Source organism: Pelodiscus sinensis, chromosome 2, assembly GCF_049634645.1.
Source record: "Pelodiscus sinensis isolate JC-2024 chromosome 2, ASM4963464v1, whole genome shotgun sequence".
Lineage (NCBI taxonomy): Eukaryota > Metazoa > Chordata > Testudines > Trionychidae > Pelodiscus > Pelodiscus sinensis.
This window is the reverse complement of record NC_134712.1, coordinates 196,545,376-196,687,253: the sequence shown is the minus strand read 5'-3', so window position 1 is coordinate 196,687,253 and position 141,878 is coordinate 196,545,376. Positions and strand designations below refer to the sequence as shown.

The 141,878-nt window shown below is 41.6% G+C and overlaps 10 protein-coding genes and 4 long non-coding RNA genes across 21 annotated transcripts; 4 read left to right on the top strand and 10 right to left on the bottom strand.

The window, feature by feature from the left end:
* Window positions 1-42,492: 42,492 nt before the first annotated feature.
* On the bottom strand, window positions 42,493-45,107 carry HOXA1 (homeobox A1). Its single transcript, XM_006138386.4, has 2 exons — window positions 44,438-45,107; window positions 42,493-44,032 (listed from the first exon to the last, which is right to left on the bottom strand). The coding sequence occupies exons 1-2, from the start codon at window positions 45,057-45,059 to the stop codon at window positions 43,677-43,679; spliced, it is 978 nt and encodes a 325-aa protein (XP_006138448.2). The 5' UTR covers window positions 45,060-45,107; the 3' UTR covers window positions 42,493-43,676.
* Window positions 45,108-45,496: 389 nt separating this feature from the next.
* Window positions 45,497-49,340, top strand: LOC102458346 (uncharacterized). The gene is made up of 2 exons (XR_333061.2): window positions 45,497-48,480; window positions 48,875-49,340. It is a non-coding gene; the product is annotated as an uncharacterized LOC102458346 (long non-coding RNA).
* Window positions 49,341-49,443: 103 nt separating this feature from the next.
* HOXA2 (homeobox A2) lies at window positions 49,444-51,416 on the bottom strand. The gene is made up of 2 exons (XM_075922169.1): window positions 51,035-51,416; window positions 49,444-50,507 (listed from the first exon to the last, which is right to left on the bottom strand). The coding sequence occupies exons 1-2, from the start codon at window positions 51,414-51,416 to the stop codon at window positions 49,768-49,770; spliced, it is 1,122 nt and encodes a 373-aa protein (XP_075778284.1). The 3' UTR covers window positions 49,444-49,767.
* A 766-nt stretch (window positions 51,417-52,182) lies between these two features.
* On the bottom strand, window positions 52,183-99,623 carry HOXA3 (homeobox A3). 7 transcript variants are annotated; one of them, XM_075922162.1, is made up of 6 exons: window positions 99,486-99,521; window positions 88,250-88,353; window positions 74,701-74,889; window positions 58,999-59,581; window positions 55,624-57,517; window positions 52,183-52,314 (listed from the first exon to the last, which is right to left on the bottom strand). In XM_075922162.1, the coding sequence occupies exons 4-5, from the start codon at window positions 59,462-59,464 to the stop codon at window positions 56,748-56,750; spliced, it is 1,236 nt and encodes a 411-aa protein (XP_075778277.1). In that variant the 5' UTR covers window positions 59,465-59,581; window positions 74,701-74,889; window positions 88,250-88,353; window positions 99,486-99,521; the 3' UTR covers window positions 52,183-52,314; window positions 55,624-56,747. The 7 variants fall into 7 exon arrangements, with proteins under 7 accessions (XP_075778277.1, XP_075778281.1, XP_075778278.1 ...); XM_075922166.1 differs by lacking the exons at window positions 74,701-74,889; window positions 88,250-88,353 and having other exon boundaries at window positions 99,486-99,623; XM_075922163.1 differs by lacking the exons at window positions 74,701-74,889; window positions 88,250-88,353; window positions 99,486-99,521 and adding an exon at window positions 70,468-70,577.
* Window positions 62,555-71,910, top strand: LOC102461528 (uncharacterized). Its single transcript, XR_012901981.1, has 5 exons — window positions 62,555-62,695; window positions 63,999-64,152; window positions 66,876-67,031; window positions 68,745-71,240; window positions 71,630-71,910. It is a non-coding gene; the product is annotated as an uncharacterized LOC102461528 (long non-coding RNA).
* Window positions 76,582-78,507, bottom strand: HOXA4 (homeobox A4). The gene is made up of 2 exons (XM_014581186.2): window positions 77,822-78,507; window positions 76,582-77,443 (listed from the first exon to the last, which is right to left on the bottom strand). The coding sequence occupies exons 1-2, from the start codon at window positions 78,354-78,356 to the stop codon at window positions 77,112-77,114; spliced, it is 867 nt and encodes a 288-aa protein (XP_014436672.2). The 5' UTR covers window positions 78,357-78,507; the 3' UTR covers window positions 76,582-77,111.
* Window positions 78,535-128,494, bottom strand: HOXA7 (homeobox A7). 2 transcript variants are annotated; one of them, XM_075922172.1, is made up of 3 exons: window positions 127,515-128,494; window positions 88,250-88,353; window positions 78,535-88,130 (listed from the first exon to the last, which is right to left on the bottom strand). In XM_075922172.1, exons 1-3 carry the CDS (start codon window positions 127,522-127,524, stop codon window positions 87,972-87,974), a joined length of 273 nt encoding a protein of 90 aa, XP_075778287.1. In that variant the 5' UTR covers window positions 127,525-128,494; the 3' UTR covers window positions 78,535-87,971. The 2 variants fall into 2 exon arrangements, with proteins under 2 accessions (XP_075778287.1, XP_075778286.1); XM_075922171.1 differs by lacking the exons at window positions 78,535-88,130; window positions 88,250-88,353 and adding exons at window positions 100,709-102,423; window positions 103,348-103,932 and having other exon boundaries at window positions 127,515-127,834.
* On the top strand, window positions 88,380-100,693 carry LOC142827313 (uncharacterized). Its single transcript, XR_012901982.1, has 2 exons — window positions 88,380-88,700; window positions 99,492-100,693. It is a non-coding gene; the product is annotated as an uncharacterized LOC142827313 (long non-coding RNA).
* Window positions 89,204-93,476, bottom strand: HOXA5 (homeobox A5). The gene is made up of 2 exons (XM_006138396.3): window positions 91,017-93,476; window positions 89,204-90,232 (listed from the first exon to the last, which is right to left on the bottom strand). The coding sequence occupies exons 1-2, from the start codon at window positions 91,585-91,587 to the stop codon at window positions 89,982-89,984; spliced, it is 822 nt and encodes a 273-aa protein (XP_006138458.2). The 5' UTR covers window positions 91,588-93,476; the 3' UTR covers window positions 89,204-89,981.
* On the bottom strand, window positions 93,488-96,768 carry HOXA6 (homeobox A6). Its single transcript, XM_006138395.4, has 2 exons — window positions 94,879-96,768; window positions 93,488-93,779 (listed from the first exon to the last, which is right to left on the bottom strand). Exons 1-2 carry the CDS (start codon window positions 95,312-95,314, stop codon window positions 93,520-93,522), a joined length of 696 nt encoding a protein of 231 aa, XP_006138457.1. The 5' UTR covers window positions 95,315-96,768; the 3' UTR covers window positions 93,488-93,519.
* Window positions 109,650-112,517, bottom strand: HOXA9 (homeobox A9). Its single transcript, XM_025179086.2, has 2 exons — window positions 111,889-112,517; window positions 109,650-111,083 (listed from the first exon to the last, which is right to left on the bottom strand). The coding sequence occupies exons 1-2, from the start codon at window positions 112,439-112,441 to the stop codon at window positions 110,845-110,847; spliced, it is 792 nt and encodes a 263-aa protein (XP_025034871.2). The 5' UTR covers window positions 112,442-112,517; the 3' UTR covers window positions 109,650-110,844.
* Window positions 118,054-123,487, bottom strand: HOXA10 (homeobox A10). The gene is made up of 2 exons (XM_025179107.2): window positions 120,661-123,487; window positions 118,054-119,495 (listed from the first exon to the last, which is right to left on the bottom strand). The coding sequence occupies exons 1-2, from the start codon at window positions 121,475-121,477 to the stop codon at window positions 119,221-119,223; spliced, it is 1,092 nt and encodes a 363-aa protein (XP_025034892.1). The 5' UTR covers window positions 121,478-123,487; the 3' UTR covers window positions 118,054-119,220.
* A 580-nt stretch (window positions 128,495-129,074) lies between the features above and the next one.
* Window positions 129,075-133,533, bottom strand: HOXA11 (homeobox A11). The gene is made up of 2 exons (XM_006138397.4): window positions 132,407-133,533; window positions 129,075-130,950 (listed from the first exon to the last, which is right to left on the bottom strand). Exons 1-2 carry the CDS (start codon window positions 133,092-133,094, stop codon window positions 130,718-130,720), a joined length of 921 nt encoding a protein of 306 aa, XP_006138459.1. The 5' UTR covers window positions 133,095-133,533; the 3' UTR covers window positions 129,075-130,717.
* Window positions 133,534-133,639: 106 nt separating this feature from the next.
* LOC112543909 (uncharacterized) lies at window positions 133,640-137,074 on the top strand. The gene is made up of 2 exons (XR_003087204.2): window positions 133,640-135,645; window positions 136,189-137,074. It is a non-coding gene; the product is annotated as an uncharacterized LOC112543909 (long non-coding RNA).
* Window positions 137,075-141,878: the final 4,804 nt, after the last annotated feature.

The following is a 141,878-nucleotide window of genomic DNA, read 5'->3' as shown; positions in this document are numbered from 1 at the left end:
TACATATCACTACAGTAGAACCTTTTTCCACCCCAGGGGTCTATTAATTTTGACAGCGTACCTACTTTTTAAAGTGAGGAATCAAAAGAAGCTAAGATCATTTGAGACCCAATGGCTACCTAAGGAGAATGGAGCTATGGATGGGCCCTGATGGAATTCTACTTTCTGGGATTTCGCACCCAAATATCTCCTGTCTATGGCTGTCAAGAAAGAAATGGGGGAAAGAAGGTGAAAAAATGAGTTCACCACAAATGGCTTATTTCCTTAAATCTCAAAGCTCAGTGGAGTGGGGAGAGGATTAGAAGTGCCCTCTGTCAAATGTATTTTGGAAAACGGAAGCAATCCGCAAACATGTGATGCCCTCTCTTCCCTCCTATTATTCATACTGGAGTGGTGCCTACTGGCCTACTCTCACTGTGCACCATAAAATATAACAAAAGAGAGAGCCTCTACCCCAAAGAGTTTGTGACCCAGCTATAAAATGAGAAAGAGCCGGTGAGCACAACAGAGAAAGAGGATATGGTGCACAAAAATCACAGCAAGGCAATTATGGTCAGCAGCTAAGCAGAGGTCACAGCCCATCAACCATTGTCACTGTTTATAGATTCTTTTGAAAGACCCACCTTGCGTCAGGCTAGATTTTGTCCTCTTGAAAACTTCCCTTCATATCTGTGTCTGTCCAAGAAAACCATGGTATTGATTAAGCCTTTTCATCTCCGCCATTGCTCCTTTCCTCCCTCATGTTTCTTTTTTCTCTCATTCCTCTTTGTTTCTCTTGTCCCAACTGCCAGTGCTCACAACTCTCTCACTTTCCTGTAACTCTATTTTCTACTCTTTTCTCTCACCTTCATCTTACATTCTGCATGTGTTTCTCTTTCACTGTCTGTGCTTTCCATCTCCTTGACAAACAAGTGTTTGTTGTTGCTAAAGGGAATCTTAAACCATATATTAAAGACAAAAGACACCTGCCTCTTCAAAAAAGCTAGGTTAGCATAGGTATATACCATATGTGTCTGTTTCTTCATTGTCATTCCTTCCCACACTTATCCCCCCTTCTTTTCATTTATTTTTTAACCTCTGCCTGTACTCTGTCCATTTTTATTCTATTGTCTCATTACATATCTCCCCTCCTCTTAGCATCCTTTCTGTTCCCCCTTTAAAAAAGGCAACCTTCAGATTAACATGAACCTAATAACGTTCAAGTCAAAAATTCAAACTCCTGATGTTTGAGTGAGTTCAATGTCTAGGAAAATTAATCTGCCCCTTCCAAGCAGAGATTGGAGCTCTGGTCAGAGGGCATGCTTATGGAAATGTACTAGAATCTCTATAGACTTTGCCCCATTCTCCACAAGGTAGCTCCACAGAAATTTTCCATAGTCGGATGGCTGATCCCCAATATCGGGAGGAAGATCTCTGCAGCTCCAAAGCACTCTCCTAGACCTCTATAACTTTAATGACATTCAAGACTCACTAGGGCTAAATTTATCCCTGGTGTGCCATTATCACAGATGTGTTCAGCCTGCCAGCTCCCATTCCATAGCAATTGCAATGAGCCTGCTCTGAACAGTGCCCCAGAACAATGTACAATCTGTCTGCTCCTGTTGGTACCATGATCAAGACATATACAAAAGGCAGGCTCAGCACAAAATAAATATCAGTGTTTTCTCACACTTTCCCTTGAGGGTAAAAGACGGGAGAGCCTCATCCAATAGGCAACTTGCCAACAGAAATTCTACTTGTTAGCAGAAAGAGCAGAGCATCCATGAAACTGATGTGGCCCATATATAATGACTGTATATGTCACATTCAAGAGTCTGGGCAATATGAAAATCTTGACTGTCAGTGTTTGAACCAAGAGGAAACAAAAAGCATGTGGAAACCCTTCAAATACAGCTTGGCTGCATGGCCCAGTTTTTACCTTCAAGGCAGTCCACTCCTAGGCCCAGAATATCTAACATGCTACCGAGAGCTCTGAGACAAAGACCATGATTGGCAGCTGTGCTTCTGTAGACATACAATGGAACTCCAGAGCAGAGGCATTGCATCCTCGGGGCTGGTCCCAAATTGTGGAATGAACTCCCCCAGATACTAAAGACTATAAAAAACCTTATCCCTTTCTGCTCCAAGTGCAAGGTGTATTTCTTTGACCTTGCCTTCTCTAACAAATACATAGCAACATGTGTCTTTAAACCAGAGGTCCCCAAAATGTTTATGGGTTGTACCCCCACTTATCCTTGTCTGTGCCCCCTAAGAACTGGGGCCAGAATCAGAGCTGTGGGTTGGTGCAGGGAATGCAAATCGGATAAGAAAGCCAAGCCTGGGGTGGGTCTGGAGCTGGGAGGGGGGCAAGGGATGGAGCAGTGGCCAGGGATCAAGCTGGGGGCAGGAGGGGCAGGAATGCCAACACAATTGGGCAGCAGCAGGATCCACTGCTGGCCCCGACCCCATCCCCAGCCTCCGACTTGGGCCACGAAGGGAGCCACAGCCAAGGCTGGGAGTGGAATCACAAGCAGAGCCGCACAGAGACTAGAGATGGGACGAGGTGCAGGGTCAGGGGCCAGAGACATGGCTGTGGGTGGGACCGGAGCAGAACTGGGGGCAGAGAGGGGATGGGTGGCTCTCCTTCCCAGGACCTACCCTGCACCCCTCCTGACATTCTTCCACACTTCCCTAGGGAAGAAGTGTCTCTGGAGCCACGACACTATGTCTAGACTGCAGGCTTCTTTTGGAAGAAGCTTTTCCGGAAGAGATCGTCTGAAAATACTTCTTCAGAAAAAGCGCATCTACACAGCAAAACCGCATTGAAAAAGCGATGTGCTTTTTCAAAAGAGAGTGTCCACACTGAATGGATGCTATCTCGCATTTAAGCTGTGATTACTATGGACGGAGTGGCCACCAGGGCACCTGTGCTTTTTCCTCTTTCCTCTTCTTTCGAAAGAACTCCCTCTTCCCCATCCACACACAACGGCTGTGTCTACATTGGCATCCCTTTCCGGAAAAGGGATGCTAATGAGACACTTCGGAATTGCAAATCCACGGGGGATTTAAATATGCCCTGCGGCATTTGCATTTACATGGCTGCCACTTTTTTCCGGCTCGGGGTTTTTGCCAGAGAAAAGTGCCAGTGTAGACGCGATTCTCCGGAAAATAAGCCCTTTTCCGGAAGATCCCTTATTCCTACTTGAAATTCTGTGCCCCCCAAGAACTGGGGCCAGAATCAGAGCTGTGGGTTGGTGCAGGGAATGCAAATGGGATAAGGAAGCCAAGACTGGGGTGGGACTGGAGCTGGGAGGGGGGCAAGGGATGGAGCAGTGGCCAGTGATCAAGCTGGGGGCAGGAGGGGCAGGAATGCCAACACAATTGGCAGTAGGAATTGAAAGTAGGAATAAGGGATCTTCCGGAAAAGGGTTTATTTTCCGGAGAATCGCGTCTACACTGGCACTTTTCTCTGGCAAAAACCCCGAGCCGGAAAAAAGCGGCAGCCATGTAAATGCAAATGCTGTGGGGGATATTTAAATCCCCCACGGATTTGCAATTCCGAAGTGTCTCATTAGCATCCCTTTTCCGGAAAGGGATGCCAATTTAGACACAGCCACCTTGTTCCAAAAGAGCTCTTTCGGAAAAAGGCTTCTTCCTCGTAGAATGAGGTTTACCAATGTCGGAAAAACCCCTCTGTTCTTTTGATTTTCTTTCGGAAGAACGCAATTGCAGTGTGGACGTTTTCTGGAAAAACTCTATAGTGTAGACATACCCTGAACCTCTGAGGAAGAGATAATATTGTGCCACTCAATGGGAACTCTTATGATACTAAATAACCAATAATTAAGGGCTCCCACAGGAGTTCCAACTTATCTTTTCATCTAGTAATTACAATGTGAGGCCTAGGGAAGGGAGAAAAAAATTGAAAGACAAGAGCTACAGAAGCTACACTTTAAATATTATGCATTTGATCCTGCAAAGGGTGATATACCCAACTCCCATATAGAAAGTGCTGGCAGGATTGAAACCTATATTACGTATCTTTTTATTATGAAGACTCGGTTTAAGTTGCACACAATTGCATAGACTTACACCTGTGTACTGACTAACTACAGCCACAGGAACTTAACATCTAACAATACATTTGTATCATTATTGATTTGACTCTCTGAGAAAGCAGTTGTGAAAAGTAGATTTTATAAATTGTTGTCTGCCAATAAATCTGAGTAGCTTTTTCTCCCTTGTGACTCTGAAAAGTTTATTGATTGTTTTTTAAAACAAAAGAGATTTTTATCATTAGCAAATTAAGCACTAAATGAGATTTTGATCATCCCTTCAAACATTTTTCAAAGTCAGTAGTCCTCCTTGAAGAGAGATTAAAAGGACTAGGACTTTTCAGTTTAGAAAAGAAGAGACTAAGGGGGATATGACAGAGGTTTATAAAATCATGACTGGTAGGGAAAAAGTGAATAAGGGAAAGTTATTTATCTGTTCCCATAATATATGAACTAGGGGTCACCAAATGAAATAAAGAGGTAGCAGGTTTAAAACAAACAAAAGGAAGTTTTTCTTCACACACCGCACAGTCAACCTGTGGAACTCCTTGCCAGAGGATGTTGTGAAGACTAGGACTTTAACAGGGTTCAAAAAAGAGCAAGAGAAATTCATGGAGGTTAGGTCCATCAATGGCTATTAGCCAGGATGTGTAGGAATGGTATCCTTAGCCTCTGTTTGTCTGGAAATGGATGATAGGAGAGGGATCACGTGAAGATTACTTGTTACATTAACTCCCTCTGGGGCATCTGGCATTGGCCACTGTTGGAAGACAGAATACTGGGCTAGATGTACATTTGGTTTGACCCAGTATGGCCAGTCATATGTTCTTATGTTCATTTAATCTCAATAGAAGAAAACAAATTAAGAATGTGTAAACTGCTTAGAAATATGAATGTCTGATTTCTGTGCCAAAACATGACCACTTTCCCTCTCCCTCCAAAGATGCATATCAGTTTAAATGGTTTCAGATTTTTTTCTACAAAACTGGCAGAATTAAGCAGTCGGGGGCGGCCCATATGTATAGGCCAACTCGGCCATCTTCTAGGGCACCGCCTTCAACAGGGCGCCCAATGATGACGTCACACCATTGAGGGCCATGCAGGTGGGGGCGCCGATCGCGCGTTCCGCCTTGGGTGCCAGCTGCCAGCAGCCCGCCTCGGGCCACCCCGGTAAACAGTTTAACCTAAAGTATAACCACTGGGCCTCCAAGATTTTGCTATAGATCCCATTAACATTATAGTTTTGCATGGATCTAGTCTGAAGAGAATTGTAGCATCAGTTACCTGAGCCTTGAGTAAAATGAGCATCTGTGACATATACAGTTCCTGACCATGCTTGTTAGGATATTTGCTCCTTTAAGCACATATTGTACTAATAAATGCCCGTCATTCAATTATCTTAAGAAACTTCAGCACATAATTAGACAATAAAACATGATGAGACATGTTATTGTGTAAAGGTCATCTCATGCCTAGAAGCATCTAATCACATCCTTCAGCTATTAGCTACCATTCATTTTTTGAAACAGAGATATTTGAGATGGTAAAACAAGAATGTGAATTAGTACTTTTAATGGTGTTGATATTTTTCAATTTCAAGAGTCATTGATAGAAAAAGGCTAGAACCCCAGGAAGTACCATTGAACAGATACCCATAGGAAGGGCTGGTAACCCATTCTGGAAATTTACAAAATGGCTTTGGATCTGGTACTACTATTTTGTGAGCTAATGTACTGCTGTCCTAATAGATTCGTCACAAATTCAACTCCCGATCAGAACAGGCATGGCTTCTTTGTGATCCAGAGAACAAACTGCATGCGCTAGAGTCCAAAGCTGGTTTCAATAGCTATTGAATTCATTGACCAGCAGCACAAAGTGGGTGGATTCTTCCAGAAGTTTCTCTTTGTAGCAGGGAGCTCTCTGCTTCTGAAAGGTAGTGATGTAGCAGAGCTGTTTTCTGCATTGCTCAACCCCTGAATAATTCCATAACATCTGTGTCACCTCGGATGTATTAGGAGACAGGAGAGGCAGACAGTGGAGGGCTGAGGGCATAGCAAAATTCAGTTATGACAAGTCACATGTGTAAATCAGAACAGTTCTGTGTTGGCTCTACCTTACTCCAGGACTAGCCAGTGCTACCTTGCTCCTTCTTACCAGCCCTCCACCAGCTGGAGCTCTAATGCAAGGGAGAAATGATCCTCTCTCTTTATAAAAAAAAGATTAAATTTAACCTACTTCACTGGGACATTGTGAAGATTGATTACCTAGGTGATGTTTGTAAAATGCTGAATAAGTATTTTGAGAAAGCAGCAGCTGGCTCTAGGTTCTTCCATTTTTTAAATTTGGCAACCCAGTTTTAAGAGGCAATATAGAGGTACAGAGACAAGAAAGGCTCACATTCTGTCAGTATACACTACTTTTTCATACCATGTGTATGGTCTCATAATATGGTTCATCATTTTGAGAAATTATGACAAGCTGACAATGTAGCTTATTACTAGAGAATGAGTTGCCTATTTTGTCTATTGTAGTACAGTGAAACCTATTTAAATAAAACTCTGATTAAGACATGAAGCTGTTGGCTTCATTCACAGCAGGGAAAGATTAAAATTGCTTGCCACATGCCGGTAAATTACCCATTTCTACTATTTTATTTAAAAAAGGAAGTAGTGTTTCTTTGAACTGGGGACACAATGTGACGTGTGACACATTTTTTGAAAAAGAATAAAAGGTCACTGTGTGTTAATCTGATTTAATTTGAACACATGGGAATTCATTCCTAAATTAACAATGTTAGTAAATGCTGAGGGTGTGAAGTCAATGAAGTTATAACATCAAAAAAGTTTGGCCCTTTAAGTGCAAACTGCATCACAAACTTTGTGATGACCTTTTGCTGTACTCTGTCCGTCCCTCTGTAATTGAATAGATGAACAGTGCCACTTTAAAATGCTGTGGTTTATATCATAGATATGTTCCACAACTAAGACATAGAAGTTAAAAAGTTGAAAGAGGGGGGATAGTACTTAGGACCCAGAATATTATTATTTGTACTTACTGGTGTCTTCCTTTTGATTTACAAGGAACCTGTCAAATAGATCCTGTGTGCAGCTTACACAGGTGCACTAGACACATTTTGCATGGACTAACATTTGATTTAATAGAGATGAATAAATTTTCACTGACTAATTTGACATGTTAAACCCCAGAATATCTATGATTGGATCAATTTCCTCAATTCTACTTGTTCACACTTGTTCATTAAATTTCTTTTCTACTCTCTTTCACAGCTGTGAATATTCCATGTCCAGATGGAATTTTGTTGTGACTAGACAGATACTTTCTGTCTGGACTGGATAAATTTGAAAGTAATTCCCACGCAAATACTGAAGTTTGCTTCTCAGAGACAGTTGTGCCAGCAGATTAGCTTACTTGAGCACCCATGAAAAGTTACTACAGAAGGAGCACAAACATGGCCAAAGCAATTCATTTCACAATGCAAATTAATATTTGTGCAGTTTTATTTGCCCAACTGAACTTGAAAGAAATGTCTCACTTGAGATCTATTATCAGAGCTCCGCTGGAGCTAGTAGAGCTAATCCTCTCTGTCTATCTCTGTGTCCAACTGTAGGGGGCTTTTACAGGATTATTGTATACAATACTGTGTATTCTTTGTACATAAGCTGATTGAGTAGCATTTCCATTAGCCTTTATAGATGCAATATCTGTCTTTAGTGAAATCTTAATGGAATTGATTTTAAAAGTATTCACATCAATATAGAGTAACAAACAGACATTAAATCACATAAAATCAAATAATTCATTGATAATTTAGTCTGCTTTGATCCACCCTTGTGAAACTGATCATGGGTCTTCTTTGCTAGTGAAAGCTAATGCAGCCTGCACTAGCCCACCATGATAAGAGAATTGATCAATATCAGATACCTTAAAGAATGGCCAATTTTAAGGAAGCCACAAGCTCACTAACTGCTCAAGTTCCAACATCCCTTTCTTCTATAGTGTCTCAGGGATGTGAGCAGCATCCAAAATCAGCAACACTTGCATTCTGCCAATATCCTGGATCCTGTAGTCATCAATTCAGATTAGGGCAGGGATAGTAAACTACATTTTGTCAAAGCCCACATTTCTTGGTTAAGATATAGTCTAGGTTCAGACTCCAGATAAAATAATAATAAAAACAATAATGATAATAAATAAATAAATAAAAAGATGTTGGGGTCTATTCAAAAGTGTCTGGTGGTTTGGATTTGGTTCGCAGTCCACCTATTGACTGCCCAGGTCTAGAATATAGAATAGAGACTGCCCTGCTAGTTATGGATGGAAAAAATATTTTTGATCATGTTGGCCGGTCTTTCAGCTACCTTACGTATAGCTGTTGATCACATGATAAGAAACCTAAAAGAGGTAAATGGGGCAGTACTGTGCTGAATCTATTCATTCCCATCACACTGGCCTTATTGGGTCATGATGAGAATCTACTCTCGTGCATAGACTCCTCCTCATTAACATCTCTGTGTGCCTGCTTTGAGTTAATGGCATCTTCACGTCTCTCCATGTCATCAGTACATGGACAACATACAACCACACATCTTTCTCTACCAATGCCACCTGCTCCATCACCAACATGTTCCTCCTCCTAGAAGAGATGAGATGGTAGAGGGGGAGAAAGGGCTCAGTCTTGATCCAAAAGACAGGGGTGATGTTGGTGGATGAAGAAAATACACATAATTTGCTAATACCTGAACCTCACCATCAACTGACAATCTCTGCCCAGAGGAGAACAGGCAATGCAAAGCCTCCAGATACAGCTAGACTCCTGGACACATTAAACTCCACACTCATGACGAATGCCTTTTTAGATTAGATAGATGGAGTCCTCTATGCTTGCTAAGTCTCCTGGACTTTCAGTGGTGCAATACATCTCTACTTTGCTCCTAATGAGGGCTCATGCTTATGTGGCACAAATGCATACTAGATTACATTAATAAGCCATTTCATATCATTGTCATTAGAGATATTAGTCATGAAATCTAATTAAGATGTTGGTTAACCATGACATCTAACACGACAATATTAGTTCAAAGATACTTTGCTGAAGACTGTAATAACACTCCACGTCCTCAAGAGATCACTATGATTGACAGATCTTATAATCTCATTAGTAACTTAGTGAATTCTGAAACAGAAAGCCATAACTCATCAGGTAAGGATAACACACAGATACCTAATACTGTAATAGAGTAGACAGTTACAATGTACAACTGACTTAGCTGACTCTTTGTTTGCCCAGTGTAGTTAGTGTATCTCCATTTTCTAAATAAAGTTCAACTTCAACTTTAGCTGAGCTGACATGTTCATTAATATCAATGATAAATTCTTACATGGGTTCTGCTTTTCGTGAGTACATAGCAATAATGATGTAATAAAGATTAATTACGGTAAGTTATAGTGCCTGAAGTGTGTACTTTCAAGCTGTTAAATGTGTGGATGGAGATCCATTATGACAACAATGGGCATATTACTCTCAATAGGGATTATTGCTATTTGCCAGCATGAAATGTGTGCTCTCATTATTAAGACAAAACCACTGAACAGAATTCTCTTCTGAACACAACTGAAATAAGATCTTTACTGTACACAACAGAAGCCTTGATTCTGTAATACCTATTAATGTGTTTTTCATTACGTATTCCCATCGATAATATTTCATGGCATCAGAGAGTTTAGGGGACTTTAATTTTTTATCATATTATAGAAAAATGTACAATACTTTTATTCTGAAAAAAATCTCCGTGATTAACCCAGAAGAGTAAATATTATGACTCCCAAATAGTATGAATGTATCCATTATCTATTAAAGAGTTTTAGAGCAAATAAACCATAAAAATAGTTCTTAATACATTTAAAATAAGGATAATTTCCAAAATATGGTAACTGTGAACTATAACAACAAAATTAGCTGCAAATCTTTCATTAAATTAAGCTAGAACAGATGCTTCTGTTAAATTCATTTAAATGACATAGATGAACACATTCAGTTCAGTTAACAAAAACCTAATATTTTATCTAGCAAACAAAAGTAAGAGAGATGTATGATCCAGGTAAGTTAGCATAACTATGAAATGTATATGTTTTAGCAAGACAGTAAGATGTCGTAGCATTGTCATTCTGAGATGCTCGTACACATAGTCCTGTGTAGAATGGTCAGGTCAAACAGGGAAATCTGTAAGGTCATTAAGGAGTGGAGCTTTATCAGTGTTTGCTAAATTCTCATCCTATGCTTACTGAACATGCACAGAAGCAATTTCTAAATCCGTTATAAAGCTATATATTTTTCTAAACTGCAGATCTGACCCTGCAAGTCCTCTGTGGATGGCACTCCCAGTTAACTTAGTAGGAGAGCTGTAAAAGGCTTGTAGGATTGACTCTTTAACTTATATTCTAGCTGTCACAGAGGAATTGCAAAAGGTCAAGTTCAGCCTTCTTTCTGCTCATCTATTTTTAAGTTGCAGTCTAAACATGGAAAGGTTAAACTTCTCACTCTTCTGTTGCTCAAAACTGGAGCAAAACAAATTGCCTCACATTTTCAGCAGGAAAAACATCACCTCTGAGCTGTTACCAAACATGGAAGCTTTCAGCACCAAGAGAAGATTTGAGAGCATTTACGAACATTTGAAATTAAGTGACTGCTGCCTCTATCTCCCTCTTTCTCTAGGTATTTTAGCCTTCTGGTTAAGCCACCCTTCTACCCTTTCAGGGCAACAAGATTCCAACAACTGTGGCAGTCAAGACAAAGCCCCTGCCCACCTCACTCTTTGCCCTTTTCACTGGTGGTCTGCATTCAGTTCCTACATGGACATAGTGCAAGGAGAGAAAAGAAAAGACGAAGGGATGTGAAGAGAGCTTCCGCCTTCCCTTGCTTCTGAAATTTTGATTTGGATTCCCCTAATGGGCCTCAAGACCACATTTACCTCTTTGCCCAAAACTGTTTCCTTTGCCTTGTTCAAAGTCCCTTCTACTCTGGGTTCCCAAAACAAATCCGGATGGTGGAACAAGTCAAAAAGGTCTTTTCCGCAATGCCACCAAATACTTCCTCTTTACCCTGTTGTCTTTCAGTGGAGAGCCACAATGATGCTACCCCTTCTACAGCTTTTCTGGTCTGTGGGAAGAAATGATACTTATAGCTCCTGGCCTTCCTCCCATCATGCCTTACTCTCCTGTAGTCCCTATATGCTTGGGAGCCACTGTCGGGCAAAATTTCTCTTGTGATGACCAGCAGTTTTGAAGAAACTGTTTTTGGTTGATTGCTGCGTGGTTACAGATGGAAGCACTTGTCAACAGTGGTATTAACTTGAAAATCTTTTCAGAAATAGCTTGCTGTATTTCCAGTGTGTGTGGGAGAACTTCTTGTTCCATCTTCTGTATTGTCCAAATAGTCGCATTAATTACCAGATATGCTCAAGCTAAGACATCATCTCTTTCTAAGTGTTCCAACACTTTAGCTACCTCCTCTAGAGACTCTATCAAAAGGTTGCAATTTAAAACAAACTCTTCAAAGGTCAATGACTTAGCAAACCCTCAGAAAGTCTCTTGGAATTTGACATCACATGATTGATTTTCAAACACATATATGAAATGCAAGTGAAGAACAGAATAATTTTTCACATAGCCAATGCCACTCCAACAACAAGAAGCTATCCAATGTACTGTCAGAATTTTTCCAATCTGGTTAAGTTGTATACCTAGTTTCAGAGTCACAAGCACTAAGTTCCAATTGATTTTGGGGAGCTTGTGAGTATACGTTCTCCATGAAAATTTTGAAGTGATTTATTTATTCCTCCAGTTTTTTCAATGGTAACCCCAGTGCTAAAATCAACTCTGTGACATAGACAGTGCTACTTGATCATATTAGAGCATTCATTGGTTAAACTAGTTCACTTTTATCCTGACCATGATATTAGCCCCATGACTGCACATATCTACATGGTTCATACTCAAATATTCATTGCAGACATCATGATTCAGTAAATAAACTTTGATTTCTTTAGCAATCATTCCTGCTTCACTTCCTTCTAATTCAATTAAGTTAAAAAAGGGATCCTTGGGACAAATAACTGTATAGCTGTGTCTAGACTGGCATGATTTTGTGAAAATACTTTTAAGTGAAAAGTTTTTCCGTTAAAAGTATTTCCGCAAAAGCGCATCTAGATTGGCATGGATGCTTTTGTGCAAAAAGTGTTTTGCGCAAAAGCATCCGTGGCCAGTCTAGATGCGATTTTGTGCAAGAAAGCCCCGATCGCCATTTTAACCATCGGGGCTTTTTTGCACAAAACAGTTCTTCCCTGTCTACACTGGCCCTCTTGAGCTAGTATTCTTGCACAAGAGGGCTTTTTCCCAATTGGGAGCATGAATGTATTTGCGCAAGAAGCACTGATCTTGTACATTACAAAGTCAGTGCTCTTGTGTAAATTCAAGTGGCCAGTGTAGACAGCTGGCAGGTTTTTGCGCAAAAGCAAAATCTTGCCAGTCTAGACGCACCCTATGGCTGTGTCTACACTGGGCCACTTATTCCGGAAAATCAGCCGTTTTTCCGGAATAAGCTGTGAGCTGTCTACACTGGCCCTTGAATTTCCGGAAAAGCAACGATGCTCTACTGTACAAAATCAGCTGCTATTCCGGAAAAACTATTCTGCTCCCGCTCGGGCATAAGTCCTTATTCCGGAACACTGTTCCGGAAAAGGGCCAGTGTAGACAGCCCAGTAGTCTTTTCCGGAAAAAAGCCCCGATCGCGAAAATGGCGATCGGGGCTCTTTTCCGGAAAAGCGCGTCTACATTGGCCACAGACGCTTTTCCGGAAAAAGGGCTTTTCCGGAAAAGCAGCCTGCCAATGTAGACGCTCCTTTTACGGAAAAACTGAAAACGGAATAGTATTTCGTTTTAAGCATTTCTGGAAATTCATGCCAGTGTAGACACAGCCTATGTGTATAGACAATCAACAGTGGTCCAACTGTTCTGGAATTAGGCACCTAAGCCAGGTCAGCTACTTAGCAAATCCTACCCTAGCAGCCAAAACCATCTCTCCCTCTGTCTTGCTCACACTCAATGTCTCTCTAATGCTCACTCTACAAATCCCTGTCTTTTGCATGGCACTCTGCTGCCCCTCTACCTGTCAGTGGCCTGCATCTGGTCCTCCTTATGCCAGGGCTAGAAGTTAATAAGTGTTAGGTATGCTCAGAGCAAACCTACAGGATCAGAACCCGCTGGCAAGATAGACATTACCCAGTCTAGTTTGAGAATCTCACTTTGGGGCTTCCAGGACTTCAGCTTGAGCTAGGACTATGAGCAGATCATTAGCTCTGGGGCAGCATCAGTTTTAGGTCACATAGTGAAGGCCTCCTAGCAGAAACTTAGATGCGCTGGGGACTCAGGCACCTAAGGAGTTACGTGACAGCTGAGTGGCTCCTTTGAAAAATGTGGTGACCCCTAATTGGTGCTTAGGTATCTGAAGAAACAGAAGGCACCTCCACAACTTTAAGGATTGGAATCTTAGGGTGTGTCTACATTGCAACTAGGAGCAAGACTCGTAGCCTGTGTAGACACACTCATGCTAGCAGGTCTTGAGCTAGCACACTAAAAATAGCAATGGAGCCACTACGGCACAGGTGTCAGCTTGGCCCCCTGAGTCTCACCTACATGGCTAGCCTGAGTCTCTACTGCAGCTGTGACACCCACCCTGCTATTTTAAGCAAACTAACTTATGAACTGCCAGTAGAAATCCGTCATCCTGCACTGGGAGGCTTCCTTCCAGCTGAAGTGCAGACATACTCTAAGTAACCTGCTGAAGATCACACTGGGAACTGAACCCTGGTCTCCCAAGTTAACTGCAGGACCATTCTTCCTCTCTCAGAGCAGTGCCTCTGAATTGCTTTAGCAATTTCTACACACGGAGCTATCAGAATAGCAGCTTTTAAACCAGAGTAAGTGTTTATCCAGACCTAGGGCAAATGAAAGGTGTGTTGCATCCCCTTCTTATCCTAAGCCATAACACTTATCACCACTGAGTACAATTCAGATAGGCTTTCATTTACACAGGCTTTTTTATACTTAAGTTCATTGTTTGCTTTTCAATCATTTTCCTAGATATGGTATCTAGAAAAATAGGTAGGTACACAGGTTTTTCTTAATCTATACATTTGCTTAAAATGTGTATTCTTTGCCTAAAATGTGGAATAGCTCCTTCAGAAACACTGGGGGGGGGGGGGAGAAAGTGCCAAATGAGAGGATGCCATGAAATTGCCAAAGGCTAAAGTAATCTACATGGGGCCCTTACATCCCTCCCTCACACCACCTTGAGATTTGCAGGGGTAAGAAATTGGGTCTCTCTGCTCAGCAGCAGATCCCATGTTCCCACACTCCGTGAACTGCTGTCTCTCTTTTTCCTTGTTGTGCAAGCCAGAAAACTCAGAAAGAGCCACACTGTGGGTTTGCATCCCCTCTGCATAGCCCCAGCATTCTGACCCTCCCTCTAAACTCCTGCATAGTGAAACAGGCACCCGCTTCAGCTACAGAACTCTGTGATCCCAATACAGGGAACTAGATTTGCCCCTTAAACCCAGATCTTCAACAGCACATGTGCACTTTTTATGTGGCCAGTTTAGGCACATGCAACTTCAGATTAGAGTTCATCTTGTCCTTATAAGCTAGGTCTTGAGTAAACACATTTGTATACAAGGGTATGTCTAGACTGCATCCCTCTGTCAGCAAAGGGATGCAGATTAGGCAGGTTGACATTGCAAATGAGGCGGGGATTTAAACATCCCGCACCTAATTTGCATTAAATGGCCACCACGTTTTGCCAACTTAGCACTTTGTCGGCAAAAAGCGGCATTCTAGAAGGGGATCTGTCGAGAAAGAAAGCCTTTTTCGACAGATCCCTTATGCCTCCTGCAAGGAGATTTCCAGGATCTGTCGAAAAAGGCTTTCTTTTTCGACAGATCCCCCTATAGACTGCCACTTTTTGCTGACAAAATGCTGAGTCGGCAAAATGTGGCAGCCATTTTATGCAAATTAAGCACGGGATATTTAAATCCCTGCCTCATTTGCAATGTCGACCTGCCTAATCCGCATCCCTCTGCAGACAGAGGGATGCAGTCTAGACATACCCCAACTGTGCAAAGCTCAGCTTACATACACACTGGTATTTGTGTGCCCTAAATCACAAAACTGCACGTGCACTTTTGAAGACCTGTGTGTGTTGTGACTATGCAAGCATTAAATGGTATTATAAAGGAGACAAAACTGGTGTGATGTCATGGTAGGGGGTCTACTATAGATCACCAAATCAGAAGGAAGCAGTGGATAAAGCATTTATTGAACAAATAACAGAAATATCCAGAACACAAAATCTGGTATTAATGGACAAATTTAGCTGCCCAGACATCTGTTAGAAAAATAATACATCAAAAAGAAATGTCCTAACAAGAAGGAACTGGTTGTGAATCTGAAGGCTGAAGGCAATTTGGATGAAAGTGACCATGAAATGATAGATGTTATGATTCTAAGCAAATGAAGGAATGAGAGCAGCAGAATAAGGACAAATGGTTTTTAAAAAGGACATTAACAGACTTTGATATCTAGTGGGAAAGGTCCCTTGGGAAGAAAATCTAAGAGAAAAAAGAGTTCAGGAGAACCTGCAGTTTTTCAAGGAGACAATATTAAAGGTGTAATAGCTCTCTCCCAATGTGAAGGAAAGATAGAAAGAAGAGTAAGAAGCCAAAATGACTATATCCAGAGCTTTTAATGGCCTGAAAATCAAAAAGAAATCCGTCAAAAAGTGAAAACACGGACAAATTGTTAAAGATGAGAACACGTTGAAGCTCTCTAGTCCAGCACATTCTTGCTGGCAACATCTGTGGCATGATTTTAGTTCACCAGATGTCCACTTATCATGGGTGTGGGCAAGTTTCCTGCAGTCCCATAAAATTTGTTTACAGTCACCAATCCTGGCTCTCAGTGTTCTGTTCTCTTATTTAACTCTATTAATATACCCCTAAATGTCTTCTGAGAGCCCAGTCACCAGTGAACATGTGGGTAATGCTGCTAAGTGTAGGCACATTTTTATGCTTTATCTACTTATTTCCTTGTGCCAATACAGTAAAATTGTGTAACAACACTAACACTTTGTTATGAAGAGAGCTGATTAGCCTTGGTTTATAGGCATAGGTTTATATGGGGTGTATTTGTACAGTCATGCTAAGCGTTGCAAGCATTATTCCATTTAGTCACCTTGATGAAATAAAAATAAAAAGAGAACGACTCTCTAGAATATTGATCTCCTGAGGTTTGGCAAATTCTCTGATTTGGCATTGGTCAGGTGCCAAACTAGTGAGGTTCAACCTGTACAAAAAGAATAGCTAAGCATATAAAGACAAAATCAGCAAGTCTAAGGCATAAAATGAATTACTTCTAGCAAGGGACATGACGGGTACATCTACACAGCAACATTATTTCAAAATAATTAGTGTTATTTCGAAATAACTTAGTCCGCATCTACCCAGCAGGCAGTTATTTTGAAATAATGTCAAAATACTGTCATGCTGGAAGACTTCTTGATCTAACTCCTGTAACCCTCATTGTACGAGGAGTAAGGGAAGTTGGAGGAAAAGTGCTCTATTTTGAAATAAGTGCTGTGTAGACACGCCCAATTTCTAAATAAACTATTTTGAAATAATCTATGCAATTGATGTAGCTCAATGCATTTGCGTAGCTTATCTCAAGTTAAGCCCTCCTGTGTAGATGCACCCAAAGTCAATAAGCAGATATTCTATCAATACATTGGGGTAAGAGATTCAAGAAGAAGCATATTCCTCTATTTAGTGAAGAAGTAAAACAAATAATGGATGATAAAGAAGTCTGAGGTATTTAATGTCTATTTTGCTCCAGTCATCACTAAACTGGTAAACAGTGACCAGATACTTAAAATAATTAATAATAATAGAGGAAAAGGAACAGAAGCCAAACTAGAGAAAAAAGAAGTTAAAGAATATTTAGATAAGTTAGTTGTATTAAAGTCAGTAGGACTATCCTATGATACTTTAAGGAACTAGCTGAAACAATCTCAGAACCATTATCTTTGAGAACTCACATAGGATGGTCAAAATCCCAGAGGACAGGGAAAGAGCAAATATATTACTTATCTTTAAAAAGGAAAATAAACAAGACCTGGGGAATTATAGACAAGTCAGTGAACTTCCATACTTGAAATGATACTTGAAAAAAATTATTGAACAATCAGTTTGTAAGCTCTAGAGAACATAGGATCATAAGGACTAGCCAATATGTATTTGTCATGAACAAACCATGCGATGCCAAAAAACATTCAAATTTCCTTCCTCCCTCTTCACATTCCCTCCCTTGCAGATACAATAAAGCAGATTTTTTTGTTTGAAATAATGAACTATTTTTTTGTATTTGGGTAACGAAAACTGGGGAGGGAATAGGGAAAGAACCTGGGAAGGGGGTGGAGGGAAGTGGAAGGAGAAGGAGAGGCTCAGGAATGGGGCTGGGAGTGGCGTCTGCCTCGGGTAGTCCCACCGCCTTTTGTGGGGGGCTCTCGTGGCCATGGGGGCGAAGGGCTATGAGGAGAAGCCAGAAGAGCAGGAGTGGGAGCGGGAGAGGGGTGGCTGCTCAACCGCTCAATGGCAATGACCATGCAGTCCACAGTGGCTGTGTATGCTGCGCATGTGCTTGCGAGTCTCTTGGGCCAGCTCCCACCAGGTGGTGCGGCGCAGCTCCTCGTCCTCTTCTCACCACTGGCCCTGCTGCTCCAGAGACCACTGGAGGCTATGCAGGCAGGCGACATGTTCCCACTCTAGGGCCTCACAGGCTTGTCTGCGGCGGTGGGTCCCACAGGGTCAGGAGGCTGGCATGGGAGGTTTTGCGGGCACCTCATTCATAGCTGGTCCAGCTGTGAAGAACAGAGAGAAGAGCAATCATCCCAGGAGACAGGGTGCATGAAACCTAGCCCTTATCTCTGAGGCGACACTGAAAGGTATCGGGTCAGACAAAGGCAATGTGCTTGGAGTAAGGCCATCTGCAGCCTACACAGTGGGCCCTTTGCTGCATGGGCACGATATCCTGGGGGAGGGGGGAGCCTCGCTGCCCCTGTGTCCTGGGGACAAGCAGGCATAGGAAGGTGCCGGCCAGGCCAGGAGCCTGCGGGTGGGAGTGGGGCAATGGGGCGGCTTGGCTTTCCTTCATGCCGTGCACACAACCAGTCCAGCAGTGGCTGTATCCCGCAGGGAGAAGCCTTCTATTCCTGCCCTCCAGAGATGAGGAAGGAAAGGTGGTGGGGAAGGTGTGAGTGGGTGGCAAACACTGCTTTCCGAGGAGGGTGCTATTGGGGTCCCCTCCACTTTCTTCCCCTCCCAGCAGTCTCCCGTTGCATGGGCTCGGTGTCCTCCGCCTCACCACACTTGCCTGAGAGAGCGGGCATGCATGCGTGCGTGTGTCCATCGCACTGGGAGTTAGGCAGGCCTCTCCAGAAACCCTGTGAGCAAGAGCACAAGAGTTCTCTGTGGCAGCCTCATTGTGGCTGTCTCCTCCAGACTGGCACTCCCCATGCACAAGCTGCTGCACGATCCCCAGGCCAAGAAGGCTGAGAGAGGAGCATGCAGCCCGTCTCTACTTACTGCCTCCCTCCATTTGTATCTAGGGAAAGTAATGGAGCTCACCTGATGGGCCTTCCCCGGCTTCATCCAATCCCTGGGCCACATCCTGGGAGGGTGGTACCAGCTCCAGGGACTGCCTGAGCTCCTGGCTGGCAGGCATCGTGGTGTCAGTGGCTTGGTCCTGCTCCTCCTCCTCGGCCACAGGCCTGCCCTCCAGGAGGGTAACAATGGGTGCCTCCAGCCCAAAGTCCACAACAAGGGGGAGAAGAAACTGACCCTTCTCCCAGGAAAGTAGGGGCAGGTCTGGGGTGCTGTCCCTGAGTGGGAGCTCCACTCCCTGGCATTAGTATAAGGCCTGCCTGAGGCCCTTTACTTTCATGCACACCTGCTCCTGGATGTGCATGTGTCCCCTCTGACCCAGGCTGTCAGTCTTCTGGCCATACATACTGGCGTTCCTGCATCTGGTGCAGAGATCCTGGAGGTTTTCTTCATCTTCCCAGATCTCAGTGAGATCCAGGATCTCCGCACCATTCCTGGATGGGGCCCAGAATTTGGAATAAGACAACCGTTGTTTTGAAATTATTTTGAAATAATGGGCTTGATGTGTAGACACTCACCTAGTTATTTTGAAATAACGCTGCTGTGTATGTAGACATGTTCTTAGATAAGTTACCCGGAAAGGCAGTACAAAAGCTGCAAAATATTATTTTTATTTCAAAAGATAATGCATCCAATATTTTTGTTCTGACAGAATTTAAAATGTCAGATTTCTATTCCTTCAAAAAGCAGATGTAGCCACACTGTAGCCTACCTAGAGAGGTGTCAGTTTTTATATATAGTATCATGATTCATCTGAACAGATGTTGACAAATTTACTCAAAATATGACCAGTTTTAGGTCTTGATCCACAAGAACAGCTCTCATTGATATCAGTGACAATTTCACTGCATATGAAGAGTAGTATCTGGCACTATAAACTTCTGGTGTGAGATTTTGCCCACTGGAACTATCTTAAATAGTCAAAGCAAAATATAGATGGTTATTGTAATTATATATTGTGATAGCACCTAATATCCATGTACTAGTCATGGACCAAAGCATTTTTAGTAGGCATGGACCAGAGCCCTATTGTGCTAGGTGTTGTACAAACAGTCCTGGCTGCAGGACCTTAATATTAAATTTGAATTTGACCTGTCTAGATAGTTTTTGTCCCATAATATTTACATTTAGCACTTTATGTTTATAACTGCAGTTCATGTTTCTTTTCATACTCCATTCTTGCAGCCCAAAATACATTAATTTGCTGAATGCAATTGATACAATGAATAAACTGATGTAAATGTGCATTACCTGGAAATAACATCTGTGCAATTGTTTATTTATAATCAGATGCACAGGACCTCAGGCATATATGTTTTTCAACTACAACTATGACCAGATTAGGAATTCCAACTATGCCATTTTTCATTCTTTATTTCGCTCTCTTTCTTGTAAAGAGATCATTGCCACCATTCAAAGCTGTACATTAAAAATGCTTGAGTTATATGCATGCCATTATGAATAAACCAATGTGCAGATGCTGTTTCTAATATTGGAATGTGAACACAAGTTCATTTACAGTGCATTGCATATATACATTATAGCTCCACGGATAATAAATTCTCTAGTTAAGGCTAAATTTCAGTGTCCATTTGCAATATCTGCCTTTTTCAATTGCTCGTATTGTTTCAAATACATTCCTGGAATTTTCTACATTTGGGCTAAGCCCCAAAGTGGTTTTTTTAATAAAAATTTGAGCTGAATCTGTCCAGTGGTTTTAGAGATTAGTGAGCATGAAAGAGACACACTTTCCTCATGAAACATTTGCAACACCCTCACTCAGAAATAAATGAAGCTAAACATCCAGTCTTGACTGAGTTCTCTTAGTTCTCCACACTGAATAAGGAAAAGCAGTCCCCATTTAAAGAAAATTTGCCCCATTTAAAGAAAAGTTATGAATTTATTAATGTGAAATAATCTAGCATGAACATTAGAACATTTTTCTTTCTTTCTTTTTTTTTTTTAAGAGACCCACAAAGTTTAGGCAGCTATAACATTTTATACCTGTTCGACCTCTTGAACATCAAGAAATCAGGCAAATTAAGTTTGAGAAATCAACTATGGAATTTCAGGATATTAAAAAGTTGGTGACATCACACATCTGAAGTATCTTTCGCTGACTTTTGCTGTAATAAATGTATACCTTAAATTTATGGTGAAATTGCCATTGACAGATGTGACATGCCTCCCCTCAACTTAAGTCCTAGGGTAGAGCTGCAACAAAGTTTTCATACACACTTGCAGGCTGTAATGGTCTGTGACTTACCGTCGCGGTGCCTCCTGCTGGTCATATTAGGAATTAGTTCAACACTCGACAGGGTGCCCCCTTCAGGCCAGTATCTCACCCATCGTCACTCTGCTTGTCTTGACTGACGTCACTCCAAGGACCTCGGCGTCCTCTTTGGGACACTAGCCTCTGGCAGTGCCCACTATTTTGGTTTCACACCCCTTTCGGGGGGTATCAGCAGTCCTCATGGCCAACCACCATGGCCAACTGCAAACAAGGTCTAGTGTAGGGGTCAATTGTGGAAGAACTCTGTACGTGTGAAGTATAAAGGTGGTGAGGCATGCATTCTCCCCCCTTTCCCATTCCCCGCCCCCTTTTTCCCTACTACTGATGAGACAGAAGGAAGCCTCTAGGAAGATACGCCATTGTAGCAAGAACGAATTGTAGATAAGGGCGGGAACATAATCTTGTTTACCTAAATGTACTGATCATGTAAACAAAATCAAAGCACAAGCAGTACAGCTGAGCCATACTGTAACAAGCAATGAGTAACCCCCAGAAATTTCCAAACTTCCACAAACAAGGCAGAGACATTATATTTAAAGCTGCACCAGAGCACAGCAATTTGGACCTCACTGATGGGCTTTGGGTACCAGCACCTCGGAAGCTGAGACAACCTCCCACTTCATCTGCAGCCGAAATGGGGTTTCCGGTTAGCCGAAGGTATGTAAGAAATGCCGCTTTTCTTATCATGTGTTACCCCAAAAATATTCTCACTGGAGACCACCCAGGGTTACACTAGTATGGGTTTATTTCCACTAGGTAAAGCTAAAGAGGAGAAAGCAGCCACCAAAGGTTTAAGCTAAAGAAGATAGAACTCTCTCTCTCACACACACACACACAGACAAGCAAGCAAGCACACACCCCTCCATTCATTCACTCATTCACACCCATTCATTCCTGCCCTCAGGCAATCACACACTTACACAGACATATAGGTTGCGTGGATCCTGGAGGGTCTGTCTGCTCATCATGGCTGGGGAAGCTGGTCAGGAGAGAGAGAGAGAGACACTGGAGAGGAGCTTCTCAGGAGCAGGGGAAGGAAAAAGAGAGAGTCTCACATGTGCTCCTTCTCTTTATATAGTGTCTGAATGGCTCCTGTGACTCATTCACCTTGTCATCAGGGAGCATGCCCAGACTTCCCTTTATCCAGCAGAGAGCATGCCCATACTGTGATGACTCATTGCCATGTGGTCCATTGTTCCAAGCCTTCTTCAAATACATTCACACTCTCTCTCCATTCACTCAGGGGAAAATGCAGCTTAGGGAAAGTTACAAGCAAGATGGCTGCATGTTACAAAGATTACAAAGTTGCAGTTTACAGTAAATTTGAGAGTTACACAGATTGCAAAGATTGACAAGGATCACAATAAGTTGCAGTTTAAAACCTTAGACTGTACAGTTTGGTGTAGCTTTAGAAAATCCATGTATATAAATCTAGTGAGCTCAGGTGGAGGCTTGTTTATGCAACATCATGTTGTTCTTTTAATTAAGGGACACAGCTGATAGCTGTCAGGAAATAAACTGCTTGGGTTGAACAGATACCTGTGTAGTATTTTTTGTAATTTGAGAACCCAGTGTCGGACCTGAGAATCACTCTTGCCAACAACATCTAGTCCCTCGCATTAGAAGCAAGCGGCAGCCTGTATAGGTCACGCTCTGATGGTGGCTTTATGTGGTACAAAATGGGTGGGGGAAAGGAATCATGCATTCTGACGACTCTGGGTCCTGGCTCAGGGCCCCTCTGGTGGCAGCCTTGTCCTGCTCCCGATCTCTCCTTTCTCCTGTATCTCTCTCTCTCTAAGCCACTTCCCCGTGACCCCTGACACATTCTTAGCCCTTGTATCAAGGCCCTCAGCGTGGGGGGTACCAGGCCAGCGCCTCCCTCTAGATCCGTAATGTCCAACACGCTTGTCACTAGCCTCATAAGATTATTTGGCCCGTTGTGTGTGACCGTTTGGCTTGAACAATGTGGCTAGTTAGCCGGTTGAGTATGACTAATTCGCTATAGCAGTAGCCACTCTAGTGGCAACTGGTCATTCACTACAGCTCTAAATCCCCTTAGCATGCCCAGCACTGCTCTGCCCAACGTACTTCCCCCTCACTAGGAGCTGGTCCTTCACCTTCGTTGGTCAGGACACAACTCCTTGCTGCTCTGTTGAGCAGCTCCTTATAACCAGGGCTGCCCCAGAAAACCACCCCGATTGACTCCCTACGAGCCTCTTTATGATTGTCTGGGACTCTGAGCAGGCTCCCTCCAACTTTCTTTAACCCTTCTGGCCAGAGTGCTGCCCCACTACACATGCCATGGAAGGCTCTCCATGCCAGTCTCAAGGGGTATGTCTACACTACCCCGCTAGTTCGAACTAGCGGGGTAATGTATGCATACCGCACTTGCTAATGAAGCCCGGGATTTGAATTTCCCGGGCTTCATTAGCATAAGCGGGGAGCCGCCATTTTTAAATCCCCGCTGCTTCGAACCCCGTGTAGCGCGGCTACACGGGGCTCGAACTAGGTAGTTCGGACTAGGGTCCTATTCCGAACTACCGGTACTCCTCGTGAAACGAGGTGTACCGGTAGTTCGGAATAGGCACCCTAGTCCGAACTACCTAGTTCGAGCCCCGTGTAGCCGCGCTACACGGGGTTCGAAGCAGCGGGGATTTAAAAATGGCGGCTCCCCGCTTATGCTAATGAAGCCCGGGAAATTCAAATCCCGGGCTTCATTAGCAAGTGCGGTATGCATACATTACCCTCCTAGTTCGAACTAGGAGGGTAGTGTAGACATACCCAAGTAGAGTAGACCAATGTCTAAGTGCCTGATCTTGTTATTGTGATATTCACCATTGATTTCAGCAGGCACAGGATCAAACCTTTAGAGTGCCTGGGGTTTGTACCGATGAGGATGCCATAAAATTTGTGATTACATGGAATGTGAGACCCACAAGCTAACATTGTTCCAGCCAATGAGATGGATGAGTAGCTGTGCAGGGAATGCGATGATATATTGCTGTAGATTGCCTTTGTCATGGGGGCATTAATTTCATTCCCATTGACCATGCTGCTAGAAGCCCAGTTACTCAGACTTTGTGTAGGGGTGTATAGAGATGAGTTTCACCAATGTTACTAGGAACTTATCACTAATGTCTTCATTCAGGCAAAAATTCCTCTGCAGTGATTGGAAATTCAGCCTGAGTGAGAATATACAGCCACAATATATACAGAATATGTAACATGAATGAACTAATATTGCTTTAATCCCATAAATCTTTCCTGTCTGTTGGATAGTCCTGAAGACCAGTGAGAGTATAGTTAGAATGAGTGTTTATGAAAATCTCACCCTTTTACCACATCATATCATTGTGTATTCAGAATCTCTCTCAGGGTGCGCCTACACAGCATCCTTAACTCAAAATAAGATACGCAATTTGCGCTACGCAAATTGCGTATCTTATTTTGAATCTATTTCAAAATAGCTTATTTTAAATTTGATGTGACTACACAGTACCAAATTTCAAAATAACGCACTATTTTGAGCCATTTCTTATCCCTCATGCAACGAGGTTTACCAGGATAAAAAAAATAGCACACCCAGTATTTCGAAAAATGCTTTGAAATAATGGGTGGCTTGTGTAGATGCAGGGTAGCTATTTCAGGATACAATACCTGTACAGTGTAGACATACCCTTAGTCTCTCTGAAGGAGAGACAGTGTTAGTTAAAAAAAAGACAAAAAAAGAAATAGGTAAGATTAAAAAGGTCACCCTGGGATCAAATTTAAGACTGGTGCACGTTTGAAAGTTAGACTACTTACAAAAATGGTAGATACTTTGCACAATACTCATTCAGGTCAAAAATGGTTTTGCATGCACTACAAACTGTCTGTAGCTTAAGGCTTTTGTTTATATTAAATATTAATGTGCTTTGGTTCAAAGAGGAATTAATTCCTATGTCTTGTGGTATTCAGGAGGTCAGACTAGATTATCTCCACTGGCCTTATAATCTATGAAATCTATGAATCTTTCTCTCTGTGTGTGTAATACTGATTGATCTACAAAAAATGAATCTGTAGTTAGAATTCTGAACATCTGAAATTCAGTCCAGGACAACTGTCAAGAAGATACTGGTGATCCATTTTTAGGTATAGTAACATAGTTGCTTTACAAAATGTAGTAAGTTATTCATTATATTGTATAAGTAATTTTAACAGGATCTTGGAAATGACAAGCCAGTGTTCTGTCTTTTAGTCCACTCAACACCTCTTCTCTGTAATTCATTATTTATTGTCTTTAGCTCTGTAGTCTGCAATATTGTGAATTCATTCATCTTAGTGCCTCATGGCAGATGGGGGATGGGCTTTGTTTCTTTGGCTACATGATGCTAGACTGGAGAAAAAATATCTTCTATAAGTGTTTTGATTAATAGAATACCCTTCCGGATTTTTTTTAAGAAAATAAAGTGTATTAAAATCATTTGGATAATGTTGTCCATAAATCCATAGGTGCTGGAACTAGAGATGCTGGGGGTACTGCTACAGCCCTGGCTTGATGTAGATTCCATCATATACAGGTTTTATGGTCTGATTCAATGGCTCTCTGGACGCCTGCCCCCACTACACAAATTGTTCCTGAACCCCTGGATAAATCACAATAGAAAATGTGATATACACACAAAAAAGAGATTTAGGGTTCAGAGTCTGGCAATTTCTTTCAAATTTCACATAAGTCTGCACAACAAAGACGATACAGATAGAGAAAAACCAGGAAAGGAAAATATAAGCCCCATACCCCCTTAACAATGCCCCTGCTTATGTCAGGCTACATTATAGATCAACTTCCAAAGTATTTTTCTAAACCATAAAACTCTCTTGAGCTCTATTTCCTAAAGACAAACCGGTCCGTAAAGATACATCAGTCAAGCAGAAGATTAATTCCTGTTGCATAAAGTTGTTGTTGTTTTTGGCACACCAGTCAATATTTATACGACAGAAAGCAGTTGTAGTATGCAAGTGAGCAATGTGCATAAATCTTTGCAGCCTGCTATAGCAAGATTATGATACTACCCACAGGTAATATGATGGAAGCCGTGCCATAGCAGAGCCTTCCTAATCGTGGTCATCCATTTACCAGCGTGAGCCAAATTAACGAGGTTATACTGAATCACTTCTTGTCACTTCCCTTTTGGATGCAATCAGCCCAAATATCAACAGGTAATATATGAAAAAAGGTCATAAAACTGAGTGGTTCTATAAAGAGTGAGCTGTCCATATGAGGCTGTGAACCAGATTTTTCCTTAGATTAAACAATGTGATACACTGGCCCTGAAGAACAGATTTAAGCCTCCAGAAACTAGGAAAATTGTCTTGGCAAACTAACCCTATTCAATCTGGTTCTCATGAAAAATTCCAGGTAAATTCTAAGGCTCACCCAGCCACAGAGTCTGCTCAGGGAAGGGGGCATTTATGTATGTAATTCTGCAGATTCAGATGATGTTGTTCTTTTCTCCTATTTGCTTTGGCTAGGCTTCTTGGCAACACAAAATGGTGGCCTCTAGAGCATCTGACGGAATGAGATGAGACCACGCTGCCTTACATTCCAGCCAACTTTAATGCTGCTAGACCAGTACATTGGAGTAGGGCCTGACTTCCCCAGAGCTGGAAACTGTTATCCCAAAAATATTCTCACTGGAGACCACCCAGGGTTACACTAGTATGGGTTTATTTCCACTAAGTAGAACGAAAGAGGAGAAAGCAGCCGCCAAAGGTTTAAGCTAAAGAATATAGAGCGCTCGCTCTCTCTCTCACACACACACAGACAAGCAAGCAAGCACACACCCCTCCATTCATTCACTCATTTACACCCATTCATTCCTGCCCTCAGGCACTCACACACTTACACAGACATATGGGTTGCAGAAGGAGCCAAGGCATGTGGATCCTGGAGGGCCTGTCTGCTCATCATGGCTGGGGAAGCTGGTCAGGAGGAGAGACAGTGGAGGGGAGCTTCTCAGGATCAGTGGAAGGAAAAAGAGAGAGTCTCACATGTGCTCCTTCTCTTTATATAGTGTCTGAATGGCTCCTGTGACTCATTCACCTTGTCATCATACTGTGATGACTCATTGCCATGTGGTCCATTGTTCCAAGCCTTCTTCAAACACACTCACACTCACACTCTCTCTCCATTCACTCAGGGGAGAATGCAGCTTAGGGAAAGTTACAAGCAAGGTGGCTGCATGTTACAAGGATTACAAAATTGCAGTTTATAGTAAGTTTGAGAGTTACATAGATTGCAAAGATTGACAAGGATCACAATAAGTTGCAGTTTAAAACCTTATACCGTACAGTTTGGTGTAGCTTTAGAAAATCCATGTATATAAATCTAGTGAGCTCAGGTGGAGGCTTTTTTATGCAACAGAAACAGATGGCCCTGCCCCCAGAAGGACACTTTGGCCTTGTCTTCACTCCATGGAAGATCGACGCTACTGCAATTGATCTTCCAGAGTCTGATTTAGCAACCCTGGTTAAGACTTGCTGAATTGAACTCAAAGAGCACCCCTGCCGGTGTCCAGTACTCCTGCATTTGTTCCCATCAGACTCCTGCTATGGGATTCCATCAAGATCAACTTAAAGTAAGCCAGCATCGGTTACATATTCTATGTAGCTGGATTTGTGTACGGTAAGCTGAGCTGCAGGGTCTAGTGTAGATCAGGCCTATGTTTCCATCTCTATTCCCCCAGTCCCTCTCTCAAATCACAATACCTTGACATGCAACTAATGGTGCAAGGCAAACCCATTACTGTATTATCAGTTATGCTTTCTCTTGATGAAGGTTGGGCCTGGTCTAAAGTCTAAGGCAATTAAGAGTTTTTCTATTGATTTCAATGGGCTTTGGATCAGGCCCGTACAAGCAATCTTAGTGGGCAGTTGGAAACAGTTTTGGTTGATGTGGGTCCTATTGACAACATCAGTCAGCAGCCGTGGCTATTTTTAAGGCCCTCCCATTGCGCTGTGATTAGCCTTTGGGATCAATATTAGCATCATTCCTCTTCTCTTCTTCAAAAAGTCACTGAAAAGGGACAGTACCGGACCCGGTCATGGTTAAGAGGCTGGACTTGGAGTCAGGAAATCTGGGTATTAATCCTGGCTCCGCAACTGGCAGTCTGCATGACAAGCCATGATGCCTCAGTTTCCTCATCAGCAAAATGAGGACAAAGACTGTTACCTCCTTTTGTAAAGTACCTTGAAATCTCTGGATGAAATATTACATATGAGCTAATTATTAATATCTGGGATCTTAGAGCTCACCCCTTCCCCCATTCATAAACCACCTTTTCCCCTTATTAAAATGAGTTATATATACTAATGATGTCAGATGCCATCTGGTAGTGCATTATCCTAAGGGCAGATGCAGTAGGTCTGACATGCAAAGTTACTCCAATTCCACTTCTTCCTGGACAACAATTTCAGAAACAAAAAACCCTAAAAAAGTTTACTTGGCACCAATTCAATGAGTAAAGGTATTCAGTATATGCACGATTGGACCTATAATTCTTATTTCAATAATTATTGCTGGTGTCAAGATATGACCTTCATTCTGACATCCAGACCTATCATGCATGACAAAATTAGGTATGAGGTTTTAGGCAAAGATGTTAAAAATTGCACATTTATTAGATGCAGATAACTGGTCAAGCCCACTTGGCAAATAGGAAACAAAATGAAAATATGTTTCATAAATTTGCACGTTTCATAAATTTATCAGCCTGAATTTGCCTTGCCTTATAAATTCCACCGTTGTTATAATTTGTTTTACGTCTAGATCTGAAAAAACTAACAAATGTGAATTTCTTGAAATGGAGGGAGAAAAGAGGTCTACTTGAAATAAACAAAAAAGTTAAAATTCAATTTTCTTGGCAAGATTTGCTTATATTGTTCATCAAATAAATGTACATTATGTCTTGCGCTGTTACTCAGCTGTGATCTTGTAATGTGTTCTCTGCATCCTGTCAGACATATGATCCTTTGTCCCATAATAGACCCAACTATCTCACAACCAGCTGAGCTCAGGGTCATTCCCAGGTCATACTGGTTAAAGATGGTTGTCAGTTCACTGCCTGGTTCTCAAATACACTTTAAATCACCTTCATCTTACTTATGCTGATGTTTTCCAGTGTTTGGTATAGACATAGCTACAACATCCATATGCAGTTCAGGGAAATGATTTGCAGAACTACTGAGAACTTATCCTCATACACGTTTGTGAAAAGTCCAATGAAGCCAGCATTAGTTTAAAATACATATTGCTATATGATATAGAACAAGAGCTGTTTTAAATACTTTTTTCCATTAAGTAAATAAACCATTATGGTTCTCATCTGTCTTGAAAATATAATAAAAGATTTTAAAAATTTGCAACTATGCTTTCAAAGTGGAAAGGTAATTATTATTCAACCAAAAATACACAGCAAAAAAAGAGTAATTGCATGCTAACTTGGGTAAATGTATTCCCTGGTGTTTTTATTGTGACAAATACCTCCTTTCAGATCTGTGGACCTTTACAACTTCTTAATGTTTGTCACAAGTCTCTATGGTATAGAGGAAAGACAGGCCTTAATTGTAAATTTACACATGCTTTATTGCCGGTGCAATGGCATGAACATATTTAACAGGATTGTCATTCCAGTTAATTACTCTGATTTTGACACGTACCTATCACATATAAAATTGATAGTGTCTCCAGACTAGCTAGGAGCATTACAATATATTGCATCTTTCTGTCTAAGGTTAAGAATATTAGAGAGGTGGAGACTAGCAGGAGAGAAGACTGGCTGCCTACTGAGTGAGCACTGCTTTCTGAACAGTAAAATCTTTAACAAACATCTCCTTCACTCAAAAACAAGGGATTTTCTCCATTTGTACTTTGTGCTCCCCAGCTTCACCCCTACCTCCAAGGCAAAGACAACAACCTTCATTAGGCCAACCAATCAAGAAAATAATCTTGGACTTTTTTTAAATCCTGGCCTAGTTCACTGCATGCACACCACTAGGCACTCAAAGAGATGGTAGTACTTACTGGTAATACTGAGGAAGAGGAGAAGGAGTAAGAAAATCAGGCTGTCCTTTTCCTTTGTGACAAGGTAAGCTACCAGTTTCTATGAATCCCCTGGAACAGAAGTCTGTGGATTCTATGATGAATAATACAAGGGAAATGAATGAGATGTAACAAATTCAAACCCAGTGTAAAATGAAGGTGCACCCTCTATCCTTGCCTGAATGGCTATCACTTCTCAGAACCAATCTCCAGCTGAAAACTATACTATTCTGAAAAGGCAGTAGCAGTACTAGAAAATGAAGTGTACTGTTCCCTCATCTGAAGAAGTGGGTTGTGCCCATGAAAGCTCATGATACTATCTATTTTTTGTTAGTCTTTAATAGGTGCCACAGAACTACTTCTTGTTCCCAGTATGAATATTTTGGGCATTCCAACAGGAAAGTGGAAGGAAGCGTTCACATCTTCCGCCACGTACAATTTTTGTATTGTTTTAAGTTAAAAAAAGTCCTATGCACGTATATCCAAAACAACAACAACAAAATCCTCCATTTTCTATCAACCTTATCAGGTGACCCAAATATCTTTTAAAGAAAAACAATCTTTAGCCACACAGGGTTACAGACAAACCCCATCTACATATGGCAATGTTTCAAGGGATTCAAGCTAGCAATAGGCACAGTAGGGAAACAGCGTTAGGTTACACCTAAAAAGGCTAGTAGGGTGCATCCAAAAAGGAATTATAAACAAGACTTGGAAAAATAAATGGTTGTAAAAGCCTCATTTTCCTGGTTTGAGCTCTTTGCCTTCCTAGCAACTTCAAATTATAGATAAGTTCTAGAGAAGGTATCCTAAACTGATCAAAAGCAATGAATGGTCTTAGCTATGATGATAGACTGGAGAAGTTAAGCTGTTAGAGGCTGGAGAAGAAGAGACTGTTGTTGAAGTGAAGGAGAGTCTAAGGGTATGTCTACATTGCAATTAAGGATCTGCAGCTGACCCATGCCAGCTGAAAGTCAAGAAAGGTAATGTCTCCAAAAGCAGCAGTATTTCAGAGTATCAAAAAGGATTCAGTAACTAATTATGGTTATTCTTATTCATATGCACAGTTAAGTTGATCTTCATATCTGAGGTCTAAAAAGAATTTCCTCAGGTCATATTGCTAGGATCTTTGGGGAGGCTGGGGGAGGTTACCTTCCTTCAGATACTGGACATCCATTAGGATCAAATGGGTGTTTTTCAACACATGGCCAGAGACCAATCTCTCTCCTTTTTCCTTTTTCTGTCTGAGTTCAGATTGTCTCTTTCCCTTACGTAAACTGCATATCAAATTCTGCACTACTTCTCACTGAAATGAACAGTACTTTTGACTGAATAAGGTTGGCAGGATTTCCATCGTCAGTGATTAAAGGAAGGTTTTCTTTGAAAGCTGCGTGGGTACTTTCTATCACAAATTAGAAAGTATGAGGAGCAAGGAGAGAAGGGGAATGTCCTTTTGACCATGATAATAATAACCCTTTTACTTACAAAAAATATTTTACTCCTTGTTATGATAAGTGTATTATAAGGTCTGGATTACTTAATGTGCTTCAAGCCACAGTTTATTTTTATTCATTTTGCTTGTGTCACCAGGTCAAATTTTTGGAGTGTTGATATTTACCTGGAGAATATGTAGAAATAAAAATAGATGTATATTTTAAAGTTTGTAAAGGGAAGAGTTTGAGTTTGTTTGGTCTGTCATTGTTCCTTCAAAGGGGATACTGAAAATGCGAAAAGAAGTATTAAAAACAAGAACGTACATATGACAGTCTCATAATCATAAAATAACTGCTATATACACTGCACATTTAACTCAGAAGTGTCAAACATTTTACCATTTAAGGTGACCTTCAAAAGTGTTTAAATTGTGGGGTATCTTGATAATTGTATTTAGTTCTGTGGAGAGAGAACATATGAATAAACAGCATCCTTATCTCACTGGCATTAAACACCTAACATGAATATACCCAAACACAATAGACAATATGTCTCAGATCTCCCATTCATCTATTGATGATGTTTCAATCTATCTGAGGAAGTGAAGATTTAATGAAATAAGAATCTACAGGCAAAAAGTGGGGGTAGCCTTCACCTATTCAGACTTGCAAAGCCCACAAAGAAGCACTGATTACACCCATAAGCATGTGCAACTATTTGTTTTGTTTCTAGATGGAATGAGCTTTAGGTATCTTGCTCCCATTGAAGTCCCTGGCAGATATCCTCAAGGCAAAAAAAAAAAATATCTAGGGACTGGCTGAAATGTTTGGACATGCTTGTGAATTCACTTAGATTTTTACTGTACAGCCACAAACCAGAATATTGTCAAGAAATCAAAAGAGTGTCTGCTTTTTGGTCTAATCGGTGCAAGTCAGTTTTTCACAGCTTCATTAATGCCATTACTGAAAATTTTCATTTCAAATATTGTTCAAAGCTTTTCATTGTATCATTCATCAGATTAAATCTGCTTTGGTGCAACCAAAACATTCTATTATGCACTGAGTCAGAGATCATTTTGTCTTTCACTTAGGACTTATCTTTTCATAGAACAGCAGGGGACTATAGAGTCCATCCTTAAAATCAATATAACTATAAATTATATGGAAACGGAAACATTGGCCTGAAACAGCAGATTTATTAGCAAAGTAGGTAGCTTCACACTGCTAGAGTATATTAGTTTTATAAAGTAAGAGAGAAAGAGACAGAAAGAGAGATCAATTATAGCGTGGGTTCACTGTTGCTTTTAATGCTGCATTTATAGTAATGACTTCTCACCCATTATTTTAAATTCCTGTAAAATGTCGCACTGAAAAATAGAGTCACTGTGGACCCCAGGCTTATAGTTCTTTCTCAGACAAAACTCCTGCTTACTGCACTGGTTAGGTGCTACAGGATGGAGTCCTATTATAGACTATATTTGTAGCCTGGCTAAGACTGGTTATTATGAGGCCTACTCCTATTCCTGTTGCAGTGAAAGGGCTCATAAGATGACTGCATGTACAACTCTTCCTAAAGGCAAGATTTACATAGTCACTTCAGGTAATTCAGACCTCGTCTGAGCAAAATTATCCTTTCTGATTTGAGGTGTGGTATTTCTATTGCATATTCTGCATATAGTTTGCAGGTAGCGCTCCCAACTGACATCTTATAATGATGGTGCAATAGATATGACCATGTCTCTACTACCCCTTATGTTGCAAAAACTTGTCACTCCTGGGTGTAAAGAAACACATCCTCCCTCAAGCAAAATAACTATTACGAGAATACATGCTGCCATGTACAGTGCTATGTTGGGGGCAGACGCTCTCCTGCTGGTGTAGCTACCACCACTCCCGAGCTTGTTTTATTATGTCAACAGAAGAGCTCTCTCCAGTCAGTGTAATGTGGCTATGTGACCAATATTACAGTTTCACAGCTATAGCGGTGCAGCAGCACTCTGTAAGCTTGTAAGTGTAGATATGACCCACAAGACTCCCACTCATTTAACTGACTTTGATTCTTATCTGCTTCGTTTTAACTACCCAATCTTCAGATGCTCGCTGATTCCCAGTTCTGCCTTCCTGTTTTTCCCTTTGATATTTCCATACCCTCTGCTCCTTGTTTCCCTCTCCCTCTTACCCTCTCCCCCCATAACTCCGGTCATCTGAAGAAGTGGGCTGTGCCCATGAAAGATCATGATGCCATCTACATGTTTTGTTAGTCTATAAAGTGCTACCAGACCATTTGTTGTTTTATAAATTTATCCTGTACACACTAAGGGTATATCTGCACTACCACCCTAGTTCGAACTAGGGTGGTTAATGTAGGCAACCGAAGTTGCAAATGAAGCCCGGGATTTGAATTTCCCGGGCTTCATTTGCATATTGCCGGGCGCCGCCATTTTTAAATGTCCGCTAGTTCGGACTCCGTGCCCGCGGCTACACGCGGCACGGACTAGGTAGTTCGGATTAGGCTTCCTATTCCAAACTACCAGTACACCTCGTTTCACGAGGAGTAACGGTAGTTCGGAATAGGAAGCCTAATCCAAACTACCTAGTCCATGCTGCGTGTAGCCGCGGGCACGGAGTCCGAACTAGCGGACATTTAAAAATGGCAGTGCCCGGCAATGTGCAAATGAAGCCCGGGAAATTCAAATCCCGGGCTTCATTTGCAACTTTGGTTGCCTACATTAACCACCCTAGTTCGAACTAGGGTGGTAGTGCAGACATACCCTATCTCAGCTACCCCCTGAAGCTACCGATTTAATTGTAACAGGGCTGCCCCCTCCTCCCAGTCCCTGCTCTACTTTCACAACAAAATGGAGTGGAGTATTTTGCTCATTGTTTGGTATGTATATGCCTGGATGGGAACATTTAGGGCTTGGCCCAAAGCCTGCTGAAATCAATGGGAAGTCTTTCCATAGATTTCAATTGGCTTTACAGGCATGATGAACCTTTAAGGGCCTAATCCACCTCCCTGCACCTGGCTACTGATTTAAGTGGATCTAGGATCCAACCCTAAATGTCAATGAAATGTGGATATACTAAAGGTAAAGTCTTTCTCCAAATACTCCTGTGTGTGTAGTCGAAGAGAAGTGACCTTGGTATAGGTTCCAAAAGACTTTAGAAAAAGGTTTTCTTTTGTATATTTTGGTATCAAACTGTCATATAATTTCTGGGTAAATATAGGAGTCAGTAGAAGGTAAAGTGCAGCAATACTGTTTGCAAATAGCTTCCTTCATTAATAGTATGACAAGATGCTTTACAGAGAGAGTCAAGATAGTTGGAAGAGAAAGATTTAAAAGTGTGATTTCAAGGAAGGAATTTGCCTTCAGTCACAGGTTCCTACTACTGTAATTCACTGACATGCAATCCTGCAGTAGTCCATACAGAGGGAAACTGGCCAGTTTTGCAACCATAGGTTCCAATCAGAGTGTGATCTACAATGGTTGTGAAAATGATGCAAAGGTGTAATTGCATCTGAACCTTTTGATCTGTGAGCTAAATTGATTAAGCAAGATTTAAATCAATGTAAATGCATCTACATGAAGGGACTGAACTTGTTCAGATTTAAAATCAATTTTAGTTTAAAGGGTGCATATTTCTAGCATAGACAAGGTCTTAGGTATTGTATTATTCATCCCACTGCAAGGCCTATGCATGAAGACTCCCTGCTCCTCTTAGTGTTGATCCCCATTTCCAGGATCATTGCCTGCTCTTAGAGCACTATATGAAATAAAAAAATAAAATCACACACACACACACACACACACACACACAAAATATACAGCTAATACATTGCAAAACTATATGTACTGCCCCCAGGGTATCTCATTTACTTGCAACAACGACTTCTGTATCTGAGCACATTGTTCAGGCTAATGTTGCATTGCTGGAAGTGGAGTTCCTCCAAGATAAAATTACTGTATAATGAAATACACATGTACATTTTATAACATGCATCACTGACAGGGTCACCTTTTGAGTTCTAGTTGCTATTAGTTCTTACCCATCTCTATGACCAGGATGAGGAATTCAACACTGCCTTAACCCATGTATTTTATTTTGCAATGGATCTGTCCCAGATCCAGGAGTGAACCCTGGGTTTGCTGACATTCCAGGTCAAATCTGCTAGGATTTGATGTCTGGATAGTCCATTGTCAAGAAGGGCCAACAGGGCTGAAGAGAATCATTTCTCAGCATTTTTGCTTTTGGCCCAAATGAATATTTTACAACTATGCTGAGAAACTAACCTCTCATTAGGGCTGGATTGTATTCTTTCCTATTAAAAATAAATAACCCTGATGAAAGGTCAGGATAACACTGTAGGAAAACCTTTGGCTCGTTCATATTTCTGATTTGCAATGAAAGCCAGATATGAATTCTCTCTTCACTCTTATAAATTATCCCCTTCCTGGAGCTTCAACCAGATTCCTTTGAATCAGAATATCTTTTGAACCAAGCATGTGCTTAATTCTCTGAGACTCTTTCCTGGTTTATTCTGTTTATTTAACATGATTTGTGCAGTTCTTTTTTCAGAATTTACGCAAAGGTAGTTTGCAACTTGATACCAAGGGGGGAGGTAAATCCCACCCCGATCTTTTCCTTCAGTTTAAGAAGAACCTGGTGTCACTGTGCTTTTCTGCTCTTTATTCTATGTCACCAGAGCTGAATGAGAGTTGAAGATGAGAGAAGATGATCAGTTCGAAGAGGGAAGCTTCTTTCTTTGGTCTTAGCTGGAAAGGGGGTGATGAAAAACATATGGGCTATGAAAAAGTCCAGTCCAACTTTCTGTTTACTAAGCTCTCTGTGAATGTCAACATCTGTCACCAAAAGGTCCGCCCCTTTGCAAGACCTTGATGGCATGTCCAATCCCTCTTCTCCAGTGTACACTGTTGACTTCAGCAGTGTTGACAAAGAGAAAAGGAAGGTTATCCGGTTTGGGGTGAGAGGTTTATTAATAGACAAAGATCAGAAGTGATCAGTCTGGAGACTCCATTAACCTGCCTGGGCTTAGTAGCTACCATTTTGGGGGAAGCAGAGTTTCTGGGTGAATAGTAGTCATGCCCCATCATGAAGCTACCAATGAATGCTGATGTGAAGCCTGTCTGTGGTCTATCCCACAGGTCCCTAATTTCCGTAGTATCTGAGCAGTACCGCCCAAAATATGGAAAAACTAAAAAAACAACAAATGGTCTGGTAGCCCTTTAAAGACTAACAAAATATGTAGATGGTGTCATGAGCTTTCTTGGGCACAGCCCACTTCTTCAGATGACCGGAGAGTTGGAAGTGCTACCAGACTATTTGTTGTTTAAGTTTTTCCTGTTACAGACTAACTGGGCTACCCCTCTGAAAAAAAAATGGGCTGGCCTCAATTCTGGAGGTTGGATCATTCAACTTCAGATACAAGGGCCTATTCCTGCTCATACGGAAGTTCATGACAAAATTCCCGTTCGTGTAAAGCGCAGCAGGCCCGGGTCCCAGCTTCTGCTCGCTCGTGACTCCGGTGCCTATTAAAATCACTCCCCTACCTCTGTCTCCCCCGCATGTAATGAATTGGCACGGAGCCCGCCGGGGGGTGGGGACATCTGCTTAGAAGGGCTCGCTAAATGCCATCACACAGTAGCCTATAAAGATCGGAAGACAAAGGCAGAGCGAACATGCACTTAACCTCTCTGCATTCGGAGGTGGGTCTTTAGAGCCCCTTTCGGCTGCGGCTCTCAAGAGCGGACTGCTGGCCCTCCTCGCGCTGGCTTTGCTTGGGAATCGTCGCTACGGGGATTGCGTGGCTGAGCGCGTTCCTCCGCCAGTGGGGGCCCGCGCCTGGCAGCTTCACTCAGGCAGAAGCCCCATTGGCTCCCCGAGCCAAGTGTCGGCCCTATGAAATGAATGCAACGCGGGGCTGCAGCAGGAGGCTGCTCTAGGAGTGAGTATGGCGCTAGAGTGCCAAAGGCGTCCCACGGGCAAGAACTCCCTCCAGGCACTGCAAAGGGCTCTGTTATCTCTCAGGAGTTTGCTGTAGGAACAGCTGGAGTCCTGGGGTCAGGATCTGAGCCCACTGATGTAATGGAAATTTCCCAATCGCCGTAACGGGAACGGGATCGGGCCCTTGCTGCGGACCAGCTCCGGTTCTGTTTCACTATGGACGCCACCCTGTATATCTTGCTCGCCTACGGCCCATTTTCACTTTTTGTTCCTTCCAGAATCAGTGTGTAATACCGCCCGGGCAATAGTTACGTGAAACTATGAGCACCATAAATCAATGGGAAAGTTTACCTAGAGGTACACGGGTTTACAACCACTCTAGGTTTGTGAAGTTGTATTAATCTTAGAAAACTAGCTGTGAACAAATAAACTTGAAAGAAAACCCTTGAGAGAAAACGAGGTTAGAGTACAGCGTTAAAAACTTTTCGTTATTTCCCATGGTTTTTAATGTTTGGGAATTCTCTCCAAAAATAACCCTGAAATAGTACGTGAAATAGTAACTTGTAGTAAAACAGTTCAAGATATTATTAAAAGTAGATTTAAAACATGCCTTAGTCTGAATAGTCTTTTAAAATAGAAATACATAAGATATGTTGTAACTCAAATGCCACAGGACATGTGTTGATGTATACTTAATTGAACATTGGATGACATTAAACTTTAAAACACGTCATAGAAATATCTCAAGGTAACACGCTATCCCGTCCCTCTTAAAAGAAAAAGGTGAAATTCTCATTACCTACAATGGCTGCCGCCCAGCACCTTTGATTATTAAGTCTGCTAGTTATTATTGTGGTTGCAATTGACAAAACGAAATTTCGTTAGACATGGCATTTTTGTATGATCAGAATTACAAGCCAGCTGGACGTTCCAGTGATCTTTTTAAAAATATGCTCAGAAAGTGATCCTTTAAAGCCATGGGGTGGGTTTTTTTACTTCAATTATTTATTTAAAAAAACCCAACAATGATTATTTTCTGCTTTTTGTTCTTGTAGGTTTTTCACGATAAATGGGCTAGGAAGTTGTAGTTCAGTATATGTTTTAATTTAAAGAAGAAAAACATAGCTAATTAAACTTCCTTAGCAGATTGCTAAGGAAGTTGCAATAGTTAAGAACCCGGCGGAGGTTTTAAGGCATAGGTCTCCAAAGTTCTGAAAACATAAAGGGTTTTCAAATTTCCACCCAGAATCGCTCTACAACAGTGGCAAGCATTATGCTACATGGTGCTGTATTTTTCTGGCAGCCAAAGTTCCCACTGTCCCACACTCCCTATCCTATGCAAGCAAAAGGTAAAACAGCATGCCATACGGATTTCCTTCGTGTCGTTTGTTTACCATCTCCCCGGGATGCTGTTTTTCTTGAACTTTGGCTGCGTCGTTTTTATACAATGTGTTCACTTCATACAGTATTTTGAACTGAACTCCTGCAAAGAAATGGTATGTCCATGAATCTGGGTTTTATTATGATAAAGGTTGATTGCCAGCTGAACACTTCTAATAATCAATAAACCTGATTACCTTTCCAAAATTTAAATATGCTCTTGCAAGGAAATCGATAAGGAATCAAAGATAGTTTGTAAAATAATAATTGAAACACCAAGTATGTGTAGTAAATGGTTCAAAAAGATCCGTTATTTGGGTCAACCTCTATTCACATTACTCATGCCCGTAATCCCTTTAAATATATGTGGCAGAGGACTACTCACGTGATCAAATAAACCGGGTTTGCCCCGAATTCTTAAGCACAAACAGGCGCGTCGGTTTTATTTTATTTTGATTCTTTTATGGCAACTCTCCGTTGGCTCTAACAGGCGTTCTGCGATTGAAAGAAGAGTAGCTCACGATAACCTGAAACATTTTATGACACGTGCCATAAAAGAGGAATCTATACAGTGAAAAACAGCCAGGTAACATTCCGGGAAAAACATAGAATGTATGGAAAAGAAAAGAAAAGATTAATGTTATGATACATTATATTATTTATTCATTTGCTATACATGTAATTATTCATGTATTCGCTTTATATATTTATCAGTGTACTTAGACTTCATCTAGACAATGTTTAAGTTAATACAAAAGAGTTAGTTTCGAAAAATGTTATGAATGCTTTTTTTTCTAAAACCAAATCATGAGATGCTCCGATTAACACCTATCCATCTATCCGCTGCCATAGTGTTAGCTCCTGAATCCGTGATACTTATTGCTGTGCATCTGTTTCTTAATATAAATGTATTATTTATATGGTGTATATCTCAGAAGGAAACAACGTGTCAATTTCCCGAGTTTATGAGCGATAATTCCTGAGAACCGCTACGCTCATGAAAACGCTTTCAAGACTACAGCCAAAACGTGAGCTGCCATTAGAAGAGGGCTAATAAATTCCTATTAAGTATGCATTAATGCAGTGATTACGTGAACTTTGACCTCTGAAGAGTTGTTGCAATTAGCCGCAACGTTCACCACTTTCCTCTTGGATCTACGTTTTCTTAACTCTCTTTTCTTTCTTTCCTTCTTTCTTTTTTTGAAATGGAGGATCAGAGGAGAATAAAAACATACGATTTAGACTAATTAAAGTCTAAATGAATTCTGAAATTCCTCCTATACACTTCCCTAGAGATAGCTCTAGGTGGATATTAAGATCCTAATTCTATTATTGAAACCCCACGGTTCTCCCATTCAATTTTGTGCAGTGCTTTCCCTGAAAGATAGTCTCTGAAAGCCCTTTTTTAAAAAAAATTATCATATATTAAAAGGCTTATGTTAAGAATCTTTGCCAATTCGTGGTTTTACCAACATTACTGATAATTGCCGCAAAAAGCGAAAACAGAAGAGGGGAAAGAGGGAAGAAAGTGTTTTTTAAGTTCGTAGTAAACCTTCTCTCAGCAAAAGAAGAATCGGAAATTTGCCGCTGTCGTAGAGAGGGCTGAATCTGTAATTGTTGCCTTTACCAGAGCACTGAGATAAACCACTGGGACTCATTCTAAAGTGACCCATCACTGAATTCATTTCTGCTTGAACTTTCGGTGAACCTGAGATTAAACAGGGGTGAGCAGCTAAGCAGTTTGTTGTTAGCTGCCTTTTCAACAACCCTTTCAGACTGAGTAAATATTGATCTGCTTCAATCTGATAGCCCCAGAGGAAAACACCAAAGCATCTCAATAGCCTCCAAAAGTAAACTTTAAAGGTGAACGCCAGGCTTATAGAAAGATGCTAAACTTCGTTTGACATTTGGACGCCTACAAAAAAAAAATCTGTAGTAAAAACAAACGAAGTGTAAGAGATTTAAAAGAAAATGAACCTCCTTGCCGGGCCAAATCCTGTTTTTTATTATTAATAACATTATTTTCTGTCTCCCTCTTTACTTTCAGTTACAAAAATCAGGCGTGGGAAGCCTACAGATTTTCATCCCATTTGTCTTTATTAAAGACGTATTGTAGCGAAGCCCAGGAAAGGCCTGTTGAAACAGAAACGTGGTAGGTCCCTTTGATGTAATCTGTTTGGGCAGCAAAAAGATGCCAAGGTTCTCGTTGGGGAAAGGTAAAGGATACTTTGGAAATGAATCGCTTGCCTGCAGATTTACGCAGTGACAAGCAGGGCTGCTACATTTAGCGCATAACGTATGGGCTATTCTTTCGGTTACATTAAGCCATCACCGGGGGAGGCAGGTTGCAGAGACAAATTCCAACATGTTTGGATACAGTTTTCGATATTGAAATCACCTTATTGGCATGCAAATGGCGCTTTAGCACATTAAAGTATCTGGGAGAAAGCCATCTGTTTTACTTTGTGGCCTTACACTAATAAACAAAAGGTAAAGTATAAACCAGGCGGGGGAAATGAAAGAAATCTCTGCCTCTGCTTTGAAGTGCTGCTGCATTCACAGGAGCCTTTGGAGACAGCCCTGTGGTATTGCAGATCTCTCAGCTCTTGATATGGCCGACGCGCCTGCAAATCAAGGCTTGTCGTTTTTGACACTGAAGTGAAGAAAATGTCGTTGACGCTCCATAGAGCCTTCAAGCAGAGTCAACAGCGTTATGGACAGCCCAGCCTTTGTAAAACTCTCCTGCAGATGTGCAGGGAAGGAATAAGATGTTATTTATTTAGGCTGAAATTCAAATGATCACAGCAATTTTATACCTCACGTGGCCAGATGAACATGTCTGTACTCTGTCCCGCAATACGTTAAATTAAAAGGGGGGGGGGGGGAGGGGAGAGAGAGAGAGAGGTGCGACTTTTCTTTTAATCTGCCAACTGTATTAATCTGAATCGAAGTATTGGGGGAGTTCCTAAAATTTACTTGAAATAACTTGTTTTATGCACCAATCGGTGTAAATGACTGTGCTAGCTGAAAAAAGGCAATCTGTGTGTATCACCTGGAGATGAAGTTCTCTCAGAAATAAGGAGCAAACAAGAATCACCCAACTTTCCGGTTGTGAACATCCTAAAGATGTCACTGGCAATGGGAGAGAGAATGAAGCTGCATTTCTTGGGTCAGCTTTAAACCAGGGCTAATTAAATGTGACTCTCTGAACTATGGGCCTACGATGTGAAGGAAAACTGACTGAAGACAGTTTCTGCTTTTGAAGAGTGCTGTTTATATCTATGTCAGCGTGCAGTTCGAGGTGAAAAGGTTAGCACTTGAACCAGGAAGTTCTAGTATGTGTTTTTCAAAAATAGATCTAGTTCATAAATTCCCTCTGCTGCACTAGAGAGCGGGTGTTTTCTTATATTTCCTAAAAGATAATATTGGTGAAACATTAAAAAAAGGGAATTAGACTTGTGTAATGTGGCAGGGTCGAACAGAGTTCTGACCTCACCTCACGATCAGGAGAAATTATTTTTTATTAAGTCGCATATCAAAGGCCACATCAGTGACAATGAAATGTTGAGCTAAGTATGATCAACAACGGCACGAGAGGAAATAAAAAGGACCCACATCAAGCATACCTGAAACGTGAATATATTTATTACAGACATTTTCGGACCCGTAAATTCTGTTCTGGATTCATCACGCTCAGAATCTCAGAACCTTTAAATGATTGCACAGAAAAATCAGGAAGATGGTTCTGTTCACAAATGACAACTGATAAAACTCAGTGTACCTTAAGTACATCAAAGCACTGTGCATCATGCAGTGTTCCATACACGAATCACATAAAATATACATTCATTTGGCCATTCATCACATTTACGATTTGGTCGAAAAGACATCGAGTCGAGGGTAGGATTAATATGAAAATAGGAGTAGGTCAGGTCTTTTGGATAATATACCCTTAGGTCCAATATAATCCAGCACAGATGGGGGAGTGAACATACCACGCAAGGTTTACAAAACCTAGTGCAATTGAAGCCTTTTTCTTCTATCTCATCAAAAGAAACCGTGCCATTATTTGAGGTATCTGATTGACATTAACAAATCATCTTATATGATCATCAGTTTTAACAATATAAAATTGAATCCAACTTTGAGAATGTACCTACCCTATTTAATCTGATAATCTAAACAGCATTTCTAGAAAATCTGTAAAAAGATAAATCTCTTGGACAAAGTATTTACAACCAGCAAACTCATACACACGAAAAAGAATACATTAAATTAAAGGATGAAGGTACTATAATTCGTGTAAACACTCTCAATAGTGCATCTCTTCATGAGGTTATGTACTCTACATATCCTGTCTTTATGTAAGGAAAAATATAGAAATGTCCTTGATTTTTTTTTCTACTGAGAGAAACTCTTATAACTGTGCCAACAAATCTTCTGCAGCAAATAACAGCGCGAGCTGGAATTTTTAAAAATAGAAATATTGAATAAGTGGTCAACAGAAACCTGATTATGGAAACCACTGTTTAGTTCTGCATAGACTAAACAGCCGGAGAGCCTTCTAAAACTAAATTCTCTGGAAACAAGTGGATTGAAAGTAAAGATGACTGAAAGATTAAAAATACTTTAAATCAATGAAGCTTGCTAAAGATGTGGCTCTAGAGTGAGAGACATAGATCTAATGCAGTGGGGGCCAGAAATATTTCAGTTTGAGGTAGTTAGAGTGTCTGAGGTAGATGAAGCTGGTGATGGGGTGCATGGGGATGAACTGGACTTTTCTGATGATTCTTCTGTTTTTTCTTCACTTCCTGTTGGGGTAGCAGGGGAAATGGGGAGCAGCCCCTCTTTCTCTCTTTTCTTCTGCTTCATTCTACGGTTCTGGAACCAGATCTTCACCTGTGTTTCATTCAGCTGCAGTGAAGCAGCTATCTCCACCCTCCTTGCCCTCGTCAAGTACTTGTTGAAGTGGAATTCTTTCTCCAGTTCTGTGAGCTGCTTGGTGGTAAAATTGGTCCGAACGGTGTTGGGCTGACCTACGTATCCGTACTCTCCAGCTTTCCCTGCAAAAGTACAGTCAGCGTTCAATGAGTGAGGCACAGGCGACATAATCACAGCATGTACACACAGGTAAAACGATATGAAACAAGAACTTCTTACAACGAGAGGAATCCGGGGACAGTGAGTGATGGAGTGTGAGGTGCTAACATAAAGTCGGCCACTAGTGTGTATCAAAGGCAACTTGATAAATTGTTTACGAATTACAAGAAATATTACCACAGAAAACCCCCGCTTGGAACTTCCATTCGATCAGCTGGAGGACCCTGTCCATCCTTAGTGGTCTCAGACCTCCTTACCTGTAAACAACAAGGCACCTGCCCGCTGTAGGTAAGAAGGGTTTGGTCTCGTTTTATTAAAGAAAGTGGAAGAGGAAAGAAACAGCCCCCTGCTCTGAAATCGCGACTAACCTGTTTTAGGCGGGTTTCTTTTAACTTTCATCCAGTCAAAGGTTTGTGCTGGAGGCGAGGTCTCTGCAGAAGGAGAGCGACAAGCTTCTTGGTGGCTGGCATGGAGAGGGGATAAGGAATTGCTATAACTCGCTAGAGGCAGGTTCTGCTGCTCCTGTCCGTATGAGGGGTGCATGTACTGAGCGGGACCCACCGGGGCCCCAGCATAACCTTGGTGAGGGTGGGGATGCTGGACCATGGCAGATGAGAGGTTTCCAGAGTACACGGCGGGGGCGCATTGGGGATACCCTCCACTGACATCTGCTTCCTGATTTAGTGCGTAGGGACTGTAACCCGCGCTGAAGTTCTGGGTGCCATATCCCGTGCCACAGCTAGAGTAGGACATGCCCAGATTGTTGTGAGGCTGGTAGGCACCGGTCTGATGGTGGTGGTGGTGGGGACTTATCTGGACCCCCCTGCCAACCATAAAGCGATCCTCCCCGTTGCAGTGAGTGGCAGTGACCGCACAGGACTGGAAAGTTGTAATCCCATGCTCTGGGGGGTAGGTGCGGGAAGAGCATGCCCCGGGCTCGCCGCCGAGGATGGGGTACTCGAGGAAGGAACTCATCCTCGCCGTGTCCATTTATCACCGAGTGGCCGGGTCTTCAGAGCCCTGGGTGACCGTGCCAACTTTCCCACTTCCTCCATGGGGCCGGGAGGAAAATGATATGAATGTACAGTGAGCTGGGGGCACGTGAGGGCGGCAGCCAATGGCTGAGCCTCCTGCTGCAAGGGCCCTGCTCCGGCTGGTGATGGATCACCCTTTCAGTGGCATTTAAATTCCGAGCGCTCCTCCATCAAGGTGACGCGAAGCCGCCACCACCTCCCTCTCCCCCCCCCCGGCTCCCTCCCCCTGAGCCAGTGCATTGGGGCTTCGGAGCCGGGGCCGGAGAGACAGTGTGCGCCCGGGCGCGCAGCCTGCAGCAGCGGAGGCGCCACTGGAGGGGTTGAAGGGGGGGGGGGGGGGTTGCAGCCTGGATTACAGGGCTCGGAGCCCCAGCTGGAGGCGGCCAGGTAAGAGGCGCTCGCTCGCTTTGGGCGCCCACAGCGGGTCGGGGCCGCTCCCTTCCCAGGGCGCTTGGAGGGGTGGGGGTGTCCAGCGGTCCTCAGCGCCGCTCCAGGGAAGTCCCCTCGGCGATCGGGACAGCCCCCCCCCCCCGTGGTCCTACGGCTGGAGGGTGCATGTGCGGGGCGGGGAAGCGGGCTGTGCAAAGGGGGGCTCCGAGCGGCGTTGCGGGGCTCACACCGCCCGGGGGGGGTATCCCCTTCCGGAGAGCCCCGCGCTCGAGCAGCTAAGAGTTAAAGGGGCTTGTCCCTCCGGGTCCCCGCCGCGCCGCTGTGATTAGCATGGAAATGAGGCGCCTTTGTAATTTAACGCCATTGTGCTGGGGCGCGGGGCCAGCGGAGCGGCCGGAGCGCTGCTGCACCGGCCCCTGGTTGTTAGGGCTCTGCCTAGAGCTCGGTCGGTGTCGGGGCTGGGGAGGGGACGGGGGGCGGAGAGCGGGGAGGAAAGGCAGGAAAATGGATGACGATTGCAAACGTGGAAGCTTTTCCAGGTTCTGCAATCCATCTGCGGGGTCCTGTGCCACACACACACACACACACACACACACACACACACACACACACACGGATGCAATGCGTGAGATCCAGGGACAGGTCCTAACACACCCAAGCACTGGAGGACATGCCCAGGAGTTAGGGGGAGGGGAAAGCAAAGGAGGTGAGGTGCCAGCCACAGCAGTCCCTATTTCCAATTAATCCTCTTTGTCACTTGGTGGCTGCCTACTCCACCATAGAGTAGACAGAGAGTAGAGGGGAAAGGTAACAGATGGCTAAGCCCCTCCCTCCCCCCCCCCCCCCCCCACACCACCACAACCCCCTGGGTGATCTATCTCAAACTTTCTCTTGTTCCAGGCAAGGAAAATTGTACCATTTTATAGAAAAGCGTGGATGGTGTTTGGCATCTGAGTTCACATTCACCTTATCTTTTCACACAGTTCAAGAGCTAGTCAACATGCAGATAGCCATGTAACTTCGGAAATAGTTTTATTCTTATCTTTTTCAGTCTGAAGAACTCTCCGTGTATTTATGCAGATACACTTCAACTTTGGCATGTGTTGCTTTGTCACCGTGCCCGATTGATTGTTGCTTGTATCTTAAAATATAAAAGGCTATTTCCCCCTTTCCTTTCTCCAGCCCTCTCCCTCCACCCACACACACTGAAGTGCAACATCCTCTTCCAAGTGATAAGCTACCAAAAGTTTCCGAGGCTCCTATTCGGGCTACCCATGTGTTCGTTTCACCTCCATAGCCCCCCCTGATATCACCGAATATACGTTCCCCCTCTTAAACTTATCCATAAAAGGTTTGTCTTTCTATTTACATTTTACACACTTGAACAGATTAGAGTCGATTGAAAACATCCAATGTCTTTAAAAGCGGGGGGGGGGGGGTGTCAAAGGGAGGGGTGGCCAGCAAGCCGGTATGGAACAATGGTCCCTCAAACCCTTTTTGGGCTGCAATATTGTCTTATTTAATTCTTGTCAATCCGTTGTGATAAATGCTGTATACACCAGGTGCAGACTCGGGCTGGTGTATCTGTTTACCGAAAAAGAGATGTCTTTTTCCTGGGTCTCTCTCTCTCACACAAACTTTGACGATTAACAAAAGTGTATAATATACCATGCATGTATAATCTATTTATATACACCACTGATGTCATACCATCATATTAATAGAACAGAATTGTTTACTGCAAGAACAGTGAACTTCTCTCCATATTTAAAAACAATGTAGCTGCAAATCTAACAGCAGATAGAATTCCTTTCCCAATATTTACCCGTGGTTTTTGCCAAGTAACAGCTCCTCTGTTACTCTCCTTTGCTTCCTTTAAACGGTTTCCTTCATTTCTGTACCATTGTTTTGAAGAAATCCGTGTCTTTTGTTACATTGTCCTCCTTCAATGCCTCGGATTCTGCTGCCATTACAGTGCCTCCATGCCACATAATGGAAAGGAGGGACACCAGGGATAAAATACCTCTTCTCCCTCCCAAAGAGAAAAGTTGCCCTCAGACACGATGGCATATGCACACAAAATTCAGAGCTATGCTGCTCTTATAAAAGGAAAACCTTTATGCTAGCCCCCAGCCTGCCCCCTTTGTTGCTTCGGCCCATCGGTTTGCAGAAAGTCGAGTTCCTTCCCCAGCAATTCAAAGCTTTGAAGCATTTCTGGCGCCTCGTGCGCATTCTTGGAACATTCCCCAAATAATACTTGTGTGTATATGCCTGTGTGTCTTTCACACACACACACACACGAACTTTAGGGGTAACAATGCGTTTCTTAGAGGAATTCTATCAGCTAGATTTGCAGATATTGAATTTAAATAAATCCCGAGAGAAGTTTGCTGGCCTTTGATTAAACAGCCCGGTCCATTTAAGAAGACGCTATGACATCACGCTGTGTAAAAGTCTTAGCGAAATATCGTAACGCCAATAATTAAAGTCCATTCGAACAGGCGTTAAAATCCTCGAGGAAACTGCCCTGTTCCAAAAGCGAAAGTGCTGAAGCAGGGAGAGAGAGAGAGAGAGAGAGAGAGAAGCTGGGCCGAGGTTTCTGCGGCATCCGCAGCTCAGCCAATCTGTTGTTTTAAACGAGCAATAAAAATGAATTATGACTAAACGCCTCCTAACTTAATGGTTTCAGACGGGGATCCCCGGCTCCGGCAAATACGTAAGAGGATTTTTATTTGTGCATGTGTTCCTGTCATTGATCTCTTTGATGACATTCTCATTCATAGAAAGAGCGTGATTTATGAGTTTAGGAAGAATTGCATCCAGCCCTTCCAGCTATTGCCCACGCATCCCAGCTCCACAGAGTGTTGCGGATCAGAGAAACAACACACCTCAAATGAAATGGAAACAAACTACTCCAGACACATGGATTCATTGACCGCGTTTCAGATATACCCCAGAATATTCAAAATCAAAAGGCGACGCGATCTGTGAGCAGTAAAACTACTTACTAAGCATCTGTTGCTTGATTTTAGCGCAGTATAAAAAGAAACCCGCTCGCCTTCTGAACTGGGTTATTAATATCGATAATATATTCTTACCTAATTAGTTGTAGTTTTTAATGAGCTTCGTTACCGCTGTAATTAAAAAAGTTACACATTTGGGACAGTGAGCCGTTCAAGTGGCTTCATTGCAATTGAAACATGTTCACCATTCGCTTCCAGTTTTAATGACCCACCCTTAGCATCGCAAACCGGTTTTAAAAGAAAGCGACCTCGTTATGAGACCCCGCAGAAAAGCCCGAAAGGAACTGCATTTAGAATTTAAATCCCTCCGAAATGGATTTTCTCGATAATAATTGTTCTTATTTCCTCTCTTTTTTAGGTTTGTTTTCTTGGAATCTTTCAGCACATGGGAGCTAATCCAAGCCGCACTTTGTTAGCCTTTGTATTTTTAAGGACGTGTTTCAGAAAACGACCTGGTGGACATATTTGCGCTGAGTTACAGAAGAATACGGTGTTTAAAATGAGTCTTCCACTCGTGTAACAAGCCAGCTTCTATGGCAGGCACGTTCCCATGTATAATAGATTATATTTTGCCTGTAACAGCCGAAACTGCACATTATGGTTTTTGTCACGAGTTAGAAAATCCAAGACTTGCGTTCACACACATAGACAACCTGTTATATGTACATTAAAAAGAAGAAATCTTGATGTGGAGGGGTTTAGTTATTACCTTTGTTGGTGAGACTCATCGGGTACTTTGAATTGACTTGTGAGAACCTTTGCAATAAAGAAATTGAATGTGATTTTTTTCGCTCTAATAAATCTATCAAATTACCAAAAGGTGAGAGATTGTGACCAGAATGTCTAATGTTATTTCTGAGGATAAATTAGGAGGGGTGGGGGGGAATACCCGTTATGTCTAGAGAGAGAAAGAGAGAAGAAAGCTACTTGTAGCAAACAAGAATTTATTCTACCAAAAATACTTATGACAACGCATCCTAATGTAATACAAAAATAAAAAGAAAGTGAAGATACAATTCTATATGATCACTTTCTTACAGGCCTCATATATTGCTTTCATAGAGGGACCTAGAATGTGACTAGGTTAAAATGGACACAACTAAAACTTCATAAGAAACAGTAAAAATGGCTCTGGAACACAGTACAGGGAATTAATAAACAGAAAATACTGACCAGGAAAAGAAAAATCAAAAAAGGAATTTGAAACAAGAAGCCATAACCCTTTGCGATAGATAGGACGTCTTTAATTTCTCAATAATTCAGATGCTGCAAGTCAATGGTAGTGAGTGTGTCTGTAAAAAAGTCAAAACTGTCAGCAGAAATATCTACAGGACTGTCCAGAGATCCTGGCAAACTGGGTGAAACTGCATCTGAGAGCTGTAGGCAGGAATCTGTGGAGAAAACGCTAAAGTCCTGTAAAGAAGGGACATCTAGGGCCTCAGGACTGTCATTGTTCAGGCCAGCTGCACAGTTCTGGGCCATTGTTGAGAGGCAGTTTTGAACAGTGGGTGACTGGTGCTGAAAATGTTTCAGATTTTTCTCATTGCTCGTTAAAGGCGAAACGGGGAAACTTTGGGACTCTCCATTGTGTACATTCGGAGCCTGCTGCTGAGATAGTGCATTTTGTTGAAACGTGTACCCTTCCCTTTCCAAAAGAGCGCCTGAGACATTAGTGAGGGTTTGCTCAAAGAGCGATTTCTCCTCCTCCTCTTCTGCTTTCTCGGGGTCCTCTAAATTCTTACATTTCCCCTCACTGTTTTGGTTCTCCTTGCACTGGGTCTGTCGCTTGTGCTTCATCCTTCTGTTCTGGAACCAGACTTTCACTTGCCTCTCCGTCAAATCCAGCAGCGCCGCGATCTCCACCCGCCTGGGTCTACAGAGATACTTGTTGAAATGAAATTCTTTCTCTAGCTCCAGAAGCTGGGTGTTGGTGTAAGCCGTCCTCAGCCGCCTGGAGCCGCCGTTCCCGCCGTCAGGGATTTCGTGAGCCTCTGCAAAACCACACAAAGGCACAGCCTGAGATTTTTCGCCTCCCAGCCCCTTGCACCTCAGATGGGGGGAAAAGATACATGCATCTATAGCATAAAATAGCAACTGCAACAAAATGGCCGCCCTGGGCTGCAGTAAATCCATTGTGTGGCACTCGGTGCTCCCGGTCCTGTGGACCCCTTTCCACCTCAATAAAATTATTGCATCTAAGCTCCCTGCCCGACCAGAGCAAACTTTATATTAGCCATAGTGCAATTTATAATTAATGCATCAGCTGCTTAGCTGAGCAGGAGCAATCTATCACTCTTCATTACTGTCAAATATCCTAACTCTAGGACAGCAGGACAAGAGGAGGTCAGCTCCAACTCAAATAAATCATCCCCCACTGCACAAGTTAGGGAAAGTTTGGGGGCTTCACAACGCCGTGGAGCCCACCAGTTTCTTTCCTCCTCCGCCCAAACCAGGGAAGTTGGGCAAGCAACGATCCAAGGGAAGGAGCTAGCTCTAGGGGGAAAGTCTTTGAACTGACCTTTGTGGCTTAGGCAGGCTGGTCCAGTGGCTGAGGCTGAGGCCGAAGCAAGCGGGAGGGTAGTTTTCTTGGAGGCTTTTTTCTCTTTCATCCAGGGGTACTCCGGAGGCTGCAGGGCGCCGGCTGGCACCGGGCTGCTGCTGCTGCCATTGGGGCTCTGCTTGGGACGGCTGCTGCTGGTGTGGCGAGGGTGGCTGCCTGGGTGCAGGCTGGGGATGGTCTGCTCAAAAGGAGGAGGAATCAGTGTCGAGTGTGAAAGCGTCGAGTTCTTGATTGATGAACTTTGAAATGTATCACCGACAGGGGGAAAAGATGTCAGGCACTCAGCAAGCGATGGCTGACTATTGATAAAACCAATCTCTCGCTCAAATTCGAAATTCATGGCCTTCAACTCGCAGCCCCCTTGGAGAAAAAGTTCCCTCTTATTTAGGGATTTTGGGGGGGAAGGGGGAAGGCCCAGGAAAAAGGAGAGAGAGAAGAAAAAAATATATCATAGAAGATCGCTGCTGGGGTGTTTTTTTTCTAATTCACTGATTACAGCCGTATGGGGACCGTGCTACTATTAAACTATTGAATTCATGGAGACAAGGTTGAAATTGGACCGAATTGGCTGTCACATGATTGCCTCTGCCCAATGACAATTTGGGCTTTAATCAAAAGAAGCCACTGTCTGTTTGATTGATCCAAAAAAGTCGGGAAGGAACGCCTCATTGGGGGCCAGAAAGGCTTTATTTACACTTTTTCGGGGGGAAATTATATATCCGCATCTATCGGCTTTGCGTCCTAATCTGAAATGATCCGCGCGCAGGAGTGTGTGTCTGTGTTGTGTGTGTGTCTCTGTGTGTGTGTGTGTGTGCGCGCGCGCGCGTGTGTGTGGTTGCTTGTCCTGCAGATTGCTGTCCCTCTTGTCTCCTCCCGCACACTCATCTCATTGTTTGGAACTGTCAGGAAAACGCTTTGCACCTCGCAAATCATTTAAGCACCTCAATCTGACGCTTTGAGTCATTAACAAAGTAATCCATTAATCTTCAAAGTTTTGACACCTAGGGCCCCCACATCTCAGCCACATAAGAAGTTGCGCCCAGGCAGGAGTTCCAGGCAGAGAGTCCTGCTTTTTTCCTGGGGAATGGCACTTCCTCTAAACTAGTTCACTGCTCCCGAATTGGCATCCCTATGTCACCGGTGCTTTGGGGGGGAGAGAGTATGTACAGTATGGAGAACAATTGGCCGCCGATCTCTCAGCCCATTGTTTAGCAGGATTTTCCGCAGCAGCCTTGCTCCTATGGGAAGAGTAACATAGAAACAGCTTTATGGTCAGGACTTTTCACTGCAGTTGGCTTCACAGAAGTGGACCACAATATGTATCTATATCTATACCGTGTAGAGGCATATAAACTGTCAATAATTTAAGCCATCCAATGCGTTAGTTTGCAAACTACACTGGCGCCTGCTGACATGTTTTGCTTATTAAAACATGGGTCTGGTGAGTATGTTCAATTACAGGGAAATATATTGGAAAGTAGTGTTAGATTTGTAGAGATAGATAGATAGATAGATAGATAGATAGATAGATAGATATGTATTAATAAGTCAGAGGAAATGCTGCAAGGATTCCAACTTGAATAACTGTACATGATCCAAAAGCATTTGCTTTATTTACAGTAGTTCCCATTTGCCATTTACAGAACTAGCAAATTACTGGACGCTGATCTGTTGACACAATCCTTTCATTCCAATGGAGAAGAGTTGTAAAAGTATTATGCTGATGGTTACATGTATTTATTATTTATTATATTAATGTATTATTTATTATTATTGCTACTACTACTACTACACAGGGAATACATCCGAAATGTGCTTTTTCCACAAAGCACAGGCCATGTCTTTTTCGTGCAGCATTTTATAGGCAGGATGGAAAAAACATCATCGTTATGCTTTTAGAAAGAATAGTTTAAGGAAGCCAAATCAGCGTGGCGCTGGCAATCGCTGCTCTCTTTCGGAACTGCATTGAAAGGAAACGCCAGCATCTTTGTAAGTGGTTCAAATAACAAACTGATCATTAGACCTCTCCACTCGATCCGAGGTTGACCAAAACCCCTCGGCTGGAAGCTAATAAATCCACCAGATGAAGTATATCTGGCAAAGGCTCGAGAGGAGGAATGGGGTTGGGGTGTTTTAAAGGAAGGTTGTTTTGTTAGGTTGTTTAAATAAAATATAGAACGAGACTTGTCATTTAATACCTCAGAAGGGATGCCTTATAAATATAGATGCTGTTGGAAAATGCTGGGGGTTTAATTTTCTTGCTTTTACTCCAAACAAAGCTCTGGTGATGCCTGCGCGTGATCAATCTTGTCCGCCAAAAGGTTTGACAGCTACTGGCCCTTAAGAACACATTTAAACCTTCTTGCTCTTTCCAAGATCAAATGTGACCGAGCAAAGAAGGAGAGCAAGAAACGCAAGTAAACAAGAAAAAGGGCTCCTTTTAAAATGTACTGTTTCAGGATTCTTCTCAGTACTGTGGGAACAGAACGGTTCTATTTGACGTAGCGCTGGCTGGCTACGTGGGGGTTTATTTTTTACTTTAACATATTGGAATTAACAGTAGGACGAAAAACAATAAAGGGAGAGAAAGAGGGAGATGTGGAGTGTAACAAGGCTTTGTAAGTAAAAGCTCTGTGGGTGGATGTATTCTGCACATTTATTTATTTATTTATTCTATTTATTTTCTTGCGGTCGGTCTAATACAAAAACCACCTGGAACAAAAGGTTTCTCCTCTTCGGACAGTGAACGCAAAATACTTGCACAAATCTATTACTGTGTCTTTATAAATATGTGTTAATCAGCAGATTTTAAAAAAATCCAATATAGAGAGATTGTAAAATTATTACAAACAAGATGTATAACATATTTTTTTTCCTAAAAAGCGTAGGGGAAAATACGCCCATATTTACATTTGGCACGAGAAGAAGGGGAGTGGAAAAGCAAATTCTTTCTAATATTTGTATAAATCTAATTATCTGTGCTAAAAGACGCAATTCATAGTTTCTGACGTTTCCTTTGGTTTTGTTTAACCTGCCTAAAATAAGGGCTGTTTAAAAAAACTGGACTGTTTCCTAAATAACCCTTTCTTGGTTTATCAATTGTCAAAAGATACTTTCTTCCTCTTCAGATCAATGCTCTATCTTAGGTCTGTTTGGAATATATCTTATGATTCAATGATAAATATCTCACAGATTCTAAGCAACCTCTTCTTCAATTGAGGTATATAAATGTACACTAAATAAATATGTACAACATCATTTTCTTTGACTGAAACGTTATATATATGTTTGCAGAGTACCTATATATAGATTCGTGGATATATTATAATCTTTTTCACAAACATCGAGCAAGGATGATTCTCGGAACAAGATAAAGAGTCAGGATTAATAATATTTTAGAGAGAGACCAAAATGGCGACATTTTTTTCCTCTGCATTAAAGGATACGGATAAAGAACAGCATGGGTTAATATCTACATGGCACATGTTTATGTTTCTATATACATATGTGTATATATTTCACTCTAGTCTATTAAGGTCCATCCTGATTTATAGTCTGAATTTAAAAAAAATGGGATCATGTAAACATTATGAAAGAAAACTCTTATTTCAGTACGTTAATTCTCTTCTCTGGATTCCAATGAATACCGATCCCTATCGGTATATTCTTGCATGTGAATAGTTTGATAGTTTATTATCGAAAGCCATTCGGAGAGTAAGTATTTTGCAATATCGCATTTTTAGCCTAAAGCTAGAGTGCGCTGGTCTCCCCTCCCCCACCAGGGCCAGAAAGGGGAGGAGGTGGGATGGGGTGGGAAGTCAGATTAACAAAATGAAAAAAATACAAAATCCGGTCATTTGTTTAAAATCATCGACGAATAGGAAGCAACATACTGAGAGGAAAACATCCCTAACTACATCGTGATCCTGCTTACGAGCCTGCACAACTAGCTGGGCTTCCAAGAAGTGTAAGCAAGCCTGAACAACTGGCTTCTTCTGCTTTCTTCTCTTTTTGGGGGGGTGAGCGAGGGATCTGTAATTTTCATGGTTAACTTTTTAAAAAAAAATCCGTGCCTTCAGAATATCCATGCCCAATATCTAGTTTTTATCCTTAGCTCTCTGTGCTTTATTTAACGGCCCTCTCCTCCCAGCACAATGTAACAGTCGCTGGATTGTCTGGTTTGACCCTGGGAGGAAAAGTGTGGGAGTAGAAAGCTCCCAGCTTTTCAAAGGTCCTCCAGCGCAGAGGCGAGAAGAGCCCTGCTCCACACGGATGGCTGGTGGGGCCGTAGGTTCCTGCAGGAGAAAAATAACGAGCCCAACATGGCGAAATCCAACATTTCTAGAGCAAGGACCGGCTTACCCTTCCGAGCCACTGCCTCAGGAGTCACTCCGTACGCGCGAGCACCTGAGCTTTGTGCGGAGCGGGGCTGTTTGCGAAATAAACGTGGTTTTGTTTCAGACCTACATCAATGTTATTCAGACCCCCCCAAAAAATACCCTCCCCTTGGCAGTGCCTGGAAAGCATGCCTGCAGCTCAGCACCTACCGCTATGCACACAAAAGGCGGCTCATTTGCATCCTGGATATTTTCAACGCTGAAACTGTCACAGCTCATAAGACATATTGGGATTTGCCAAATCGCTGCAGTTTTACAAAACCTTGATAAGAGAAATAGAAGGGAACTGGGGGTTATGTGGGCTGGGTACTGGATATTTGTGTGTGTGAGTGTGTCACACACCCACACATCCGTTCTCTTAGTGGTCACATGGTTTGGATCTTTTTTTAACAAATAATTTTTTCTTAACTCTTTATTATTCAGAATAAAAACTTTATTTTTTTTCAGAATGTGAGCAGCAAGGAATGTATAACTTTCAAAAGAAATCTAGTCTTTTCAGGTTTACACATTTTCCCATTTAGCTGGATGTTACAAGCATAAATTATTCAAATTGTGATGTTTCTCAGATTTTATTGCATTATTATATTTTTAAATAAAGGAGTAATAGTTTCCTTTCAAATGATATTTCCTACTTATGCCAATATGCCATCTAACATATGGCCAGGTAAATACCTCCTGAATAGTCAGGGTACAGAATTTTATATATATATATATATATAAATATGAACAGATGGGGATAAATAAAATTTTAAACACTTAGATTATTCAATGTTTTCAAAAAAAATATAAATAAATCTGAATGTTCACCAGCATACACACATTGAAAGACTTAACACGTATTAATAATTGTCCAGGGAGCCCCTGTTCAAGCGCCTTTTGATTTCTTTCTCGCTATTTAAAAGAAGTGCAATAAAAAAATTGCTTCCCCGTGGGATCAATCATGTACGAACAAATTCACATTTAAGAATTATTGTTATAGAAAATTTGTTCATATACCCTGTTTTGATAAAAGTGTAGAAGTAAAGTATAAAGCCTATGTCTACTCCCAAAGCGAGACACAAGGCTACAGTTCAAGAAGATAAATATCCACTATTGAAACTATAGAGCAATTCAAGCAACAAATATTGCTACGTCACATAAACTATAGAACATTTTACCAAAGGAAACCAAACCAAACAGAACAGAAGGAAAAAAGGAGAAGGAGGTTGGAGGGGAGGGTGAAATGTACTTTTAAAAAGTTGGGAACTTCATTCCTCATAGGTCACTCAGGTCTGTTACAGATGGGTGAGTTTGGGCGCTTCCTGAATTCTTCCCTGAGAAGGATGGTGAGAAGTAAGGTCTGTGTAAGTTGGGTGTGGATCACAAGGTCCATGGTGGTGATTGTTGCCCATTGGCCCAGGTCCACTGTAGTCCATGTTGGCGGAGGAGGGATGAGGGAGATGAGTGAGACCAAAGATGGAAGGCCCAGAATTGGTCATGGTGTCCACATAGTTGCCCCCCACATAGACGGGGCTTCCCTGTATATGTGGATTTCCATAACTGTTGCCTTGAAGAGGATGAGGCTCATATTCAGGAGTAACTGCTGCTGTCCCCGTGTATCTCTTTTGAGGAGGCGGGCAATTATTGAGAGGAGCCGGATATGAGGCAGGGATGCCATAGGCATTTTGATGAGGCTTGTTAAAGGATGGAGGTGACTGGGGCTCATAGGGAACACTGTTTACTAAAGAATGCATAGAGTTTAGATACCCCCCGGGAGCTGGAGGCACCGGACTTCTGCTCGGGGACTGTCCTCCAGAAGAGGTCATCATGCCCTTTCCCTTTTGATCCTTTTTATATTTCATCCTGCGGTTCTGAAACCATATTTTGATTTGTCTTTCTGTGAGATTGAGCAAATTCGCCATTTCTACCCTCCTTGGCCTGCAAAGGTATCTATTGAAGTGGAACTCCTTTTCCAGTTCTACCAGCTGGGCACTTGTATAAGCTGTACGCGCTCTTTTAGAGGAGGCTTGCCCTGGAGGGCTTTTATCACCAGCACAGCTCTCACCTATGCAAATCACACAAAGAATACAATCAGCATGGCGGAACCTGAACACAGGAACCAGAAACAATAGAAACCATGGCTAGGACTAGTGTCTGTGGATCCCAGCACTCTGGTACACAAATATCCTGCTGAAACATAAATATTTCATTCTATAGCTAAAATATGCCAGCCTGGCTAAAAGAACCAACTGGTTAACCATTATTTTCCTTCACCATTGAAGTGTCACTATATGACTATTACTGCCTCAATGAAAGGCAGAACTAAATGCTGTGGTTTACCTGAAATAATTCTTACATAAGAAGAAAAGATTTTTAAAAGTGAATCTTATGAACTCCTAATGCATAAGTCTGGTTATCTTTCATACATTATAGTTGGTTTCCTCAAAGCAGTCCAGGGATTCAGATATTTCCATTAAGGGAATCCCCCACAGTGGTCTGAAACTCTCATCATAGATACATAAACTTTAAAAACAACGAGTAGTCCTCAGGCACCTTAGAGACTAACAAAAATATTTAGTATTGTGAGCTTTTGTGGGTAAAACCCACTTCATCAGATGAGCATGTGGTATGCATGCTCAGACATATGTGTTCATGTCCCATATATACAAGCAAAAAATAAATATAAACATATATGTACATATACATATAAGCACATTACTTTTATGAATAAAATAATATATGACATATAAAGTTGTTAATGGTAATATTACCAAGCCATAAGAAAGAATATGAAAGAAAAAAATTGTTAAAAGTTTTGAAATCTGTTTCCAAAATACTCAAGAAATGAAGGAAGTGTTAGCTATAAACAAATGTCTGGGAGCAGAAGCTTGTGATTTAAATTTACATTTTTAGTAATAGTGTTGTCATATATTCGAATAGTCCAGTAATATTTTATGGACCTAACTGGATTGTACTCACAAATGATCTTTGTTTACCAGCCTTGTAACTTTGCCAATCAGTCTGCTAAAATAAGAATAGGTTCTGAATATAAGTAAAGCATTGATCCTGACTGCAGATGATTATGAGCTATTTTATTCCAGTTACACTTCAGCAGGGTTAGGTCACTGTCTTATTATTCTGATAATACTGTGCCAACAAAATACTCAGGACCTGCCTCTGGCTAGAGGCCTAGGCCTCTATATATTGACATGATTTAATAGAAAAGGGAACATGACCTGTGGAATGGACTGTTACATAGTAAGAGGTAAATGTTATATCAAGCTTAGACACTTAGAAATAGGAGTGCCTGGAAACTAAATAACTTAGAAATGATTTGCAAGGCTGAGTTTCACATTTTACCAAAGTCACTTTAAAGTGATCTAAAATGCTTTCTAGAAGACACAAGGTTAAAAAATATATATTTGAAAAAATTACTCCACAGTATTTTAAAAAGATGACCTATCTAGGAAAAACTACAAATACTTGATCCCTCCATTTGGCCTGTGAGCCTAAAGAAGCCACTCAGAATATAAATGCATTTCATACCTGAACTGGAGCTGCTGTTTTTCTGCTTTGTATTTTGTCGAGACTCTTTCATCCATGGGAAGATTTGTTTGGACATGGTGGGTGAGTTAATAACTGGGCTCTTGGTAGTATTAGATGGGGCAGAATTGCTGCTGGCATTTTGAGGTGGTGAGACAGAGGGTGGCGGTGGAGGTGGTGCTGGCTGGGCTGGAGGCTGTTGCTGTTGCTGCTCTGAAAGAACTGGGGGCTGGAGGGGTTGGCTAGTGATGGTCCTCATACAACTCTCGTTGATTTCATTGGCCTTATGGTGGGACACAACACTGCCAGGTGACTGTAAAGAGCAAGCAGGTCGATGATATTCAGTTTCCACAAGTGATGAAGATGGAGGATATTGCTGCTGACTAGCATTATAAGTGAAACCATTTGCTCCTTGGTAGGGGTAGCCACCATAGATTGCAGAGCTGTCGTAGTAGGTCGCTTTTTGCATTTCGTTGTTTCCCAATATTTATTTCACAAACTGACAGGGTCTTGACACCCTTAAAGAATAACATTGGCACCCCTCTGTCACGTGACGTTCTTCCTCCAATGGCCTCTCCTGGTAGACCTAGGGTGTAGGGAAAGCACACCAGAGTGAAGAAATAGTACAAATCCATCTTACTTTCAATAGCTAAGTGACATGAAAGCCATAAAAGAAAAAGTGGTCAGCAATATTTAGCAGCATGACTTGGCCTTAGGCTAAAAGAATTTCGATATAAAAGCGGCCTGAATTTACTGGCAGCTACAAATATGTGGTTTACTGCACCGGGAGAGGGGTTTTGAATTGTTTTATCATTTATCTCGCAGGGAACCCGAGCGGTTATTTAAATACATCGCTTCCAGATAAGGGTGATCAAGGAAAACCTATGCTACTAGGGGAGTGGTTCGTTCATGCACTTTCACTGTTATAGGCAGTAATAAACCTTTCTCGTGTACTTCACAGTAGCCCTTGTCGCCCTATTTTTAATCTTTATGTTGCCCTTACAGTTTGGATACGACTTTTTACAAATACATGGGGTTTTATTATTATTTTCCACGCAAAAACACAATTCAAAGCCATTCAAGGAGATTCACCCGACGCAGTCACATATTTTGTTTGTCTACAACGTACTCGACAAAATCAACGCAGGCTGACACAGGTTACATGGAGGAAGCAGTACTTGTAGATTAAGCTGGCACTAATGAGGTGCTTATATTTCGATATTTAATAACCAGTCCACCTCCTGCCCATAAATCAGTTTTATCTGCGGTGAATTGAACAGGTTTACAAAGCCGTCCCAGTAAAGAGTTTGGAGACTCTTCCCCAGTCGTCACTTGGGAGTTTTCTCTCAAGTGAGTCTGGTAGAATCGGCCTGTTTGGAATTTCCACCTCTCGGTTTTTTACTTTAAAAATCCCAGAAATTAGTGGTTGGTTTCTAAAAGGACGATAATATTCACAAGCTCATCATGTGCCTAAGGAATCAAGATCCTTTTGCTAGTTATTTAGGAGCTACTCCTTCTCATGGAAACGACCAAATTCTACCTGTTAAAACATGATGGATTGGAAAAAACACCAGGAACCTGAAAAACCAGCGTTCATCTCCATGACCACGGCTTGAACTTTCCTTCCAACTTAACGATAATAGGCTCTGTCTTTGGAACTGCTATGTAATTTGATGTATGAGGGTCATTTGGCTGGAGAGAGAGGATGGACATACAAACCATAAAATGCTCCTACAGCTCGTGCGAATCTTTTTTTGTTAACTCATGCTGTTTACCTGCCTGAGAATAACCAGCTAAAGACGAGTCCCTAGTAATGGGAAAGGAGATCTGGATGTTATCTCAAATCTAGGAACTCTTACACACTTTATTCTCAGAAATTAAAATCTTGTTTTCCACCCCCACCTCCAACCACCTTCCTATTGCTGACAAACAGCTTCATCAGGTCAAAAATAGTTCCTCTGAGTGCTCTACTGTCTTCTGCTTTTTAATTTTTTTCCAGGGCACCTAACCCACATGAGTCTTTGGGGAGAAAGTGTTACACAATATACACCAATAATTATACAAATATAATATAGATTAGATTATATATATATTGCAAGTTGCTTAGAAAGTAAAGTCCCTTTGTTTTATTACAGACTAGTTATTGAATAAATCTCCAATTAGGCGATTACCATTTGAATATTTATTAATTAAGACCATGGGATATTATTGAACTAATAATCTGATCAAGATCTGCAACACATATACTGTAGAGCATTTACATATAAACCTATTAACATTCAGTTCCTCAATTACAGAGCCCAACCCCTGTCCCTAGTTACTTTGCCTGATCCGTAGGCCTGAGAGTGTTTTTCATTTAGTTCCCTTGAAACACACTTAGAGACATGAGACTCACAATCTCAGGAAAACAACATATAAATGAACATATAGTGGTCTTAATTAACCCCCGTGTCATGGTCGCCCATTTAGAATGCTTCACGTTATATTTCACATTTTAAAGTTTGCTACAGTGACTAACACGTTCAGGCCAGTACGACTGAGTAGAAAGTCTGGTGGAAAATATTTCCAGAGCTCCGCATGGAGCTAACCCCCGCGATCCCTCCACCCCCAAAAAAGCAACTTGATTTTGAGAGAGAAATAGTATAGGTGATGGTGAATCTACTCGCAGACGGAGGAACGCAGGTTTGGGTTTCCAAGGTTAAGCAGCTTCTGCAAAGTTATAGAGGACTGGGAAGCTGGGGGGACACATCATGGCCATTTCTCTTCTTTAAAAAGTGCCATGGAATTCCCAAAAGAAGGGGAGGACAAAAGTTGCCCACTAAAACTGGTGCCTGGTCTGGCCGAAGCTTTTCTCTTGTGCACACCACAGACAAAGGGCCTGACTCTTTCCTCAGATTTACCCGGGCGACCCCTCTGGCTTCACTGGGGTCGCATGGGGGTAAGGGAGAGCAAAACTGGGCCCCGAAATCTTGGAGTGGCCCTTTTGCCGACAAGATCGACATTTGCGCATTAAACAAGCCTCCCCTCTCCCCCTTCCCAAGCTCTCTGAAAGATAAAGAAGACACAGAAGAAAGTTGTCTTAATAGGGCAGGTCCCTTGCTTGTTCCCTATTTCCCCCTCCCTGATACAGCTGATAAACCCCCTTCCTTCCAGCCTCCCTCAACCCCCGAACTCTGATCCAGGAGAGAGAAGCAGGCAGCTTTCCTGCAAGCTCCAGCAAAGTTGAGGGAAGAGGGAGAGCCGCCTGCACTGGAAGTGTAAGGGTATCAGTCACTGCCTGGGAGGAAGCTCCCGCTTGTGAACTCTTCTTGAACCGAGATTTAAGTCTATGGTCATAAATCACTGGGACATAAACTCCGCCATTCACAACTGATAGCAGCGTGTTTGTGGCCTGCTTACCTTAACTTCTGACGACTGAGGCGGAAGCCAGCCCCGCTCTTTGGAGGCTCGGCGAGGCACAAGCCAGGGAGCAGGACTTTTCCCCCAGCCAAGTCCCTTCGGCTCCGGGATGGGCACCGGCTCAAGTCATCTGCACCGGCCAAGACTGGAGGCGCGCGCACTGCTCAGGACTCGCCAGGGATTGCTGGTTCGGCTCGGACCCCTGCCCTCCCCCTGCTCGGCCCCTAGGGCAGCACGCGGGGCCCCCCGATAAGAGCCATCAAGTCTCAGGGCTTCCCTCATGTAATGCCACCGAAAATGGGTATGTTTCTTATGAATATTGCACGCAGGAGACGTCTGGAGGAGGGGGGGGGGGGGACGCGGCCGCCTGGCGGAGTCCGGGGCAGGGTGGGGGTTGCAGAGAAGGAGGGAGAGGAGGGAAGCTCCCCCCGCACCGAGGCGTCACTAAAGTCCAGGAAAATTATGCTAATGAAGACAAACGGCGCGCACAAAGGGTCACTCTCCCCAGCCCCTGGGGTTTGGGCAGGGATCGGTGGTGGGAGATACGGAATAGTCCCTCCACCGGCGCCCGCCCGCTCCAAGTTATGGGAGCCCGAGTCAGTAATAAAATGATCCCAACAATCATCATCTGTGGTTTATGTCTTCCACCCAAGCAGCTCCTCTCAGAGCTGTGCTCTGGGCAATGCTTTCAGTGGAACGCTTGAAATCATTAGAGTTAGTAATTAATAACACATGCATGCGTGAGTATACACACACACAGAGATACACATGCGCATTCCCCCCCCCCCCCGAGATAGCCACGCACAAATGCACTGAGCGATAGGCACATTTATGCCTGTAAAGACATGCACATAGAGATCTAACTCCCAGCTGTGCAAGTGTACACTTTCCCCCATTCACACACATCCCGTTGGCACACACGCCACGCCTTGTGTTTGCACGCGTATCTGTCTAGGTTGCTCATGGGTGTCTGGAGGGCTAATGTTTGGAGCTGCACAACTGCTCTTTAAAAAAAAATAACCCCAAATTTGACAAGAGAACTAACCAGCGTCAGCAACAACAATGGGATTCCTTGTGGTTACCTTCCTGCTTGAATCAAGTTTAAGACTACTGAATAGCCCGGGCTGGGGGAAGCGCGTTAAGTGAGGATTTAGAATAATTACGAGGTGTAAATTTGTCGTTTCTTCGTTAATTAACGTGTTAAAAATATAAAGAGTGTGCTTAAAGTCACAAGGGAGCCCAGTGTCACCTTAAGGCAGAAACAAAGCAAGGGGAAAACGACAAATAAAAAGCACTCTAAGGCCAGGGTGGCCTCTTATGCATACCAATGGTTTGTGTCGTTTATGGCCATACAAGATTTATGGCTTCATGCACCCAAGCTGTAAACAGAGCCCTAACCCAGAAAACACTTGCTCCTTATGGCATCTTGCGATGGCACAACATGAAAGGGGAAGTCGGGCAGCGTAGGAGGGGAGAGGAGGCAAAAATTCACCCGTATGCATTTTGCTTCAAACAGCCCCTCGAAGAAAAGCTTCTTTAGTCAATAATCAACCCCACACTTTTTGCCCCTGAAACTGCTGATTTGTCTTTCTCCCTGTTTTCAGCTAAAATAGCAAGATGCGATCAAAGGAACGGCTAGAGCCCCCTCCCAGAGCAAAGAGGAGAAACTGGGAGCTGGTTACTTATAGACATCTTCTAAAACCTCCGGCCTCAGGATTTGGTGGCGATTTGGGGAGCTCTCCGGGTTACCTCGGGAATGTGTGATGTTTTACTATTTGCGCGTTTAAAGTTTGGAGGGAAATGTGTTTTCTGTGTGGCAAGGGGGAGGAACAAGGGGAAGAGTCTTTGTTCTAAATGGTGGGACTTGTCAAGGTATTTTAATTCAAGAAATTAAATGGTGCAGTGAGCTACTACGGTATATTTTTCCTTGATACATGTTAATTGCCTAGGAAAAGAAAGTTACTTTGCAATAACTCTAGACAGGTCCTGTCTTTCTCGCTACCCAGCTATGTAATTTTAAGAGGCGCAGGTGATTTTTCTTTGTAGGACTAGCTTTGAATGTAGCGTTAACATGGAAAAATGCGCATATTTGCACTTCATGTTATAGAAAAGGAAATGCACTAACAGAGGACCGAAATTCCCCTCTTCCCACATGCCAGTGGCAGAGCGAGGGTTTAATTTGAGGGAAGAATTTATTCTACATGTTGGTTACATATCTGAGGTTTGAAATTTAATTTATTTCCGGAGAGTTACATTGTATCGGAGTTCTTTCCACTCAGGGAAATATTGTCAGTCTCGGTGTAAAATAGCTCAAGATAAATTTCTCTTGGACCCATTCTGGCAGAAATGCCTAAGATCATACAGCGATGTATAATTTCGGGATAATTTAAGGGGAAATAACGGGTGGGAAGAATATTCTACTTTCTTGTCATGGGGAAAGGAGCGAATTGAACAAATTACTGATAAACTATACATCCAAATAATTCCACGGATAAGCAAGGACGCGAGGTGCCTTAGAAATGGAGAGCATTATCAAATCTTGCAAACAAGCCTGTTTAATCGGCATTACTGTTTGTATTATCGAACACCATAAAATCGCAATTGACACTTCATTTTGTATTTACTCAACACGCGGAGTATTTACACAAGCAGAAAGGCGTTCGAAATATCCCTCTGCACCACTGTTCTTGGTCTCCCACGTTTTATACTAAGGCTTTTTATTATTATTATTTATGAGGGTTTTAACTGGGCCAAAAATGCACCGGGGCTGGGTCGTAAATCCTCAGAAACGATGACAAACAGTAGGGCTGCAATTAAAGGTTGCCTTTGATTTTCACAGCACGTTTTGGCCCATTTAAAACATGGGTTAGCCTGCTCTAGCTTTAAACACACTGCTGGGAGTGAAATAGCCCTGCTTTAATTGCATAAGAAAAAACACTATGTCTAATAACGAGAACCATGCTTCATTGGGGCGGGGGATTGGCATTTATTTGAGTCAGTTCTTATTTGGAGTGTATCTGTTGGCAGCAAAACCCAAATTCTGCGTTTCCGCTTTCTGGGACCGTGCAGAGTGGCCGCCAGTCGTTCTAAATTGAACTCTGCTTTTGTGTTTCAGTAAAGAACGTTTTGTTTCTAACAGTCCGATTTTTTTTCCATGACCCGCTCATAAATTGAGTAATTACAACTGCCCAGTAATTTGGGACAAAATGACACAGCCGCATCGAGGCGAGCGAGGCTGCCCCAACTCACTGGCAACATAAATCAAACCTCAGCACTCTGACCTTTCCCAAAGCTGGAACTCACTGGTGGATGTAATTTTATATAATATTTGTCCCCTGTATAGCACAAGGAATCCCTTCATTTGGGGGTTATATGAGGTGCATTTCCCTCCACACAATATATGTAGTTATAGCGCAGGTTAGAACATAGTGGTAAGGGTAGGAAATTTAGAGATCATGGAAATCCTTACAGAAAGCAGATTGTCCCCTTCCCCCTCGCTTTCCAGATTCCCTATTCAGAGTAAAACAAATTTCCGGAGGCTGATTTATTGTTAGAAGCTCTGGATGGACATTTGTTCAGAGCCAGATAATTCTTAGATAAATCCAAGTTTGGTTTCACTAAGGAAAGAAAGGCAATCCCTTTTCAAGTGGAATTGTTCACCTCGACACGGTAGAGAGCTATCCCAGCCCTGCTGGCGTGATAAACAAAGTACCACTAAGCATCATAAATAAAATGGCAGCACAATTGCATACTCATCGATTTTCGGTGCCGGGCTCGGCAACACAAGCACCCAGAAAGGAAAACAAAACAGCCATAACATCAGCCACAAATCGCACCCCGATTCCATACCAGGGGTGCTTCTCAATCTCCTGAAATACTCGTGAATTCATAGACATGTGTATAACTGCAGAAAAAGATCTCCCCCAGTCCCAATTTGATCATAAAGGACAACAATAATGTAGCTTTAAAAGAGATTTAACAGAGGGAGATCCCCATAAAAGAAACACAGAATCTCGGGGGGGGGGGGAGAAACTCTCTGGTTTCTTTGCTGCGAAGAGATACTTGAATATTTGCCGCAGCAAATTGAAACAAAGGGGGAAACGGAGCTTGATTTGAATCCACGCACACCCTTAAGCCTTTTCTCCTGACCTTTGCCTCGACCAGCAATAACTCACCACATAAATGAACAATCAACGGAAATACCTTAAAATAAAATCCATCCTTTTTAACGAAGCATTTCGTCCTATCAGCTCGACAATAACCTTTCCATAAGGAACGAAAGCTGGAACCGAAATGGAAAGCTCTTGCAGGGGAGAGGGAGGGAAAAAATAATAGAAAGCAGTTCTTGCTCTGAACAGAAACTGGAAAAGCGTAATCACAGACGAAGCCAGCCCGGGTCTCCACTCCAAATGCCACAATAATGCGCTGTATTATGTGCTCACGTGGTCATACGTCAACTTAAATCCTTTTATTTGAAATAGGGAATCATTGAAGGAACAAGGTTTCTAAGCGCATTCCTCTGATTTTGAACGCCTTAACCAAATACAGTAAGAAGAATTTAAAGACAAAATCAGGAACCGGAGACGATTATTCTGTTCCCCACACTTAATATTTCCTTACACAAAATCACATGCAAGGTAAGCGGAATTATTTTCATATTCTGGGATTACAATGAACTTTTGTACTGAACCTAATTAGCTGGCATTTCCCAAACTAAACCTCCACGTTGATCCACATTTAAGAATAGTGTGTTTTGCAATCCAATAATAAAGCCCAATTTTAATACTATTATTCCAATAAGGACACCCCCCCCCCCCATTGACGACTCTGATTACCAATCCTCCCTCCAGGCTTCTCTATATTGCTATTGTATGGTGCTCGTTTAACACCCACACTTTACAACAGGGCAGCTGTAGAAACTAAAAAGACCTACAATTACCTGACAAAGGCAAAAAGAGTCTCCTCTAATAATGTAGCTGATTTTTGTCGTTGTAACACCCCATGAAGAATGTGGCTGGCTTCAGTGTGGAGGTTCTGAATTTTGCAAAATCTTCTGGGACCTTCCTGTTAAACCTCAGCTTACGCATTTCCTATACAACTGGTTGAGTGATGCACAAAATTATAGGCTTCTAACGATGAAAAATTTAGAAACAAAATGACCTAACTGTCCAGAAAAAAAAGGAACAGCCCTCACATATGTCCCCTGAGTTAACCTATGAAATGAACAAGTTTCTTGTCTGAAGTCTTCCTTCTAAGACTTGGTTTTTTCCTATTTACACAATCCTACAACAGACAAAAGAAACCGCAAACTCAAAGAGCTCTTATATAGATAGCTGGGATACACAGCATATTTCACCACTTTTATGGAGCTCCTCTGACTTTTACACTCTGAATTTCTTGCCACCATTGTGCATTTTACAATATATCATTTGCCCCCAAACCTTTCCCCACTCTCGCATTTTTACAGAAAACTTTTTAGCTCACTTTTTACATTCTTTTATCACTTCGCCAGTTTTTATTGGAGATAATAAGATTTCATTAAAAAAGCTGAATTGTGTAATCTACACACGTTGTAGATGGGAAGAACAGTCTCTCTTTGATTTTAAAGTGTAACATAAACGGTTACTGAAATTTAAACCCATCAGTACTAGTTTAGATTAGCAGACATCGCAACAAAGTCAGCCTGACATTAGAACAGAATAATTTGCAATATTTCAAATGAAAGGGACTCTGAAAAGGGTAGAACATTTATATATTATCCCCACTATGAATCTTGAATTAAAAACAAAATCCTGGAAAATATAGGATTTTAGACATACATTGCAAATGCAACTCCATAACTCTAACACTATATTTAACTATGTAATGGAGTACTAAAATTAAAACCAAGAGTGAAATTTACTAGGGATGGATTCATGGCTATTTTAAATAAACTGCTTTAGATTCCATAAAAGAAACACATACAAAAATCTTCTGCAACTGAAATTAATGGATAGCGAAGCAGATGTGGAAAAAGCCCAGTAAGTCTTCCTTTGGTCTGTTGTAAAAAGTTATCGACTGCTTTGCATCAATAGCAGAAAGATGGCTTTAGAACTTGCAGTCCTGAGCAAATAGAAACTACAAAAGCAATAAATCACAATCATAAGTCAGAGGTACAGCTTAAAGTTAAATGCCTTCACGCTAGCTCTGGCTATTGGCTTCAAAAACCTATTTCTATGAACATCTTTATTAGTATTAATGATCAAGCTAATGTTAAAGCTACAGTTTAACAATTAACTTCTTATATGTAGTGAATACACTAATTAATTATTAAGAAAAGTAACTTATTGATATATGAATTACTTCTTCAGGATGTGCGTTAGAAGAACGGGGAGACTTTTCTAACTTTACCGGGTCCTGGGCCGCAGCTGAAAATAATTCCCTTTCGCCGGTTCTGGAATTCATTTTCTTTGCTCAAGAATCAAGATTATGCGTTTTCAAACACAAATTCAAATGGACTTGGAAGTAGCAGAGGTTTGATTTGCCTTGCCACCAACATATTGCTTTGGTCCTGGAGACTCAACATTGTTTTATTACCTCAACGATGTGGAGCCCTGAAAAGTTTAAGAGCTGAAAACCTTAAGTTTCTCCGAAGATTTACTATTGATTTCTTTATGCTTTGTGCACATGGCTTTGCGTTGAGATTCCAACCAGCAATATCAACATACAGCTGAGTTTTAAAATGTGTGCAAATAGAGTCTGTTTGTGATCGATCTGAATGCAAATATTAGTATTAAGAGACCTTTAAAGTGGCTACATACATACATTTTGTAATACTCTTGCTCTATGGCTACCTTTAATTGATATGCTTATGTCACTAGTTAAAAGGTAAGACCATTCCCTTATGTGAATGAAGAAATGGAAATGCTATTTGATAGAGTTTGGGGGTTTTTTTAATTTCCTTTCTCGCCCAGTTGAAATTCATAGGGCAAAAGTTGTATATCTATAAACATGTGTTTGTTACTGATAAAGTTATTTCAACTGAATTTTGACAATTTCTTTGCAGGTTAAAAGAAAGATTTTTTTATAAAACCATAGACCTTATTTAAATTTCTATTTAAAGAAATTTTACTGAGATGGAGTGGTATATGGTTAATTTACCAATCAGAAGATTTTTGGACAAATGTATGTATGTGGGGCATGCGGGATAAAATGATTGTTCTGTTAAATAATAGTTCTTTTGCTTTTCCTCAAATGGGAATGAATACATATTTTCAGTGTCTCTTTGTAGAAAAGATTTCAAAGGCTATTAAATCAACAAAACAGCCTTTGTAGCCCTATAATTTATAGCGGCATTTAAAAGGTAGTAAACTACACTAATTATGTATCGACATAAAAATAAGCAGGTAAATCTGGCAAGAACTTGAAATAGTTCTATATAATCCTCTCTACGACCGGCACCATAAAATTGTCAGCATGAAGAGCACTCCGTTTCTTTGTTAAAAACCATCGAATCACGACAGAAAACATGCACACAATGCAGAGAAGTCCAAAAATAAACAAAATACATGAAACCTACGCTCCTGTGGTGCATTTTCTGAAGCAAATCCCAGACTTTCTAAATCCAGAACATTGATTCCTATGTTCCTAATTCCAAATCACACAGCAGTCATTGTAAAACTACTCAAGGGAACCAACCGAAAAAAAAAATCCTACGAAAGCAACCGAACACTAAAATTGCTCCAACTACCTGTCTCTTGCTATGAGACTTCGGTTTGGGAAGGAACTAAGAATAGACAAACACATTACCAACCTCTTTCGCTCTTTAAATTACTTTGCATCTTTCCTGTTTCGAATGCCTCTAGGAGGACCGCTATTGCTTCGTTTCTATATATTTCTTTGTCTGTAGAGACACTCGCCTTTACCAGCCATAGAAGATGAATGGCTTCAATCCGGAAAATTCCAACTAGGTTAAATATTTATCACAATAAAATCTCATTGTAGCAGCATTTCTCCCCCAATATGCAAGCACTAGGAAACATGAACTCTGCACAAAACTATCCCACTACAGCTTTTATGTGCCTAAATTCTTACCTCCTACAATTTCTAAGAGTAGACTGACTTGTTTCTTGCTGTTATCGCTCAGTAAATCGACTTTTTCGGTGCACTGGAGTGCTGAAAATAAGCAACAAGCAATGCCTAAATGAGAATCAGAAAGGAAGAGATTTATTCGTACATAGAAAATATTTGGTTTGCTGAATTCTTGGAAAAGAAAAGAAAAAGTCGTGGCAGTGCATAGAGCTACGGAAGGGATCCCAGTGGTTACTATAATGTGTAAAAGATTATTTTATACAACAGTAAAGAGCACTGGGATCTGACATGCCTTTAGTGGTAAACTGCTATGCCTTCTGTCTCCAAGTGTTTGGAAATATTGTCATTCCAAACTCTTGTTACATGAATGTATGCTTTATTTTCCTCTGGGAAACCTTTGTTTAGGATCATTTAATCAAGAGCAGACATTAAACATAACTAGTGATGTTCATCTCTGTTGAATAAATCAAGAAAGTGGTTCTAGTTTAAGTGTGGGGCATGGTATCCTAGGCTTTTTATTCAAGTAGTTAAGGATTCCAGACCCAATCCATTCCCACTGAATACTATGGGATTCCTGCCGTTGACTTCACTGAAAGCAGGATCAGACCCCTTCAACTCTTCGCTACAAACTGTTGTGGAAAAAAGAAGACGGAGACGAAGCAGAAGCATTTAGCGCTGAGGGTTGTAATATTGTGTTGTTTGTCTGATAATATTACAGACCCCGAGAAGCCAATAATCATATTCTTCAAATATTTGTATGGATCACATTTACTAAGGTACTTATCAGATATAATAACATATCCCTTGCCATCATTATCCCCTAAATAAATCCTATGGAGTGTTTCTTAAGATTGCCGGTAAATGTAAATGCTAATACAGTAGTTAACTAACACGATTTCTTGGAAGGGTGTCATCCGAGCCTTAGAAAATATTAAGTCTGTCTTGGGAGAACTTTTGGAGAAGAAATTTTGCTTTGTTAATTTAATAGCTCCATAATTGCTATAATAATTTGAAATTTGATGTCGAATTACAGTCTATATCACATAACGCAATCAGAGCTGACGGGGCTGTTTATTTCCCTTTCATAAATTTAGAGCGCTCGCGGATAAAATCCGCTGCCAAACAATAAACAAACTGAAAATTCTTTTTTTATATCTGTCTCCAGTTTGAGTCGGGATGCCTGCTGTTTTCTGAGCTCTGCTATTCACACCGTTCCAAAAACTACAGTGAGGTCATGGAGTGTTTGTATTTGATGTGAAAAGTCATTCTTCAACCATTATGATCCATAATCAATAATCATGTTATCAACGGCAATAAAAATTGATCCAAATGTCTTGATTGGATTTACCCAGCTCTTTTAAAATATGGATGGGGCATCTGAAAAGGGTGCCAACCGCTCTCTGCAATTTATTTTGGAGCTATTAAGTCACACTACAATGTTTTACACTGCCACAGTCCTTTAAACTATACTTCTTCCTGAAAGAGTTGCTAAGTAGCAATAAAGCACGTTACAAACGCCATGAGGGTTTTTTTAATTTGTTGTTATCCCAAATTCTAATATTTATTGCGGCACTTTAACTTCGTACATAAATCGTTCAGACTAATGAGTCATAGAGAAATTTGCCCATGACTTTTCCTTTACAATGCTTGCTGCCTTTCCATTGCTTTTTGGCCCTGCATTAGGAGCCGGTGATTTATTAATGCCAGGAAAATTGAACAAAGCAGTCTTCCTGCACTGTGGCATCCAGCCGTCCACAGTGTGAATTAGAACATTATCAAATGTTTTTGACTCGGTAACATTTAATCACAAAAAGCCATAATGTGACCACAAAGCAGCTAAAACAAAGATTCCACATTTCTAAATATTACACTTGCTAAGTAAATACTCAGCAGACTTCAACAAAAGTTAGCGCAAACAATTACCGTCACCAAGCTAGAAATACACACTAAATACTTACCCCCACAGTCCCTACTGCTTTCTTAGGAAGTTTAGATTCGTTCGAGGTAAATCAGGGCCCTTTTAAAAAAACTCAAATAGGAAGTTGAGTTTCACTTCAGAGAGAATCACTCCTAGTGAGAACTGACGGCCACAGATCCATTCCTGACTATCTGCATTAATTATTTAATGAGTCACGTGACCTTAAAGATTAAAATTTCAATATCTACACAAGAACAGAGAGGCGACACCTTTATCTCCTAGTGCAGGGTTTCTGTTTTGCTTATTTAGGTCCCATAATCTCTGTTGTTTCTGACAGCTTTTCAGTTTCTAGGGAGATCATTGGAACATTAATAACATGTGTTTGTCTGCTATTGTAAAGTGAGGCAGTTCCACAGACCTTAGCTTTAAATTAGTCATTTGGTTCCGGGCGTTTTAATGTCTGCAGCAGACTGTGTTAACACGCATAATTATAGTCCCATCCCTCTTCTAATAGTTATTACATATGATAATATGATGACAATACTGATACCAAATATATTTGCCCTTATGATGCCTTTAAAACGGACAAAGAATTGGCTCATCACGGTTTATCAATATTCATGTGCATCTAGGAGAGGTCTGGGAAGAATTCTTTTGCACTGCCATTTGCACACCTTGTGGGAAAGCATTATAAAAAGTGAAAGGAGAGGTTTCCTTTCTGTATTTAGGACATGCAGGGACAGTAGGATAAAAGAATGCCTAGCATAATGTCTTCGACTTCAGAGAATTAACTCAGGCACCCATTTGATTCGGTTGGTCTCATTCTGATCTTGCTTACTTGGGGTAACTCCAGGGGAATGAATGGAATTACACTGGTGTAAAGGTAGTAGACACTGTGTCAAAATCAATCCCAGTGTGTCTCCCATGAAGTGACTGTAACACATCTCATCTGAAGAAGTGGGTTTCGCCCACGAAAGCTCATGATGCTATACATACATTTTCGTTAGTCTCTAAGGTGCTCAGGACTGCTCGGTTTTGTTTTGTTTTGTTTTAAAGTTGTTTTAAAAGTTACAGACTAACAGGGCTACCTCTCTGAGACTTTGTAACACCTTCTAGTGCAGAAACAGGCGTTTAAACTCTATCTCTTACGAACATTTTGTGTTCCATTCCTGACATACCCAGCGAATGACATATTTCTCCTACCATAACAATGCGTCTAGAAGAGGGTACACAGAGGTGTAGCTGTATTGGAGTTCTCTTTTCGACAATCTCACGAAATCCTCAAGGGGCTGGAGAATGGGTACGAAAGAGAAATCCGGGGCTACGTGCCGCAAAAAGTCACAGAAAGTCCCCCCAATCTTTGCTATTTCAAGTCGACTCATGCCCTAGTTCTCAGGGACTGATAGCACAGAGCGCCCTAATGTAGAGAGACGGGTGCCAAACTTTGCTGGCGCCCGCAATCTGCTGGCTTCGGTGAGTTCACTGGAATGAGGACGCGCTACTGGCATTAGGGATTCCAGGATCGGGCCCATGATCAGGCTTCAGGGTTGGGATGGAGGCTCAGGCTAGGGAGGGGAGAAGAAAGATGGAGTCGCCTCTCCTTCTTCCTCCCTCCCTCCCCGCAAGCCCCCTCTCATTTATACAACCCAAGAAGCAGACCATGGGGCGCAGAGGCTACAAAAAAAGTCAGAGTTCTGGCTAAACGTTCAGCGGAGAATGGTGATCGTTATTAAATGCTGCGCGGGGCTTGTCACAGATGAGTTCCTCTTGTAATAAAACACCAGGTATATCAGAGATTGCAGCAGAAACTGGAAGAGAGACCTTGAAAAACTACCATTTTTCTTGGTGGGAAGGGGCGGGGGTGAACGGCTTGGCGCTAACTGTGACAATTAAAGTGACTCCGACCTGATTTTGTCTTTATTTGAAATATTGACAAACTTCCACCTTTAGCATTTGGTGCCGTTTTCCTTTGTGGCGAGAGCAGATAAATACGTCTGTGAGAGAGAGGGAGACAGCAAGCGAAAGAGACATTTAGGTGCAAGAGCTGGATTTAAAAGGATACTGCCTTTAAAGGTCAAGGGTTTGAAGGGTCAGTCTGTTTCTCTAAAAAAACAATTAATGGGATAGAAAATTTGTCCTTTCAGTGAACTCTTCTGGTTGCCCTAGCAAAGGCTGGACAATGCCAGAGTTTAAACTCTGCGATTTAATTTTCTAAGTGATTGTAACACTGATTATGTCACTCGAGAAGCATGGTAACACTCGCCTGTCCAACACTGGGCAGCTTTAAAAAGGGGGTGGGGTAAAAAATGAAAATTTACCTTAAATGATGATAATCTGCCATGTGATATTTTGCACTCCGGGGCCGAGTCTCCTCCACCAAGACAGTATGCATTTTTTTAGCAGACAGCCAAGATGCTGTGTCTTTACACATGACCACATTTTTTTTCCAGGAAAATCCTTTGCGTCTTCACAGACTTTTTTTTCCAAGAGAATGCCTTTCAGAATGGCTGTTGAATTACAAAGAAGTATTTATTGTAGGAGGTGATTAATGATACTCAGTAAAATTGCTATTTTCAGCGCGTGGGTTTCATTTAGTTGTACAAAGGGAAAATAGATATGTAAGCGTAGCCTTCAGAAAGAAATAATTCCCTATTAAAATATTTGATTTGAGATTTTGATTATTTCTGCTAATTTGGGGTTAAAATAAATTGATGGAGGGGGTATGTTCCACACAATAAACAAAACAAAGAGCTGTACGTTACAGAGAACTAGAGATACCAACAGTTACAACCACCTCAGATCTCTTCCGTTTCTTTTACATTGGGGTAGCCAACGAGGAAAACGTTGTTGGATTTAGTAAATAGCAGGATGGTAAAGGAAACGTGCTACTTGTTCAATGTGAAGCCAACTCTGCTTGCTGAGTGGATTTACAACTGCCATAGCCTGGATGCTGAATATACTTTTCCAGTGATATGTTAAATTTTTCATGGGAATGGTATGTGTGCCTGGGACAAGAAGTGATGCGCACAATACTGTTTTGCCAACGTGTTTTCTTGCTGAGTGAATTGTGTTATATTTAAATAAAGGAACTACATCTTGCTTGCCTTCTCCACGGGAGAAGACCCGTTGACTCCAGTTTAGCGCCTGGACATACTTTCCTGAGTGTGGCGAATAAAACGTGGACCTTAATCTTTTCCTGACAGAAAAACAGTAATAGAGTTTCCACCTCTAAGTTCTTCTGCTCAGCTAATGTGTTCCAATATCAGTGTTATTTTCGGGATTGTGATATGAAAGTCCTTATAAATTGGAACAGTATACCGTTTTATTGTAAGGAGACCACCTTAGGGTATATTTCTCAACATCCTTGCCACTGGGAAGGTTAGTACGAGTTTGAAACACCTGAATATTGTTTTCCAGAAACATTCTGAACACAGATACCAGAGTAAACCTCCAAGTTGGACCAAATTTCATTTCACTACTAAGGCTTTCTGTTTACACCCAACACTTTTCAAAATAGATGCCTTTGAAACAAAGAAACTTTTTGTTGCCCACACATTTTCCCTTAATTCTTCACAGTGAATTGACAAGTCACAGTAAACATCAAGCGAATGGATAAATAAATAATGACGGGCCAGATATTTTTAAAGTTCATCGTGGTTAGCTGTCTAAGTTCTACTACAGTACATTAGTTCAGTTCACGTCACTGACTCAGTGTAAAAGCTCGATTTCTGTATGTATAGGATAGGGGTAGCCACATACATACAGATGAATAGACAGACTGAATCTATGACAAGGACATAACTCATCTAGGTAATAAATAACATATTTACTTGTTCAAGCAGGCTCTATTTTTGTGAAGGCAGGCCACTAACATGAGCAAAACGTGAGCATCTCTAACTAAATTCAAAGCCAAGCAACTGTATTGACAAGATTCAAGTTAAAACAATGTGGTAACCCCTTATTTTTACATAGTTATAGTAATGTCAGCGAGGCATAAAGTTTAGAAAACTGCATTACATGAACTTGTGTTTGAAGCTTTAATTTTTTTTTGTACAGAGTATTCTTTATTACCTGGATTGGCAATATGTACATCACAACAAAATTCACAAATTGTACACAGACGGAGACAGTTAGAAGGGCCAGATATGAAGACAGCAACAGCCTTTATAGCAATATTATTAAATAAATGCAATCGGAGACACGGGGGAGGGGAATTTTATATCACAACTACCGCAGTGGCTACACTTAAACACAATTAAATAACTCTCGTTACATTAAATATTGCCCGTCAGACTGTAAGGGGACAGTTTTCATAAGCTTTTAAAATCTCCATGACATAACATTTGGTTTCTTCTGTCTGCATATACTGGAGCATCCACGAACATTGCACGAAACAACACAACTCAAGTCAATGTCTTACACACGTGTCTTACGGGTTATTTGGGGCTGTATTTTATTTTTAAAGTGTTATGTACAAAAAGGGTCCTTCTTAGGTACAGAATTCCTCCATGACAGCGTCCAGCACTCTGCAACACTGAAGGGACGGAGAATTTTCATAAATACAAAAAAAGAATGATGGGAATGCAACCAGGAGCTCGCTATAAAGCTCGGTATCGTGTAGACAATGTGTCCAGGTTTTGGTATCAACATGTACCCTCCCCAGGGCACGCTTCCTCTGATTTTGTTTTGGTCCAAATGGTCAAAAAGCGGGAAACAACCCACCATGAGATCATGACAGGGCGGAAGAGTTGGGTGTTGACCCATCGAGATGATGGCGGTGGCCCTGTGTCTGTGCTTTGGCTTGTTGGCTAGCAGGAGATGGGTTTGAGGAGCGCATCTTAGTGTTAGGCAGTTTGTGGTCTTTCTTCCATTTCATCCTCCGGTTCTGAAACCAGATCTTGACCTGGCGCTCCGAGAGGCAAAGCGTGTGGGCGATCTCAATGCGGCGGCGCCTGGTCAGGTAACGGTTAAAGTGGAACTCCTTCTCCAACTCCAGGACTTGCTGTCTGGTGTAGGCAGTTCGAGACCTTTTGGGTTCCCCTCCAGTGTAATTGGGATTGACTGAGCACACAGAAAGCAAGGGAACATCATCATTATATAATAACTTGACACCAGGTTCAAATCCGAGCCAGGACGGGCAAGAAAATGTTTCACAGGCGACTGACAATAGGCAACAATTGACGAGCCATAAAAAATGGTGATGGGCATTTGGGGGGAAGAAAAGCTTCAAAGACACATGGCTCAGAGCCACTGCCAGGGCAATTAAATTTATGGGGGCTATAATTACTGCCCTAACGGTTTGGCGTCTCGTAAATCTCTCCAGAAAGGCCCCCCGGATACAAAAGGTTTCTCACGTTTGGATTAGGAAAGGCGCACACAGACCAACCCAGCCCAGCCCTGCAGCGTCCCCCCTCCTCCTCCCCGGGCGGTGCCACTCACCAGTGCTCACATGGATCTTCTTCATCCAGGGGTACACCACGGGCTCCTTGCCTTTGAGGCCGGCCAGGCTCTTGTCAGGCAGAAGGGGGCAGGCTGGGCTGGCCCCGGCCCCTGCGGCGGGGGCCGCTTCGCAGTGGCGCTGGGGCGGCAGGACGTGGCTTTGGAGCAGGGGCTGGGCCGGGCCGTGGTGCCCTTTCGGGGGCGGTGGCGGAGGCGAGGCGCCCGGAGGTGGCTGCTCCTGGCCCGGGGTGGCGCTGGCGCTGCCGTAGGGGTAGGGCGCCTCGGGGTAGCCGGGCGGCTGCGCGGGGTAGAGCGCCTCGGGAGGCGGCTGCGGCGGCGGCGGCGGGGGCGGCTGGTACGCGGGCTCCCGGCCGGGCCGCGGGTAGTAGTCGGGGAGCGGCTGGCCCGGGTGCGCGGGGTGCAGGTGCGGCGGCTGGTGGTGGTAGGTGCCGCCGCCGTGCTGCGAATACTCCTCGCAGGGCGGGAATTTGGGCTCGATGTAGTTGGAGTTTATCAAAAACGAACTCATGGTCATTAATTTGGTGAAGTGCAAAAATACTAATTTTTCTCGCGTTGTCGTTTTTCTGGGCTCGCCGAGGCCCCTCCCTCTGCTCCCCCCCTCCACCCCCGCCCTTGCTCCCTCCCTCCTCCTCCTCCTCTCGCCGCTGTCAAGTGCCGGCTGCCAAAGTTTAGGCCTCCCCCCCACCCCCAGCGCACAACACACACACACACACACAGACACACACACACCACCTGACCGCCAGGGCCAATTGCGGCGCTGGCTGCGGACCCCGGATCAGGAAATGGAAGGGTGGCGAGCGCCGGAGGAGCCCAGGGCAGCAGCAGCCCAGCCATGGTTGGGGAGAGAGAGCCCACGCCAGCGCTGGCCAAACCCCTGCAGCCAGAGAGGGGAGCGAAATCCTAGGCGCATCCTAGTGTCCCTCGCACCAACCACCTCCCCAAAGCCGCAGCTCCGCTAGCTCCGCAAATGGGTGGCTGCCCGTGGACTCTTCAAAGAGTAGAACAAGCTTTTGCTCCGAGCCACGCGAGTTTGAGATGTGCTGCACTGCGATGGCTGCTTATTGTAGACAATTATCCCTCCTCCTCCCCCTTTCTTAGAGAACCGAGAGAGAGAGAGACCCAAATTCCGCGCTAACGGGCGCTAATGCATCCTGGGCACAAATATTGTATTATACTAGCATTTGGGGGGTTGAAAGGAGAAGAAGGAGAGGGGAGGAAAGATGATGGGGGCGGATCAACGAGAACCTAAAATGTATTGTCCAGAAGGAGAAATTGACATTGCCTAATAGGTTAACTACAATGACAATAGTTGAAATCTCTCCATTTCAAAATCACTAGATTTAGGAGTGGGGGCATGTCTCAGCGTGGAAACGAGACAGCTAGATCCTACGAAACCGAGGCCAACTAATTGCAAATCAGTGTTTGTTTCCCTAAGATCTGTCCCCAGAGCTTTTAAACGTTGTTATTTTATGATAGTTTGGTTATTTGAGAATCTTTTCTCCCTTTGCAGATTGCGAGCTGTGATAGCATATAATTAGTTTCGGAAGTTGGTACAAAAGGGCCAACTAGATTAGTTAGCGGTGCTGTGTGCATCATTAACGATACCGTTACAGAAGAAAGGGGGAAAACACACTGAAATAAAATAATTCCTATAAAATGAAAGGACTAACTGAGCATATTTCTCTCCGAGTGAAAACATTCCCCAAATTACAAGTTTACGTTTGGGTTTTTGTTTTGTTTTGTTTTGTTTTGCTTTGGGTTTGGTTTGGTTTGATTTTTTTATGATAGAAGAATTCACTGATATATTTCAGGATGCAGCCTACAATTCTGAAACTAGAATGCTGAGTTCTATGCTATACTATGACTTCTAAATTGCTAAAAATTAGCCTGCTAACAATATTTGCAGCTCAGGAAGGAAAAGAGGCAACCGCCTGACCTTAGGTAATTGAAATTTGATAGTTAAACTAATTACACAATTATTTAAAAATAATAAATTACTTCTTAATTCCATCTGCTGTTGTATGTTTGGAGTTAATACTGAACTTTTATTAGAATTTATTTTATACTTTGGCTGGTTGGTTGGTTGGTTTGTAGAAAAACGTATGCAAATATTTGCCACCCTCTTCAGGAGCGATGTTCCTGAATGGATAGTCTCACCTTGGAGAATAGGGAAATGCCTTAACTGAATATATAAAGCAAAAATTTTGGTATATTTTAGATTTTTCCTTATAGGTGTTACATAGTTGTTACCATGGCTTAAATTCATATTGTTATCTTTTGCAGTTTTATAGATAACATTATATAAATCTAAAATTATAATTTAAATATGTTAGGTCTCGCTACTTTCACAGGCATGCTTTATTGATGTATGTTATACACATAAATACACATATATTGCAGACCATCTGTTGTAGGTTAGAATATTTCCAATGTACTATGATACTTACCTAAACAATTACTCGTTTTTGCTAATATCAAGTGCCTAATTTGCAAAGAGAGTTAAAGCCCATTTACTTAATCATTTCCTACTGAATGTCTATGCCATTGTTTAACTGATGTGAAAGATACCTTCCTCTGTTTACTCTGTACGTAGAAGAAAATTCTACACACACTCCATAGGCGTCTAACATCCACAACTCTTGGGCAGAACACACTGTAGCTTTCACAGGAAGGACTAGATTGTTTGGTGACTTTTTTTTTCCGGCAAAACCCAAATAGCTATTAAAACAAGGAAGCTAATCCTTCCAGTGTGGCAAGAAGAGAAGATTGCTAGAGATCCCCAATACATTGTGTTCGGCACACGGCTATACATTCGTACACAGATCCATGCATACAAAAAAAAATACACGTAAGCGCGCATAGCTGCATTTAATTGGGTTTCCCTAAATATTATCCTCTTGATAGAAGGGAGCGCCTTAGTTAGGATGGCCAGAAACTACAGAAAACAACCGTGCTCCACAAACCTCCAAAACACAACGAAATCTGGTACCTTATTTTGTATGCTGAAGGTTGGATTCCGAGAGCTTCCCAGGTTCTGATTAATAATATGTACCGTGATTAGACTTCAAAGTATACTTGGTCAACTGTACTTCTTTCTACTGGGTAGCTCTGTTTCGGAGGAAACCAGAAAAGAACACAGTTCTGCAGGCGATTGGAAATCTACAAGGTGACCGCCGCTGCCCAGCCGAAGCCTGGTTTTCCTGTGCTTTTAGCCGTCTGGGAAGATGTGCTTATGCAGGATCGCCAAAGGCCTGTTCCTTGTCTTTGTGGTTTTGTTATCATAAACAAGAACCCAGCCAAGACCACCAAGTGTTATCTTACACACGGCCATTTCGACATTTTACTGCAAGATTTATGGACGTAATAAACAATCTCCGAACCATCCTGGGATATTTCCCTTTCCCCAACTTGTAGCACCAGTCCAGCTTTAAAAACAAGCAAGCGAGCAAACAATAAAACAAAAACATTCGAATTTTTTTATTTAAGAAATAAGACCATATTTTCACACGCTTCAACAATTACCACATGACCAAAAGTTTACCAGCTGAGTCTTGCCATAGCCGAGATTGGGAACGCACTGAACTGCAGTGAATAGTGCAATAGCACCAACAAGATCCAATTTCTGATCGTGCCCACAACGCGTGAAAAGAGTTCTCGTGGAACGCACATCTGCTGACTTCCATGCGCGCGGACAAATTAGTTTTACAACCGAAGGGTTAGAAAATGATAATTCAGCTAAACTTGTGAACGTGTCCGTGCAGCAGAGAGAGGGCGGCCAGAGAGAAAGACCCGCGAGCAGCCTGGTTTGAATCTGATTTGAACCATTTTGAATATATTTAGCCCCAGCTTTGCCTCTTGAATGCAACCCTGTCCAAAGTTTCAAAGTGACCGAAAAGTGACACCGTGCGCATTTTGTTTCTTATTAATCTTACACATTGACAGTCTTTGTTAAACAACAAGGCGTGCCCTTCACCAGGCGACATTTTCATATTTGTTAGACGCGGTGACCTGAAGTTCACCTCGGCCTTGGACTTAGTTTTTCTAAAAGGTCTATAACAGTGTCTTTTAGATAGCAGGGTGCTTTGCCCAGGTCACTACTTCTAAGGGAAAATTAAGAAAAAATCGCGGGAAAATGTTAACGTTATGGAATGTATCAACTGTATCTCCCCTTTGTTCTTGGGGAATCATAAAGCCCTCAGGACAGCTCCTCAGTTTAAACATTTGTTAGCTAGGAAACTAAAATGCTAAACGGTTGCTTTAAATAATCAGGATTGGGGCAGTGATTGCATGTTTGCCCCCAAGTTCATTATTTTAGAAAGCGTTGGCTTCGCTGGCACAGTATATGTTCTAGCAACTGGGCGTTGGGAGTGCTTTGCTTGTGCTATACAGGCATGGTTAAATAAACACACACAAAATGTGATTTGTGGTAGAATTTTAAATGAATGGTCTTTTGACCAGACATTCTACGCCAGAGACCAGTGTGTGCTGCTTTCAAAGACTGAACGTACAAAGGCAAGGAGGGATCGTTCATCTCAAATTAATAACTGCTCTGTTTCCCCTTTTTAAAAGGAATCACTTAAACAATAATTGAGATAGGTCAATATTTATTGAAGTTGCAGTTGAACTCTAAAAATATTCTCATTGAGATTTTTATTCTGAACTCTGAGGAATACATGGATTTGCAGCAAAATCTTTGTTTTGGTAAGGAAGAGAGTAGATTTCAGGTCCCTCATTTTATGGAATTTAGTGGTAGGAATAGCTTTTCGATCAGGGTGTATCAAAGACTCATTATTCGTGGGAAAAATCTGCCTACCACTTGTTAACAACATAGATACTTGATTATATATTTTAGATTGTTACCAAACACTTTGCTTTTTTTCAACAAATGATTACATGTTTTGTTAGTCTTTAAGGTGCTGCTAGACGATTCCTTGTTTTCTAGCAGCATAAGGTAATATATACTATCTCAAGTGGGAAAAATGTTCTTTTTAACATAAAATATGCTATATGAATAGCTTGTTACAAGTTGGCAACATCACTGTTTGATGAACAACGTACACACGGTGTGTGATGATAATTAGATATTTCCACCATGCTGTCAAATACAAACGAGTTAGGCATAATCTCCAATCATATCTCTCAATGATTTGAGATCAAACAGCTCACAATTTATTTTCAATAACTCCTGCTCTCTGCAATGATCCACTGGTATCACTGGCAAATAATTAATTTGTATCTAAAATAACTAGAGATATCGTATAAGTCATGTCTTTTTGTTCTTAATTCGGCTAAACATGGATATAGAGGAGGTACTTTTCCCCAGTTGACTTCCTCCTTATGGCCTTTCCCTCAATCCCCAGATCTTTTACATCTCAACATTTTGGATAAATGTTTCCTCTTAAAACATAGCACTCTTTCAATATCATTTCGACCTTTCTTTAGTTTTTACGCTGTTTATTTGGTTTATAATTACCTCCCAAAATGAAATTCTTTGTGTAGTACTGTGTGTTACTCCCAACTGACACAACGTCAGAGCTAAATCTTCAATACTGTTGCCGTTTTAAAGACAAGAAAAACTCTCGACATCTTGGAAATTGCTCTTTACACAAAGAAATTCAGCTTAAAAATACCCTGATACTGGTTTAACTATCAATTTCTGTTTGGGAGTATTTTCAGAAGGCTTTGATAGTCCTGGAAATTATGGAACTATCCAGCGCCGTCAGGGTTTTAGGTAGAATAATATCTGTTAGCATCAGATCGCCCGATCATTCTGAATGTTAAATTTGCACTTTCGGACTAAAAATATAACTGGCAGTATATCCTACAATATGTCCAGCGTAATCCAGTTTAAGGTTTACTACAGAAATAATAGTAAAAACTCAGACGCTGTGAGGGTCGGTATACATGTTAATAGGTTTGCTCAGATCTTATCTTCCTGACATTTTGAAAAGTGAAAAGGCTTAACATTAAAACCTCTTAAGAAAGTTATTATATAAAAGTGTGTGAAACATTTTGTTACCTGACCCTGGTATTTAAACATACAGCCATGGACGCGTTTTGCTCTCCTGCATGTTTACCTGGTGCATCTGAGCCAGAGATATTTAGACATAAATGTGGCTGATAATTCAAGTTGAAATACAACATGTATTACTCTCGAAAAGAGGAATTTTCTATCCTTTCCTCGGTAATTGAGGTCATTCAACCACTAGAGTTCACCTGGAGTCCATACTGTGATACACGCTTAACTCAAAGCTATTTTATCTTTTGTGCTGATAGTCAAGATCTCGGCTATAACATTGACATCAAACTCTGTCTGGGCGGATGACTAAGAGTGGTGCAAAACGTAAACTTTTGACCCTCAACTTTTTGACCTGCAGTTGTAACGCCCTAGCCACAAAGATATACAAAAGCTATGCAGCTTCTTTTAGGAGCAAGAGACTTGGACTGTTTGTTTCAATGCTTCTGCTGTTTTCCCCCAACTTTTTTTAGTCGGTGGGCTTTTTTTTGTGTGTGTTGATATTGTTGTTGGGCTTTTTGTTTGGTTGTTTTGAGAAAACTGGATTTAAAAAAATAATCTCACCATTGTAAAGTGCTGTTAAACCAGTTTGCAAACTCTTTCGCCAGCGCTGGAGGGACTAGATTAACTAAAGACGCTATATGGGTACAATTGCAGGTGAAAGTCTGGTAAGTTCTGGACATGCAATTGGAAAGTATGTACTGCATAGCACTGGGGGGAAGATGTAGCTATATGTTGCTAAGTACTTAGTCATTTCGTCTTTATTTAAAAAATAAAGAAACTCTAATTGTTTGAGAAGCCTTGTCTAGGCAAACGAGTTGACTGTGAACTTGGTCTAAAGCGAGCTCTACTGGTGATTCCTAGGGTGTGCAGATTTATCTTTTCTGCATTTACTTAACCTGGCAGTGAACTGCACGGGCTGCCATTTATTATCCAGAGACAGACTTCACCTCAAGCAAGGACTGTTTCACAAAATTGCAATAATTACCCAATAACCTTCATAACAAATATTATTATTGAAAAGACATTTTTGGATCTAGGACAGAATCCGCATGTGGATTGGAAAGGGGGAACCTGTGCACATCTTGCCCCTCTGCATGCCACATGTGGGCCAGTGTACACGGGCAGCTATAGATGCATCTGACTCAGTTGGAACATAGAAATATTAGTAAGGATGCTTTCGTTTCTAAAGGAGAATGTTTTCAGATGGAAGCAGGCTACTGTATGAGCCGTACCTTTGTACTAGAGATAAAAAACCAAAACATTGAATTAGTGTCTCTCTGAAGCCTCTGGGTGAGAAAAAAGATAAGGTGGAAAACAGATTGCTTAGATTGGTCAGAAGGTTTATTTATGTATGTATTTAATTTATTAAATCTGTATCAGCTGTGAGGGGGAAATGCACTCCTCCAGTAGGTACGATTCGAAATAGAAAATCATGATCCGCCCAGATGAATCTGTTACAGTCAATTTCCCATAGAACAGAGGGAAGGCATTTAGGTTCTGACCCTTCTACAGACACACCCTGACTAAATGTAAGGAAATGGGCGAATAATACTTTCAGTACCTCTAATCATCAGTACGTGTGCAGGGTTCAGATAAAGCTACTCACCTAAAACTACATCTGACTTTCACAAGACATATACTTACAGTTTAGTGAAAGTTCAGGCTTATAAATTACTAGGTATAAGCACTAACGGGTTGCCTCCACTTTAATTGGCTTTATGCTTGGACCTGATACACTACACTAAAGAATTTCTTTCAAAGGATTAAGTTAATAATAGTTTAATACTAGGTAGATAATAATTTGCGATAGTTTCAGTAAAGTAAACCCAAGAGCACTAAATTAAAAATACTATAGAAAAATAATGGGTACAGAAAAGAGCAAAATCCTGATTCCAAATAAGCATTCTCCAGGAAGAAAACAGTTATTTCCAAACAAGGACATTAGGATTTGGGAAAGGTTTTAGAGTTTTTCATTTCGACTTTATCTAGAGTTTTCTGTTACAGTCTGGATTGTAAAATCTTAGCGCATTTCTGTTTTCAGAGGATTCAAGTTGTCATAGCTTTGCGAGGGTAAAAAGAGACGAGAAATATTTTATAATTATAGTAATTTTTTCAATCACATTTATTTTGTAGCTCAAGAGTGTGTCCCATAGCTCCTTATAGAATGTATTAGGATATTTTCACAATACCCACATATATCCACACTGCATTTTATATCTAGCATGCTCGAGAAGCTAAAATGCATAGAATTTCATGTCGGTAGGAAATTATTTTTCTTCCTTCACTGACAATTCACAACCTCAGATGACATAAAGATTCCTTTAAAAAATTAAGTAAATTTGCCTTGTGATGGATATTCTGTTCTCATAATGGAGCTAAGGAACTGAGATAATCAAACTATTATCTTTAGTTTTAATCTATGAAATAGCAAATACAAGGTGTTTTTCTTCTGAAAAGCCACCAATCTATGAAAGAAGCTTGAAACTAGCTTATGTGTTATTTTTGCCATTAAACATTGGGTATTATGACATACAATTAAATTCATTCCTATCAAATATAACTTTTCTGTATTCCTAATATTATATTTGCATACCATGAAACTGCCAACTTCTTATTATGGGACTTATTCTAGTTTGTACTTTGGCTATAAAGTACAATGAAGAATGCACTCTTAGAGTCTAGTTCTTTTCCATTTTACTATAGAAATGATATGCAAATGTCTTTATTTAGTGGTCATAGAGACTAAAACACAAACTAAATCTAAAACTTTTTACCTTATGTTTGAGATTAACTCAAAACATAGAAGAGTTTGTAACCTGCCATACCTCTTGGAGTAGTCAGAGGAGTTAACGTTGCATGTATGGTATTGCTTTATCACAGTATAACCTTGATTATTTAAAAAAAAAAACCAAAGGTAGAATGAATGTTCTACTTCATTATTAGACCTCGTGGAGGTATTATGCTAGAGTAAAGCAAGTAATAATCTGGCTAAGTCTCCTGAACTCTAACATCTTATTGCCAGTCAGATAATAGTTTTAGTTCTGATCTAGTAAAAAATGGACAATACTCAAAAGAGAATGAAACGTAGCAAAATAAAGCTACAAATCATCTAGTGACAAACAATTCAGTTGTTCTTTTAACTCGAATTTATGACATGGCAGGAAAAACAACATCGTTGCACTGATGCTTTGAAGAAATCTGTTGATCTAGTGTACTCCAAAATGACCAAACCTTAGTAGGTAGGTAGGTAGGTAGATAGATAGTCAAAGTTTGTATTTAAATCTTGTGGGCCTAATCTTCAAACCTTTACTCAATTTAGCAACCGCCCCTATCAGCCCAATGAGTCCGAGTGGGTTCAGTGAGACAACTCATTCAAGCAATGATCTAGCGAGTGAAGATTTTAAGGATCTGGCTCTAATTCTACAAAGGAGAGAGAGAGAGAGAGAGAAAGTGAAAGTTCCTTTCGCCCCTTCATTCAGCCCTGGAAATTCAAAGACTAAAGTAAAATCCGGCCATAAAGTTTACTGCTGAGTAATCACACTCTGGTGAGAATAGTCTCCTTAAAAAGAATGTTGAAGTAAACACGCAGCTGGGGCCTACCTCACAATTGCCAGCCAGTAATATCTGGAGAGGCGCGGTTATTTAGAACTGTCCATATTCTAGTCTGTATTTCATAATTTGCAGCACTCTGATCTGTGGTAGCTTGCATTAACGTTCCAAGTTACAGTCAATGCGTTCTCTTAGCAAAACAGTGGAAATACAACAAATACATACCGTTTCTGCAAAAAGGTAGACAAAGTTGTAAGTGGCTGTGAGCACCGGCACACTGCGTTTACACGTCCGGCTACAGTCATATAAAATAGCTATGTCTATAAAATATTAGGAAAGAGGAATCCTAGAAAATTCCATCTATGCCATTTTAATGCTTGCTCTGGTGTACAAAATATTTTCCAGTCCAAAGGTAACTGCCACATTGGCCCACCTACTGGTGACCATGCCTCTATAAGGCACTTCACAGAGAAAATCAAGCCATTTTAGTCCCCTTTTAAAAAATCGCGTGTAGTATCGGATCTTTGCTAAACTGGAAAGTCTATGGCGCAAAGGAAGTAATTATCTTCTGCGGTAGTCAAAGTAATTAAAGTCAGGCCTCAAAATCCATCTCTGCCAACGACGCTTATTGTGGTTTACGTTGATTTGATTGTTAAAATATAGAGCTAGCTGCTGAGCGTTGGCATCAGAGAGGGGAAACTTTTCAACGAAATCTGTATCCTGAGGAGATAATGTTGCATTTTTTAATTCAATGTGACAGTCCTGAAAGGATCAAGCCAGAGCGAGTCCAGTTCTCCACTGTACAAATAAACTTTAAGGAACTTGTGCACAAAACTTACCTTTACTTGTAAGGAGCCATTTTTCATAGAATACTGAGAACTTGTGGTTTGGATACTTCTGTACCTAAAACTGACAATTTGAATGACCGGGAGGCACACGTAGCCTGCAAAAGAATCAAATGAAGTCCAGCGTCAGCAAGATTATATGTTATGTGGTATATAATGTTGGATGTCAACTCCCCAAAACCATAAAACTTACTTTAATGGCACCACGTGACTTTTTATAGCCAGTGAGCCTATCTGTCTGTGCTATGGATGATTTTACGATCTAATTCATAGACAAAACCCTATTCATTTGGCACCCAAATGTCATATAGCCGGAACTGGGGCTTATAAAGTTTACTGTTTTATAACTTTTAAGGGAAGGCACCAGTGTAACCAGTCAGTAAATGTGCAAATCTCTAGTTGCTCTTAGAAGCTCAGAAGAGTTAACCATTCAAGCTCTGATGGGGTAAGTAACATTACATTTATAGAAAACTAATTGTAGCGAAAAAACAAGTAGCTTTAAAGGGTGAAGAGTGGGAAGGTGGCGGCTATAGGGTGTTGCTTATAGACGCAAAGATCTCTGATGTGGCTGTCCTGCAAATATATTTAATTAAAGCACACGAGTAATTATAGAGCCAGGCAAACACGCTCTGGGGTTGAGAGTGCATTTTAACAAAGCACATGTTTTTCAACAATCACCAGCCAGCTACCAGTTTATTCACCCACAGAGAGTGCTGATTGTGGTTCTGCAATGCAGTTTTCCACCTAACTAGAAACCATTAAGGAGGAACTTATGGTCAAAGTTTCAATTAAAAGGATTGCTATCGGATAATTGCACTTCTATCATTTGCAAAGCGTAGCATAAGGTCCTATCCAGGTAAAATCTTACCCATTCTGCACTGCTGACGGGGAAGAAAGTAGCAAATCAGGAAGTACAGCTTCCAAATCAGACCACGAGAACTTACAATAGAAAGTTTATTTATTTATTTTTGTCTGTTTGTTTCCAGTCAGGTTTAAAAAAAACAAAAAACAAAAACCAAACAAAAAAAAACAAATACAAAAAAATTTGATCACAGTTTGCTCAGACAGCCAGACTTGGACTATATTTGTAACTTTGTTCACAAAACCATACATTACTGAAGCTGCGCTTAATAAGAGCCACTTCTAGGAGTTCGTGCAAAGAGTCATACAAAGGCACAGCAAAGGACATACTGCTTGGGATCACAGTTTTCGTCACAGATTCACTATTCACTACACGCAGGACAAGTTCAGTTGTATTTCATCATCTCACCTCTACAACAGCATGAATTACACAAGAATTATATAGGTAGTTCGAATAAAAATATTTTAACAGCTTGGAGCTATACAGTTATTAACACGTAAACACACATGCACAAGTTAAGCAAATTGAGTGCAACACATAACATTGGTACTAAAGGAGGGGGGATTCTCTCTCTTTTTTTACAGTTACTTCAAGTAACACAGCTCGCTTCATATAAATAAGTTAAAACATCTAAATTGTCAAGACAAAGCCATTCAAGACAAAGAAATGTAGGGGAAGCAGGTCTACTTATACACGCGATAGAATGGTCAGAAACAGGCTCATGATTAAAAGATGAATTAGGGCGACAAGAACAAGGTTTCTTCACAGAAGTAACACAAGGAAGTTTTAGAAAGTCAACTTAGTACTGACATTCTACGCAGGGTCAACTAATACTGCCCAGTACTTTTTTAATTGATCAATTTCTTAAGGACGAAAAGCCCCTCCTGCAGCTGCCATACTCATGCTTTTCAGCTTATTATCCTTTTTCCATTTCATTCTCCTGTTTTGGAACCAGATCTTTATTTGTCTCTCTGAGAGGCAAAGAGCATGTGCTATTTCAATCCTTCTTCTGCGGGTCAGGTATCTATTGAAGTGAAATTCTTTTTCCAGCTCCAGGGTCTGATACCGGGTATAAGCAGTCCGAGCCCTTTTTCCTTCTGGTCCCCCTATGTTGTCTGGAACAGAAAAGGGAATGATTTAGACTCTCCACAGCGACCTGCTCCTGTGTTTCTAAAGCACCCCTCGGGCATCAGGACCGTTATTCTTGGTCCCATTTTTGTTTTGGATAAATGCTCAACAAGTCCTGCCTCTCCCCCCCCCTTTTTTTGTGCTAGAGACATTTTTAGAAGAGCAAAGCAACAGAATCTTCAGCTAAGCTGATCACTGCATTGTGGCTGAGACTAGAGGGGGTTTCAGAGATAGGAGAGCAAAGCAAGGACACTGAGAACTGCCACGAGGTTTAGCTGTTGAAGGCTTTGTAACCAGCAACATCATCTCTGTTTCACAGTGAGAAGGGGCATGGCAAGTAATAATTTTATTTAAAAAAAATTACAGCGCAGAAGGCAAGCCCATAGCCCTCCCATGCCCCTCGGTCCTCACCCTTAGGGTTGTTTTTGTTCTGACTTCCTACCTGGGAAAACTCCCCTCCTCGCTCTTCGACTAAACTATTGTTTTATATATAATTAGTAACGCTGTTCCACTGGACAGTCCTCCTAATAAATTGCACACAATGCCAAGCACTAGTCCCATTTCCCCGTGTCAGACACGTCTCGGCTGCTCCCCGAGTGGTTGCAGACTTTGTTGAGTTCGAGGGGCTACATTTACATTTTTAACTTGCCTCCGAACCGGCCGTTCCCACCGCGCCAGCACGGGGGTTTGATCCGGCTGCACACTCGCACCCACCCAGCCCCCCGCCGTTTACACGAAAGCCTCTGGAAAGAAAAGCAGGGCGCGCTTTACCATGACTTATGTGCAGTTTTCGCATCCAGGGGTAGATCTGGGGCTGTGAAGGCTGAGCTGTGCTTTGGTCATTCTGGGCACTTGCCTGGTCGCTGCTTGCTGGGGTGTCATCCTCAGTGCCAGACGACGTGCCAACCCCCTCTCTGCTTATGTGAGTGCTGCTGCTGCTGCTGCTGGAATTGGACGAAGTGCTGGTGGAGTTAGCTATGGAGTTTTTCACCCCGTGATGACTCTCGCTGACAGGCGAAGTGGCCACGGCGGTGCAGGGCAGAGGGTCAGGTGGAGGCGAATGTGAAGACGTTGCAGGCTGGTTATACCTGGGCTCTGTCGAGGCAGAGGTGGCATTGGATGGGTAATTGCGAGATCTTTCATTGGCACCAAAGTGGTTGGAAGCTGAGCGCCCCACGCTAAGATCCATGCCATTGTAGCCGTACCCGTACCTGCTGGAATGCATGCTCGCTGAATCCCTGTATTGCTCGCTCACGGAACTATGATCTCCATAATTATGTAACTGGTAGTCCGGGCCATTTGGATAGCGACCGCAAAATGAGTTTACAAAATAAGAGCTCATTTGTTTTTTGATATGTGTGCTTGATTTGTGGCTCTTGGTCGTTTTGTGCGTCTATAGCACCCTTGCACAATTTATGATGAATTATGGAAATGACTGGGACATGTACTTGGTTCCCTCCTACGTAGGCACCCAAATATGGGGTACGGCTTCAAATCACGTGCTTTTGTTGTCCAGTCGTAAATCCTGCCTGATGACCTCTAGAGGTAAACTCGTGCACTAATGGGGGAGTTGGGTGGATGCTGGAGGGTTGGCGCGCGCGCCCCAGGCGCGCTCTCGCGCCCAGCTCCTGGCTGTCAGTCGGACTCTTGCGCCACCCTCTGGAGACTAGTTAGATCTTCACGCTTCCAGCCAGGGGCTGCAGGGCTGGGGTCGACTCGAGGTTACAGCCCATTATCGCAAAATTATTGCATTTCTCTCCCAGTTCCATTAGTATGTACCAATTGCACCGGGCTATCCGCGGCAGATCGCAAAACCAGCAATAATGCAGGAGTGGGGGGAGGGGGGGGCATTGGCTTGTATTTTCACTAGCTTTCTCTTATTCTTTCATTCCTGCCTCTTCTGCTCGGCTATAGATTTGTAAAAACAGAAATAACTTCGATCTCCTTTTTTTAGGGGGATGCTTATTTAAAAATTCATTGAAAAATCTAAATCCTCGCACCCTGGCAACAATTATAGGCGTTTACAGATTTTGCAGGCGCTTCAGAAAAGCTGTTCGGTTTTACATGGCAGCTACCTACTAAAAATAAATGCCGCCTAGCATTATTTCAAGTGGGGTCAAATTCTATATCGTTTTCTGGCCGGGGTCTTTTTGTCAGATAAATACAATGCTGTGACAGTCCTTTGACATCAATATTTTCGCGGTTTGGGACTATTCAGAGCGGCGGCTCAACTTGCTTCTACCGAAGAAAGGGGTCTTTGTTGTGTACTGTACACACATCCACACACACGTACACGTATCTGTTAGTAAATATTTTCACTGCCAGTATTTTAGTCAAGGAAAGAGACCTGGACATGGAATCATTTCCGAAGCTAGTCTCTACCTAAGGGGGAGTCTTCTGGGCTCGGAATTTCGAAAGTAAATACAGACAGAAAGAACAGCCACGATTTAACATGACAGACCATTGATTTTTAATTTTTAAAAACTACCACAAATGTACTGCATGATTAACCTCCCTCCCTCGTTGCTCAGTGCAAGCGTTCTTCACTATCATCAGAAGCCTCCGAAATCTGTGCGCCTCAAAATCTTTTCTTTCCCTTTTCTAAAGTTTAACGCATTATGGGGCTTTTCCCTTTAATTCTAGCGCAGAGTTAGTCCAATTTAGCGGAGTCAGCTCTGGGGATTTTAAAATCTCCTCGCGATTCATTCTCGATTTCAATGGCAGTGAATAGTCTGGTTTTCGAACTCGATATTTAAAAACCCGTTGCCTTCTTGGTGCTAATTAAATAGCTTATACGCATGCAAAACCTTTTTTTTTTCTAGAGACCAAAAGATCCCAAACAAAACTGAACAATTCGCCCTGGATTTGTAAAAACATCAAAGCAGGATTTCTAAATCAGGAGTAATTCCACAATATGAACGTTTCCAATTACAAAAAGCTACTCACTTATATGCTGCCTACAGCCATACGGTCATATCCGAGACATTCATACACACATAGGTGCTGGATTTAAAATATCTATAATCTGTTTTTTTCTGAAATATTTTAAGCAAGGTTATCTAGACTTCGAAAACGTGGCCAGATACACTACACAGCTCTAAATCAAATACTTCTATTTTTAAATAAATTCACAGTTGGTTGCAAATGTATATATTTAATCAAAGCCTTTGGGAGTCAACAGACTGTGAAAAACCTATAGGATTTTAGTAGCAGAAGGAACACAAGAAAAAAACGCTAAAAAGGAAAGGCCTGGTAACTTTTATTAAGCATTATTCTACTCCCCTGACTTTTCCTCTGTTTCTTCGCTGCTGGGCTGTGTGGAATTTATGAGTTTGTTTTCCTTTTTCCATTTCATCCGCCTGTTTTGAAACCATATTTTAATTTGTCGTTCAGTAAGGCAGAGAGCGTTTGCAATCTCAATCCGTCGTCTTCTGGTTAAGTATCTGTTAAAATGAAATTCCTTTTCTAACTCTAGCGTTTGGTATCTGGTGTAAGTTTGCCTCCCCCGTCTCCCATGTGTTCCATACACTGTACCTGCAGAAGTAAAGACAAAATTATCGCATTGAACAAGGCCCAGGGTTCCCAAGAAACAGTGGTCAGTTACACTGCGCCTTCTCTTGCAGAGACGATCACATAAGAGGTGTCTGCTCTGATTTCCCTGATAAAATGTTTCTAAATCATTATCACAATTGAAGGTATAATTCTGATATACAGATATTTATTGGGGAAAATATTTACCCAAGCAACGAGAAATATTTAAACTTGTACATATATATGTACACAGAGCTGTACCTATGTGAGAAATACAAATCTGTGTGCATCTGTATAAAACTATAACAGTTTCTCCAACTATAGTAGAGCTGTAATTAACTGTGATCGTAATTAAAGCTCCTAGAACAGTGCCCCACAATCAGAATTTGCTTCTGAATATAGTGCACTCACATGCAAAAGGGCCCTTCGAAATAAGAAATGTCTTTAAAAGTTAAACTTTTCACGTCACGATAAATCATAATCAGAACTTGCAAAATATAACCCTGGGGGACGGTGAGGGAAAGGGTTTTTTTTAACCAGTTGAAGAAAGTGTGCTTACTCAAAACAAAGTGCCTTTTGCTCCCTTTCCAAACAGTCCTGTTCTGTATACTTCACTTTAAGTGAGACAAAATTGGAGATGATTTGCAAATGTGCACGCATTGTCCGAAAAACGTGCCCTCAATAGCCAATATTTGTATACGAATGGGCTTGGGAGGGTCCTACAAATAAATGGAGGTAGGCAGCACAGGGGGCATATTCCTTACATCAGTCTTTGACATTCGAGGAGCGGAGAAGCGGTTTCTTTGGGGAGGGCTGGTTGTTGCTAGTAATTTGTTCATACCTATTGTTCAGTTATGACTCAGGGACTGCACCAAGTCACCCAAGTTGGGAGCAGTTTGTTCCGACAAACTGCCCTAAGGTTGCCAACGGGCCAGGGCTAAGACAACCTGGAAAGGTTTCGTGTTACACATTACCTCGCAGGAGTCATTCCTCTCCGACAGTTTGGACGCGCTTTTGGAAAGACTTTTTCAAAGAAACTTTTTTTCCTCTCTCTCTCTCTCTCTCCCTCTCTCTCTCTGTCTATTGCATTCAAATGACTTACCAGCGCAGGAGTTCATCCGCTGCATCCAGGGATAAACAGGGCTCGTGTACTTCCGGTCGGTGCCTTCCTCATTTAAAATTTTGCTTTGCACACTGTCGGATTTGTAAGGTTGATCAGGAGAAAAGTGCAGATAGTCCCCGTGTCCCCTCTGCTTGCCACTGCCGGAGGGAGAGGCGCTACTTATGTCCTTTTCAGAGTAAAAACACGAGGCTCCATACTCATAGGATGCCCGATTGCAAGCAATGACCGTGTTGGACTGTTGGTAAAAACAAGGTGAGGTGTAGGTCTTGTCCTGGAGGCTTGTTGCCCCATACGAAGCTGGGAAATGCCTCAGAGCATCATAGCCAGCTGGATAAAGGGGGATTTGCCCGAGGAAAGAGTCCTGGCCATTAGGCAGGCTCCCAGGGAAAGTGGGATTCACAAAATAGGAACTCATTTGCTCTCCCCTCTGCAGGACTGTGATTTGTTGTGTATTAGTACATCTGGCTATAACTATTAGTAGTCATCGAACTGGTTTGTTTCTGGATGGCCGAGCGCCAAAAGCGACAGCAGCAAATAGCACCAGCTGACGGCTCGGCGGCCAATGGGAGAGCAATGTGGAGCCCGCTCCCCTGGGACCCGCAGCGACCGAGCCAGCAAAGTTACAAACAACCCCGAGCCCGGCAGATGGATGGCAACACACGCGCACACCCCACCTTTAACGTGGCTGAGGGAACATGGGAAGTGGGGAGGAGGGGGGAGGACAAGGGGTGTTGCTGTCAAAAAAAGAAACGGCGAGGGAGGAAGGTGCGGCAGCGCGGCTGTGAACGCCCCCAGGGCAGTGCCCTGTGGCAGCTGCGGGGGATGGGGGAGGGGTAGCTCTCCAAAGTTAGGGTCTCCCCTCTGGAAATATGCAAATCATCACACCGCGCCCTCCCCCTCCCTCTGGTTCCCCACCCCGGAAGGTTGAGCTCCCCTCTAGTTTCTATAGTTCTGTACGCAAGGTAGCGGATGATTGATGTGAGAACTGAAAACTTTGGAGCAATTCAACCCGGTGGAAGGGGAATCAGCGATGGCGTCTGAGCGGAGAGGGGCTGGCCGACTGTGTCAACAAACAGCTGGTTTTTTAACACAGCGCAAAGAAAAAAACATGTTATTCGACCAAACCTACTGAAAGCCCAAATGAATATTTCCCTTCCAAGCACCAAGCATCCTCGCCCCAGGTCAGAAGGCAGCCTTTGTGGCCGGGTCTAGATGAAGCCATATTCGACGTAGTTTATTGAAGGCAAGCTCTTGTATTCAGGGACAGTCAGACAATTTAAGGGGAGATTGGGGACCGGACAGGAAATGGTGGCCTCCACCATGGATTGATTTATTTGGATGCGTGTTTCCAAAGGAGTCACTGGCAGGGGTTGGAAAACAGGCTGCCAGCGCTTCCGGAGAAGCGGAGTTCAGATAAAAGTTACACGTGTGTGTTTGTTTTTACCCACCAAACGCGCATTTCGCTGTGTCTAAAACGAAGATGTTTACATTACTCCGGTAGAGTGATACCGACCGAACACAGCCACCCTAACGTGCCTGCAGAGGCAAAACGGATTCGCTGCTGTTTTTAATCAGTTAATTACCCACTGCGGTTGTAACAAACATCTTAACGTGTACTGTGCAACTTGGCACTGATCCCAGGGCGGACCTACAGTCCTGGGCCCAGGGCAGACGCGGTAGCAGCGCGGCTGGAATTCACAGAGATGCTTTAAATTCCGCCTACTCCAGCAGTTCCTAAAAATAACAAGATGCTTCCTTCCAAATTCCTAATCCGTGCCTATGACCACAGACTGAAGAGCCGATGTTTAAAGAGACATTTGCACCAGTTCTGTTTCCGATAACACCTAAACCAGCTTTGGAGACGTGAGTTGTGCTGTTGTGGGAAGGTTCCGTTCCTCATTTCCGGAGGATGATTACGGTACCTATAAAACAGTGGCGAGTTAAAACATCTCTCCACAATAGTTGGTATTGTTAGCGTTCTCCGTTGGACTTTCACACTGAGATGTTGATTACCTTCCATTTTTATTTCCCCCCCTATTCTGTGCTCCGGGGCTAATCTATATACACATCTGGTCGAATAAACAGTATATGCTTTGAGAGAACAGCTGAACATTATGGGTGTCTACTGAAAAGAATCCGTATCCGGATGAATTTGCACTATGTGTGCGGAGGAGAAACGGTGAATACAAATGAGGGGTTGTTGAGGGGTTTTTTTTTTATGTGAAAATGTTTAGCAGAGACTAGACCGGAAACGTGCCATGAAAATCAGATTCGGGGAATACACAAAAATCTAACTCCATACTTCTTTTAAAAAGTTGCGCTCGTGAGGGCTCTTCTTTGAAGACGCATTGGATCCATCAGGAAAAAATGAGAGGTTGATAAATATTTAAATTTTATTATGTCGGTTTCACATTGGTTATTATCTCTTTTTTTTTTTAAGGGAGAGGAAATGATTTGCACAGGAATCTTAATCGGAGATTCTTGTTCCAGCCAAAGTCAGAATCTCTAATGTCTCAGCATAGTAAATGAAAACATTTCGTAGCTGCTTCCGCCGTAGTAAACCGCAAAGTAAATGAAAGTACACGTTTGTTATGGTTAAGGCTTGTCTCAGCAGCAGCTACACAATTTGCATGGCCATCGTGGTTTTAGTTATATTCAATATGCAAAAAACAAAACAAAAACAAAATCAAAACACCCCGCCACAACAAAGCTTTAAGCGGGAGTGCTCCGAGTCACACAGGTTTAATGGCAGCTATTTAGAACACTTATTTTGGAAAAGTGAATATTTAAAAGTTCCCAATTGCACTTCTGTAATTGTAACAAAGTGAGCAGACCTGCGCCTTCCGTATGCTTTAAATTATTTTTTTAAATGTCAGCACGCAGTTGAAAAAACCTGATTAGAACTTTAACAAGACGCGGATTGTTTTTCTTTGTTTTTCTTTCTTTCTTTCTTTCTTTCTTTCTTTCTTTCTTTCTTTCTTTCTTTCTTTCTTTCACAGACTCCATAATTCAACCAACGCTGGAGTACAGGTGCAGGGAGCAGTTACCCACTTCGACTTAAAAGCCCCCTTCTGAATCCGCTTACATATGTTCATAGCGCCAACAGAAAACAACCTTTAACAGATAGCCTATAATCCAAACAATTTTTGCCCTCCAAACCACTGTTTAGATTGAACTGGTAGGAGTAGTGTCATTGGGCAGCCTCGATCTTACCCCCCTTCAAACTAGTTCACACGGTGACATTTTGCTTTCGACGCACAACACAAGTTTAAAAACAAAACAAACCAAAACCACACGAAGCCCCGCCCTGTAGAATTAGCCCGTCCGGGGTGGAGAGTGACTGGGGTCCCTAGGTAGGCCGAATTTTGTTAGGATTTCTCCAAGAGGATTGCAGACAATTCGCCTCTTGCTTGCTGCTGCCTTTGGATCGCCTTGTTTCCGCCACACAGTGGCAGCACTGAGAGCCTGTCGCTCCGCCATAAATAACCCGACACTCACTGCAGTTGCAGCCACGCAGCTACTGCAATGCAATGCAAATGTAATTCTTTATCAGCCCGGAGAACACAAACAACGCCGCCGTTAGCATTTAAAGCGCTCGCAGCTCATTTTTAATTACTGTAATGAATATCGAGATATCACAGAAGCAGAACCCTGAACCAATGCCGCGGTTTCCAGCACACAAACATAGGAAGCAACGCCAGATCGGTGAAAGCCACGTTCTGATGCCCATGCCGTGCTAAAACCCCTTGTGCCCAGCTCGGTTTCCTTCCCCCCACCCGCCCCGTGTTCCATTTTTCAAAACTATAACTAAATCGACCCTTGTACCTCTTATTTGCTTCCACTGACATCGAAAAAGCTCCATTTCAGCATCTGGTGTAGGACGGATGGCTTAAAATCCAGCTTTAGATAGAATTACTCCAGAAGCGACGTATTTAGAAAAATGTCTGTAATATTGTTCAAGCTCCGCGCAACACAATGACGTGACACAATTATACTGTATACAAGTGATTTATCCGCTAAAGCAACCTATGCACACATTTCTCCTATTCTACTGTTCCAGAAATATCCCCCCTCTCTCGCTCTCTTTCTCCCTCTCTCTCTCTCCTAGACATTTTATGGAACGAGAAGATATTATGCCGGTTGGTCTCTGTCTGAAATTGTAAGTGCATTTCCAAACATCTTAAATTGCCGTTAACACGAATGAATTTGCAAATACTGGGAAACAAAATGAAAATAGTTTTCTTGAGCAAATTATCTCCACCTAATTTGATAAATCCGAGTGATAAAAGAAATAATAAATAAATAATAATAAAAATAAAAATAATCCGAAGGTGAATGTGATAGCAATCTTTTAAATCTCCTTTATTAAAATTACACGTCAGGCTTGCTAAATAATAAACACTTGTATTGTTGCATGCATTGTCTAAATTTAAACAAGCTAAATAATAGGTTGGTAATTCTTCAACTGGTATCATTCCATGTATAATATATACATACATATATTACATATGCGGGTATCATAAATGCATATATGGATATTAAAATAATGTTACCCTGCTTAAGATACTGTTATATACATTTCTCACCTTTAGGTTCTGGCTCGCAGAGCCCCTGCTACTTTGACAGCTGTCGCTTTGGCTGCACAGGAGACGAATCGCCCTCCTTTTGGTGCCAGAAGAAGCAGGAAATTAGCCAGGTTGCAAGTTGAAAATCTGCCACTCCAGTGCTTTGAATCCAATATGCCACACCTTCCAGCGGAGGAATTGGAAATTGCCATCCAGGGTCTGTGTTCTAGGCGGCTGCTTATGCTGAACCTCCATACACTTGGTTCACTATTGCCTTACAAAGAACAAATGAAATGGGGGATTGAAAGCCAGAGAGATCCGAAGCAGGACAGAGCTGAGCTAAAGAATGCAGCTCTATTCTCGCAAGGGAAATTATAAAAAAGTTCATGTTCACGGTTACCATCCACATGACCGACAGCGACCAATGGAAAAACCGAGCAACTCATAAAGTTGTATTGCAAAGTTGTAAATTTTCATAAACAACAACGGATTTATGGCCTTTTCCTCATCACTAAGAAGAGGCAGGTCTTAGAGAGGCGCCATCTTACCAGAGAGGCAGCCCTAGAGTTTTAAAAGACCTAGAGTTTGATCTAATTCTATTAAAATTGCAATTAGAACATTTGCCACACCGCAGAGGTAGGGAACTAGTCTGCAGAGAAGGGAATCATTATCTCTATCTTTTTCCTTCCTTCCAACGAGACTTTCATGCATAATCTTTTAAAATTTGATATTAAAATGCGGTACCTGCTTTTCGTTTTCTAATAATAGGCAGGGAGATTTTTTTTTTGACATATAGACGGGTGGGTTTAATTATATGTTTTGATTTTATATTTTTTTCTATTGTCCCCTACTATGACTGACACGCAAACACACACCTGACTACAGCTTCAACACTTGGAACTTTCGCATTGCAGCTCGCGTCTACAATCAAGTATTATTTCGCTAATGCGGATTTCCGCCGGCGTATAGGCAGGTTTCATGTCTACTGTGCTTTTAAAATTTCACCGAAGCACATAGGAGCCTCTCGCTTCAGGAGTGCTCTCTGCTTAATTAATCAACCCAGGTGAAAACGCTAGTTAGCGAAACTGACTGAGTCCTGTCAATCCATCGCCTATGAATTTTTGGTTTTGAGTGCAAATGAAAATTACATATTTGATCTTATTTCTTTACTTGGCCATGTCAGTTTTATGCTTCCTTTGAACTGCTCCTTAATAAAGAAACACAATTCATTGTCAACAAGCATATTTATTTTCTGCGTAACATAAAACACATTTATTGTGGGAGATATTTGAACACGGTATCACTTCCAAAGAGAGTGAACATACATTTTTGTCCTCCACTGCCAATACTTACACGGTATATTCAAATGTTCACAATGAACACATCGAAACACATTGTAACGTACAATTTATGAATAAACTTTAGCCAAACCTCCATGAAGGATTTATACAGAAATCTTAACAAGACATCATGCTACCAAGATACCAATTTAATTACAGACTTCTCAGTTTATGACGTGATCTTACAAATGATTTCAAGACAATATCAATGACAAAAAAATCGTTTAAATATACAGTATTTGCTATTGTAGGAAAAATCACGGTATTACATATTAACACATTCCGAAATCAGGACAAAAAGATTTTTGAGAGGCGCTAACATAGTCGTCTTAATTCAGTTTTTAAAGAAACAGTTTCCGCTATTTTAAGTAGGATGAGCTTAGAAAACAAACCGGCCTGTAACAGTGTACTTCAAAAGGTAGAAGCCAATAGAAGCTATTAAAGCGCTTTGTACAATATTAGCATGTGTTTTCTTCTCCACTCGGAATAGTAAAGGACTGAGAAGAAAGATATACTGCAGCATATGGTTTTCATTTATAATTGCTTTGGAATAAATATATTATTTTTCAATTTAAATATATTTAGCATTTTCGGTACCAAATTATATACCAAAGCTATTGATGCGTACTTTTTAAAGGACTACACTTACGTTACTAAAAGCATTCTACAATTCACATTAGTATGTTATTTTCTTTTGATTAATAAAATACAGTATAGCGTAGAAGATAGGTAGGCGGAACAAGAAATAGGTAGTCTGGAAGATAGGTAGTACAAATAATTGCAGGATGTAGTGGTTTCTGTTTCATTATTTTTTGCAGGGTATTTTTTTTTCCACTTGCTGTTTAATGCTGTCTGTTTGTTTTGACCTATTTAAATAAAAGCAAACAGGAAGTGCAGAACTATTTATTCTAAGTTAGGTAGTTTTTTTACGTGATCCTAATGCACTTTCCCCTGCACAACTGATTGGGACTAATTGAGTCAGGTAGTTACGCTGGAAGTGATTTTTTTTCCTGCATGTGCAAGGAGTAGTTCTCTCTAGCAAATGTTCTCAAACAAAACAGCCTAGGTTTGGGCAAACGAAAATAAGATGACCAGGATGACTTTATGCGAGATTATAATTCGGTTAGGCAGGAAATAGGGGAGCTCTGGGAAGGTGGGGACTGGAAGACAAGTCAAGGGAGGGGACCTTTTCATGTTCTAAAATGCTCGGTTACAAGATGTTCATTAAGGGGAACCGAATACTGAAAATAAAACAGTGAGTCTTTTTTCAAGAGAGCTTTTACAACTGTCACGTGCATACATAATACTAGAGATTGCTTCATCAAATGGGGGCTTTTACTCGTCTTCTTCCTCCTCTTCCTCCACTTTCTCCACAGACGCTGCTGCTGACGTGTTCTCGTTGGTCGCTGGGGTGCTGGCGCTCTCTTCTTTATGCTCTTTCTTCCATTTCATCCTCCGGTTTTGGAACCAGATTTTGATCTGCCTCTCAGTGAGGCACAGAGCATGGGCGATCTCTATTCTCCGCCGGCGAGTCAGATAGCGGTTGAAGTGGAATTCCTTCTCCAGCTCCAGTGTCTGGTAGCGAGTGTACGTCTGGCGACCCCGCTTCCTATCTGGACCTGAAAGCAGGCAAACAGGCGCAGAAGTTAGCCAGAAACATGACGCTAATCAGTTAAATGGAAAGTTGGTATTTACAAACAGTCATCAAGCAACTGGAGTAAATCCTCTTCCTTTATTCCCTCCCCCCTCCCAACAAAGGCATTTCTCTCGGACAGCCTGCCCGGCTCAAACATGGCAAATTAACTTATCTGGAATAAACCTTTTCTCTCCACTTCGGTGTAAGATCAAAAAAATGTTGCCTTCTAAAGGATGAACGTTACACTCGGCTACGTTTCAACAGCGTCCTCCATGGAGACTTTCGTGGTTCACAAAGGGAAATAAAGCAGGGTCTGGAATATTTGCATGTATTTATTTATTCCAGGCGTTTTTCCCCCCCTCAGACGAGATCCACATACTAGCAATAGATGCAAGGGCAGAGCCTCACATTTGCTAGATCTTTTTTTCCCCCCTTGTACTTGTATACAAAACCTGATCCCCAGGCAAGACACATGCCACATTTCACAAGGAGCTAGAACACCCCTGCCCCCTCTGAAATTGTCTTTTCTCCCCTCCTCAGAGCCCTTCTTTCCTCTGCCTTTCCCAGTAAATATGATTGTTTGTGCCGTTTGTTGGGGTGGGGGCGGGGAACACTGACCCGTGGGGGCTCACCGAGTACAGAGCCAGCTCTCGATATTTCTCTAGCAAACCGAACAAATAAACTTAATACTAAAATTCCACAGCAAATTGACTTAAATAAATTTACGAGGCTAGAACCCATTAATTGAGCAATAAAAAGTTTTATGATACTCATTTACATACAATGCCACGGGCTTTCTACGCAATGGCGCCTCTGCTATAATTAAAACCATAAAGGCTGTGCTGACAGTAATTTCGGCTACACATTTGCCTGGCTGCCATCGCTTTGCCCTCTCCGTTCCCCATACCTGAAGACCTCATCCAGGGGTATATCCGGAAATTAGCCTCAGCCTGGCTGTGCAGGTTGCTTTCCTCCGCTTTCTCACAGCTGGGTTTGGTTAGATCATTGCAGAGGACGGGAATGTTCTGATCAAAAGAGGAACAATGCAGGTTGTAGGCATCTGAGCCCAGGCTGTATCCGGAAGAGAACGGGTTTTGATATATGGTACTGTTCACATTGTACAAGCCAGGCATGGAGGAGGTGAAAGCACTAGCCCCTGGTCCATAGCCGCTTCTCTGAGAGTTGGTTGCAAAGGAGCAAGAAGTAGGCTCTGCATTTTGGAAAAGAGAAGCCCCCGTCGTATATTTGCTAAAAAGAGCGTTCACATAATACGAAGAACTCATAATTTTGACCTGTGATTTGTTGTCCGGTAGGCTTCCGTGTCGGTTTTACGAGGTAGCGTGATATATGATAACATTACACCCCCAGATTTACACCAAACCCCATTTTCTTTTGGACTGAGCTGCCTCCAGCACGTGACCAGTCATATGACCCCATCCTCCAATCTCCTCCTGCATCACAGGTGGTATAGATCAGGGTGTCTCACAATGTCCTATAATGGAAGGGGAAGAGGATCAAATATATGTCTAACAAATTAAAGACAAGAGGGCTTTTGGTTAAGGGAGCCACATGGTAGATGATATTTTATAAGATCCCTATAAAGTAGAGTAAGTAAATAAACAGAGATTTATTTGGTTCTGTGATTAAACTTAAGCCGTATGTTGTGCGATGCAGATCTCCCTATTCCAGAGCTGTATTGCTTTAGAAAAGCTAGGTATGGCTAGGCACATATTTCTTCCTGTCTCCGTTATTTTTTGTTTTTTCTTTCTTTCTGTTTTTTTAAGTCCAAGTCGCGATCGAATAGCATCTGACTACTTCATAATATTCGTAGGCGCTTCTCTCCCCCCAACCCCAATTTAATCAAAGTTACAATGCTCAACTGATCAATATTTAGTGTTTGGGGGAAAATATCCTGTGTCCGCAGTAAACTGAAACCATGTGTCTCTCTCTTGTTTCACATACACACACAGAAGTTAAAATAATTCTGTTACTCACGCATGTTGTATTTTTCTGCCGTAGTGAAACAAGTATATATTACGTTCCCTAATTTGCTAACAGATTTACTGAGATATTGATATATTACATTCCGCTAATCGCTTTCGGCTAGATGAATCAGGATGGGGCTGCAACAGAGTACGCTTTTAACTCTTTTGCAAACCAGTGTCTCTCAGAGGTGGGAGCGAGCGATGGCTAACAATTCTGAAAGAATATTGCTAGTGATATTGATGACATGCATACATTACCGAACCTTGCGTGGGGACCTTAGTCCATATCTTCCGATTTCAAAGGTGAATTAATATGTCGCCCACGCTTTTTATAAATAATACTCGGTTGCTAAATCTGTAATGTCGCGATTGCATTCCTGACGGATTCCCTCCGTCTAATAGCAAAATAATTCCTCTTTCCCCCTTCCCTTGAAACCAAGAGGACACCTCTCGTCTGAACACCTTTTAAAAACTGGTAAGTCCTGGAATCAGACATGTAGGGCTTCAGATCGTAGGTCACTGTTTAACGCCTTCTTTACCTTCAATGTACATACCTTACTATCCGAAGGAGACAGCAACATTACATTTAAGTCACGGGTAACGTTCCTCATTTTCTACACACTCCACTTTCCAACAATAAGAAGACTTTCCATTGAGGATGCTGCACCGTACCCTTCCTTTAAACGGATCATAAAATGGGTTTCCTTCTCTCAGACAGGGAGTCCTGGTAAAGACAGCTTTTACTGCCCTGCTATATTGCACATCATAAACTGGAAGAGGCACAATGGAATTGCCCCGGAAATTCTCCTTTAAATTATAGAGTTTAATGCCCTGTGTACAAAGAACTTCTCACTAGTTAAAATTGTTCTTGGCGATATTTCGCACGGACCCTAGAGTTCAGGTTTTGAAAGCCTGGGGGGAGGGGGGAGAAGGAAAGAACTCTTGAGGGCTGCTCCCGTGCGAATATTGCAACGATTCCATATGGGGTCGGAGAGAAACAAGTGAAATTGACTACAGCGAAGACATGTAGGTATTTGTGTTTAAGAGCATGCAAATGTTGTGACTACGTTTAGCTGTTTGCCAACAGCTACATATGTACAAACGTGTATTATTCGCAACCTAAAGCCAGCATCAGAGCAAACAGCTTCCTTATTTCATAAATATTACTCAGTGTTACAGTTAGTTACAAAAAAACCCCACAAGAATCACAATCTCAACAGAAACGCTTCCTGAGAAGAAATAAAGGCCCCAGAAATTAAACGAATGCGAAGCAACCAAGAAGACTACTCCGAAGATCAAAGAGGCTGAATTAGACTGCATTACACCAATAAATTGCTCCTCTGGTGACAACATACCAAGATGCAAGAAGAAAGAAACAGTAAACATAACCAATGTCTAGACTTGGGTATTGATAATGCAAGACAGGATTTTATAGACGAGTCTTAAAGAGCACGTTTAAGTGTGTCTTGCTTCTTAAAAGGTATTTTTAAATAATCAGGATATTAAAAGCCACCTTTGATTATTGTCCTTTCATCTTTCTAATGTTACATCTTGTAAACAATATTAATATTTCAGACGAATTTCGCACTGAGTAAGGGACCAGGAGTCCCAGGAAAGTGTTTTTCCAGGAAATTCCTGGAGTCCCAGGAAAGAATTTTTTCCCCGCACCTATTCGACAAAAGCCTCCTTCAAATACTACCTCTGACATAGACTTTGAAACATGTCAGTCTGCTGCACTCTATACAGCACGGGGTAAGGTGTTAGTATATTTCTCAAATTGCAACTTTCCAATGTAATGAATTATTACAAGACAAAAAGACAAAAATAATGGACAAGTAAAATGCAAGCGTTCGGCTATCACAATATGCTTCTATGTGTTAAAGAGACCTTAGGTCGCCCCCCCCCCTTTTTTCACTATTAAAAAGCTGGACTGTGTAATATGCTCGCTGTGCCCAGAATGGGAAAGGTGCTGACAAAAAGATTCGCAGGAGCGACCTGGGAGCGCTGCATAGTTATTGCTTGCGTGTTAGGCAATATTTTGATGTAACTGGGACCTCGGGCACTACTTTGTTGTTTCTAAATATCCAACATGACAGTGGAACAGACCGTGCCAAATGACTATACTTGAAATACAGAAGAACGAATTAAGTAATCTAATCACCATTTTAAAATAAGAACGTCCGCTGACATCCGATGTGAATTCCTTTACTAGAAACCCGAGAAAATAATGATTCGATTTCCGTTATTTTTTTATACTAAAAACGATGCGTAGAAAAAATGATATAACCCTCACATCCCTTGCTGATTCTGAAAAATGGTTTCAAGAAATTGTCTTTAATTTAAAGAAACGACAAAACGTTTAAAAATACTGAAGTGAGGCGTCTACTGAGGCGCTGGTCTTTTTCTTGTGTTTCGTTAAAATGAAGGATACAACGCTAATATTTTTACCCTATTTTATGGGGGCCCTTTTTAATTTTTCTTTCGGGGAGTTTTCCTCTCATTTTGACGAGTGATTCGAGGGGAAAAAATAAAGTAATTCTGCTGAACTGCGCCCTTAAAGCAGTGGGCGAGAAACAAGGTAGCCGACAAAACTAAAACGGATAAATATTACAATGAAGCCAAGGCATAGAAATAAGAGGCACGGAGACGCTAAGAATGAATTTGTAGAGGCATCTTAAGCCTTCAGCGCATCAGACTGTTCTCATGTGGAGAATATAATTAAACGGGTCCCACAGCGCTGTAATTGCTAAGAACCCAAGCACTGTTTCCTCTGTATCAGAGGCAGATGCTGAAAAAATTCCAGTTGCCGGTAAATAATTTTCAAATTAAAATTTGCAACCTTGTCGTATCTTTAGTGCACGCGGTTATGTCCTATGTTCAGTGAGATTAATTCCATTCGGCAATGAGTTGATTCTTTGTTCGTTTCTCGTACAAAGCCCACATCTTGTGAATTCACATTATGGACTTTTTCATTATGGACTTATGAAAAACACCACCGCCCTCCCCAGAACTTGAAATGACATTAGACTCAGGAGGTTAATGCCCTTCAAAGACCCACTTCTCCAAAATATTAACGTCCTCATGAGCCCAGAATGAAATCAGAATACTTTGCTTGCACATTATGGGTTAATGATAAAGTATCCAATACTTTTAGGGAAAAAATGAAACGTGAAAAGGAAATTGAATAGTGTACCACGGCGTCATCGGTTAACTCTTTAGAAATGCTTTGATAATCAAAAATGAATAATCTGATACAATCGGAGACTTTGAAACTTTACCTTCTCAATTACTGCATTAGCAAGTCTAATACTAACTATATCATTTTTCAATGATGCCTCATTCATAAAAAGTCCAGAGTAAGAACTGTTGACCTTGGATAACATCAGATCAGTTGTTTCACATCCAGTTATTCTCCTATAAAGTCGACATTTTAGGAGCTTTCAAGTCATCTTGCAGCCTGCTTCATGGCGGGTTTGTAAATGTTTTCATGGAATCATACTGCCATCTGCTGTTCTATTTGGGACATTGCAAATAATAACTGATACAGGAGCATTTCAGTTTGCTAACAGTTTACGCCTCCGACAACGAAGACTTCAATACTCGCTAGGCGCAGCAAAGGAGAAGCAATTATACAAACTCTTCCAGTCGCAAAGACATTAAAGATAAACGTTCGCCTTCGAGCTCGGATTTAAGAAGAGGAAGGCTAATAAAAGGTAGCTATTTCCGCACACCCGCTTTATCTAAAGCAGCCAGACAAAACAAATGAAAAGGCTTTTGTAGAAAATCTTAATTGTGGCTGGACAGTTGTAAACTCATTAAGAGCCGAATTCCAGACAGTTTGCAGACCCGTCATTTATTACACACTCGTAATGCTGATTCTTTGAAGTTTCCTCTGTCTGCAACAACAGAGGGCGTCCCAACATCCCAAAACACTAGAACAGGGATCAATTAGGGTCTTTTATTTCTGTGTGTATATGTGTGCACCAGAACTATTTCCCTTTTACTAATTATAACACATCAAAACTTACCAGCGAGTTCTTTAAAAAAGAAGAAGAATTGAGGTTGAAGGATTTCCCTTCCGCCGTTTTGCACATCTGCAAGCTTCTTGGAACTCCTTAAATTTTGTCTTTAACCCTGCAGCGTTTTACACCCCATAAACGGTTACAGCAGTCATTTTCTTTTATTGCACTGTATGGCTCTGAATTTTCCTAGCAACATCTTCTGCCAAGACTTGTGACTATCCATGTTCTGGCGACTTTTTGCCTTAAATACACTCTCCCAGCGTTTGTTCTACATATTTACAAATATGGTTTGCTCGTCTCTTGAGCAGACGCGTGTTCTGGATCGTATTTGGGGGGATTCCTTCGCGGAGCGGTAAGATGTCGGCCTAAAACAGGGATACCTTTAGCTGGCTCACGATCCTGGCTATTTGGTTTTGTTGTTCATCTGGGGAGGGAGGAGGGAATAACTTTCACCCGAAATATAAATTCATTCCGCCTTCTTTAAGGCACTTCGTTGTTCTGAACTAGCCCGTGGAGAGGCACACCTCAGTTGGACTAAAACAACGAGCAAAGTTAACTTCATAAATGATCATTCACCATTCTTGTCTGCAAACTTTTACCCTGTGAGAGAGTAAAATGCAGTGTGCTGATTTTACGTGTCATAACTCACGTCCGAGGTAAATTTGCAGATGCAAATAAAGGGCAAGAAAAATAACTGATGGCAAAACTTCTTACATGACATATTTTGTATGTTACATTATATATGGAAGGGGATTTAAAATTAATAAATTGGCAAAGCAAGCCTTTCTCAAACCTTTTGCAGCCATTTTATCTACGTCCAATTTATAGTGAGGTAATTTACTGTCCAAGCTCAAATAAAGATATTTAATCTATTTACATTGTTGTCCCTCTAACTAGTCTTGACCATTTCCGTCTTGTTCTTTTTAAAACAAATTATTAAAATGCCCTAACTCCAAAGCATGCACCTCATAATATCTTAAAAGGATTGGATTATATTATTGTATCCGGGTGTTTTATGTGCTCTCTAGGTTGAACAAAGCGAGTTAGTACATATTATTATACAGGTTTTGCACTCATATATCTGCACATGTAACCTGCATCAAAGAAATACCTATTCGTACGGCAGTTGTCTATTCATGCAGTTGGTATATTGGGTTATAAAGATGAGCGCCTTCTTAATAATTTTCAAACATCACAAAATATAAAAGAATCAATATATTTTATTTGGCAAAAAGTTAAATATCATTTCAACACAACAATTTGGTCAGTAGGCCATGAGGTAACTATTGCAAAATATACAGTGTATGTTCTGCATAAACATAACTTCCCAGATTTTTATACTCGATACAAATCTACACTAACCAAACGTAGCTTTTTATAGTGTATAATTTATTATCAATAAAATTAAACTTCATTACAATAAGCTTCAAATTATTTGATTAAAATTAAAACGTAAACCATAGGTAGTTACCCTTTTCACATATACGTATAGCTCCGAAAATCTGATAACTGCTTACTGGTGCAAAAACAATATTTAAGCTAGTTTGATTATTTACTTTTACCTTAGTATATAGATTATCTATACAGCTGACAAAGACAGTACTATATATATCACCTTTTCATATTAACATGACCTGCTTCGTAATAGTTTGAGTTTTTGAGATCCATAATAATTAGCTAACCTGCAGATTTGTATTACTTTTGTTTGTTTAAGTGTGTGTGTATGTGTATATATATATATTATATATTACATATATAATATATATATATATATATGGGATAGGTAGATCTGTATTACAATCAAAGGTTAACTGTCTAGTTATACAGAAAAAGACTTATTACACTACAGAGCTATACTCTATGCAACTTTTATAATAAACAACCTGAGTTCCAATTGAATTCTAGCTTACACAATCACATCTGGTACAGCACCCAAGCACATAAGTTGAGTCACAAACATAATTACCACAATAAAACACAGTCTTCAAGTATTACAGCAGACCTCTCTCTGCCGCGCAAAGGGCAAATAAAATTAGCTACATAGTCTAAACTCTACAGTCCGTAAATAGTTGTGCATTACGAAAAGGTAGTTTTTTTGTTTTGTTTTTGTTTCTTTGAAAGTGAAGGAACAGGTAGATTTATACAAGCCCCCAAACAGCCTTTCGCCTAATGCCCCCTTTTTCTTTCCTATTACAAAATTAACAGTATTACGGTACCGCCTCAGTAGCACTGTAACAGACCGACTTCTCGTTGCTACTGTTACAAGGTACATAAACGATCAGAATTCGCCAGGACAACAAAATGAGGCCTGGGCACAGCCGCACTGTGTGATGGGGGTTGGAGGAGGGAGAAAGGGAGGATTTTTTTTTTAAAAAAAGAGTAACCTGTGTGTCCTCATTATTCATCCTTTGCTCGGTCCTTGTTGATTTTCTTCATTTTCATCCTCCTGTTCTGAAACCAGATTTTCACTTGTCTCTCCGTTAAATTAAGCAGTCGCGCCACTTCATATCTACGGTCCCTAGTGAGATACATATTGAACAAAAACTCCTTTTCCAGTTCCAGCGTTTGGTGCTTGGTGTACGGACACCGCTTTTTCCGAGTGGATCTTGCGTGCAGCCAGTTCGCAGCTGGATTATCTACGAGGAAAGAGCAGGAGAAGTTCAGGGGAGGGAGGAAGCCACGTCGCGCCACCAGAGTTTGGTGCCCTGGCTCCGGGAGCGAAGGTAGCCTGATATGAGGGTTTACGACATTCCTTTCATTTCAGCAGACATCCAGGATGGCTAGGCACAATGGCATCAAAATACAGACACATGGAGAGGTCACAGAGAACCGCACGCGGCAATAGCCCTGCCCCCGCCTCCTCTCGCCTCGATATTGTGTATAGATTGGGATTTTAAAATAGCCCGTCCCTCCTCCGCGCAGCCCGAGCAGGACGAGTGGGCTTACACTGTCACCGGGCCAAACGGTTCAGGTTTTAATCCTGACCTTCTCCCGTGTCCCCACCCGGAGGCTTCCAGGAGAGGGCGAGTCACTGCCCAGCTGGCTCAATTAAAGCCCGGATTGCTTAGGCGCCTGATTTGCATGCGCCTTATTTTGAGCGCTACCGCGGAGCCGATTGTTCCGTGGGAGCCCAAAGCGTGGGAGCGGGACAGGGTAGAAGGTGTCTGCTGCTCACTCGTACAGGAACCACCCTGCGCTGCTTTTGGCAGCAGACTCGTGACAGCAGAGCCCAGGCGCAATCCGGGGCTCCCAAAAGTGCGTGCCCAAGGAAACCCCGTCTGGCCGGGCGAGGCGGGTTGACTCCCAGGCGCAGGGTTCACACACGCACGGTCCCCTGCCAGCTCTCCCTCCCCGCCGAGCACTGACATCGACCAACCGGCCAGACTGAGCCCCCGGCTTGCGGGGAGCCCGGCAGACCGTCCCCCTCCCAGTTGCACTTACTTGGATCAATCTGTGGCTTTTCTCCGCTCGCCTCATTCTCTCCATTGTGCTCAGAGAAGGCACCTTCGCTGGCCGGCTTATCCCTGTCGGCCGGAGGAGACCCGCAGGCGTAATCAGACAGAGACAAGGTGTGAGTGTCAAACGTGGGGCAGTCCCCCCTTCTGGCCGGCAGCGGTTCAGGTTTAATGCCGTAATGCCTGCTGGAAGGTAACCCCGGGAAAGACAATGAGCCCGGCACAGGCTCCAGCCACGACCGCATGTACCTGCCGTCAGGCGCTGCCATTGGTGCCTGGTGATGCACATAGGGATGGTACACAGTGGGCACGTTGTTGGCGCTCGGAGGGTGCACGGGGTTCCAGGAGGTGCTAAAGACGGGCGTTTTCGACTGAAAACTGCACGGGGTGAATTCAGGGTGCTCGCCCAGGGCGGGCTGTCTGGTTGGCGGTGCCAGCGGAGCAGAGGCATATCTGGACTGCACCAGGTCGTCACTCTCGTGAATTATGAACGAGTCCACATAATAATTGCTGAGCGTCCCTGAAGTCGACATTGCCATTCAAATACACCCACCCCCGAGCGGGACCTGCTGAAATTATGAAACTGCAGATTTCATGTAACAACTTGGTCCTTGCAAGAAGTACAGTCACCTAATAAGTTGAAGGCTGCCTGTCAGCCCATTGGTCGCCGGAGTCACATGGCAGGGGAGCAGAACAATAAAGTATAAATCACTCCGCAGGCTATTAATGGGTCAGTGTTTTCCAGTCATAATTTTTATAGCAAAGCCATATGTTTTTATGCAAAGGGATAGTTGAGTTATACGATAAAGTTTGTTTTAATTGTGGCCAACTGAGATTAAAAGATCAGATTTTGTATTATTACCCTTTTTAAGCGGACTATTTTATATCATAATTAATCATCCCATCAGTGGTTCGTGTTTCCAGCAAAAACCTTGCGATCGGAGACCTTCACATAAAATTATACAATAATTGAAGTAATAAAAAAGCAAAATAGCAGTTGCGGTATACTGTATTTAAATCTATATTTATTGTATTTCATAAGGAGTTATTGTTTCAGGAGCCACGGGCACGTTATTAAGTCAGCAACTATGAGCATATTCATTTGCATCGCTGTGTTTCACAGCCGTAAAAATTTACGAGTGCTTGGAAAGGTTAAATTATCCTATTGTGTTTAGTTTGGGAACTAACTGTAAATAATACTGTTCCGTTTAGTTCAGAGCTAACTGGAGCTGGCAAGGAAGAGGCAAATTCATCATAGTCTGTTACCGAAACTGATCTGGAGAAGAGTTCCTTCCCACCCAGACCGGGGGAAAAATATAGAAATATTTTAAATCGATATTTAAATTTTTCATTTTTAGAGTCACCGGCTAGCCTTGGAACTGGACGTTTTCTGAACCACAACTGCTTTTCACGTGGAAAGACAACAAACTCCACTTCGAAATCCCGAAGGCACCAGACTCAAACACACAACAGGAATCTCCTAAAATTCATTTAACCAGATGCAGAAGAATTAGTCGTAGCATGTGAATCATGCTCGGGATACCGTGTTCCTGATTTACCGGGTTTCGAGGCTGTCTTTTCATTGAAGGTGTAAAAAGGGAATGAGAACGAATATGCACGCCCGGAACATTGTCAATGACATTGTATTAACCCGCCTCAGACACACACACACGCGCACACACACACACACACACAAATTATCACAGGAGAAGCATAATTCAAGCGAGTGAAGTAAAACCGACCTTCACAGAACAGATCCCGGGGTTGATTTCTCGACCAAATTGTTTGATTCAATTTGAGTTGTTTGAATCTATTTCCACGTTTACGTCTGTTTGCACAGAAGTGTTTTTAGACCTGCCTTCCTGAGATGTAGCTAATATTATAACCCGAACGGATCTAAACCAGAACACGAGAGGGGAGGGGGGAAGGAGTGTTTATCAAGACGATTAATTCTTAAATATGCACCAAAACAGCAGGGGGAAAAGCACTCTCTTCTGCATCGCCGAAAGGCACCCTGCTTCTCAGTTGTACAGTAAAAAAGGGCACTGGCATCACGTTGTATCACATTCTGATTAATCAAATTTATGTGCAGAGCGAGTTATTTGCTGGCACGTTCTTTGACTTCTGTGCTCTCACTACAGCATCCAAACTAAGCGGAGGGTTACAGTCCTATACAAAAAAAAAAAGTGATTCGGCGCCCAGATCAAGTCCAGTGTTATGAATTAAACTAAAGGCTGGAAAAAAATGAGACTATGGCAATGGATTTAATTATTGTCTCCGGCGTATGTTGTGTGCTGCTTATCGCCGGTTGTTGTAAGGAAAACTGGCCAGTGGGAGGGAGAAACATTTCTGTAAACTGCTTTTGGAAAAAAAAATTGTTCAGCATAGAGACCAGCAAACGGAAGAGCAACTGCGTAATAATTAAATTCATGTGTGAATATTCTGCATGCAAAAATATGTTTCTCATTAGTTTTATATCGCTAGTCGGACTCTCTCGCGCTCTCCATGTTCTCTTCAAGCTTTTCCAATAATTTCATCAGAAATCTTCCAGAGATGTAATTTTAGCAACAGCTTTAATCCTGATTTCAAATCACAAGATCCACATGAAACTATTATTAGTACATTACAATCAGAACAACTTTTTAAAAACGCCATAAAAAGCAGACCAGGCGAACGGCTGTCCTCTATTTTCCAACAATTTTGTAATGCAAATAAAGTTCTATGTACTTATTATAGAGGTTTGGGGGTTGGTTTTCGGTTTTTTTGGTCAAACTTGCACTGACATACCCGCAATAGAAAAACAAGTGTATGTCTACTACCGAAGGACGGAACTCCACGTCATGTGTATTTATTATTGAGTCAACTGGGGTGAAATGTGATGGCAGAACTTCCTTTTTCCATTAAGAAAAATAATCTCAACTCCAGGAGTCCTGTGTGTTTGTTGTGTTAGACTTTGGGTTCTGAAACTGCAGACTGTTTCTGTTTTGGTTACTCACACATACATAGATAGCGAGAATTTAAAAGAATACGGCTAAGTCTTAAACACCCATATGTAGTCCTAAAAATGTTCTTTGCAGGATTAAAGGAGTATGAGAAGATGCAAAGACACCCAGAGTTAAAATAATAATAAACAAATAACGCTATATCACGCAGATTTCTGATTAACACACTCAAGTATGTTCTCCTTCCTTTTTTCCCTTTTATAGAGCGTTCTTCCGTAATAAATTACAAATACCGATAATTTAACTGTTGAAATTATTAATTTAATATAGTTTGCTTCACTAATAATTTAAACAATAGGAAGTGTAATTACGTAAATAATCTACGCCAGGAAAAATTAATATAAAATTGACATGGTATCTAGGGATATTTAGAAAAGAAGCATTTTTATCTGTAGCAATTTAAAAATGGTTCTATCCCCCATGCCTGTATAATCGGAGCAGTAAAGCTTAAATTTAGCTAAGATTTTAAACCCAGTGTTATAGAAAGGATAGAGCAATTTTTAACTGAAGGCTAAGAGTAAATGCAATTTATTTACAAATACGCTATAAAGACTATATATGGGATTTTGGAATTTGGATATGTAGTCTTTAGGAATTTTCGGACTTTATTGAATGGGAATAGCCTCTTAAATAACTTATTGCCATTGAAAGTAACCAGATTCAGAAAATGTGAAATGGAAATTGATATAGAAATTGGAATACGTGAATATGAAAGTAGTATTATCCATTAACAATTTTAAATAAAGTAGAAGCAAACGGATGAAAGTGCACTGTAAATAGATAGATATATAGATAGATATTCCGGTCATACATACAGTGTGCGTACAGACATGTGCACTCGGAGTCATGTGTCTGCAATTTAAAGGTATGACAGTCTTCCTAAATGCGTTCCTTCATAGGAGACTAACTATAACACATCTAACTAATTCGTGGAAATCCGGTCTCCAAACATTTTTTATTCGCCGTAGCCTATTTGAGTCCTGGGAAGTTTAAAGACGAATGATCAAAAAAGGATATTTCATGTTCAAATGCTTCCCAAGCCCTCGCAGCCAGCAGAAACCTCGCTCATTTACGTTGAGGCTCAATTGCCCTGCCAGGGCTAGGCTCTCAACAAGGGCTGCGGGCTATGTCTGTCTGCTCTGGGCACGCATACGGCAGCCGGGAGCCCCTGCACAAGGCCCAGTGAGGTCGCTGTTGCTCATCCAGCCTCAAAGGACTGGCGGCGCCTGGCCACACTGTAATAATGATCGTAACCGAGGCCTTGCGAGCTGCAGGGAAATGGGGCTTAGCCGATTTTAAATCGCTTCTGACTACCCGTTCCCCAACCTTTGTGGACACAGGGAGGAGCAGGATTACATTTTAGGCTGGGAGGGACTCGGAAACATACAACAGGGAGTGGGGAAGAAAATAATAAAGTGACTTAATGACCCTAAAAGATCCTCCCAAAAATGAGACTCCGTCTGTGCTCTTGCTGCCATCGCTACCCATGTGTGTGCCAACTCTGTCAGTGCCGGATTTATGCACAAACCAAGTAAACTACAATTTAGGCCCTGGCATTATGAGGGCCCTCTAAATACAACATTTTTTTAAAAAATCACTCATTTTTAATAACATCCTCGCCTATGTACCGTATCTATGCAAATATCACGTTATTATTTCAATTTTCATTGCCCTTTCTATTTCAATAATACATATTTGTTGGTAAGGCCTCTTAAACTTGACATAGTTTAGGACCTCAGCATGTCTTCATCCGGCCCTGCTCGGGATGACCGAGTGTATGACTATTGCCACGCAATTCAACCTTGTCAGGCATCAAAACAATCCAGCCCAAACCCCAGAAGGATGCTGAGCAGGATGCAAAGCGCACCTGACCTTGAATGGAGACTAGAGGGTGTATTTCAAGAATCCCAGAGGCAAGCAGGCTTACTCCGGAGCTAGCTAACCTTGGAAGCGCTCCCCAAGCTTTTCGCCCGTGTAGGCCGTGTTTAGGTGGGGAGGGAATGAAGCCTTCGTTGCAGATAGGGAACAATGGCATTGGGACTTGACGCCTACGGGGAGCTCCGGCTGTAAGATTTCTTCGGGAGCGCGCCAACTCGCACTGTTAGCCCCGGGGACGATTTTAACTGAAGTAATCAAGGCAGTTTCGTGCTGCAGAGAGAAAGGTGGAGCCCCAACAACATGAAACTACCTAAACCACTGACCAGTTCTCAGCGCTCTAATTATCGCGCTCCCCAGAGCCGTGGTCCTTACGCAAAGGTCCCGCTATAAACATAAAAAACCAGAAATGTGACCAAAACATTTCAGCGCCCCTCGTTCGCCCATCAACCAGCGACCGGTCACCGACTCCAAGCCATGGGTTCCAGCTTTTAAAGGGGGTATCGCTTATGAGTTTTCCTTTTAATTCTCCATGCACATGGAAAAGTGAAGAAAAGCCGTGCGCGGTAATGGTACATCATAAAAAACTAAAGACTCGCCATAAGCTTGGGTTGAGTCCATTTCCTCCCTCCAACCTCCCGCCTCCCCCCCCCCCTCCTCCGCCGAAAGAAAGAATTAGCTGCAGCCCTTCTTCGGACCCTATATTTTGTTTTCCCCTAGTGCAAACCTCTGTAATGCTTAAACATGCAGCGATGCAAGAGAAAACACGTATCAAATAAGCTGGCAACATGCAAGCAGGTAGCAAAGCAGAGGCTACTGATACTAGAACCTGTTTCATAAGAACCAGACCTCAATACCCTCATTTACATGTGCTCACCTTTATGATTTTCTCCTGAGCCATCTGCTATAGCTAGATTTCTCCCCGTCCTTTCGTCAAAGACGTCAGCATATTTCAAGGTGTAATATTTTTTTAAATCAATACACTACTCTCAAGAAATAGTAATTTGCTTCCTCTGTCTATGCAGCTCCTCACTCAACTGAAACCACTCGTCCAAGACAGCAACAATCCAGATATACTAGCAAGTCATAAAACTGAACAAAAGCCGACAAACCTTACTGCACCATTGCTATATGGCCCAGACAAATTACGACCGTCTAGGTAATATTTAAATAGATTCCTAAAGTAATTGCAGGGTGTTTAGGCAACTATTCCTGTTGTAAAAGTTCTTGAAGACATAAAGTAGAACCTGAGGATAAACAGCCACAAAAAGAGGTAAAATTAAAAGGATTCATTCCACGTCTTTTATTCTTCTAGGAGAACATAAACATCGTCTTTTCACGCACAGCAGCATTACAATATTAATTTATTCCGATTTAAGGTAAGTACTAGATAGAGCTAGAACTAACATTTATAATAATGATAGAATGCATTTGCTTAAACCAGTATCGCCATTTTTTATAATAATAGACATTTATACATATCTGTATTTATATTTCTCCCCTTCTTTTTTTGCACCTACACGTTTGACCTTTTTAATGCATGTAATTTCACAGTATAAAGGGATAGGCGGACATACGCTCCCTCGCTCTCTGGCTCAGCAAGTCCTTCTGCTGTTCAGTATGGAGACTTCTCTATGAACTTAGCTAGTAAAGGGGACTATTTTGTCTCTCAAGACAGGGGGGGAATTGTGTGCTTGTCATGCGTTACCAGCGGTAACGTCATTCCGAGACAAAAATCCACTAATTCCACATATTTAAGCAAAATTACATTATGGTCAATATCTACAACCAGAAAGAGTGGGTGGAATTCAGAGGTAAGTGTAATAATTTAGTCCATAATCAACACGCGATCTTTTATATTCTTAAAGAGAAGAGGTCTCATTTTCCTGGCCAATTTTAAAGCTTCTGATATGAAATGCTCTGTGAAAGGAAAAGAAAAAGAAAACCGGAGCCGAACACCAGTTCCCCTGAAGCCCTTTTTAAAAAACATGCCTGCATTTAATTATTGGAACTCCTGCCATTTGGGGGGTAAAAAAGTTGAACTCCCACTAAATAGAACTATGGCAAGGTTTCAATCATTCATTATTAAGCTGCACAGTCCACGTCTTTCTATTATCATTTAAAATTGCAATGCGCCTTTTACCGGGGTTGCTTACTTTTTGGAGAGGAACCACACACATATATTTGCAGCTCTGGAAATACTATGTCTCTGTTTCAAGGTTAAGGAAACAAATAACTTCAAGGCAATGGTAATGGAACAAGGGCGGCACACATATGGAATTTTATGCATCATTGTGGCTCCCCCTCCCAGAAATAGCTATAAAGAAGTTATGGACATACTGCGAATGTATAAAAATCCTTAATCCATACAGGTGCAGATTACTAAAGCCTAGGAAAATGATACTGGCTCTTTAAACCATAAAAATGTGTTTATAGGTTTATCAAGAAAAATTAAAGTTGGCTGTGAGCTCCCGGATTCTATTCTCTCGGTTCATTTTCTTCAGTTTCATTCTGCGGTTCTGAAACCAGATTTTAACTTGTCTGTCTGTTAGGTGGACTGTTCGGCTGATCTCTAGGCGACGCTCACGAGTCAGGTACATATTGAATAGAAACTCCTTTTCCAGCTCGAGAGTTTGGTGCTTGGTATAGGGGCATCGTTTCTTTCTGCCACTTTTTGCGGTTAGCCAGTTTGCTGCATTTTCTCCTTTTGAATTGCCTAGTTTTAAGAAAGTAAAAAAGGGACGTTACCAGATGACACGAGGCAAAGGGATTCCTCAAGTCGCCCCCCTGCTCACAGGTCTAAGTGAGGGTTTCCTTGTGGGTAGCGGGGGTTGCTTTAAAAAAAATCTAGACTCCAAAAAGCCCAGGGAGATCATTAAAAAGGAAGCTCTGTGTTTGTATTTTCCTAATGAAAAAAAAAAGTTGGCTCCTACAGTGATAGAGATGCATCAGTGGTCGGTTAATTTAATGGAAGTGGCATTTGAAATGGCTTCCCCCGCCCAACCTCTGTAGTACAGTTTAGTCTATTCTTGATTTTTTTCCCCAAACTGCTTCGGCAAAAAACCGCGGATTTAAACTTTATCAGCGAGTTTTGCAGCTGGAAGACAAAAGGAGCTCCTTCTCCTTGTTGTCCGTCTAACTAGAAAGCTTCTGCCTAGTTTGAAAAAGGAACTAAAGTCCGTGGTAGGTGTTCGCTGCTATTATTTCGATATTGATTTGTTACTAGGGTGGGCGATGGGTTTTGTTCCCCTCCTCCCTTTTTCGGGTGTTTATAATAGAGGAACTTGATTATATCTTTAAAAAAAATCAATTGTAAAATGATCAGCAACTTAAAAGTCTGGCAATATCTCCCACGAGGGTTTTATTTTTGCATACGGGATCGCCCTAATAAATAATAACAGCCCTGTTATCTGCTGGAGACACTGAGGAATATTCGTGGAGCATTCATCAGGCTCATTTGATAGCAGTTCATAGAAAGCCCATTTCAACGCGTCAGTTATTTTGAAAAGCATTCTGCATCGTAAAACAGAACTTACCCCGTTAATAGGTTTATTTATTGGCACTGCCGCTTGCTTATTTTGGATGCTTTACAAACATCTCTGTTATCTCTTAGGCACCCCTCACATCAACGGGGAAGATTGATCTCTTGGTTTCTCTATACGTCTCAACCGCATGCAGGTTTAGCTTGGCCCAGAGCGGAGGCTTTCGCATTTAAACTATAGGCTGGACATTAATTTTTACTACATCCCCACGCCCAAATATTACACAGTTCAGGAGGTCAGGGTGAGCGGCAGCGCTTCCTGCCAGCGCTGCAGGCTGCACGAGCGCTCCTTGCCATTTGCGGGACGGTTCTCAGCCCGGGCTGCCTTTGCTTTGCTTACCTATGGGGTCTTTCTCAGGAGAGGGCTTGCTGCTGTCTGACGGAGCTGGGGAGAGCTCTTCTGCGGTCGAAGACGAAGCTTGGGCGTCTTCCTCCCTCTGGGAGACGCACGCCAAGGTGTTGGGGGAAGCCTCCTCGGTCTCCTTCCTCCCCGCGTCTGTCGGAACTGGCGGCAACGCTGGAGCCGCCTCAAAGCGACCTTGGGGCTGCGGTGGGAACTGGGGCGCAGCCGCTGGCCCAGCTGCGTAGCTCTTGGAAGTGCCATAGGCTTGAGACAAGCGGAAGTAGCCCGGGACAGGAACCCCACTAGCGTTGCTCATGGGACAGACCTCAGCGCTTAGCCTCGGGAAAGGAGACAGCTCGGTGGCCGCTGCCCCCTTAGCACATTTGTCTGAGTCATAGAGGCAGTAAGAGGTCTCCTCTTTAATGGTTTGAGCAAAGGAGCAGGAGGTGGCCTGCTGGCTTTCAGGCTCTTCCAGGCGACAGGACCTGGGGGGCTCTAGCCAGACCTCCATCCCTGACACGTAGGGATGCGAAGAGGGGACCATGCTTGGCGCGGCACCTTCATTGCGTTTGCTCAAAACTGGGAAGAGCCCGCAGCTTTGCAGCCCATAGGACAAGTCGGACGCCTGTGGCAAGAAGACACTACTGTTGGGATAGTAGCCGCCGCCTCCTCCGCCTCCGCCTCCGCCTCCTTCCCCTCTGCCCGAGCTGATCAAGGAGTCTACCAAAAAAGAGTTTGCAGCCGGGCTCTCGGAGCATGACATTGTTGTGGAATAATTGGGCGAAGGCAGCCGATAGCCCTTTCTGGCTGACATTTCTTGTGCAAAACATGCTGAATATGATTAGAGATACCCCCGCGCCACGGCGAATGCTTGCAGCCAATGGAAACCCAAGCCCGGCCAGCAACCCCTCCCAGTTTGGTTTCGTATGCACAGAGCTGCTCTGAGGTCGACCTCTGTATTTAGAATATAGATGTATATTAATGTGCAATATCTACTTCCAGCCATACGCACCCCTCTAGCTACCCACCTCCCTAGCTATAGGGAGAGGCAGGGAATGCTATAAGTGTATGCGGAGACAGAATTGCACACTCAAAAGTAAACAGTTCCCTACCTGATTTTAGTGTTAGCATACCTTATAGTCCTCTACTATCACATTCACGGCTACAAAGTGGCAGAGCAGTCTGAAATCTATGATTACCTAAAACGAAGCGATATATAAATGGACCTTTTATGATCATTTATTTTCCTACTGTTGAGCTTTCCGGAAATCAGGCGTGTTTGCTTCATTTGCACAGCATGTGTTTATGATGATATCAATAAAGTCAGGAATCCCCTGTTTCTACGGCTAGGGTCTGTGACTTTTTATTTGTTGGCCCACTTTTTAAAAAAGTGTTATTATTTATCACGCACCACTTGAGGGTATAAAGGAGTCTAGCTTTTCTAATCTTTTTTTTTAAATAGCTATTTCCAGAATAGCATCACTACCAAAGATGAATCAGTGTAAACTAGTCTGAAATTTCCTGGCGAGAAACAGTGGTTGGCTAAAAAGAATCAATGAATAACTAATGCATGCGATTGTGGGAGGAATGATACTGGGATTGCATCTTCTAATACTGCAGTTCACCTTGGAATCCCTCTCCCCCCTCTCCATTTAGTTAACATACCAAATGGAAAGACAGCAGTCACAGAAAGAATCCAACTGAAACCGGTTAAAATGGATTCCTGCCCGCCTTATTGATCCAAGTGTTTGTACGCTGGTAATTAGATATTACAGTTTCTCATTTGGACCATTCACTGTGAATCTTTTAAAATGTACCGACCATTTCATCAGAAAGACACTCAGAAAAATGACCCGGCTATATGAACCCGCGCTGTCCAGTCAATATGTAATTGTAGCGGAGCCGGGAAGCAGAAAGCAGACAGACACGCAGACAGCGCCTTAGACAGACATTGTAATGAAAGAGCCGGTTGATGGGTCACTTCCATCACCTCTCCATTTATGCTATTCTAAAATCATGCAGCTGGCTAGGAGAAACGACCCGCTTTTGCGCCCGGTCTGTGGCTGCGTGGGGTTTTTCAGGATCCTTTGAAAGCATCCGGTGACAAATTCTCGCGCAGCACATGGGTTGAAAGCGCCAAGCGGATCCAGCCAGATCCTAGAAGCAAAGGATCGGCTGTCTCGGCTGTCTCGGCTCCCAGATGAGTACAAATAGCCGCTTGGAAAATAAATATTGCTCATTAAATCTCCGTGCTCGCCTCATTCTGGCATCCGGCTCTTGCATAAAGCCAGCCGTGACCAATAGGAGTGCCAAGGAAACAGTTAAAGCGGTCACTTGGCTTCCTTTCTGACCACGCTTTGACTGTGCCGGGCAGGCGCTCAGCCATACACTCCTGCAGCGCATACCCTTGGCGTTCAAAGGCTCCAGGAGAACGTTACAAGAATAACAGTGTCAATTGCACTCTGTCCATTTCCCCTCGATCTATTGATCTGTGCAGCCTCACGTGGTTTAATATTTTAGCGTTCGCCTGCAACGAGGAAATTCCTCCTCACATTTTGACATTCCCCTGGACAAGTTATTCTGAAACGCACAGAAAACAGCGGGACGCACATGTTAGTTTCCCTGGGCAAATTAAACTGAAGGGGCCCTCCCAAGGTTCCTTCCCTGTCAGCTGGAAACGCTGCGAGCTGGTAGAGGTTGTTACAACTTTGCAGCGCCCATAAAATCTTTATGGAAACGCTGCTTATTTTTCAAATGTTATCTAATGAGCATTATACTATTGCTTACAGACGACTGCCAAGTAGGACGTAATGGTCGAATGCAGTAATCTGGGGATATCAAGCAGCCTATGGGAACCCTCTATTTCTTACCCTTTCCTCCTGTAATGCTGTGTCTATTTCCCAAACTTGACTTACTCCACAATGTGTTAATGTGTGATAGACAAACCCTTATCAGATTCCTATGAGGGCCATATCACTGCTAACAAAATTAATACCATATAAGGAACCAGTTTATTGGCTAGTATACAGGAAGGTTATTATCAATAGGCTTAACGTTATAAATGCGGATCTAAATACGATCAAATGTGACCCTAAGTTCGACGTTCAAAATATATTTCTGTACGCAAATCGGGAATAACATTTACACCGGGGAAGTCTGCTCTTGCGGCATGTTTGTTTTGTATTTGTCAAATTAAATAGAAATGGATTGCAAATCTCAAAACCATATTAATAGAAGGATAACGCTTGAAATCCTTCCAAATGTTTTTTTTTAGTTTTTTTAAAGTAACCAGCTATCTTTTAATATTATAATTATCTTTCAAATAAAACAGGATAATAGGAAAAGTATGCCAAATCCTTGTCAGACTAAATAAAATTATTATAAAAATTGTACAAAGAATTGCTTTGCAAATGCTAAAGCGAAGAAACCGGGGAGCAGAAATACAGGACACAGACTAATCAAAGAGGGAAAACATGCTTTAAACCAACTCTTTCTTTTAGCCTTTGTAGCAAAAGATCTGCTACAGAGAGATTGGTTTTCAGCATTAGTAAGACTGAATACCTTAACGCAAAGGATAGTTATTCAATCAAGTATAACTTGCAACAGGAAACAGAAATATATGCACTGTATTGTTTTGTTTATAGTAATGAACAGAGTTGCTTTGATGGTCAAAGCACTTAGCTTAGATCATGAACTCAACTCGGCTGTGTATTATCTGTGCTTTCTTTAATCGCTAACAAGGCCTAGGCAAATAGTAACTAACATCATCAAACCCAGTGAAGTAAAACTAATAATGTTCACTTGATTCTTAACTATAAAAGATAATGGTCAATTTTGAATAAACTGAACTAATTTGGCATGCAACGTGTGTAGCTACTACATTTTAAACACTTAACAAAGTGGCTCTTGAAGATTAACCCCGACTTTAAAGAAATTTCAAATAATAGTGTGAATTCCAGGGCGCGATAAATATTTTTTTTAAATTCTGCTTATAGCAAAATCATCTGGAGGTTACATAAAAACAAACAAGTACAGTTTGATAAGCATCAAAGCAAGTAAAAGTGTTATTTAGTGGAGGTTCTAAATTAATGGCATACGGAGACAAAACGATCAAAATAATATGTTATTAATTGCAGAAAAGTGGAATGGGTATATTAATAGAGCCGTTAAATTCTTTGATTAGTTGAATTAAAAATTAAAAACTGAAAGAAATAAATGCAAAACGACAGCTCACCCCCACGCCATCTCTGGTTCGAAATTTTAAAATACACCAATCAAAATACTGATTCATCTCTTTTTTATTTCCTACACAAATCAAAACGGGCAACATAGTTAATCAGCTGATGATATTTTGTATGATAATTACAATATGCTTTTGTTTCTGACGTGGGCAAATTGCTATATGCTAAAACGGAAATCCGCCTGAAGTTTCTCATGAGCTTGTGTGTAAGCTGCTTATATGAGCATATAGAAGTAGATTACATTATATAAATCTCAACAAACTAATGCAGTCAATGAATACTTATTTAATATGAGAACTGTCAGTTGTCAGGCCCGTGTATGTGTGCCAGATTTACTTTTCTTTCTGGATTTGATCCAAAGTAGGCGGCTTTCAATCCGGAGGGTTAGAAACCGTGGGTATGCCGGGAAAGGTGATAAATGACTAACTCGCTATTTTTTATCTTTACTAGAAATGGCTTCACGCTATAAAGGACAAAAGGAACATTGGGATGCTTTAGCAGGTTATCCCTTTTGAAATTTAGGTCGCAATTTAAATTGTATCCCATCTGTCTGAAGGCCTTCAGTCTTCGGAATGTATTTTATATTTTGCGCTCAGTTTTGCTAATTTTGATTAGCACTCTGTTGTGCATATTACTCTGATGAGCCCTTTCCGAAGAATAGCTCTCTACGATTATTATCCAGTATAACAAATGACACCAGAACTATTTCTAAAGGATTGACCTAGTCACCAACAGTCGCAAGAACGCTGCCTTCTAAATGCTATCTTACACCTACAGAGCCCTTAGTGCGGTACAGATCTGTCCATGTAGAATTAGACTAGATAGTAACGTTATACATTCCAGGCTATATAGCTGTTCATGTTTTGGGACTCCCTTTTCTTTAAATACAGTTTTGCTGTAAAGTATAAATATTCCTTTTCGTGGTGGACGCCCCTTGATAGATAGCTACATAGATATTGCCCTCAAGTTGCAATTTTAGACCATTAAATGAAAAGGGTGTGACAAAATATTATGAAATACCTCCTCTTGGTAGAGGAAGTGGTACCACTAGCACACGAAATAGAGCAGTGCTCATGAATAGCTAAGGCAAAGTAAACACTGAGCTTCTTTTTAGATTTCCTCTAAAACACGCTATCCCCAAACCATGTGAAATAATAAACAGTTATTGTAAGAAGCAAACTTGTTTTTTTATATATTGTCCTATGACGAATACCATCAGTAAACAATTTGTAACCAGAGGGCGCTTTAACTACTGCTGGGGTCGCCTTGATTTATTCATCTGGGTACTGAATGGGGGAAGGGAACAACAAGGAAAATATTTTATCAAATATGCAGAGCCGATTCTGATTGGTGCAGAACGGAACTTCCTAAAAGGGCTTTTCGGGATTGCACTCCGCTTTATTTTGATTTTTTTTTAAAGAATTGGAACCTATGCGAGGAAGTTTAAGAAAAAGATAACAATTATTTTATCTGGAATGTAGTTATCTTTGCTTAACACAGAGATTCTTATAATGGTCTAAAATACAGTTCATCGTGATTGCATGTGGGTCTTTAACAATTCACTCAGCATTTCTCGAAACACGTTATAAATAATCTTGTGCAAAATATTGCAGACCGGTTTCATTAGTCTCTTTCGGCGGTTGCATAGTATCATAATCAAGTAGCCACGTTTAAACCAGAGGTATGTACATCAGATATTTAAAAACAAAATATACTGTAGTACCAGGTGTATTAAAATACGGTTCTAAGCTAGATAATTGACACAGCCACACATTTTTTTCAAATGCAGACTTAATAAAGAAGGGTGGAACTGGAGAGACAGAAAAGTAACCAAAAGTAGCTGCTAAATTACGCGCTCGAGACCCTTTGAGAAGGCCTAGACCTTAGAGACTACATCCCAACTTGAGTCTTTGAAAATGGGAATGTTTGACCTAATTTCACCTGCAACAGCGTTCTGTCTGCGAGAGACAAATAATGAACATTTTAAAGTTAGTCTTATCCAACACGGGCTTAATACGCAGTCAAATATTTCACTGCTTGTGCAAGCGACTTTAATTGTATGTTTACCAACATCTATTTACAGTTGCAAGAGAAGAGTAAAGGTTGCAAACAAATATTGTCCTAGCCATTCCATTAACATTTTGACCAAGAAGCAAACCAAAGTTCCAGTCCACTAAGAACATCAAAATTACCTGTCATTTTCAGCGTATGTTAGCAGAGCGCTCTTTGACTGAAGTCCCCTAGTGTTCTACACATAAATGTCAAGTTTCATTATTTTTCCAGGGCACTGATTTTTTTATAATTGGAGGAAATCTCCAAGATTCTCTGAATAAAAAATTCCCCATCACCTGGATTTTTCCGTACTGTTGGCCAAAACTTTATTAAGTTCAAAAAACTTAGCTAAAAATTAGAAAGTCTCTTACGTTTTCTTTCATGTCTTAAGTTGAATCACGAAGGTTTTGGAAATGTTTTCCTCCCTAGAATTCTCCTCCTCAAAATGCTTAATTGAAACAAAAACAAAGAAGGCTCCGCGCAAACTTTCCCAGCACTACTTTGATAACAGCCTAGTCCACTTCCATTTCTGTACTCAGGGCAGAGCTAAGCACTTACCTTCATGCATTTTCTAAACCACAATCAATGGGGAGCACATTTTGCAGGAATGCCTTTCGGAATGTTTCACTTGAGGGAACCAGCAAGCCAGCCACTGAAGCGACCTTTGCCAACCGTAACACAGAAAGTGAAATAATTTAACTTGCTGCCGCTAGACTGTAAAGTGAACAAAGGCCAAGCTTTTATTTTCCAGGGGTTCTCTTCTCCTGCTGCGGCATTGACATTGATCTGAAGAACGCCATCTTGTGGCAATCGAGCTCTTGAGGCACAGAGACTGACTCACAACTTCAAATTCACTGGTCTCATAAAAGGATGCTAGAGAATGAGGCCGGACAAGTGCTATTCAGCTCTCATTTCTAGATCTCAGGGATTGCTTGCTGCAGGAGTGCTGCTTAGCTGATAGCAGGGCATTCCATGTATGCAAATGAACAAGTCATGGACACTTTTTATGACCACATTGTCGCGGCAACACAGAGGATGTGTTTTTATTGGGTTAGGAAATCAAACCCCAACCAGAGAAACTCCAACTGCCGCCAGGGCTAGCCATGAATGCCAGTTAATGTTTAACCAGGAAAGGAAGCTACTTGCTAAACACTCACTGCCCATTCATCTATTTATGTTTGTCTCTTCCTCTTTCTCTCTCTGTTTGTGTACTTGTACAACCATCTATGTATCCATCTCTTTTAAAACTTGCGTTCCAGTGGAACATGAGGGAGAAACAAACAAATAAACAATCTCCCATTTTCTCGGTTTTTCTGGGGGGGGGGGGAGCCCAAACATTTCTTTGGACGAGACGCTGTCTGACTGGGTGGGGGTTGTGAACCAGAGGTCCAGAGGCATTTAGCCCTTCACCTCAAGGTTATGGGTGATGTCCAAAGCAATACAGAAGTTCAAAGCCAGTAAACAAGTCAAAAACAGTATGTACTTTCTTTTCCTGATTAAGTTTGGGACAAAGAATTGGAGACTGAAGTTCCATTCCCCATACCACAGTCTCATCTAGACTTTGTTTCCCCAACTTTTACGTTCCCCCCTCTTCCAACTCAAGGACAATTTCAGACACCCTAGTTTCACCACTCTCGAAGGGAGACTGGTTTCTCAAGAAAACAATGTTCTTAGGGCTCACACCCCTTTGCCCATTCATTTTAAACTTCGCTTTAGTTGAAAGCTTCGCTTCACTTTTTATGCTGATAAAATACCTCCCAACATTACTAATACCAAAACTAAATTCAAAATGCTTTGTCCCAGACATGTGTGGTCTGAAATAAACAATGTACTTGTAATTCGTAAAACAAAGCAAGTTGTCTTCTTGTGTGTCTTTTACAGCTGAGAACAAAGGCGTGGCGTTTACAGTAAATTACTAAAAGTGTTATTTTCCCGTTTTTTAATCCGTTACATTTAAATGAATGTCAGCCTGCATGTTTATTCACCAACGGCAACTTTGGCTGCTAGTGAAGGATTAGAAAACATAGGCGTGCAACTTGCACGGTGGACTTTGATTGTAAAATGTAGATGAAATAAAACAATACAGAGTAATGTAACACCAGAATAAAAATATAAATTTTCAATTTTTTTATTTCCTTGTGCGCTGTTCCATTGTATACATGCAACCAAATACTTTTGCATATTAAAAGAAATCTGTATATACATATAGATGATAGCTATTGAAAACAGTGATGTAATACAAAGATTCTGCATTTTGTGAACTGTGTAAAAAGAAATCACATCCATTTGGTAAGCTGATTGTTCAAAAATAATTGTCACCGATTTGTTGCACATGTAGAGAAAAAAGCACCCTCTCACCCCAAAGAAAAAAATATGTAAAAATGTATTAAAACATTTTTAATACATGGTTTTTTATTTACAAGTCTTGTAAAACACTGTTCCTGTATGAAATATACATTCAGGTACTCTCAACAGCAAATTATCTTAACGATAGACTATCGTATCCTTTGTAAACTGATATAGAATTTTAAATATTTTTAAATTGCATTTTTCTCGCTTTGGTTCCTGCGGGACAATATATATATTTATTTATTATATATATGTATATGTTTAAAATAACTCCAAACAACAATCCATTGTTTGTATATGTCGCCTGAGAGACGAAGTAGAGCTCATGACATTTAAAATAGACAACAACATATGAAAACAAAATGTCCTTATTTACATTGTTCGGCTTCTGAATAAATTCCTTACAAGCAACCTTCTAAAGACACAGAAGATTACATTATTTTGGTGATTCGACGTTAGTGCATTGTACAAATCCAAGTTACATTTAAGTGTTGTGTGGTATTTACCAAACTCTCGTTCTCCACAGGTATTTCCTGAAGAAAGTTTGTGAACCAGAAGGTTAGTTTTCTTTTTTCTTTCTTTTTAAAATCTAGGATTCATTTTGTCATTTTTTAAATTTAAATACGAGCATCATGATTTGTCTTAAAAGGATGGCAAGGTATAATCGAGAGCTAATATGACAATTGCGAAACATTTTATTTTCAGTGATTGTTTCTTGACGATATATGGCAAATTTATGCCTGACATATTTTTAAAGTAAATAATCAAGTCTTTCATATCATCCCCCTCCCCGCACTCAATAAAACACGGTTATATCCATCTTCGTCTGTACTATAATTTTCTCCACTGGCCTTCTAAAGGAATATGTATTTATTTTTATTTAAATCAATTAGTAACGGAGCACTGCTCTAGCATAGACATTCTCAACCCGAAGAAAAAATATTATTTTGGGAAGTTTTATTTTGCAGTGGTCCTCAGAACGTAAACGCGACATGTCATCTTTACACACACATTCCACAGTAAAACAAGGGAACAAGGAAAACAATAGTTACACAGCCAATAGGCAACAGTTTAGTCCCCACTTTTCATTATTGAAACCATATCAGAATGAACGGAAGTGTCTATAAAGGTAAGAGGTATGAATTTCGCACTCAGAGCAAAGATTGTGGCTGGCCTGCTGGCGCTGGGTGCCATGTGTGTCAATATCAAATCCATTCCAGTTGATATGTAAATATCAAAAAAGTAAAAAAAAAATTAAAAGTCCAGGGTTGATTTACATGTATGTAAAATCATAGTTCGCACAGTCCCGTCAGTTACACACCTCCTTTTTAAATGTAACCCTGTGGCTTGACCTTGTCAAGGGCGAAATCTGAATTTAATCTCATTTTGAAGAAAAAAAACCACGAGGAGTTTTAAAGTAGTGGATTAGCGGAGTAATATTGTAATCGGTCCCTGTTAATTTTTTTTTCTTTCATTCTCCTGTTTTGAAACCATATTTTTACTTGACGGTCGGTCAGATTGAGCATTCGCGAGAGCTGGAGGCGTTTCTCTTTGTTTATATAGACACTGAAGAAGAATTCCCTTTCTAATTCTCGGATCTGATATTTGGTGTACGGGCATCTCTTTTTACGAGTACGTTGTCCACCTGTGGAATGGAAAGAAAAAGGCAGACGTGTTTGAAACTTAAAGCAGATGGGACTGGGAAAGGCTCCGTCGTGGGGCAAATGTGTTTTGTCTACTCCAGGACGGAGAGAACGGTTAGGTCCTAATCTAGATGCTAGCTCTCTGCCTTACCGAGGAAAAAGCAATCCTGACAAACAACGCATCCCTGGGCAATCGGGTCAGACATCGTACCGAACCAGTACCACTGAGTACCTGCCTGATTGTTTGCCCCTGCACTCTTCCAAAGCTGTCTGCGAGGGTTGGGACCGTGGTGTGACAGACTAAACAAACAGCCGCACATAGACATTGCAGTGTTCATCACCTGGTTCGCTTCAGCTGCCATTACGTTATCAGGGTTAGTAAACACATTTTCAAGCCCCGTTTTTCTCCAGACCTTTACAACTGAGTTTGATTCTGTCTACAAACACTGGCCTTACATTTCCATCAATGTGTCTCTCCCCCCCGCCACACACACCTTTTATATCAGGGGAAATGGCTCTGCAACTAGGCTGCTATGCCATTATGGCACTGGGATCGACTCTGCTGCTTTTTAAAATGCAGGGACATCACTATAATATCAGAGTCGCCTCTCGCTTTGCCCTACGAGGCTTAGCGTTCCGTAGGCAGAGTCGTTCAGTTTGGAAGGCTTTCGAGGTTCAAAAGCTCTTTCAATTAAATATTAGTCTTATCCCTTTAAGCTCCCTCCCCTTCCTTTTCTGGAACAGCTCGTGGTAGAGGGGTATTTTCCGCCGTTGTTTACTCACTTTTTCCCCTTTTAAAAACACATATAAAATCAGGCTTTGACAGACTGAATAACAATTGGAAGTAACAGGCTGTTAGACAGAAGGCAACACGCAATTGTCACAATACCTACGTAAAATGGCTTCCTTTAGACAAAAAGGCCAGCTTTTGGGTTAATTTGTTTCTTTTAAATATATTGCTACAGTTCAGGCGGCTACTTTCTCTGCTCCACACTATGCTAGTGCCATCGTTAAAACAGCCCAGGGCTTTGAATGCAGCCCCTAACTAGACTTCTGGTGCCACACATGGCTTTTATAAAATCACTGGATTACACCGATATCAAAGGAGTCAGGATCCCTTTTGGGTAAATTTACAGGCCCGCACGCCCGTTATTCTATTTTCGAGACTTGACCACAGAGCTCTTTTATTATTATTATTATTTAAAAAAAAGGGAGAGAGAGCAAAAAGGAGAACGATTTTTTTAAAAGGCGTCCATTGGCCGGTTGGGTATTTCACGGCCAATTTCAGCACGAAACACGTGATCTTGCCTTTTATAACAAAGTTTTGTTGGGGGAAATCTAAAGGCCCTTCATAAACCTTATATGCTTATAAAACAGCATATAAAATTTTAACAGCGGCGCTGCGCTAGATTTCAAACTCCCTTTCATAAAGCGCTTGGGCGCTGCCTTTATACGTACTGGAGCTGCTGGATTTCTCCTCATTGTTGCCGGAAGATGACTCCGGGCTGCTGCTGCTCTCGGTCCTCCTCCGCCTCTCCTTCTCCTCCGCCGCCGCGGCCGCGTCTCCGCGGCAGCCTCCGTCCGAACTTGAAGTTGTAGCAGCTGCAGCAGCGGCTGGAGGCATTTTCTCGCCGTTCTTGTCTGCCGCATAGTCCGCCGAGGAGAGGTTTTCCGTGGGGCCGTACGCCGTCTCGAAAAACTGGTCGAAAGCCTGGGGGAGGACCCCGTTCCTCCCCACCGCGCTATAGAAATTGGACGAGACGTTGGCGCTGGGGTGGTAGACGTTGGCTGTGTTTTTGCCGAACATCTCGCCCATGCTAGCAGTGTTGGTGGCAGGCAGGCAGTCTCTGTGCATGATCTCCTCTGCTGAGTAGCAGTGGGGTAGATTGTTCCTGGGGTGCCATTTACTGGAGGGGTCAATGGCATACTCCCTGAAGGTAACTTCTCTCACAGGTTGGACCTGGGGTAGGTTGGAAGAGTAGGAGTATGTCATAGGGCGAGAAGACGGGGTCTGGGGCAGAAAGGAAGGGAGGCTGGAGAAATCAGGACCGGAGACGTAGTAAGTACAACTTGGCAAATACATGTTAGAGGAACAAGGAACACGCTCATCAAAATCCATCATTAGGCTACCTCGGGTTCTCCGCATTAGCTGAGCTTAACATGATTCTCTAATGCAGCTGCCTCTTTGAAGCAGATCCGTGAAGTAAGAAATTTGGAGACGTAAGCTGACGTGGAAATCTATCCCCATCCTTAGCAGGGAGGTGCTGGTCATGTGACCAAATGTTGAAATTGACAAGCTGCAAGTATGGGCCCTTTTTTCTTTGTAGCCATCTCAAGGGAAGCAACAGATCGTCACGTTGGTATTCTCACCAAAAGCACGTAATCTAAAATATAACTCATGTTTGCCTTGTGTACCCAGCGAGGACAAAAAGACGCATGCCACTTTTCCCCACTTATCAGTTTGACCAATTGCACCAAGTCGTTGTGGAGTAGAAAGAATTAACAATTCCCACATGTTAGCTGAGACCCTTTCTGTGTGTATTTTTGCAGCCAAAATCAAAAAAGAAGTCGGAGGATTTTTCCCCCCCCCTGCAATCTGGTTTCTAGCCAGAGTGCCCCCAAAGCAATCGGTCGGTATTTGTGTGTGTGTGTGTGTGTGTGCGTGTGCAGAAGATAGTCGCCCTGTAGGGCTTTGCTGAGAAGAATGTGCCAGGGTCAAGTCTGTACTGATTTTCATGGTGAATAGATTACATGCTCGCATTCATGTTCACTTCCGAAGCGCTTCGTGTCTTCCTTCCCTTTTTTACATATTAACCTCAAATACCCTGTCCGGTTTCCTCCAAGTTTTGCTAGAGGTATTTACAATATTTTCTTCGCGTCATTCAGGTTCCCTTTTTGCCTGTTCGCCAAGAAGTTGCTTTATTTGCAATGTTAGACATTCCTTTAAATTCCGGACCACTGCGTAAAAAGCGTTTGCTGATCTCTTTGCCTAACCAGTGCTGCTAACTACCTAGGAAACCAATGGATGCTGGGCTAACCCGGTTTCACAAATATTCTATGTTTAATTGCCAGAAGCCCAGTTAACATTACTGTAGATCCGATTAATCCCTAGAAACAAGCTCTCAGCGCCCAGATGCTTTTCTTTTTTGCTTCAGACAGTCGCTGGAGGTTACTAGACCTATTTAAAAGCCCAGTGAAGCTTTTACTAGTGTTGCATGAAAGGGATGATGCGGAAAGCGGATTGTAGGGCAGAGAATAAAAAGTATTTCTGTGCCAACGAAAATGCACATCCCATCTGATGATCATTGCCAAAGAAAACAGAGAAATAAGCCAGCACCTTTCGAGGCATAAGCAACCTTAAGCTGGAGGGGGAAAAAAACAACACCTTTTCTCTATTCAGCTGCTCGATATCAGAAAAGAAATATTTAGATTTTGGCTCAATTTCATCAAAACAATCAAGACAGAATTACTGTGACTGTTGTGAAGTTGGTGTCCGTCAGTAAGAAATTTGAGATTTTTTCACTATCTCTGTTCCTGTGGCGCTCAGTGAAAAGTGGAAGGAAAACTAAAAATGTTAAGGGAATAACATTTTGAATGTTTCCACGTCCCCAACGCAGTGGAAATATTTATATAGCAGGGAAAAGTTCTATTGTAAATTTTGGAGATCTTCGGTATTTAAATGTCAACATCGATTTGTTTATTTATTGCTTCGCTTATCGTAACTGACTCAATAACAAATCTAATCATGTTGTGCACTGACAAAATATTCTCATTATGTATTTTCCCTAAATTATAGTGAACTATTGCATTTGAATCCAAGCTGTAAATATCAACATTATCAAGTAATTACTTTGTAGTGGAGTAAACTAATTTATTAGCATTAATGTTTATATGCCTTTTTTATTTTACAAGGGTTAAGAATCACAAATCAAATGCTCTGGACACATCCCTTTAATGAACTCTTTATTTTGGTATGCTGCAAGAACTTTTTTATGCTCCCTCTGTGTTTGTGAGCTGAACTTGAAATTATTAATTAATCTTCAAGCTTGACATATTTGCCAGAAAGTGGATGGAAGTAAGAGATATGCATGTCATCAAAGTGCTACCTGAAGACTCCATTGTCGTTTGGGGACTGTAAAAAAAATGTCTTTAAGCACCAGAAGGACTCCGCAGTATCTATGCTAGGACTTCTTCCTTAATTCTACACTTTTGTCTTTATTTAGGTTTCCTTATAAGCCTTCTTACAAAAGGGGGAAAGGGGTCTCTTTTGCTAGCTGAGCACTGTTCACAACCCTCCTACTCCCCTTTCAATTCTTGATATTAAAATCTATTTTCCCCTTCCAGACAAAAGGCATGTATAAAGGATTTCAGCGACTTTGAGATAACAAAGGCGCCACCATTGCAGAGGTTCGCCCCGCCTCTGTGTGATGGCAAACAAATTCTTGCACTTGTATTAGGGCTTTTAAGGCTATAATTGAACACGGCGCGTCTAGGAGAACCGAAAACAGTTCTAGACTGACCTGCGGTTTTATAGCACTTTTGGCAGTCAACTTCAGCTTGTGTCAGAACAGACATGACAGAGCTGACCAACGGATAATCGGGAGACACCACCTACTTGGAATCGCGGCAGTCCCCTTAATTAAATACATCTCAAACCTGGGGGATAGAACAGGCTGCAGTTCTGAGGGGGGAAAAAGGTTTGTATGTGGCTATTTCCTGCTCCTATTTACATCCCCTTTCTGTCGTGCACTTAAAGACTCTGCCTTTCTGTTTTCATGGATGCCTATCTGAAACAAAGGGAAATCACGGGATGAAGGCGAGAAGGCAATTAATCATGCAAATCCAGTCGTCATTAGTATTAAAAGACCCTGCCCAAGCTACGCAGGATATGTAGGTTTAGTTGTGCTGCTTTGCTGTGTATTTTCCCAGGCACTTATCCCGTTAGAACGCACCGTAAGGCAGGAGAAAACAAAATGCAGCCTGACAAATGATTACATCTGTAGAACAATTAGAAACGATTATTGAAAAGATTTAAGGGTTGCAGCTCGCGTAAGAAGAAGCAGACACTCAAGCAGAGTTAGTTCTCTGCTTTATTTGCTGCTAAGTGAAACAGACAGAATGTGAGCGTAAAGCCCCGGAATGCCTGGGTAATTGCAGTTAGACTGCTGTTATGTTGCTGCTTTAAACCCAGTTATAATGTTTATTATTTTGTCTAATTCTGAATTGCTCTTTTAATGCAGTACTTGGGACTATCCGCGTTTAGGAAGCAAATAAATCCGCGCATTGCCGCTGCTAACCTCAGTGAGAAGCGCATACACAAAAGAAGGCGTTGCATTTTGAGAAGCAAAATGAATTCATTCCTCCCTCACAAGTGTCTCGTCCGGCTTAGAAAGGGCAACGTGTATGTTCGTGTTACATGCCTTGCAACTGCACGGCAGGACATTCTAGATACATTTTACAATGGACGCAAATATCTACTAGGTGAACAGACTTTATGAGCGCATTGGCCCATGTCTATCTACACAAAGCGACGGGGAATTAATCCATACTTTGGAAGGACATAAACAAACCTAGGATTTCACGTCTAGAGTTTGTATATATCTGGTGTGCAGAAAGAATTTCTTTTTAAAAGGTCTCAAAAAGGTCAAGTTCTAGAATGTGTAAAATGTTGACACTTTGTATTATATTTTCTGGGGTTTTCATAAAAACAAATGGCACTATAATTTATCTTAAATATCGGGTTGGGTGCCTGTATTTCACAGTATAAATGTACACTAAGTAGAATTTATGCGTAAAACGAATTAACTAAAATATTACACCTTTATTCATTTTCTAAAATGTCCGCCTTTTGATTGAATGTTTATATTTCCACAATTATGCACAAATTAATTATTAGAACTTATAGCTATTGCACGCTTTACTTCATATATGTATATGTAAATATGCAATTATTATCTTAGGGCAATATGAGGAAATATGCAATATAATTTAGCTAAGGAAAACCTCATAACTTCTTCCTTTCTAATGAAAATGTCTCTAAGGGTGCAAAACCAGGCAAAATTTATCTCAAATGTAATTGTTTAAGTTTCCTGCCAATCGTTTGGATTAAACGTTATTTAAGATTTATTGATTCTCTAATCAACTGTTTTTCTCTTTTCCTTTTGGGCCACTGTACTGAAGTATGCGGTAATAATCCAAATATAGTTTGTCACCTAAACACATTTCTTTAACATTTTTAAGGAAAATAATCGTAGCAATATTTTGATAATAGATTTCAAACACTAATAATTCTGCTATTACAGCTAGTAGGGACAAAAAAGCAAGATACATTTCCAAGATTTTGATATGGAATAGTCCACTTTATTGCTGAAAACCAGGCGCTACCATCATTGTAGTCATACTATAGAGGTTCAGATTTATATATAGAAAGCAAGCAAATGTAAATGCAGAATTCAGTCACCGTTAAATTGTAGTCTTGTTTGGTATATTTAACGGCATTAAATTAATTATGACGAATAAGTTTTTTAAACAATTTTACTTACAAGGTCGAATATTGTACATTATTTTATTAGCATTGAACATTTTGTTCTTTAAAGCTATAGCATGAAAAAGTGATTTTCCTTTACAGTGGTTTATTTTAGTACTTAAATAAGATCTATGAAGAGATTAATTCAGCTACATGGATTTCAGCGTTTATCATGAATATCTCATATCACTTAAATGCTCGATATTGAGTAGCTATTACTGAAAGCAAAGCAACATTCCGATAATTGTAACAAATATGAACAGGGAGGTGTGTCTGTTTTTTTAACAAGGAATTTATTCTGCTTAATAGACTAGTCCCATACAAATGTTATTTTTCTGTTCTTTTTAACCAAAATATTAGATCTTTTTATAAGACCCTATAAGCACTTTTCAAAATGCTGAGTAATTTCTCTCAATATTTTGTTTCCGAAAACGTGTTTTTCTGGAAAATGTGGAGACCCAGAGTATATATTTGCCGGCAATGTCATAGTATGTTTGTGTACCATCTGTAAAAGAATCGAGACAGGGTCAAAAGTAAGGCGGATATAAGGAGGTATTATATTGGACGTCTAGGTGTTTCTAAAATTATGTGTCGATGGTACCATAAATATCTTCCCTTCTCGACCTGACTTCACAGCTATATTTTCCCAATACATTAAAACATATAGTAACTAATGTATTTCCATATATCCACGTCCAGGTGCCAGAGACTTCTGACAAATGTGGGGTGCAGGAGTGGGTATCTAGACCACTTGCTCGAAGTGTATGCGAAAGCAAAATTCTTCGCTTGAAATCCTTTGATATAGAAAGCCTTTTGACCGAGTTGCACCCATATTCATATCCACAGATGACTAGGAGACTTCACGTCACCTGTAGTAAATAGGCCCCCATCACATTTCATGCAGATGTATTTAATGTAGAATTAATCAGCTTGGTTTAGTGACTATCTCCAAGATTTATTTCAAGAAACCATGGTCAAAACAATAAGACTATACATCTATCCTTTTGTAAATTGCACAGACTCGTAAACTCCTAATGCCACGTCCGCAAAGGCTTGACCCACAACTATATTTGCTTACAACATGCATGGTGTCTGGGGTCTCGGATGCTGGTTATCTAAACAACAGAAACGACACCGCCGGAACATTCCAATGCCTACATATATTTAGAAGTATTGCCACAGGTGATGCCTTGAACTTGACCTTAGGTATGTTAATCCATGAAATACAAGCTGGGGTGGGGGAGAGGCAGGAGAATATGTGTATTGCCTCCTACAGAAGGTTATTTTGTTGTATTGGGATTCAGGGATAAAACAACGGAGTTCAGTTCTTCTGGCATACATAATCTGTTCTCAATATTTCGATTTTTAAAGACATATGCAATCACATGTAGCCATGACGAGACAAAGTCTTCATTTTGGTTATTCTCGGGGACTGAGACCCGCAGTTTGCTGTACACCTTTTAAAAAGTCGGTGACTTGGATTCTCAATTAAATGTGCTTCTAGAATACTCAATGGTTTTGCTAATGCATGCTGAATGTTAATGGCGATATAGTAAACGTGTTTTTTTTTAAATATTTTGCCCACTCATCATCAAGAATTACCAGAATTTACAGTGCCATACTGCTCGCTGTACAGGAGAGCCCTACTCAAGAATTGTGAAACACACCGAATTAAAGACATTTCTGCATCAAGGATTGTTTCCAGGGGCGGATACAGGAAGTATCATCACACTAAGTCTGTCAAACCAACGACTTCGAATATTACCATATTGTGATGGACTATAAGACATGCATAATAACAAAGGTTACCTGCACTTATGTATCTTTTAAAATCATATATTTGTATAACACACGTTTAAAAGAAGCTGTGGTTTGCAAAATGCAATAGCTTCGCCACACACGTTTTATGTTTTTCTGTAAGGTCCTCTTCCTTTTTGTGTATTTTATCTAACCGAATAAAATACAAAAGTACTTATCCAAATATTTTCAGCCCAAATCCGAATACGATTTTCTTGAATATTCTGGATTCACCATGCTCACTGTATTGTCAATTTGCCTTTCCTGGCTCATGTTTAACAACAATTCAAACATCGGTATAGATGTAAATAGAACTATTTTGTGGATGTATCAACTCAACAATACATTCTATAGCACAACATGTCTGTAAACTTTTCAAACTAAACAAGAAGATCTCTAGTCATTCCCTTACCCATACTTGCTCCCTTCTTTCCATATGCTATTTTTATTTTGGTAAAGCTGTTTATATTTAGACATATGTCGACCATTAGCTACGGCTCAAAGCAACCCAAGCCTTCTTTGTATTAAGACCTATTCCTTTTTATGTCTATCCAGCGGCACCCCGAACGTGAACAGACTGGCTGAAAATACTGTGCTTTTCGATTATTTCTAACCCAGGCGGCTTAGCGCGGCGGATTTCTGATATACCAAACCAATCAAGCCACGCTTGGGGAGTCTGAATCAAGGTGATTAAAATTAACTTCGCATTCATTTCAATTCGCCAGCTACGGGATCCTGTGGAAATTTATTTCCGGACCTTCCACATTCGGCCAATCCAGACAGGCTAAATAACCGCCTTAAGGAAGCTATAAGGAAATTTGCCCAGTGATGGACTTTATTCTTGTAGGGGGCTCCCCCCCCCTTAATTCTGTGGCAAGCTTAAACCGTTACAAAAAGAAGTAAATGAACAACAAACTCGCTCGGAAAGAAACTCAACCGATTCCTTTTTCCATTGCAATTGAGAAAACGCTAGAGAAACAGACAAATCCAAATCCAATAGACTGGCCCCTTCATCAAATGCGCCTTCTAATCTTGGATCAGACTCTAAAACCCTTTGTTGTTTCCACCTAGCTCCGCAGCATCGTTTGGCAAGGTGGAGCCTGGCCCACAAGCGACCATCACAATTAATGCTTTTTGAAAGGACTTGACCCTAACTCAATCCCCCACACTTCTGAAGACAAATCTGTACTTCTGGCTGTACCGTGGAGAGAGCTAGATTGGAGGGGAGCAGGATGCGGAGAGGGCAGAACGCTGAGAAACCGCCGCAAAGGCCTTCCCAATGACATTGCTGTACGAAGCACCGGCCCGCCACGGGTTTTAATCCAACCTCAGTAACAGGGAGAGGGAAAACACTGAGCAAGCTCGAGTAAATAACGTTCCGACTTACCCCAGCGTCCGAGATCTTCGTGCCTTTTCCAAGCATCAAAGAGTAGAGACCAACAATTAGAATCCCGCGCCTCGCTTGAGGAAACTCCAGACACCAAGTCAGCAGTGTTTGTTTGTTTGTTTGTTTTCCCCTAGACCTACAATATACCTGGTCCACAAACTATTTCTTCTGGCAGTCTCCACGGTTTTAATCTCACTCAGACCCTCTTAGGTTCATAAACTTTCTCATAGACCTCAAAACAGCCTATTTGGAAAACGCGCCGACATAACATTCTATTTCTTTTCTCAGCCCTGCTTAAAATGTCCTGCTGAAATGATAATACAACAGGGTGATTGCAATAGACCAAGTGCGGTATAATTCCATCGATTCCTGTCGAACTAGAGGAAAAGTCCAAGAGTTTTAGATCAGTGGACACCCTGACATTCCTCCCCAATACACCGTGGGTCACGGAACAGTAATGACCGTGGATTGTGCGTTGTAGGACTTGACCTTTACTACGTAGAGGAGGGCGCTTTCTTTCACGCTGCAGAGGGAGTGGGGGAAGGGAAGATGCTCTCTTTGGGGATCTTTAATCAGAAATCAGATCTAGGCGCTGCAAAGAGCACTGCATCTCAGCACGCTGGATTTTCACTGCGGCGTTTTCGCAGAGCATTAATGGATATTTGCATTCCATAGCTGCAATTAATGAGTCAAATCCATACATCGGAGGCAATCAGCAAGGAGAAAAGGACGCCACCAAGAAAACAAGCAACAATAGACTAAAACACTCAAGCCAAACCTACACTTTCCGGGAACTGTTCTGTCAGATAATAATTGTAATGTCAGCAAAACCGGCCTCAAGTGCAAAGAATCAGCAAGGTCCGTAGTATAATGTTGGGAAAGAGAATGACTATCCTTCGTAGTTTTCAACGCTTTAACCACCAGAAAATTAACAAGGACACCTCATCAAATCTTCATTACAATATTTTAAGCAAATTTACATGTTATGAATGGCTACGAACTGTCTTTGTATAGAATCTTTATATTAAATCCTGTTTTGATTTCATTACTAAAGCTACCTACCTGTGTATTATCTTTAACACACAGCAACATTTTGTAAACTTAAATTTGTGGTATGTGGCCTAAATACGTAACGTTTGTTCAGACATAAAAATTAAAGTCACTTGCTTCGAAGCATAGCCTAATTTTATATCCCAATAATTACAACTTTAAGCACAGCG

Excerpts from the sequence above, each read along its gene's own strand:
- HOXA3 (XM_075922166.1), bottom strand. The coding sequence starts at position 59,464 with ATGCAAAAAGCGACCTACTACGACAGCTCTGCAATCTATGGTGGCTAC. Across the intron at positions 57,518-58,998 it reads AAACAGCAGCTCCAGTTCAG|GTGAGAGCTGTGCTGGTGAT; the intron begins GTATGAAATGCA and ends TGATTTGCATAG.
- HOXA5 (XM_006138396.3), bottom strand. The coding sequence starts at position 91,587 with ATGAGCTCTTATTTTGTAAACTCATTTTGCGGTCGCTATCCAAATGGC. Across the intron at positions 90,233-91,016 it reads AAAACTGCACATAAGTCATG|ACAACATAGGGGGACCAGAA; the intron begins GTAAAGCGCGCC and ends TTTCTGTTCCAG.
- HOXA2 (XM_075922169.1), bottom strand. The coding sequence starts at position 51,416 with ATGAATTTCGAATTTGAGCGAGAGATTGGTTTTATCAATAGTCAGCCA. Across the intron at positions 50,508-51,034 it reads AGCCTGCCTAAGCCACAAAG|AGGCTCACGAAATCCCTGAC; the intron begins GTCAGTTCAAAG and ends GTGGTTTTGCAG.
- HOXA9 (XM_025179086.2), bottom strand. The coding sequence starts at position 112,441 with ATGGCAATGTCGACTTCAGGGACGCTCAGCAATTATTATGTGGACTCG. Across the intron at positions 111,084-111,888 it reads AAAGCCACAGATTGATCCAA|ATAATCCAGCTGCGAACTGG; the intron begins GTAAGTGCAACT and ends CTTTCCTCGTAG.
- HOXA6 (XM_006138395.4), bottom strand. The coding sequence starts at position 95,314 with ATGAGTTCCTATTTTGTGAATCCCACTTTCCCTGGGAGCCTGCCTAAT. Across the intron at positions 93,780-94,878 it reads GCGGATGAACTCCTGCGCTG|GTACAGTGTATGGAACACAT; the intron begins GTAAGTCATTTG and ends TTACTTCTGCAG.
- HOXA1 (XM_006138386.4), bottom strand. The coding sequence starts at position 45,059 with ATGGACACGGCGAGGATGAGTTCCTTCCTCGAGTACCCCATCCTCGGC. Across the intron at positions 44,033-44,437 it reads AAGAAACCCGCCTAAAACAG|GGAAAGCTGGAGAGTACGGA; the intron begins GTTAGTCGCGAT and ends GTACTTTTGCAG.
- HOXA11 (XM_006138397.4), bottom strand. The coding sequence starts at position 133,094 with ATGCGGAGAACCCGAGGTAGCCTAATGATGGATTTTGATGAGCGTGTT. Across the intron at positions 130,951-132,406 it reads GGAGAAATCCAGCAGCTCCA|GTGGACAACGTACTCGTAAA; the intron begins GTACGTATAAAG and ends TCCATTCCACAG.
- HOXA10 (XM_025179107.2), bottom strand. The coding sequence starts at position 121,477 with ATGTCAGCCAGAAAGGGCTATCGGCTGCCTTCGCCCAATTATTCCACA. Across the intron at positions 119,496-120,660 it reads TCCTGAGAAAGACCCCATAG|GCAATTCAAAAGGAGAAAAT; the intron begins GTAAGCAAAGCA and ends TCTTAAAACTAG.
- HOXA4 (XM_014581186.2), bottom strand. The coding sequence starts at position 78,356 with ATGACCATGAGTTCGTTTTTGATAAACTCCAACTACATCGAGCCCAAA. Across the intron at positions 77,444-77,821 it reads GAAGATCCATGTGAGCACTG|TCAATCCCAATTACACTGGA; the intron begins GTGAGTGGCACC and ends CTGTGTGCTCAG.
- HOXA7 (XM_075922171.1), bottom strand. The coding sequence starts at position 103,723 with ATGAGTTCTTCGTATTATGTGAACGCTCTTTTTAGCAAATATACGACG. Across the intron at positions 102,424-103,347 it reads CCCCTGGATGAGGTCTTCAG|GTCCAGATAGGAAGCGGGGT; the intron begins GTATGGGGAACG and ends GCCTGCTTTCAG.